Below are 140,005 nucleotides of genomic sequence, written 5' to 3' on the forward strand. Positions count from 1 at the left end.
CAATGAAGGTGTTTTATTTTGAAGTCACCTTCCCATAAATGATTGTTTTCTGTGTGCATAGAGCTTGGTTCGGGGTCACTGACCGGTTGACACCATTGGGCAGCGTGCAGGCCCCATTTTCTACTGTTATTTTATCTTTTTGTGGGCATTGTGTAAAAAACTTGTCTTAGGGGCCAAAGAACATGTTTCGGGGGCTACTAACTCACTCAGCTCACTGGGTGGGATGTGGTTTCATGTCACCATTGTTTTGTTGTTTGGGGGTATGTCTCATGTTTCTGTTGCAAGATTTTGTTGTTAAGCAAACCTGCTTTCTCGAGTAATCATTAACTTACAGGGGTCAACCATGTTCTTTTTACTTACAATCTACTAGTGGGATTAACTATTTAATCACCTATTTTGTCCCTTCATTCTGTCCCTATCAACTTTATTTGCGGGTACCCTACTGAAGTTGTCCTGAGTTTCTGAATCTGTAAGTCAACATTTATCATCAAGTTTGTGGACTTCTGCCCTCTTCTCACTCTCTTCTCAGTGGGTCTCTTGGAATCTCATCCAGAAAGTGCTGAGGCCAGCTGGCATGGGGCACATACAAGGTACCCCCCACAGACTTCTCATTCCCCATCCTGAGATCGGTGCTCTGCCTCACAGGCTCCAGCTGTCCAGGATTCTGCCCTCTGCCTGCTCACCCACCCACAGAGCACACACTACGCACACACGTTTAGCAACTGTGTTCACACTCATACTGTTTCACATACATTTGTTGCTTTTGTAAAAGGTATCCCAAACCTACTTCCCTTTCATTAGAAATGTACATGCAGTTAAAGTAAGGTTTTATTTTGTGCATTCCCCAAAGGTGCACAAGCCACGGAAGGCCCTGGTGGGTATGGAGAGGGGAGCGGATTGGGGACAAAAGTGAAAGGCAACCCCTACTGTAAGAACTTCTCAGTGCCATGGAGACAGGAAACCAGAGTTGTGGAAATTCAGAGATGGTTGCTTCCAACCAGAGGGAGAGGATTTGTGGGGATCGACCTCCCAGGAGATGGTGCTGAAGAGTTCAGGTTGTATCGAGAAGGTATATAATCTTGCTCTACTTCATGGCAGCAATGTTACTTCATAAAACCAGAATAACAAGAAACACAAGACCAAGAGTTTTGCAAGGGGTAACTGCCATTTGCTCAGTGGTGGGAATTAACCCGGTGTCTTAACTGATCCCCCCCAGGCATCAGGTCTTTGGTAAAGATAACAATGCTAGGTTATGGGCCACAGTCCCACACCGGTGAGAAACTGGCATGCCCATGTTCACTTGCTGTTCTTGGTGACTCCCGGGTCCATGAGTCAGTGTTACTGACCCCCAGGTGGCTTCCGTGTCCGCACGCGGCTGTCAGCGACCCCTGAGTCGGTCCTCGCCGTCGGGCACGCGGCGTGGGGGCAGGGCGGGGGCGATGATCCTGGGCGCTCCACGGCGGCGAGTTTGGGCGGCCCTTTCCAAGCCAGCCCAGTCTGCCCGAGGGTGCCGGCTTGGGGTGGCGGCTCTCGGCCGTCCAGCCTCTACGGCAGGGGCCCGTGGACAGCTGCCCACGGCCGGCTCACGGGTGCTTCGGCCCCCAGGCACAGAGGAGCGCTCCACCAATCCTCGCGCAGCCCCAGCTACCATTCCATTGGAGGGCTGCGCCCGCACGGCGGAAAGGCCTCCCCTTTAAAGAGCGCGCCCCGGAAGCGGTACCCGCCGCGCGCCGGCACCGGAAGTGGATGCGGCCGGCGGGCGGCGGCGGCGGCGGCGGCGGACGGCCGGCTCTGGAGCTGCTTAGCGCTGCCGGGCGGACGTCGCTGTGGCGGCTGCGGCGCCGCTCAGGCTTGGGCTGGCCCGGCGCGGCCTCGGGCTGCCCATGGGGCACGAGGGGCCAGGCCGGTGACGCCGGACGCCCATGGACGCCCCTGAGGAGCCGCTGCCGCCGGTGATCTACACCATGGAGAACAAGCCCATCGTCACCTGTGAGTGCCCGGCGGCGCGGGAGGGGGCGGCGGTCGCGGCTGGTAGCGCGGCCCAGGTCGTCGGCTCCTGGGCCCCGCGCTCCGGCCCGGCCACTTCCTGGAATAGAGGTGTGGCCGGGGCGGCGGCTGCGGCGAAGCTCTAACCCCGCGGGCGACCTCCGACCTCCCCGGGGCCGATCTCCTAGCTCTCCTGGAGGCGACCTCTGACCTCACCGGGGACGCCCTCCAGGTTGTTCGGCTGCAGTTGATAGCGCCGGGGAGGCGGGGCGGGCCGGACTGAGGTGCGCCCCGAGGGGCCCCCCCCTTGAGCCCCGTCCGGCCACAGGGTCGTCAGCTTGCCCCTCGCGGCCCGTCCTTCGCGGCGGAGACTGTCTCCTCCGGGCATACTGTTCCTTCCGACCCCGCAGCGGGTCTCCCGGCGCTCGGTCACAAGCGTGGACGAAGTTTGCGTGCGGCTGTGCTGTTAGGAGACGGGGTGTGCACTTCAGGAACGTGTTAAGTGGTGGGTCTGAGACGCAGGACGCCCGGCAGAGCCGTGCACAGCCGGCCCTGCCTGGCTGGGACCGCGGGCCAGGACTTCCCCGCCCGCGACGCCGGCACAGAGCAAAGACCCATTTCACAGATGGCGTGTAAAGGTTCGGCGAGCTCTCAGCGCTCTGGACCGGTGTCTCGACGTTTTGGCTGTCAAGTGTTTTATTTTGTTTTTTTTTTTTGTTTTTTTTTGTGCCACATTTATGCACCCACAAAGAACTGTTTTTCTTTTACAAAATTCCCTCTAATATTTACAGTCGTGACCTCAGAATTCAGTACTTTCAAAAGCAGTGAGTTTATGGAAAGTGTTGAAATGTTGGCTGACGTTTTGTTGACTTGCAGAGAGATATTTCAGGCTATTAGGAGTTTTGACTTTTGACAGTGCTTTTGTCGTCAGTTTATTTTTTTCAGGTGGTCTTCTATACTTTGAAAGGAAGCACTTTTTATAGCAACATCCGGGGGCAGGCCCTTAGGCCATAGCAGACAGTTCTGTAGGTAGAAGATCCTTTTAAAAGTTAAAGTTTCTCTCTCTCATTCTTTTTCACTTTTTTTTTTCGGATTAATGGATACTCTCCTTGTGTGTTTCCTCTTGTCATATTGCTGAGAAACTGTATATTTAAAGTCAGATTTTGTTGCTTTATGTTTAGCTGATAAACTTTCTTAGGAAAATGGATTGTTGTCACATCTGAATTTAGACACTTGCATAATTCAGCCAGGTTTTCCCTTTTCACCAGGACACTTACCAACTGAAAGTCTTACTCAGGACTGCACCTTCAGTCTGAGGGAGCAGGTGGATGCAGTGGTCATCTGGAGGCCCTGCAGTTAATCCCCAGGTGCTTTCTGTATCCTGAGGGAAGAGGAGCCAAACTTGGGTGGTGCTCGTGTTCGGGTTCAGTGTCTCCCAGATCCTGGGGACTTCTCCCTAAGTGTCCTCCGTGCTCTGAGTGCTGGATCAGTATTACTTGTGGAGACATCCAGATGTCTCATTATACCTCATAGCCTTTAGCTTCCATTTTTCTAGCCGTGTTTCTGTAGGCATTGTGTAAATACATACTTGAAGAGAAGGTTCCTAAAGCTCTGTTGGTTCAGCCTTGACTCAGTGGGGAGATTGTTGTCCTCATGGTGTTAGAGATACATGTGACATGTTTAGTTTCATTTCACATACATGACAGACAACTCTGGGAAAGTTTCCTTTCTACAGATTTACTGTAAAAGCTACACTGGTGGAGGTTTTTCCGGTGTTTAAAGCTGTTGTCTGTACTGGTATCTCTGTTTTCAAAGGCACAACCATTCATTCATTAGCGGCTTCAGTAAACTTTCAGAGAAAGTTAGCTTGAAAAATAAAAAAGATCTTTTTAAATTTAAATTTTTTTAACTTTTAGAAGAGCTGACTTCATAGTTCACACTTGAAATTACATTTTGGTGTGTCTGGACTGGAGCTCCAGTAAGCACTTGCTGTCCTGGTTTTGCGTCATATTTTCTTCGTTTTGTTCCAGTCCTTCTGCAGCACACGCTTGATGGGAGCCCCTAGTCTAAGCAGGGTAGATAAAGGTAGCAGAAAAACTGCTTTAAAAGTCCATCCGGAGGCTTGGCTGTTGTGTACATAGCTCCCTTAGCAGCATTTTAATTTTCAAAAGTCTGTTTAATACTTTTTCCAGCCATTGCACCCTCAGGAAGTCTGTGTTTGTTCATTGTAAAAATGACAGCAGAGTTGATAACTCATTTTCAGATTTTTTTTCATAGAATTTAGAACATTTTACTTTGAATGAATTGTGCATCAGCCTTTCTGAGAAGAATGTAGAATGTTACTGGTTCAGATAAATTTAAGAACTATTTATTTGCAACTGTGAGAAGAGGGAAAAGTCCCCAGAGATTAGGGGTAAACAGGATACATCATTACTTGAAAACCTTGTTAAATTATTTTAATAATATTCTGAAGCTATCTAGAAGTTTTAATGACTTTCAGTTCATGATTAAAATTTTCCAGAGCCACTGCCCAAACTGCCTCTGGTGCAGAGTGACCACCTTAGTCAAGGATTTGCTTAGACTTCCAGGGTTGGGAAGTTCCAGAAACGTCTCAGTGTTGGGAGATGTGTCTGAAATGCCCGGGGTTGTCCTCCGAGCTCTCAGGGGTGCTGCTGGTGTGATGACATTGGGTGATGAATCACCTGGCCGTAGCAATTTGAACATCTATAGCATAATTTACTAATCATGAAAGATGTACCGTGAAATTGAAACCAATTCAGCAGATCCATTCAGTCTAAATTTAAGTTGGAGCTTCGATTTTTTTCTTCACTGGATCAGTTCTCTGCTTTGGAATAAAGACTGGGGTTTCTGATCTAAGGATACGTTAGGAAAGAGGTGTTTCCTTTCCAGCTGTCTGGTTTAGTAGGCAAAGCTATGGTAATTTCACTGATTTGTTGGTATCCTACCCAGAATTGTTGTTCAGTTGCTAACTGAACAGTTGTGTCCGACTCTGTGACTCCATGGACTGTGATACACCAGGCTCCCCTGTGCTCCACTTTCTCCTGGAGTTTGCTCAGATTCATGTCCATTGAGTCAGTGGTGCTATCTAACCATCTTATCCTGTGCTGCCCCCCTTCTTTTCCAGTGAGTCCACTCTTTGAAAAAGGTGGCCAAAATACTGGGGCTTCAGCTTCAGCATTAGTCCTTCCAATGAATATTCAGGGTTGATTTCTGTTAGGATTGATTGGTTGGTTCTCCTTGCGGTCCAAGGGACTCTCAAGAGTCTTCTCCAGCCTTACAGTTCGAAAGCATCAACATGAGATTGTGTAGTATCTGAAAAATAGCAGTGTTCCATCCAAATGATGATCTGTTCTCACCCAGTTGCACTGGATGTTGCCGCTTTAATTTTTCTGTCTCTATATTTAGAATTCTGGATATGACATTATGAATTTTCATAGTGGGGGAAAAGATAGAAGAAATGAGTAGATCTGTAACACTTTGTACCTGGCTGGAGTTTGTTTTTCTCTCCCTGTGGGTTAAAGGTTTTAAATTCGCACGGTTGTGATTTTCTACCAAGCATAAAAGTGTGGCCTTTGTGATTTAACCACTCTCAGTTTCACTGTTGGAAAAGTAACTTAAAATGTCCTCTTTTTAAACTGATACACTTAAATGCAGGTCTTGGTCCACAGTGCCTTCTTAAGTCAGCAGAGAAGTAACAGTTGAGAAGGGGGGCGGAATGTGTCTCCTCAGGAGACCGCAGTTCCTTGGGCCATGGTTGGAGGAGTTACTGCCTGTGCTCCCTGGCTTTAGAAGGCGCTGCCATCTGTGCGCAGGTAAAAGCAGGCGTGGTTTACTGTGTGATGACTTCCTCACCTGTGACCCAGGGTCAGGGACGGTGCCAGTCACAGAGAGTTGATAGGGGCTTGAATGAGTCTGTGTAAAGTACTCAGAAGAATGATGAATGTGCAAAAAATGTTAGCTTCTCAGCAGAGATTCCTCAGTTTCTCTCTCCATGGTGGCTTTGGTGTCTTCAGTGGTGTTTTCATGGCACTTCTAGACTCAGAAGAGCACTTAGTAATTCCATTTATTAAGTAGATTCAAGTAATTTTATTAAGTATTATGTCTTAACAGAAGTTATTTGAAAAAAATACACATAAATTGGAAGAAAATTTTTTACTTCTGTCTTAGATAACCACAGTAGCATACTATTGGGATGGTTGCACCTGTTGGGCACTGTGCAACCTCTCTAACCGGGGGATCAGATTGGACGCAGTGGCTCGCTTTACTTGGGGTGGGGTGGGGTGGTACTTGCCTTTCATCACAACAGCTCCCCTGTTTTGTGATGATAATGATGTCACTGAAAGAAATACAACCGATGTAGTACTGAAACTGACTCTCCTGGGGCCTGGGATGGCTTGGTACTGCTGTTCCCCTTGTAGATTTGGGACACCCTTTGGGCCTCTGTGGGTTTGCTGCGGTACCCTGGGGCATCTGGGGAACCGATGTTACTAGTATGTTAGCCCAACTCTAGGGTGGATCTGAATCAGTCATTTAGATGCGAAAAACTTCCTTTTCCATTTGAACTTCAGCTCATGGGCTTGATTTGTAAGATGTGTTCCTGAAGAGTTTCCAGTGAAGTTTGGTTTGTGCAATAAGACTCAGGGTCTGAGTTTTTTTAAGCTCTTTGAAAGAAACATGGCACACACCATGCAGGAGGCAGTCTTGGGCTGGAGGGGAGCAGACAGCCAGTTGGCTGGTCCACTCGAGAGGTAGGAAGGGCCTTGGTCACCTTTTCTTGAAAAGGCAAGTGACTCACCTGAGAATTTCTTGTCTAAAAACAGATTTTTGCCAGTTGACGGCGTGCTGGTGCCTTGCCCCCCAGGGCTCCCTGATGCTCCTCCCTCCCTCTGCTCTGGCCTGGGGGGTCTGGATGACGGGCACGGGCCCCCACAGATCCTCCCTGTCGCCCCTTCCTTCCCCTCACCTTCCCTTCTGCCTTTACTCCCTTCGTTCCCCACTTTCAGTCAGGTCATCCCCGTGGGACTGTGCTTAATGTGACTTTTAAGTGTATTCGCAGTATTTTGCTCTTTGAGAATACTTGGTTTTTAAATTTAAAATTGATGACCTTGGAGTCATTCTGACTTCTCTCTTTCTCTCATAACCAATATTGTCTACTAGCAAACACCATTTTATCTTTGAAATTGATCTAGAATTCAGCCCCTTTTCTCTGCCTTCACTGCTGCTCCCCCAAACCCTGGCCCCCTTCACCTCTCCCTGGACCCCTGCAGCCTTCCAGCTGCCCGGCTCATTTCTGGCCTTACCCTTGAAGCTGATTCTCTCTGGGGTTGGGGGCAGTCCCTCCAAGAGAGAAGTTGTCACATAATTCCTTGGCTTCTTCCTCTCCAGGGGCCACCCACCTTCTCAGGATAGTATTCTCAGGGCTTCCTGTGGGCTCTGAGACCCTCTGTCCATGTCCCCCATCTCCACCCCCAGCTGGCCTCCTGGCCGGGCCGCACACACCACACGGCCCAGCAGCCCCTGTCCTGTCGCTCTCCTGACCCCCTCGGTGTTTCCCTTTCGCACTGGGGCTGCTCATGTGCCACCTCCCAGGCCTGTGAGCCTTTGGCATCTCTTGGACTTTGCTCAGTCTTCTGGCTCAGCACCCTGACAAATTTTTTTTTTTTTTTTTCCCTGTGGTTGTTGCTCTCCACCACAACCCAGGCTGCCCTGGAATAGAATGTGAGGTTCGGAACTTCATCTGCTGTGTTCACTGCTGTATTTGTGGCACCTGGATGGTGCTGGGCACGTAGTTGGTGCTCAGTAAATATTTGTAGAGGAAATTAATAAGTGAGTAAACATTACTCTAAAGGGGGAACTGTGTTATATGTAAGGTAGGAGCTTTTAATGGTGTAGTTACTTTCTTTAAATACATGTCTTTGTCAAGATTAGATAGCTTTGTAGGAAAATGTTTGGAGAGTTTGAGTCCTGGCCGCTGAGACTTGGTTCCAGGTAAACTGCTATGCACTTAGGTGGTTCTTTGTGTTTTGGTGCTGGAGCATTTTCTCTTTGGGGTTTTTGAATCGAGGAAATACATATTAATCCAGTAGAAGAAAAGTTCCATGGCCCATAATGTTGGAAATAGTCCTTCTGAGTTGTGTTCAGATATGGTTTCTTTGCTTCAAGTCAGGAGAAATTATGAACAAACCGAAGCATTCTCAGGTCTGTGATTCAGCTTCTGCTCTGGAGCATTTAGGATTGAGGGACTGTCAGCCTGGCATTTGGGTGAAGCCTTTGAAAAACATACAGCTGTAACTTTTAGAAATGAAACTTTAACCTTAAAAGTATATAAATAAAGCAGGAATACATTTTCATTATGAAGAATGGAATCTAGAAGTATAATTGTTGGGTCAGAAGGGGAGAGCCCGAATCGCCTTGTGAAAAAGCTGCCCTCCAAGTTATACTCTGCCCTGTTGGGTTGGAGATATCTTTTTAATTTTTGCCAGTCTAGTGGACAGGTTATAGTTTTTTGTTTTTTCTTTTTCTGAGCAGCTTTATTGAGCTTTAGTCTACATATTATAAAATAAATATCCGTTGTACGTGTACACTTTTCAGACTGTTAGTAAATGTTCACAGTTGTGCAGCCATCACCATAGTTCAGTTCTAGAACATTTCCATCACCCCAAGAGCTTTTTAGCAGTTAATCTCTGCCCCTAGGCGTAGGCACCACTGATCTGCTTTCTGTCTCTATAGACTGGCGTTTTCTAGACGTCGCGCAGAAGTGAGTCGTGTAGCGTGCAGTCTTCTTTCTGGCTTCTCTCGCTCTGCAGTGTTTCTGAGGTTCGTTCGTGTTGCACCAACTACAGCTGGCCCCTCCTTTTCTTGCTGTCTAGTATTCCAGTGTGTGGACTCCTTTATCAGATATGTGATTTGCAGATATTTTCTCCTATTCTTTGGTTGTCTTTTAGTTACTCTGTCTTCAGAAGTGCAAACATTTTAAATGTTAAATCCAGTTACCCATTTTTTTCTCTTATGCTTTCAATATCGTATCTAAGAACTCTTTGCCCAGCCCAAGGCCATCTTCTATCATAGTTTTGGTGTTATACACCTGATGATTAGTGAGGTTCTTTTTACGTGGTTCTTCGTGCTTGTACCTCTTGAGAATTTCCTGTTCATCTGTGTTTATTTCAACATATAAGTGGTGTGGCCAAAAACATATCTAAAAGATGGATTGGAAGAGCACTAGGGAAGATGTGCGTTTGATTTTTGTATTTTACGCCACATGTATTAGTTTTCTAGGATAGCTGTAACAAATTATCAGAAACTGAGTGGCTTAAAACAACTGAAATTTATTTTCTCACAGTTCTGGAGACTGGAAGTTGAAACTCAAAGTGTCAGCAAGGCTGTGCTTCTTCCTGAGGCCTTGGGGATGGAGGTGGTCCTTTCTTGCCTCTTTCCAGCACCCGGAAATCCTTGCTGTTCCTTGACTTGTAGGTACATCACTCCAGTCTCTGCCGTCTTCACATGGCTTTCTCTCCCTGTGTTTTCCCTTCTGCCTCTTATCTGACCTGACAAGTGACCTCTTGTCATTGGATGTAGGGCCCATCTGTATATGATACGGAATGATCTTATTTGAGAGCTTGAACTTACTCATATCTATAAAGACCCCTTTTTCCAAATAAGGTTCATTCCCAGGCCCTGGGGCGGGGGGGTCGGGATGTGGACAAACCGTCTAGGGGTGCTGGTCAGCTCCTTGATTATGGCGTCTGCACTGGCATCCAGGTGCACGTCGGCAGCGTCCCTCATGTGTCTTTGGTTTTACAGCACTTTCTCCGTCTAGAGGCATGTCCTTACTGTGCTCCTGACCCCTGAGCATGTCCATGGTATCTGGAATTTTGGGCTTGAGATGTTGACTCAAGGTGGGATGATCTCTTAAGAAAAGATGAACCTGTTATAGAACCTCTCTTTCCTTTTTTTCCCCCCAAGAAAATAAATGTTTTTATTTGGCTTCCTGCACACGTTACATGATGTTTCATTCTTCAATGTTGTTTTAGGCCCTCATTTGCCAAATTTTTTAAAGAAGTGAGCAGGGAGGGCTTTCCTGTTGGCTCAGAGGTTAAGAATCTGCCTGCCAATGCAGGAGACATGGGTTCAGTCCCTAATCCAGGAAGATCCCATAGGCCATGAAGCAGCTGAGCCCGTGTGCCGCAACTTCTGAGCCTGTGCCCTAGAGCCCGCGAGCTGCACCTGCTGAGCCACGTGCCTCCACTGTGGAAGCCCGCGCCCCCTGGAGCCTGTGCTCCACCACGAGAGGAGCCCCCACGATGAGAAGCCCCCTCTCCGCCATGGGAGAAAATCCTGTGCAACAGCGAAGACCCAGCACAGCCAGAAATAAAATACATGAATGACAGCATCAGTAAATAAAATTATTTTTTAAAAACAATGAACAGAAAAATTATGAAGAAACTACAACAGGCTTATACCTTGCTTTCACCAGGGAGTGTCATGTCACGTGTTTGGAAATTTTTCCTTTTTTCAACAGATATGTTTAGTGTTTAGACGTAGTTGCATACATTTCAGAGCTGCAATTTTAGGTAGAGTCTTAGAACTAACAGTAACGCCTGTGGTAACAATTTTTACTACATTCACAGCTCACCATGTGTAGGCACTCTTAGTCTGGCTAGGTCAGCTTGAAAGTTCCTTAAGCACTTAAGCAGGAAGGGCCAGCAGGTAGGTCATTTTGAGGCTGAAGACCTGAGGGCCAGTTTCTGTGCCTGACCAAGGCCCCTCAGTATTTAGTGACGCAACGAGGACCGGGCCCAAGGTGGCCGACTCCTTGTCCACCGCAACCTTGCCAAGTGGTGGGGGAATCAGACTCCGTCTGCCCACACAGAAAGGGGATTGTCTCTCAAGTTATCCCTGAGAGAAAGCCTTAGTCATACAGCTAAGTAGAATCGAAACATCACTTTCTTTAGTTCAGCAGTTGAAGAACTGAGTAGGGTAGCCGTACTGGCAGTTTTTAGTGTAGTCTTACTGATTCTAAAATTAAATTCATCTTCTGAGAACTTGACAGCCAGTGCCATCACTCCATCTGCTGTAGGATATCCTGACCTTTGGGGGCCCTGTGTTGTTTAGTGTAGAACTAGGCCCTGGATTCACCATCAGAGCACGTCCTCAGCATCTGTTCCTGGCCGTCTTAGAGCTTACGTTCCAGCGAGAGCGTGGATTGTGTGCATACAAGGTAAATGATATCATGTAATAGGTAATGTATGCTAGGAAGAAAGGAGAAAGAGAAAAGGGTAAGAGAAATGGGAGAATTGTTAACATCTCAAACGTTTTATTATAGAAGCTTGAAAACTTGTATTAAAAAAAAATAGTATGAAGAACCCCTCCAAGCCTGTCACTCAGTTTCAACAACAAAGTGGACAGTCTTGGTTCTTTATACCCCCGCCCATTTCTTCCAGTCCTGTAGTTATTTTGAAGCAAATCTCAGGCATGGAACATTTATCAGTACCTGTATGTGTTGTGGACTGCAGATTTGTATGCCCCACGCAAATTCCTACACTGAAGCCCAGACCACTAATGTGGTCGTATTTGCAGACGGGACCTTCTGGGAGATAATTAGGATTGGCTTGGATCACATGGGTGGGGACCTCGTCATCGGCCTCATAAGAGGAGGAGAGGCTGAGAGAGCAAGTCAGCAAGGGGGGAGCCCTCCCTGGGAAGCCACAAGGAGGCACCTTGGTCTTCAGCCTCCAGAACGAGGAGGGAAACAGTTGTATGCATTGTTTAAGCCACTCCACCTGGGGTGTTCTATCATGGCAGCCTGAGCTAAGACAGCCTGTAGCCCTGAAAGATAAGGACTTTAAAAAACATGACTGCAAAATCTTTATCACGTCTAAAAATACAATTCCTTAGTATCGAATATTGAGTGTTTACATTTCCAGTGTGTCTGAAATGTCTTTTTTAAAAAAATTCTTTAAATTATTCAGTGTCGATAGGTTTTTAGATTGATGTTTTCATTCTGTCTTGAAATCTTAGTCTCCCTTTCACCCTCTGTGGTTCCTTATCGCTTGTTGAAGAGTCTAGGGTGTGCCTTGTGTCTGTTTGCCAGCTGGCTTCTGAGGTGTAGGAATCCTTGTTGTAGGAATCTTTAGTTTCTTTGCTCTCTGGTGTGACATGATGTTCCAGACTCACTTTGTGCATTTCCTGCTCTGGCCCTGGAATCAGCCCTTCTTCAGGGAGCCCTGATTCCTTCTGGTGGGAGATGGTATTTGGAGATCCCAGTCTGTGTGCTTGGGCTTCTAGGTGCTGCTGGGCCTTTATAGGGGGAAGAGCTGGGCTCTAAATTCACTCTGATCTTTTCAGTTCAAATTCAGGACTTCAGGGCTTTATTTAACTGCTCTGTCCTCTGTATGTGCTTTCTCCCTGCTCTCTCTCTCTCGTGTATTTTTTCTTCCAGTTTCAGGCATGCTTGGGGATGATAGAGCAAGGTCCTCAGACAGGATCAGAGTCCCGTGGAGTGCTCGTGGAGGGCCAGAGTTTCTGATGGAGCAGGATGGGGTGGGGGCTGGGAGTGAGGCCCTCTCACAGATGCCCAGGTGATCCGGGTGCTGTGGGTCCTGGGCCCCCCTCAGTCCACCTCACACAGCCTCTGATAGCCCTGTGACTGCCACCAGCAGTGCAACAATCTCGTGTGTAGCCTTGTCCTCTCTGCCCTGCCCCTCCCTGACCTGAAGCGTCTCCTGTAGGAAACAGTCATACATGTTGTATTAGTATTCCCCTTTCTTAGATAAGAGATCGCAAACTGCACACACATTCCTGACTTTGCTTTCCCCAAAGATTTCTGGGAGAAGAGAGTGTAGAGGTGGTTACTCTCCTGTTTACAGTCCCTAGAGCCCTGTTATGTCGGCATGCCATGGTTTACTCTGGCCCTCCATCAGTGGAATTTGAATGGTTTCATCTTTTGCTGTTTGACACAGTCTTGCAATCAAATGTATTTTCTCCATGTATCTTTTGGGGTCTATCACTGTGAGGATTGCTGAGGCTGTGGTATGCACAGTTTCGCTAGTTTAAATCCCCCTTCAAAACGGTGCTGCTTTTGAAAATGATAGTGAGACCCCATTGAGAAAGTGAGTGATCTTCAAACGGACTTTTAAGGAGGTGAGGAAATCCAGGGAAAGAGCAGTTTGGGAGAAGCCTCCGGTCCAGGTGTGCCTGGAGCGAGCAAGATGTCCTTCTGAATCGCAAATGCCGTAATTCAAACGGCTGCAGCTTGACTGCATTCCCTGTATTTTAAAAATACGTAAACTTTCAAAGGCTGATTCTTGGGTCTTCTTATATATAGATGCACTTATCCAGTCTTTCTTTTTCTGGTAAATTCCTGGGTTTGGGGTCTAATGTGGTCTCTGAGTGCTAGAGAAGGTCATTACTATCTTGTCTTTCTTCTTTAAAAAGGGAGACTTTGGGACTTTTTCTGTCTCGGGCGGCCTCTGCATCGGCTGTAGTTTCTTTTCTGCAAACTCCCAGCCTGGAACTCGGTTAACCCTCAGTGCACTTCGTCCCTTTGGCCACGCCCGCGGGCAGGGTGGTGCTGGCTGCGTAACTGGGTGTAGGAGCAAGGGAAGCTGCTCGGGGAGAGCGAGCAGGTGTCTGTCACCGGCAGGCTGCGGAAGCTGGTGACCAGACCTGTCGGGAAAGCCAGTGCTGAGATGGCAGGATGGGCCGGGTTGTGATTTAAGAACACTGGAGTGGGTTGCCATTTACTTCTCCAGGGGATCCTCCCAACCCAGGGATCAAGCCCACATCTCCTGCATTGCAGGCTGATTCTTTACCAGTGAACCACCCAGGAAGCCCAGGAAACAATAAAATGAGAGAAGCGTCTTGCAGCAGCAGTGCATAATGTTGAGTCCAGAGTGGGCAGCTTTACGCTGACGAGCTGCTGGACTCACCTGGGCGGGGAGCCGTGGGTGCCCGGGCTTCCCTGTGTGGGGTGGCCCTCGGGCTGCTGGGAGGACTCCGGGGGACTGAGCAGCGTGCTTACAGTGCAAGAGCAACTGCGCAGTAAACGAGTGGTCCCTCCTCTGACTTCTGTCAGCTTGTTCTCACCTGGGGCCAAACCCTCTAGTGCTAATAGCAAGTCCTCCCGGATCACCAGATTGGGAGTAGTACATAGATTGGGGGGGGGGGAGGGACGGGGAATGGCAACTCAAATGCTTTTCCTTCTTTGTTTTAAATCAGTCCCATGACTTTACTTTTCATGGTTGTGTCAGTTTCTTGTGACTGCTGTAAAAAATTACGTAGACTTTGTGCCTAAAAGTAACGCAGAGGTATTTTCTCAGAGTCATGGAATTCAGAATTCTGACATGGTTCTCTCTGGACTGAGATATGGGTAGGGCTGCTGCTTCTGAGGGCTCCAGGGGAGAATCCCCTTTCCAGCAGCTGGAGGCGCCTGCTCCCTTGACTCTCTCTCTGGGCCCCAGTTCGGTCTTTCTTGTGATGCCATCTCTGTGCTTGTGGCTCTTCCCCATCTAAGGACCCTTGGGAGCACAGTGGGCCTGTCCGGATAAGCCAGGATCATCTCTTTATTTTAAGGTCAGCTGACTAGCAGCTTTAATCCATCTGCAACCTTGATTCTTCCTTACTGTGTAATGTAACATGTTCACAGGCCCCAGGGGAGCAGGACGATTCTGTCAATTTCTGAATGCCCTTGGCACATGTCTGAGTCTATAAGTATGAAAGCCCTGTGTCCTTCCCAACAAATAGGTGGCTCTTCTGTTTAACCTTTTGTTCCCCACGAGGCATGACTGGTAGCTTTGGTGCACTCGCACCACGTTCGTCCATTTGCGCTGCCCTTTCTGTAGATGGCTTAGTGCTAAATGCAGTCTTATGTCATCATCAAATCTTAAAATTAAAACAAAATGATTGCATAAATATTACATATACATAAATACTGCATATGCTGCTGCTGCTAAGTCACTTCAGTCGTGTCCAACTCTGTGTGACCCCGTAGATGGCAGCCCACCAGGCTCCCCCGTCCCTGGGATTTTCCAGGCAAGAACCCTGGAGTGGATAACCATAAATATTGCAGCTATATTAGCAACAACAAACGTATAGCTTTTTGAACAGAGATACAAATATTTTCTTCTCAATTAAGAGTATAGGTGCCTTTATGTTAGCCTAGTCTAGACACGCAGTGTTGCTGAGATGCAGATGGGAATCTCTCTCTAACCTCCACCCCATACGGAGCCAGTTCACATGGTTTGGTTGGATGTTGATTCCCGCAGGGTTGAGCTTCATGTGCCTTTCTTCTGCTGGAGGCTCTTTCACGCAGAACAGGACCCTGGACTCAGCCTCTGCTCTTTAAGTATCAGCATAAGACTGATTCTGTTCTGGTTGCAGTTGACTGTTAACTGAAAATCAGGATTTTAAAATGCTTTGACACTAAATAACCTTGTGACGTTGCAGTTCTAGTGGATCCTAAAAGTTTTGTGCAGAAAAATGATTGAAAGTGAAAGTTTCCATTGCTGTTTGTGTTGGTGGAGGGTGAAGCCGATGCTGTGTGACTGACCTCAGCTGTGAGTGGCCCTGAGTGTGGCTGGGCGGGTCTGCTGTGCCCTCCTGGGCTTGGTCTGGACATGTTACTCTGCTCTGCTTAGACTCTGATCTTAGTGATGGTGTATTGGGTCTAAAAGACTGTCTGGCCTACAGGTTTCTATTTTTAGTTATAATTGACTTCTTTGGAAATTAGAGTTGTTTCAAAAATAGCCAATTTCTTACTGTCTCTTTTTGTTGTTCATTCACTAGGTTGTTTACAACTCTTTGCGACCCCAGGGACACCAGGCTTGCCTGTCCTTCACCATCTCCCAGAGCTTGCTCAAACTCATGTCCATTGAGTCAGTGATGCCATCCAACCATCTCATCCTCTGCCTCCCTTCTTCTCCTGCCCTCAATATTTCCCAGTGTCAGGGTCTTTTCCAGTGAGTCGGCTCTTTGCATCAGGTGGCCAAAGTATTGGAGCTTCAGCTTCAGCATCAGTCCTTCCAACGAATATTAGGATTGATTTCCTTTAGAATTGACCGGTTTGATCTTCTTGCTGTCCAGGAGAGTCCAGGGGACTCTCAGGAGTCTTCTCCGGCATCACAGTTCGAAAGCATTAATTCTTCAGCACTCAGCCTTCTTTATGGTTCAACTCCCACATCTCTCCATGATTATTGGAAAGACCATAGCTTTGACTACACAGACCTTTATCGGCAAAGTGATATCTCTGCTTTTTAATACACTGTCTAGGTTTGTCATAGCTTTTCTTCCAGTATTCACTCAGATATTCTTGGGCTTCCCTGGTGGCTCAGCTGGTAAAGAATCGGCCTGCAATGTGGGAGACCTGGGTTCAATCCCTGGGTTGGGGAGATCCCCTGGAGAAGGGAAAGGCTACCCACTCCAGTAGTCTGGCCTGAAGAGTTCCATGGATACAGTCCATGGGGTCACAAAGAGTTGGATACCACTGAGCGACTTTCACTTTCACTTTTCTTCCAGGGAGGAAGTGTCTTTTGATTTCATGGCTGCAGTCACTGTCCACATTGATTCTGGAGCCCAAAAGAGAAAAGCTGCCAGTTTTCACTTTTCCCCATCTGTTTGCCATGAAGTGATGGGACTGGATGCCGTGATCTTAGTTTTTTTAATGTTGAGCTTTAAGCCAGTATTTTCCTTGTCCTCTTTCACCCTCATCAAGAGGCTCTTCAGGTCTTCACTTTCTGCCGTTATAGTGGTATCATCCACATACCTGAGGTTGTTGATATTTCTTCCTGATGTACTCCTTTCCCAGTTTTGACTCCAGCTAATGCTTCATCCATGAATGATGCATTCATGCATGATGTACTCTGCATATAAATTAAATAAACAGGATGACAGTATACAGCCTTGACATACTCCTTTCCCAGTTTTGAACCAGTTCATTGTTCCATGTCTGGTTCTACTTGTTGCTTCTTGTCCTGTATACATGTTTCTCAGGAGACAGATAAGTCTCCTATTTGGTATTCCTATCTCTTTAAGAATTTTCCAGTTTGTTGTGATCCACACAGTCAAAAAGGCTTTAGCTTAGTCAGTGAAGCAGAAGTAGATATGTTTTTGGAATTACCTTGCTTTTTCTTTTTTCTTTTTCCCTTGCTTTTCTGTGATCCAGTGGATGTTGGCAATTGGATCTCTGGTTCCTCTGCCTTTTCTAAATCCAGCTTGTACATCTGGTGCTGTTGAAGCCTAGCTTGAAGGATTTTGAGCGTTACCTTGCTAGCACGTGAAAATCAAAACGACACATCTTTGTCTGTATTTACTTGCATTCTGTTGGACATGTGTCAATGTCTTCTCAATGCTGGTGAAAGTCAACTATTTTATAGTTGAGTTCCCAAGTCCTTCTGTTTTTAAAATTTTAAGAAAATGTTCAGCTGAGTTTATTGAAATGTGACCCATATATACTTAAGTCACTGAAATCATCTTTTTTAAAAACCACCTCCCCCTCACTACCACACACACACTGGCCATATTTAATTAGTTCTTACCTGCTTTTAAAATAAAAAGTTTAAAATTATGTGACTAATACATAAATATATGCTTCTAAAAATCTCAGAGAATGCAGTCCTAATTCAGAAAATAGTGAAGGTCTGCCTCAGATATCTGAGTGTGTGGACCAGAGTCTGATCACAAATGGCAGACATAAGAGAGGCATAGGTAGTCAGGAACCCAGGGCTCTGCCTGCCTTTCTCTCAGACATCTCCTGTTGTGGAACATGGGGCTTAGTTGCCTCGCAGCATGTGTGTGGGATCATAGTTCCATAACCAGGGATCACACCTGTGTCTCCTGCATTGGAAGCGGATTCTTAACTACTGGCCCACCAGGGAAGTCCGAGTGAATCTTAGTAGCCCTCTTGAGAAAGAAAAATAAACACAGTAGTTTTCTGAACAAAGTTCTCTCAACACGTTGTCTTAAGCCTCATTTTTGCTTCTAGTGGCTGTATTCTGACAGCTGAGCTCCTGTTGTTCTCATGCCCCTGTGCAGCCCAGGGGATCAAAACGAAGTTGCTCTTACAGTTCAGGCCTCAGCACTCCAGTGGCTTTTCTGCTAACTGGTTGGGCTGTTTTGGGGCACTACAAAGTATTAATACACATTGTTAATTTAATTACCTGTCAGGTGAATGGAGATTTTATTCTTCTGAGGTTTTACATATAAGCTCTTTCCTGTCTGTCTTTTATGGCTCTTTCTAGCTCATTGTCAAAGATACTTCCCTCTGTTTTCCATAATACTCAGTATAAAAACTTGCGAGTATTATCATTAATAATAGCCGTGTATTCTGAGAAAATCATGGTGGCTTTTCTTCATGTGCAGTCAGCATAGGGTTTCAGTGGGTAGGAATGAAAAGCAGGTGCTGTGTCAGTTTGCTCGGGTGCTCGGGGTAACCCTCCAGGCTGGGGGTGGGGGAGCTGAAACAGCAGAGCTTTATTCCTCGCTGTCTGGAGGCTGGAGGCGAGGTCAGGGTGTCGGCAGGGCTGGACGTGAGGCCTCCTCTGGGGGCTTGTCGGGGGCCATGTCTTCTTGCTGCATCCCTACGTGGTCCTTCCCGCCCACATGACCGTGTGTCCACATCTTCTCTTGTAAGGATGCCTGAGGGATTTAATCGACTTCCCTGGTGGCTCAGATGGTAAAGTGTCTGGCTGCAATGTGGGAGACCCGGGTCCGATCCCTGGGTCGGGAAGATCCCCTGGAGAAGGAAATGGTAACTCACTCCAGTACTCTTGCCTGGAAAATTCCGTGGATGGAGGAGCGTGGTAGGCTACAGTCCATGGGGTTGCAAAGAGTCAGACATGACTGAGTGACTTCACTTTCTTTCTGAAGGGATTTAATCAGGGCCCATTCAAAAGCCCTTGTTCTCACCTAATCACCTCTTTCAGATACAGTCACATAACAGAGGTGCTGAGGGGTTAGGGTTTCAGTGTATGAGTTTTGCTGGGACACAGTTCAGCTCCTTAACAGGGGCTGAGATCAAATGGTCACATGTTCAGTGCCCAGTTATTATCAGAAGATGTCTCTGCCCTTGACAGATGGGTTAATTGACCTGTAATCTTTTAAAATTAAATTTAGGACACAGATTAAAGGTTTATTTCATGATTGAATGTAAGAAAAATTGGTACTTTACAGCCTCCAGTTGGACAAGTTTTATCTTGTATAACAGGATTTCCTGTGGGAGACACTTGAGAAGGGGGTGTGTAGGAGGCACTTCATTTGTTTACCCTGTTGCAGAGGTTACTTGTACCTTTATGTGAGACTTTATTGCAAGGAGCATATATATAAAAAACCAAATGAAAGAGAAGAAAGCTTCCCTGTGGTTGCCCTAATTTCTTTTTAGCAGAGAGTAGTGATTTTTTAAAAATATGTTAATTCTAGAACCTTTTCAAGAGGCAGCAGGAGTTGGCACTCAAAGATAAGAAATTAGAAGCTAACTAAAGGTTTTCTTACTGTAATGATTTCTAAGACAATTACCAAAGACATGAATGCAATAAAAATGAGTTAAAACCTAAAAGCTGTTTTTATGGTAACAATAAATTATTAATAGTAACCCTTATTAACGATTTACTCTGTGTTGGGCCTTGTTCAAGGTTATTGTGTTGACTCAGTCTCACAATAGCCCTGTTGGAAGCTATTCTTATTTTCCCATTTCACAGATGGTCCCTGAGGCACAGAAAGGATACATGGTCTTCCCAAGCGTATTCGGCTAGTAGGTGGTGGAGCTCAGAAGGGACCCAGGTGGTCAACCTTCCAGCATCTGTGTCCAGTCCCCATGCCTCACTGCTTCTCTGAGGATCAGCTCAGTTGCCCAGAAACATCATTCCTCTCTGTAGTGACTTGACATTGTTATGTGGTTTGGGAAAGGTTCCATTTTGTTTGTCTTGTTTTTGTTTTCTTTTTTTTTAGGCTTGTGGTAGCAAAATAGGTAAGTATGTCAGTGGCCCACATCACTTCCCAATGATTTCTTTACCATCAATATAAATGCAGCTTGGAAAAAGGTTTCGCGTAACGGTAGAGGTTCCTGAGTGTGAGACGGAGCCACTGGTATTGAAAGGCTCTTTCTAGGCTGAAGCAGGATGTGGCTGTACTGTCATTTTAGGAGAGCCAAGTGGATTTTCCAGTTCTGTTAAGGCTGGGATGAAAGAGCTGAGTTAACAGCTGAGCTGTGAAGTCAGAGACTCCCGAGTTCCTCGCTGGTCTCTGCCACCAGCAAGCTGTGTACTCGGAGCGCCGGGCCCTTGCAGCTCCTCTCTCCTCGGTGTGTGGTCGGATCTGCCTCCAGGGCTCCCATGAGAACGAGTGAGAGCAGGTGTGTTTGGTGTCCTGGGTACCAGAGAGCAGCCTGTGTGTCTTGGCGCCTGCTGTAATTTGGTGAAGAAACTCACATCCACTTGTCCTGGCTTCCTTTTCTGCCTGGAGTTTCATGGCTGTTTTATCCAAGTTGAAGAAGTGGCTGTAGGAGCCGACACAGTTACACGGCTGGGCAGGGTTGGTCCAGCTCCGCCCTCCTTAGCTGTCAGACCTCTTCCTCCTCCTCTTGCTCTTGGGGAGAATTTATCTCCTCAGGGAGGCCAGGTGGGCATGAAGTTAGATCAAGTGCTGGCTTTTCTAGAGACCACTTCTTTAAAGATACAAAACAACCTGTTTTGTGATGTCATTTTGCTAAATTATTAAATTGTCTAAAAATACCAATTAATACGTTTTAGAGCCCATTTTCCCTATATTTACCTAACAGTTGTTCATTCCTGTTGTAGGTGCTGGAGATCAGAATTTATTTACCTCCATTTACCCGACACTTTCCCAGCAGCTTCCAAGAGAACCGATGGAATGGAGGAGGTATGGCACCTCCCTCCTTGTTTTGTAGGTGTTTGTGTGAGTGAGTGAAGCAGTGAAAGTGAGAGCCTGAGTTCTAAGGAGACTGAGAAGAAGGCCCCGTAATCTGTGAGCCTTTTTTAAGGCTTGTTTTCTGAACAAGACCTAGGATGATAGAAATGGGACACGTCTTCGGAGCCGCAGGCCCCTTGTATAGAGGTGACTTCTGACTCCTGGTGGCATTCTGTTAAGGAGATGTGCACCCATATTCCTCAGTAGAGCTGGTGCCTCTGCGTCTTAACCAGGGCTTTGTCACCCTGAGTGCCTGGGCTCTTCTCTTAAGGATGAGAAACTGGACAGAGGATGATCTTTAAAATTAGGCTTGCCATCAGATCAGTCCTCCCGTTCGCCCTGTTGTTTGTAATTGTTCCTCTAATGACTTGTTCTGAGGAGATAACTGACTTTTGACTTCCCTGGTGGCTCAGATGGTAAAGCATCTGCCTACAACGCGGGAGACCTGGGTTCGATCTCTGTGTTGGGAAGATCTTCTGGAGAAGGAAATGGCAACCCACTCCAGTATTCTTGCCTGGAGAATCCCACGGACGGAGGAACCTGGTAGGCTACAGTCCATGGGGTCGCAAAGAGTCGGACACGACTGAGCAACTTACCTTACCTTCCCTTAACTGACTTTTAATTATTTCACTGAAAAACTAACTTCTGGTAAGATTAGATGTTATTTGTAGAAAATGTTTAGATTGTTAACACTGTTTATTAATAATATTAATATTGTTAATACCTGTTAATACTGGCAGTCTGATTTTAACCAAGGTGAATGAAAAATTTCCTGTTGTTATTCATGCTCATGTAATTCTGTTTCTTGCTACATTATTCCTTTCTGACCACCAGTTTTTACCCTCCTGACGTGAAGAATTAACATTCTGGATGACTTTACCAGGGTCTCTGTTGAGTCTAGTCTAATCTTTGTGCCTGCTTAGTGTTACAAGGAATGTATTTATTTACCAAAATGTAATATAAAGAATGTACAGAACTGGGAGAATTCTCTTACAGGAAAATTATTCAACTATTGAGGAGGCCCAGTGCTGTGAATGAGAGAAAACAATTCAGCAAATGGAAGAATTTAATAATATCTGAAGAAATGGAGTGATCTGGAAAGGATTTCAAACAAGTATACATTATTCAAACATTCAGAAAGATAAAAGAAATGAGAAATGGGCTTATGAGGAAAAAATGGAATAGAGACCCTGCATAGATTTAATACGCATATTCTTTTCTTCACCTTCTTGAAAACTAATTGAGAGAAGAGTACTGGAAAGGCCTAAATGTTTAAGGACAGAGAAGGCAGAGGAGGCAGCAGCGGAGACCTGGTTATCTTTCTGGGAGCAGAAGGATAGACAGAAGAATGGGAGGGAAAGCCCTCTGTGTGTTTGCAGAGGGGACACCCTGAGAAGCAGACGGGTCCCTGACAGGTGACAGGGCCCAGGACTTTGGGAGAAAAGGGCAAGACCAAGTGCAGAGGGGAGGTGTGTGTGTGTGTGTGTGTGTGTGGCTCTTTAGTACTGTTTGACATGTTAAAGTATATATATTTCACTTTGGCAAAAATGTAATTGATTAGATATTGGGAAACAAAATTGAAGCAGAAACTTGACTTCATGCACTGAACTTCTGTGTAGCTGAAGAACAGAGTGATGAATTGGGAGATTGCACTTGGGAACTCCGGAGTTGAGAGCTGAGAGCCAGAAATGGAGGTCCGAGAGGAAAGCTGAGCCATGAAGGCTAAGTCCATAGGTTTCCATGTCTCTGTAGTAGGTATTTCAGAAGTGATTGTGGAGCGGGTGGAGAGACCGGCCCTGCTTGAGGAACTGGTGTCCAGGTTTTCCCAGAAGTGAGTTCAGAGATTTCGGGGGCTGCTGGATGTGAAGCAGAATGAAAACAAAACCAAGCGAACAAAAAGCCACATCAGGAAATAGGGAGAAAAGAAAAACCGAGTTTGCAGTCTCTAACAGCAATTAAAATGCAGCCTAAGATAGAGCATTGTAGAGGAGCACCCTGACTCGAAGGCTGTACCTTGACTCTTGGTTGTGTCCAACTCTTTGCGACCCCATGCAGTCCATGGAGTTCTCCAGGTCAGAATACTGGAGTGAGTAGCCTTTCCCTTCTCCAGGGGATCTTTCCAACCCAGGGATTAAACCCGGGTCTCCCGCATTGCAGGCAGATTCTTTACCAGCTGAGCCACAAGGGAAGCCCTGCCTTGACTTGAGTTCTAAGGAGACTGAGAGTTGAGCTCTGAGAAGCCCCACCTTGACTCTAGAGTTGTGTATTATTCCCAGTCACACAGCAGGAAGACGGTCTCAGCCTCCCCTGGCCTTGAGACAGGGTACCGACTGGGCCCGGGGTGTCTGCACACCACACCGTGCTCTCCAGAGCCCTGCTCCCGTCTTAACGTTCGCTGCCGCCACAGCATGGAAATAGCTGGAAACATGCTGTCAACAGGAACACCTTCAGCTGTGTATGATCAGAAGCTGTACTACTGTCTCTCAAGTAATTAAGGGATGTGTCCCAAGGAAAAGACATGTGTCAGGAACATGAACCCTGAATTCACAGAGTGAAGGGAGCAGCTGCCTGAAAGCAAGTCATAACAAATATTTCACTATTTTATGGTGTCAATGCTTTTAAAAATTAAAAATATAAAATTTCAGAATGTGGAAGAAAGTAGAAAGAAAACTGTAATATCTTTGTCCCGTTCAAGGAGAGATAGACACTTAACTGTAGTTTTTGAAAGGGAAATTAAAGTTTATGCATTTAAATATTAAAATGTAAATAATAACAGAAAAGAAATAGAAGATTAAACTTTCAAGGTAACAGAGAAAAAGGAAGGAAAAAGAAAACTTGATTAATCTCACCAAAGACAGAAAAAAACTAGCGTGAAATAGAAAATCCACAAGTTAAAGCATAATAACATTCAGTCTGGTGGTTTTCAGTTTATTCATTATGGAGACTCCTTAGGTTAGACAAAAAGAATAAAATCCATCTGTAGATATTTAAAAGAGACACAACTCACTAGAGGTGGAAAATAGAGGTGTGCAAAAGAGATGTATGTAGTCTAATTTATTTTTAGAAGTATAATTAAACAGCGTCCATACTCTATGATAGCCATCAATAAGATGCGTGCAGCTTGTGGGATCTGTGTTCTTGGATTGAGGAAAATTGGAGGACGGGACATCCCTGGTGATGCAGTGGGTAAGAATCTGCCTTCCAATGTAGGTTTGGTCCCTGTTTCAGGAAGATCCTACGTGCCACAGGACAATAAGCCCGTGACCCATAGCCACTGAGCCTGCGCTCTAGAGCCCAGCAGCTGCGAGCCCACGCACCGCAACTGCTGAAGCCTGTGTGCCCGGGGCCCAGGCCCTGCAGCGGGGGCCCGCGCACCGCAGCTGCTGAAGCCTGCGTGCCCGGGGCCCAGGCCCTGCAGCGGGGGCCCGCGCACCGCAGATGCTGAAGCCTGCGTGCCCGGGGCCCAGGCCCTGCAGCGGGGGCCCGCGCACCGCAGATGCTGAAGCCTGCGTGCCCGGAGCCCAGGCTCTGCAACGGGGGGTAGCCCCCACTCGCTGCAGCTAGAGAGAGCCCACGAAAGCAGCAAAGACCCCGCGCAGCCAACAATAAATTCAAAAGTTGTTTTAAAAAGTTTTCTTGAGATGTCTTTTAAAAAAATTGAAGGATGGGTGGTTACCGCTGTTTATGCTGTGCAAACAGAAACCTGTTCTTTTTCACCAGACAGTTCTCTTTTTTGGATAATGCAGTTTGTTGCAAAAATACGAGAGCAGTTTAAAGCTTTGGTAGTTTCAAATTGCACTTTTGACATTTGGGAAACACTCTGCTTCTTTTATGGTGGCTGTATACTGACATTTATTTTTCTCAGAAGTCTGTATTGTTGCAAATGGAGTTATGAAGAGCTTTGACACATGAACTGTGTTTAAAGTGATTTATAGCATCTTTTCAAATGGAACATATACTAGTTAAAACTCAGGGTTAGTATCACCTATGCACTTCTGAACGCACAGATATGATTGGATTGTTGCCTTTTTTTCCCTTTTCCTTCTGCTGAACGCTCTCACGTTTCTCTGACTCGTTCACAATTGTTGATAGGTCCTATGGCCGGGCTCCAAAGATGATCCACCTGGAGTCTAACTTCGTTCAGTTCAAAGAGGAGCTGCTGCCCAAAGAAGGGAACAAAGCCCTGCTGACCTTCCCCTTCCTGCACATTTACTGGACAGAGTGCTGTGTGAGTATTCATTCCGGGGAATTTTACAATGGGTTGAGAACTCACGGGTCTGGGTTTTGCTGAGACAGCTATACTTTTTAAAGTTTACTGTTTTAATTTTTTGGTATTCTCTTTTCTCTGTTCTTCAGTGTGTGACTTTGCCATGGTTTATTTCTGCTCTGGCGCAGTGCAGTGTTCTCATCGTAATCACCAAGTACAGTCGCCACGTTACTGCCTGTGTTTCCAGTTCTTGTGAGCCGTCTCCCTGTGTCCTGGTGGGCACTAGCTATTTCTAACATTTCCTTTCAGCTTTGTTTTCCTCGCACCCTGTAGTCACCACATGGCTGTTATTCTCCTTGAGAATCCTTGCCTGTCTCTGGTGCTGGTTGGCAGGTTCTCTGTGGGCAGGGATCTGTCTCCTAACTCACCCCCCGAGTCTGGTGCAGGAGGTGCTCTGTGATGCCCGTTGAGAGAGCAGACACTGCTGCTGTGGGCACCCTGGCCTCTACTTGTACTTGGCAGTTCTGTACTCATGAACCTGAATTATTCTTTCATGAATGAATAGAAAATTCTGTGGATCATTTGTTCTATCTGTTTCAACTCTAACAAAATAAGCATTTAGCAGTGTACAGAGTACATGAATCATTACACATTGTGATGTTTTAACCTGGATCTGAGGATGCCAGAGTAGTTTTTGTAGTTCTTATGAGAAAGGGCTGGAAGCTCACGCCTGGGCTCCCTTCACCCCACGTGCTTTTGACGTTGCTGACTTTGTAGCCTTTCCCTGTGAAGTCACATGGGACAGGCTTCTTCCCTGGGAACTCTTAGGCTAGCTTATGTGAGGTGTTGTCCACCAGGGGGCCTCGTTAGAGATGCGACGCCTGGGGTTTTATTGGACCAGGCACATAGGCAGCCTCTGCCTGGCACGTAGCAGTGCTCTGAACTCCTGGGGAGCACAGAGGTCAGCACAAGCCATGTGATGGGAGCAGTGTGTGTGCAGGGAGGCACTCCTGTGGCGCAGTGACGGGAATCCTCCAACATCCAGATTGGATTTAGCCCAAGGCTGACTCTTCCTGACCCAGACATCACCACAGCCTGTACACCTTCCCAAGTTATCAGAAACCCGTGTGGGTTTCTCTTTCAGTGCTTTACAGTTCATTATCCTTATTTTGATGTTCAAGTTATCTCAGGTTTGGCCAGTGAGAGTCACTTCAGACTGGCTCCTGTGGCCTTCTGAGCACTTTCTAACTTTCGGCATGACAGTATTCTGGGTTCTTGTCCCTTTGCTACCCCTGTGTTGGAATCAGCCGTTTTTTCTCAAGGCCTTGATCCCCTGGCATGGCGGGAGTGGCCCTGCTACTGCGCCAGTGGACTCCACAGGGCTCTGAAAGCACGTGTCTTAGAAATCATGACTCAATACTGATGCCTCTGGTTTTAGCCTTACCCCAGGGCGCCTTCTTGCCTTAACCTGTTCTGTGTTTGTATCCACCCTGGCCCTGACAACATGAGCGCGTTCACTTATCTGCTCAGGCCTGCAGTGTGCATAGTATAGTTTCAGAGTTGCCATACCCACACGCCAGCCTGAAACAGGCTGGCCGAGAAGAGTTTGGAGCTTGTGTGCAGTGCGTGCCTTCCCTGGCCTGACAGCCCATGTTCAGACCTGGTTGGGCTGGTCACTCTCAGGGGTCATTCTTTTCAGTGTTTGCCTGGTTGCCCTGGCATGTTTATTTTTTCATATGAACCTTAGTATTAAATTCCTTTTCTAAGTATTTTACCTTTTTTGTTGCTATGGTCAGTGGGATTTTTTTCTCACATTATAATATCTTCCAGTTGGTGATTTTTTGTGTATATGGAAACTGTTGGGTTGTTTTTTTGTTGGTTTTTTTTTTCATGTTAACCTTGCTGAATTTTTTTTTATTGTTTGAGTTTGTTTTGTCATTGGTTCTCAAAACCAGTGTTTGCAGGCCCCAAAGTCTGGGGTTTTCCAGTCATCCTATGATGCCACCTGCAGAGAGTCTTACTGTTTCCTTTTCAATTCTTATGTCTCAGAGTACTTTCCTGGTCTAGGACATGGTCTATTAGTGGTGGAGACAGTGAGTATCTTTTCCTTGTTCCTGATTCAGTGGGAATGCCTGTGATTGGTACCCCCTAGTAAGTAGGGCGATGGCTGTGGGAATCAGGTGGATTTGAGTCAGTGTGTAAAGGAACTTCCATCCATTCCTATTTTCTTGAGAGTTTTTAAAATTAGGAATACGCTGTTGAATTCTGTTAAAGGCTTTGTCATACCTGGTGGAGATAATCATATGATTTTTCTCACTTCAGTTCAGTCACTCAGTCGTGTCCAACTCTTTGCGACCCCATGAATCGCAGCACGCCAGGCCTCCCTGTCCATCACCATCTCCCAGAGTTCACTCAGACTCACGTCCATCGAGTCCATGATGCCATCCAGCCATCTCATCCTCTGTCGTTCCCTTCTCCTCCTGCCCCCAATCTCTCCCAACATCAGAGTCTTTTCCAATGAGTCAACTCTTCACATGAAGTGGCCAAAGTACTGGAGTTTCAGCTTCAGCATCATTCCCTCCAAAGAAATCCCAGGGCTCATCTCCTTCAGAATGGACTGGTTGGATCTCCTTGCAGTCCAAGGGACCCTCAAGAGTCTTCTCCAACACCACAGTCCAAAAGCATCAATTCTTCGGCGCTCAGCTTTCTTCACAGTCCAACTCTCACACCCATACATGACTACTGGAAAAACCATAGCCTTGACTAGACGGACCTTAGTCGGCAAAGTAATGTCTCTGCTTTTGAATATACTATCGAGGTTGGTCATAAGTTTTCTTCCAAGGAGTAAGTGTCTTTTAATTTCATGGCTGCAGTCACCATCTGCAGTGATTTTGGAGCCCCCAAAAATAAAGTCAGACACTGTTTCCACTGTTTCCCCATCTATTTGCCATGAAGTGATGGGACCAGATGCCATGATCTTCGTTTTCTGAATGTTGAGATTTAAGCCAACTTTTTTTCTCTCCTCTTTCACTTTCATCAAGAGGCTTTTTAGTTCCTCTTCACTTTCTGCCATAAGGGTGGTGTCATCTGCATATCTGAGGTTATTGAGATTTCTCCCGGCAATCTTGATTCCAGCTTGTGTTTCTTCCAGTCCAGCGTTTCTCATGATGTACTCTGCATAGAAGTTAAACAAGCAGGGTGACAATATACAGCCTTGACATACTCCTTTTCCTATTTGGAACGAGTCTGTTGTTCCATGTCCCGTTCTAACTGTTGCTTCCTGACCTGCATACAGATTTCTCAAGAGGCAGGTTAGGTGGTCTGGTATTCCCATCTCTTTCAGAATTTTCCACAGTTTATTGTGATCCACACAGTGAAAGGCTTTGGCATAGTCAGTAAAGCACGTTGAATTACATTACTGGTAATGGGTATTTTTGAACTATACTCGTATTCCTGGTATATTCACTTGGTCAGAGTATTATTTTCTTAATGTGACATTGGTGTCTGTTCATTTTATTTAGGAGTTCTTGCATCTGCATTCACAAGTGCTTGGTCTTTAACTTTTTTGTGTATTGTGTTTATAAGGTTTAGCTATCAATGTCATGCTTGATTCATAACTTGACAGAGTTCTCCTGAGGAACCATCTGGGCCCGGCACTCTCATGGGATTATGTTCTGTGTCCCTTCCATGGAAGTTGGTCTGTTTTAACCATTTGTCTACTTTGATAAACTGTGTTATTCTTACAAATTTTACATTTCAGTTAAAATTTAAAATCTCTTTCCATTGAGATGTATGATAGTATCTTTTCGACTTTTAAAATGTGCTCTGTCAATAGTTACTTCTCCATTGTCATTTCTTACTTGTATATTGGTGTTTTTTCCTTTCTTGATGAGATTAGCTGGCTTGATTCTCCCCTTTCCTCCAGAACCAGGATTTTCATTTGTTAGTCTGATACACAGTTGGTACGGTTTCTATCTGATTAATTTCTGCTTTCATTTTTTTTTTTTACTGTCTCCTTCCTTTTGTTTTCTTATAGTTTACTTTGTTCTTTTCCTAGTGGTTTTGAGTTGGAAATACATTTATCTTCATTCTTAAATTTTCAGTGATATAGATCTTTAAAGATGTGACTTTAAATATATCCCAGGGCCACAGCTGACACCAGGTGGAGCAGGCGAGCTGTAGACTTGGGAGCAGTCAGTCTTCTGGGCCACTCTGTTCTTAGTGGTTTGTTACAAAGTCATAGATAACTGATTGAAAAGAGAAAAGCAGAGGACTGGAAGTGTTTTGATGGGGATTGCCTTGGAATCATTAATACATTCGTCTGAGAAGAATTTTAATGATGATGAATCTCCTCTGGGAACCATTCTTTATGGCTTCTTTATGTTCTTTTGTACTGTGTTTTTGTTATGTTTTTCATAAAAGTCTTACATTTTTACTGCATGATGTATTTAGTGTTTATGGACATTATGTTGTTGTTCAGTCACTCAGTCAGGTCCGACTCGTTGCGACCCCATGGACTACAGCACGCCAGGCTTTCCTGTTCTTCACTACCCAGAGCTTGCTCAGACTCGTGTCCGTTAAGTCAGTGATGCCATCCAGCCATCTCATCCTCTCTTGTCCACTTTTCTTCCTGCCTTCAGTCTTCCCCAGCATCAGGGTATTTTCCAATGATTTGGCTCTTTGCATCAGGTGGACATTATAGATGATTTTTTTCTTCCTTAAACTTACATTTCCTAGTAGGAATCCTGTGGAGTTTTTTATTTTTTATTTTTCTGTTTTAGTTTTGGTTATCATCTATTAAGAAAATTTCCATGGGTGGAGTATCCCACCATGGGATTCCCTGGTGGCTCAGACGGTAAAGAGTCTGCCTGCAGTGTCAGAGACCTGAGTTTGATCCCTGGGTTGGGAAGATCCCCTGGAGAAGGAAATGGCAACCCACTCCAGTATTCTTGCCTAGAAAATCCCATGGACAGAGGAGCCTGGTGGGCTACAGTCTGTAGGGTCCCAAAGACTCAGTCATGACTGAGTGACTTCACTTTCACTTTTCCTTTTATTGAGAAAAATTCCTGGAACAAGTTGACAACGTTTAGGATTTTAGATTTAGAAGTAAAATTCCGTTGTGTTATTTTAGTGGTTGCTTTTGGGTTTATAGTCCACACTGTCAGCGACACCTCCTTCCTCCACATCTGTTGTGCTGCTTGAGACAGTATGCGGCAGTCACAGCACTGCCTTTCATGCCCCTGCCTTGGGCTAGTGTGGCTTACACTCGGTCTTACGTGTGTGGTAGGCCCCACAGTACATTGTTGCTGTTTTTGCTGTAAACCATCAAGCATGATTTTAAGAAAATAAACCTGGGGAAGTGTGTCTTTCGTATTTGCCTGCATGTTTGCCATTTCCAGTGCATCCCCTTCCGTGTGTGGATCCAGATTTTCAGTTGGTATTAATTTCTTTCTGCCTGAAGGACTTCTTTCAATTTCTGTATAGTACAGGTCCATTGATGATGAGTTCTTCTCAGCCGTTAAATATTTGAGGAGCTATTTATATTGTCTTTATTTCTGGAAAATATTTCCCTGATAGAGAGGTCTTGTTTGAAGGTTCTCCCCGCCCTGCCTCCGCTTTCAGCACCTAGAAGATGTTGCTTCACTGTCTTTGGTTTCCATTGTTACCCATGAAACATCTGTGATTTTTGACTGTTATTTTGTACGTAAAATGTCTTTCCTTTGTTTTTTTTCCCCCAGATTGATCGATTGATTTATGCCTGCACTGGGTCTTGGTTGCTGCCTATGGGCTTTCTCTAGTTGTGGCAAGTGAGAGCTACGCTCTAGTTGTGGCGCGTGGGTTTCTTATTGTGGTGGCTTCTCTCGTGGAGCACAGGCTCTGAGGTGCGCAGCCCTAGTAGTTGTGGCTCGTGGACTCTAGAGCGCAGGCTCAGCAGTTGTGGTACGTAGGCCCAGTTGTCCCCTGGCATGTGGTATCTTCTCTTATCAGGGATGGAGCTAGTGTTCCCTGCATTGGCAGGTGGATTCTTAACCACTGGACGACCAGAGAAGCCCTCCTTTGTTGTTTTAAGATTCTCTTTCTTTATCAGTGATTTTAAGCAGTTTGATTATGATATGCCATGGTGGAGCTTCATTTCTTGTGCTTGGATTTTGGGTTTTTGTTTTTGCTTTTTTACTTTTGGGATTTATAATTTCGATCAAATTTGGAACATTTTTGGTCATTATTTCTTCAAATATTTTTTCTGATCCTCTTCCCTCCTTTGGGGATGCCAGTTACCTCTGTATGAGGTCACTTGACATCTCCCAAGTCACTGCACTGTGGCTGTTTCATCAGCCTTTTTCTCTGTGTGTTTCATTTGGATAATTTCTGTTCCTATGCCTTCACGTTAACTGATTGTTTCTTCTTCAGTGTCTAATCTGCTCTTAGTCCTACCCAGTGTATTTTTCAGTTTAGACATTGCTTTTCATCTCTTTGAGTTCCTCAGAGGTCTTCTCCCTCCTTAAAAATATCTTTCCTGTCTCTGCTTAGCATCAGTCTTTCTCTGCCTTCATGAACATATGAAATATGGCAGCAGTAGCTATTTTAATGGCCTTGTCTACTGACTCTGTTATCTGTATTTACTGAGTCTGTTTCTTTTGAGCGATTTTTCTGCTTTTTATAGATTTTATATTCTTATTTTTTTACCTGCCTGGCAGTTTTTTATTGGATGCTAGTCACTGTGAATTTTATCTTGTTTGGTGATGTTATTTTATGTAATCCCAGAAATTTTCTTGTGCTTTATTTAAGTTACTTTTAAATTCGATCCTTTTTATTGTTGTTGTCGTTATTGTTCAAACGCCAGGCTGTGTCCAACTCTGCGACCCCATGAGCTGCAGCCACACCAGGCTTCCCTGTCCTTCACTATCTCCTGGAATTTGCTCAAACTCATGTCCATTGAGTCAGTGATGCCATCCAACCATCTTATCCTCTGTCACCGCTTTCTCCTCCTGCCCTCAGTCTTTCCCAGCATCAGGGTCTTTCCCAATGAGTTGGTTCTTTGCATCAGGTTCCCAAAGTATTGGGGCTTTAGCTTCAGCATCAGTCCTTCCAATGAATGTTCAGGGTTGATTTCCACTAGGATTGACTGATTTGATCTCCTTGTAGTCCAAAGGACTCTCAAGAATCTTCTCCAGCACCATAATTTGAAAGCATCTTCTTTGGTGCTCAGCTTTCTTTATGGTCCAACTCCCACATCCATACATGACTATTGGAAAAACCATAGCTTTGACTATATGGATCTTTGTCGACAAAGTGATGTCTCTGATTTTTAATACACTGTCTAGATTGGAGCCTAGTGGGCTGCAGTCCGTGAGGTCGCAAAGGCTCAGACAAGGCTGAGCGACTAAGAACAGCACTAGGTTGGAGGATATATGTGTGTATATGTGTATGTGTCCCCCACATGTGTGTTTACACAGGTGTTTACCTCCATACGTAACTCTCTGTGCCCATGCATGTGAACGTGTGCACACACACAGCCCAGTTCCAGTGCAGCACACAGGGTCAGTCCTCATTCCTTCCCTTTCTGTGTGTGTGACTTTCTTCAGCTGGAGAAGCCAGGCACTCTCCTCCATGATGGGGTTTTCCTCTCTTCACTGTGGTTTCCTGAGAGACCCTTAGGCCCACGGGTTCAGCTTGGGTTCCTCTTCTGCAGAGTCACCGAGCCTCTCTTGGAACGTTTGTTGTTTGCTCACCATTGTGAGCCATGGGCTGGCCTCTGTCCTGATTCCTCTAGGACTCTGGGGGACTCTGTCCTGCCTGCTGCCCAGTGAGGCCTCTTCTGAGAGTCCCTGCAGGCTGCCACCCACAGCGTCCCCAGGAGAGGGGCTGGTGTCCCCTTGGGGTGTGACTGCCCCCCTTGCGGTGGGTTCTGGCGAAGGCCTCCTTGGAGCTTGTCATGTTGCCTCACCTCTCCCTGTCTGGTGGGCCTTGGGATCTGCATCTGTGCTTTGATTTTGAAACTGCCGGATCCAGGGCTGCCGCCCCCTGGCCTTCTGGTTTCACTTTCCTGGGGTCAGGTTGGGTTCTGACAGAACACCAACCTTGTACAACTTCTGGTCCTAAGCACTGCCATTGTGTGGAAAATAAGCAGTATGTGAGTGTGTTACTGTTGGATGTTAATTCACAGAAGTCAGAATTTTGCGGGATGGTTTTCTTTTTAGCCAGAAGTTCTTTTTCAGATTGTAGTTGTTTCAGAGTTACACTGAGGACATAGTAGTTTTTAACATTTTTAAGTACTGCCTTTTGAAACTTTTCACTTACTGATTAAATGAAAGGGAGGTACTTGGTACAGAATTTGAGATTTAACTCATTCATGGATCAGTCACATGAGTATTATTCAAAAGAGACTAAAGAAATCCAGAGAAAATATGGGTGGGCAGAATAATAAGGAATCCTTCTCTTCAAAGAGGGAAAGAATATATTTAGACAGTAGCTATTAATTATAGTTTCCAAAGGCTTTTAAATACCTGATGCTGAAATGAGTTAAGCATCTTGGTTTCGATTTTCGCTCTTAATCTGCTGAGTGGATTCATGGAGCATAAGATCAGTTGTAAACAGTTACAGAGCAAGGAGAATTTGTGTCTCCCTGCTTCTCTCTGGAGGAGAGCCGAGGCTGGGCTTGTTGATTATCGGGGCAGAAGGACTACTGTCTCCAGCAGGCTGGCATTTAGGCCCCAAGTCAGGAGTAGCCTTGATTTCCAGTCCCATGTTGGCTCCCCTGTTGAGGCCATGGGAATGAGAAACATTTCCAAAAGTCCTGGATTGTCCTCTTTGACTGGGTCACCTCTACAGCTGCCTTGTCTCTGACATGGCCTGCGAGTGGCGTTGAGATTGGAGTGGTTCTGGGGGCTCCTGGAGTGCCATGGGGCTCTGGAGGAGACCATGGGGAGGCCCCCGCCCCCAGATGGCAGTGGGCCTGCGGCGGGACTGGCTGCTCCCCTTTCCTGTCATGGCGGGGTTGTGACGGGAGGGGACCCTGCTGTGTTTGGGCCCAGGGCCCTAGCCCTGCAGACCTGGGTTTTAAAATCCCAGCCTTCTTAGCAGAGTGTGTCTTGGTGGGCGGTGTGCTCGGCCCTCTGCCTTTCCAGTTCTTCCTCGTAACGTTGGAGGACCTCCCCTCGGTGCCCTTGGGCGCAGGGACAACGTGCACCTGGGACGTGGGGGGAACCTGCCCTGAGCGCCCGTAGCTGGGACCGGCCATGGACTTTCCATGGAGTGTCTGTGTCCCAGAGCAGAAAAGCGTGCTGCCTTCTCTGTTATCAGGCTCTTTTGCCAAATAAACTACAGGGTGTTGATAAATCTGCGTTCACGGTGACTCATTTATTTTCAGGATACTGAAGTATATAAAGCTACGGTAAAGGATGACCTCACCAAGTGGCAGAATGTTCTGAAAGCTTATAGCTCCGTGGACTGGTTAATTGTGGTGGTTGAAAATGATGCCAAGAAAAAAAACAAAACCAACATACTTCCTCGAACTTCCATTGTGGACAAAATAAGAAATGATTTCTGTAATAAACAGAGTGACAGGTACGTGTGTGTTTGCGGTTAACCTCATTGGGCTGACGTCTAGGTGCGATAGTTTACTGGCTCCCAGGTGATTGTAAGTATTTGCTCTGTGAGCGCCTGCCCTGCGCCTGGTGCTTGAGCACGTGGCGGATGCAGCAGAGGAGACCAGGCCCCTCCCTAATTGTCTCCTTAATCGAGTCCCTAAAAGGAAAATTGGGTAGAAGTTTTTGTGCATTTCCAGGCTATTGGTGAGTATTGCTGACACGTGTTGTCTTTGCAGCGGCGTCCCAGTGACAGGGAGGGCCCTGCCCGGAGCTCCTTGCCACGCCGGTGCCTGCTCTGTGGACGCTGCTCTGCTCAGATCGGCCCCCACCAGCCCTGACTTCATCTGCTGCTTTGGGTTCTCCTTTTCTGAGTTAACAACACTTGATGGGAATTTCTGAAGCTTAGTTTGTTTGTTGCTTTAATTAATAAGGAGAAGATCTGGAATCAGTAAACGTTGAAGGTCTTGATGAGGGATGGAGAGTGTAACGGATGTATTGTCTGTTGATCAGCACTGAAGGAAAATACTGTTTCGGTGGTTGCTGTTCATGTAGGTTTCTTTTTTCATCCACCCCTGTAGTAGAGAACTCTGCATCTGGTCGGAAATAAACGTGGATGATTGCAATCCTTAAGGCCTTAAGGAGGAACTACTGGGCCAGTAGACCCTAGCAGCTCATACAGTGGACAAATGCATATTACTCTCACTGGGGAGGGGGCTTAGGAGTGAGTTGCCTGGGCCTCTTTATCTTTCAGGGGAAGAAACAGTATCTAATGGGGTGGAGTGAGGTGGGTGGGGTGACTGAAATTAAGGCCAGCTACCAGTTTTAAAATTTCCTTCTTGGTGCTGATTACTCATCTGGTGGGCCATCTAGATTATGGCTGTTTGACCCTTTGTCCTCTGGTTGATAATCCATAGAATCAGTCCTTCCTGTAGCGGGGATGATGGGGCCAAAAGGAAATGAAACTAAAAATCTGTTCATTTTGCCACTTGCTGGTAATTCAGGTGAAATATTTATAGAGGAGAAATGTTGAAATTCATAGCATCAATATTTAGAAGTTATTTCTGAGTTCAAATTTACTCATCTCTCTATATTGTTTTCAAGGATAGAGAAAGTTACCTTTTCCAACCTGTTGGATGAACACATTATCTTTTCCAGATCCACTGGAAACATGTAACTGTATGCTTTGAGATTTGTACACTATGGATACAGAGTTTCTTGTAGCGAAATTGTATCCTACCTTTGTTGTTGTTGTTCAGTCACTCAGTCCTCTCTGAGTCTGCAACCCTATGTCTGTAGCCCACCAGGCTCCTCTGTCCCTGGGATTCTCCAGGCAAGAATACTGGAGTGGGCTGCCATTTCCTTCTCCAGGGGATCTTCCTGTCCCAGGGATCGAACCTGAGTCTCTAGCATTGCAGGTGGATTCTTTACTGTATGAGCCACCAGGGAAGTGCCAGAAGTTAAGCCCCATCCTTCTAAGCCTTTATTTATTGTTTATTGACGCTCCTCTTGAGCTCAGGCTGCTGGGAGAGACAGACTAACAGTGAGAAGTGTTTCCAGGGGCCACTGACTGCACTGGTCATGGAGTCGGTGGGGCTGAGCTCGGAGCAGCTGGGGCGAGGGCTGGGGAGAGGGTCAGTGAGGATGTGTCAGCTGAGCAGGGTTGTGTGGGGTGAGTAGGAAGGTGTTGGTAGAAAGACAGGAGAGCCTGAGAAGCTGAGTGTGCTTGAACTGGAGAGAATAGGAATCAGAACTGGACAACCGGGCTGGTCCATGTTGTCATGGTCCTCAGGTACCATGTTAAACACCTGCATTTTAGTCTGTCAGTCACAGGGAACCCAAAGAAGTTTTTGAAGTGGGCAGGGCACCTGGGATTTGGGAACTGAGGTGCAATCACCTTATTTTCCAGTGCACCCTGTAGATAGGGTCTGAGTTTTGTGACTCATCATAACCCCCCCATCCATCCCACAGCACCTCTCTCGTAACAGTACTCACTGACTGCTTACATGGCCTTAGACCAGCTCACGATGAAACCATTTCCTCATCTGAGGTCTCATCACCTGCCTGATGTTTTTCACCAGTTCTAGAGGGAAGAAAGGAAGAGGAGGGAGGAAGCCAGTTTGCATCCCAAGAACGTGGTCGCTGTTGGGCAGTGGTTCTGTGCTGGAGTGTTTTCTGCATAGTCTGTTCATGTCTTCACAGGTGTGTCGTGCTCTCTGATCCCTTGAAGGACTCCTCCCGAACTCAGGAATCCTGGAATGCCTTCCTGACCAAACTCAGGACATTACTACTTATGTCTTTTACAAAAAACCTAGGCAAGTTTGAGGATGACATGAGAACCTTGAGGGAGAAGAGAACCGAGCCAGGCTGGAGTTTCTGTGAATACTTCATGGTGCAGGTACCTGAGTGATTACATAGAGTGAGACTGCTTCCTTCTCTTTCCCTCCCTCTTCATTCTTGTGAATAAGGCAGCTCTCTTACCGTCATTGATATGGACATATTCCTGGTGGCTCAGTGGGTAAAGCGTCTGCCTACAATGCGGGAGACCCGGGTTCGATCCCTGGGTCAGGAAGATCCCCTGGAGAGGGAAATGGCAACCCACTCCAGTACTCTTGCCTGGAAAATCCCATGGACTGAGAAGCCTGGTTGGCTACAGTCCATGGGGTCGCAAAGAGTCGGACACGACTGAGCGACTTTCCTATAAGACCAAATGACAGTGTAGTGGCCAGCTTCATTCTCTTGGCTTATTAAGGAAGATCGGAGATGGTCTCCTGAGTAATTCCTGTGTCAGCTGCCTCGCTGCTTCAGAGCTTGGCATCTAGCCTTTTATGAAATGACCTTGTCCTCAGAGCAGTTCTGGTTTTGTTAGTGTCTCGGGCCTCCTGGTTGTCTACTGGTGATGACCCTGATGATGAGATGTCTACTGCCTGCCTGATGCTGAGTCCCAAGTATGTTTCCTCATAGTTTTATAACTTTGGGTTCCAGTGAAAGATTGTCTTAAGCTGGTTTCTTTATTCTAGCTTACAAAAGTGTTCAGGTTTCCAAAAATTGTGGTCTATAATCAGTTCTCTTGTTTTTTAAGAGGAAGAGTGTGTTAAGTGAACAAAGTGATGTGAAACAGAGGAGCTTGGGGGAGGAGACCCTCCTTGCACTGCAGAGGGATAAGAGTGTTGCTGTTAGGGTCCTTGTTCTTTGTTTACCATGTTTTGCCTGGAAAAGCATGATTTTCATATTTCATAATTTTCATATTTAAATATCACTTGTATATTAATTACTGAAGAAATACTGCACTTTGAATCAATAAAAGACCCTAATTAGAAATTTTGAAGTTTGTCTCTTAATTCTGATGCTCCTATCGTGGTGATATTTGGGTGATTTGCGTAACATAAGGGAGTTTGAACGTGTTCATAATTCCCTGTATGACTGACTGTGACAGAACTTTCAGATTACCCTATCTCTTTACCCTTCAATCTTATTAAACTTATTTCCTAAGAGTAAGTGACAAGGAAAGAGAAGAGTCCAAATGAACACAGTGGTATTGGTTTAGAATCAGTGTGAACTCATGGTTGGATAACTGGATGGCTGGATAGATAGATTCAGAAATATTGACGTATGTGTGAGGGAGGGTTAATACGTGTGCATGTAAATTGCTTTGCTCTCTCCTCTGATGGGGTCTGGAGAAAATGACGCCTCAGTAGCAGTGAGCAGACTTAGTGTTAAGATCTTGGTTTCTAAACTGCATTCTCCAATAAAAGTTGCCAGGGCTCCTTGTGGACATGATTGGTTCCAGGGCTAATTAGGGAAAATACCATATTTTCTAGAAGCAGAAAGTAAGCAGGTGCTCAAGAAAAAGGTGAACGTCTGTCAAAGGAGCACACACACCACCTCCAGGGGCCTCCTGACACCCAAAGCAGGAGCAGTGTGTGCAGAAAATGAGTAATGACAGACCAGAGGGTCACCCTGTGGGACAGAATTAGTATCCTTGTGTCTCCACAGATATACATAAGTAGTGGGTTTAATAAGTAAATGAAGGAGAAGATTCCGCTGTTTCATAGAGCAGAATTCTAATTAGGGAGTGTGTGTCTGGGGAGGCAAGGGAAGTACCAAGGACGAGAGGCCGAGCACTCAGGCCTGGCACGTCACAGAGGGACTCCAGGAGTCATGCTGGCCTCTTCCTGCTTCTGTCTGTGCATGGTCGTTAACTTGAGTTTCTTTTTCTTAGCATAAACATTATTCAGAATGCTGCTTGCTCTTCTCTGTTGCGATCTTTCGTGGCTTCTTGTTTCAAAACATTGATTTATAATTTTGTGTTTTCCTTTTTAAACTTTTTTTGGGTGACTAGGAGGAGCTTGCCTTTGTCTTTGAGATGCTGCAGCAGTTTGAAGACGCTCTGGTGCAGTACGATGAACTGGACGCCTTGTTTTCTCAGTATGTTGTCAACTTTGGTGCTGGGGGTGAGTAGTGAAGTTTTAGAAACAAGTTTTTTTCTCACCATAGCTTTCCCCACTTTTAACTAGTATGGAAGCTGCTGTTATTTACCTAATGATTAAATCATCTTCTGTGTTTTTTGAAAAACAGATTATGCAGGATATATTCTCATGGTTGCTATAGGGAATGAAATGAGAGTTAGGTGTTAGTCACACTTGTGGAAGAATCTTGAGGAATGAAAGTGTTGAAGGAGTTGTTTTCAGATATAAAGTGTCATTTTTATAGCTTGAGCTGTCTAGGGATGCTCCCGATTCTGTGCCTCCTTGCTAACATAGTGTGGGGGATCTTTTTCTTTGGTTAAGAGGTTGTCTGTGTAATATTTGAGTGTTCACTACAGTGAGTCTTACATGACACCATTGTAAAGGGTGTTCATCTTTTTAACGATGTCTTAGAGTTTTCTAAAAATACGAAATTAGCACAGTGACCCATGTACAAAGAAAAAAGTTTGTGATTGTGCCCACTGTTCTTTGCTTGGTATTTATTGTGGTAGAAATGGCATCACAGCATCATGACATTTGTCTGTAGCTTGTTCTTACTAGCAGTCCATCGCAGGCATCTCTTCAGGCTGACGGGTCAGGCGCTAAGCTGTTTCTGCAGTAGCTGCAGAGTGCTTCGCAGTGTGGGTTCCTTAGACTTGATTCCGCCACCCCTGGTGCTGGGCATTTGGGTTGTCTCCGCGCTTGCTACCACAAGCAGTGCCATAATGGACATCTTTTGAGAACCTTTGTCACGGTGTCTGAAGAGAGGCGTGATTCCCAGGAGCCATTGTCGTGTCTGCTAGGAGACCTGTAGGGAGTGAGGTGCAGGGGCCGGCCCCCTGGCCTGTGGGCCCCGCCCTGGTTCTCAGAGTGATGCGATGTCACCCACTGAGGCCCACTTCCAGGCAGTTTTCATGCAGTTCAGCTTTGGATCTCTAACTTTGCTGAGACACAGACAAAAGCATATAACTAAAGCAATTTACTAGTTAGATTTTGAAAACTTAAAGGGAGTTAAATTACATTTCTTATATCTTCCATACCCATATTATACATATATATATGTGTGTATATATATATATGTGTGTGTGTATGTCTCAAATAGCTTACATGTTTCTTACATTATATTTCACATAGTTTCTTTGTTCTCTCAGTTTTAAAATAAACCTGGGGCAATTTTAAATCCACAAGTAAGCCCGGACCAGCTTTTACAGTGAAATGATTAGGTGGTTCATTTTTGTTCATTCATACACATACTTCTTGAGAGCCCTCCCTGTTCTAAATACAGTAGGGAACACAGCAAAATTCCTTCTTTGATGGAGTTTACATGAAAGGGAGACATATGGAAAAACAAGCATGTCACCTAGAGTCAGGTAGTGAGGGTAGCAAGTGCAGGCTGGGCAGAAGATGCAGGTATGGGGGGCGGTGGCGGTGAGGCTGGTTAGTGTCAGATGGGGGCCTAAGAGGCCCTCTGAGAGAGGCCTGACCAAACGGGGGAGCCAGGAAAGTGCTGGAGATGGGGCCCCAGCAGAGGGATCTGCTGAGGAAGGGCCTGACGGCAGAGGGGACACCTCACTTTATGGGCAGTGAGCCGCTGAGTCTCAGCTCAGGTCAGTGAGGGAGGCTGTTGCCGTTGCTGGCCCTGCAGCCATGAAGCAGTGCCACCGTGCCAGGGTAGATGTGGACTTCCAGGGAGGTGGCTGTGAGAAAGAAAGGTAGATTAAAACGTTTTTTTCCATTAGATTGAATGACCCTGTTATTGTAGACGCTTGTGTTTAATTTAAAACCATATTTGAGTCTTTGGGCTGTTAGAATCGGGGAGCCTTGTTGGAAATCTCTGACCGTTAGAGGAGGTTCCTTCTGCTTCCCACTGCTACATCTTCCTCGTGCCTGCGGGCCCTTCCTCTGGAAACTGGACTCGGGTGTTGACAGGGTTGAGTGGCAGACAGGCAGGAGGCTTAAACACGTCAGGAAGAGTGTGGAGATGAAAGAAGATAAAGACTGTCCTGTGGCCAGGTTGCTCCCCCGCACACGGTAGGGAGGAACCTGATAGCACGCTCCCTCCTGGGCCTCATGCCTCCTCCCGGGAGACTGACGGTGGAGCCTGAGGTGTCCCCGACCCTCGGCCCGGCGGCCTGGTCGCATCCTGGCTTGTTCACGACCTTCGGGGCCTGGAATGGCGTTTTGCCTTGTGGCCTCCGTCCTGTTGCCCCATGCCAGCTGCCAAGTGGGTGTCCTTGTAGTGAGCACCCTGTCCTGTGTCCCTTGCTGGGTTCCCCACAGCCTCAAGGGGGGGCTGGCGCTTTGGGCCGAACGGCAGTTGGGCCGCCCGTCGGTCCCCTAGGGCTCACAGTCCCACGCAGTGAGGTGAAGGAATCTGCAGTCAGCGCCTTTCACGATGTGTGTTTGTTTAGATGGTGCCAACTGGCTGACTTTTTTCTGCCAGCCGGTGAAGAGCTGGAATGGATTGATCCTCCGAAAGCCCATAGATATGGAGAAGCGCGAATTGATACAGAGGCAAGAAGCCACCCTGTTAGATCTGCGCAGTTACCTGTTCTCTCGCCAGTGCACCCTGCTCCTCTTCCTGCAGAGGCCGTGGGAGGTGGCTCAGCGCGCCCTAGAACTGCTGCACAGCTGTGTGCAGGAGCTGAAGCTCTTGGAAGTGAGTCGTCTCTTTTCCCCATTTACCCGCTTCCTGACTGTTGGCGTAGAAACTGATTAAGTAATTGCTAGAAAATACAACTTCTGCTCTCAACACAGTGCAGTTCACACTGGCCCACAGTGAGCCTCCTAGATCAGTTTCTCAATATAATTTTTACGGTAAGCCTGGCTTGCTCTGTGGGAGCTGGGCCTCGCTGATTGAAATCACTCACCTGGGGGACACGCAGAACCAGGTTTCACAGGTAGTGATTGTTTTCTTTCAGAGCTGTCCTTTCAGATACATGAATTTGCACATGAGCACACCAGTAACAATGTGAGTGACGCACAGCACGCTGTGCACGTTAATCAGTAGCTCACAGTTTAATGGAGGTATGTTACAAACACGTGTGCATGCGTGTATGAAGGAACACAGTTAGCTTGAAGGTGTTCATTTGTAGTGAAACACTGGTTTTTCTAGATTAATATCCCCCGGGGCTCTGGACACTTCCTGCCTGTAGCGTTGTAAACATTTTAGTGAGGTAGGGGAGCTCTAATGACTGACTGTTCATTCCGGGGGTTCTCACCTTTTTTGTTTTAGTGACCTCTTTACATGGGAAACTGCACATATACACACTCCAAATGTTACATACACTTTCAGAGGATTCTTAGGCACCCACTCCCACTCCCTGGTTAAGAACTGAGAGGGTGGTCTAATTCCATTTTATAAAGGAGGAAAGTGGTTGTGGGAGTGGTTAGGTGACTTACGGGTAACAATTAACTCGTCACAGACTCAGATCCTCCTGGCAGGCTGCAGTCCTTTCTGTTGGGCTCCACACCAGGGCTCTGGGGGCACAGTTAATGAAGACCCAGGGCACTGGTGGTAGGGGTAGTTTTCATATCATAGACATTTCTGTTTTATGTTCCCTAAAAAGCTAAATAACAGACTCAATAAGATAAACTGTTTTGCTAATTTCTAAAGAAAAGATTCCTAGCCTAGCTGAGTGACAAACTTGAGAATTTAGGACTTTTTATCAAATTATTTTTCTTCTTTGGACATCTAATTGAGCACACGAGGAAAAAAGAACACTTTGCACCTTGAGGTGATGTTCTTGTGGCCACCTGTCACCGAGTAGGTTGAGATAATCTCCTTTGGCCTTCCACTCTAGTTGTACGGACTCCAGGGCTGAGGGGGCTGCCTCATTAATGGGACAGGGCTGCCTGTGTTCATGGGGCCTCGAGATTTGCTAACTGAGAGCTTTTCTCTTGTTAGTGGATCAGGGGAAAACAGGGGAGTGTATTAACAGCCCAAGCAGTCCAGCCTTGGCACCTTCAAATTGGGGTCGCCCAGGAGGGCTCTTCAGGACTTAGTGATGGTGTTCTCACTGGAGAGGGCATGTGGGGCGTCAAGCACAGAACTCCTCTCTCTACTCTCTCATCTGAGATTCTCTCTCTAGGTTGTTTTGGGAGCTGGGGGTGGTCCTTATATCTTCAGGAAGTTTTGTGGTTGGCAATAAAGCGAATGAGTTTTATTCTTAGAATTTCTTTAAGTTTTTATGGAGACAATGAAAATTCAAGACTCAAAATTATTTATTTTTTCTGCAGATTTGATTCCGCTCTCAAAACTAGAACTCATTTCCTGTGTCTGCTAGCTTTCTTCCTGGTGATTGCTGTTGACAGTCATGTCCATGGCCAGAGGCTAGCGTAGGGCCTTGGGTTCCCCCACACAGAGCTGGGCAGAACTGCCACTGCAGAGCCGTCCTCAGGCCGCTTGCAGGCTGGGCCAGTATGTGGTGCTTCCAGGGTTAGGTTTGGTCATTTATTCTTTTTAAGCCAAAAGCGTATGTATTGCAACCATTTTGTGCATTTCTTATTATGATGTTTCTTTTGCAGAAAATGCCTGTGTTTGCTCTTTGTGGTTTGTAAAGCAAGTCATGGTGACTTCCTTGTTGGTGCATCAGTTGATTTATAGTATTTTCTCTGAGAGTAGGGGACGCTGAGGTGGCCAGATGCCACCTCTGTGGTGTGGCCTGGGGTTGTCACCCCTGGCGGTGCCTGCTGAGGCGGGGGGCCAGCTCCCGGGCTTGGCAGTGTGTGAACGTGGAAAGGGTGCCTGCCCACCACGCTGCTGGCGTCAGGAGCAATAGCCCTAAAGTTGCGTCAGGTCTGTGGGGGCTCAGATGACTCCGTCACAGAGTATCTCTTTGTTGTCTAGACATTTAACCCCCCTTCCACCTGTTTACCAAAAGTGTAGTGTATTCCCTGCGTAAATTTGGAAAATACAGACAGATCTGCAGAAGAAAATGTCATTGCGTATTCTAAAGTAAGAGGTTCTCTTTTTGGTCTGTGGCCTTTCTGTGTGTAGAAGGACTGTATGGACTTTGGGATTGTTCAGCAGTGTCTGCCGTTGCAGGAGTGTGTATCCTTGTCCGTCCCCCTTATTCAGTGCATTTGCACATAGAATGGCTAGTTCAAGACTGCACTTGTCTTTAACGCTTTTAGTGTCCATCATCGAATTGCCTTCTAGAAAGATCGTCCTGTTTTTAGTTGCACTAGTAATACTCTTTTCCTGCATCTTTGGTAAGAAAAAAAGTAATACGTGCATATATTTTCATCTTTACCAGATTGGTAAGTGAGAACAATATAAGGAGGATTTTTTCTAGAATATCGTTTTATGTTTGTTACAATGACTACCCAAAGGATTTCTGTGTTAATGTGTTTTTCTCAGTACCGGCTTGTCTTTTATCAGCATAGGTTCTGATTATGTTCACAGACAGGGCTGGCCAAGAGGGATCAGGACTCTTCAGGATCTAGAGCCTGGCCAGCGCTGTGCATGAGAAGCCCATGCCCAGACTGTGTGTGGGAGAAGCTGCAGGCTGACCAGGATGGACAAGGCCTGCCATCCAGGCCTGCCAGCTGGTGTTGGCATTCCTGGGTTCAGACCCCACAGAGGACAGAGCAGAGGCTTTGCAGAGGAGTGAACCTTAGGGTCCTCGAGTACTTGCTCATCATGTGACCTTGAGCCCTGAGGGAGGACCCGAACTGTGAGAGGAGTGGGAGTGGACGGATCAGGAGGAAACTGGGGAAGGCGCTGATGTCGACAAGAGCCGATGAGCCTCAGGAAGAGGGAGAAAGGGTTAGAGAAGGAACTGCCCAGCACCATTCAGAAAGCAACTGACGACACACAGTGATAAGGGGAGAGAGGGCCCACACATGAGGAACAAACGAGTCCTGCTTGACCTCAGGAAACCCACAGTTTGTGCACAGAGCCAGCTGTGTGAGTGGGCTGTCAGAGCCCAGAGCTGCCGGGCCATCAGAGCAAGCTGTTCCAGGGTGGGGTGGGTGGGTGGGTGTGGAATCGAGGAGAGAGGGGCAGCTTGTGTAGGCGCATGGACACTGCCTGACGTGTCTAGGGGTGGGGGTCAAGAGGTGGTCTTGTGTGAGCTGGGTTTTAAAGTTTGATTCATTCAGAAGTTACTCGTTGAGCACCTGTTCTGTGCTGGCCAAGCACTCACTCTAGGAGCTGTGTTTTTAGCAGCGAGCACGACAGACCAACATCACCCCTCCTCACCCCGTGAGCTGAGTCCGGACCCACCAGGTGAACATGGCCTGGGTGGCGGGCAGGGTGAGTTCCAGGCAGAGAACTCACTGTTGAGAAGGAACTCTTGAGGAGCTTAGTCTTGGTAGAACTTAGGGCTGAGGCTGGACATGGAGGTGAGGCTCCAGAGGTCTTGGAAGCCAGGTTTGAAAGCATACATCACCTTGAGAGTTGGCTTTTATTCTACAACTAGTGGGGAGCCACCCTTGGGTTGAAAGCTGGGGTGCTGTGAGAGGTGAGGGCAGAGAGAGGCTCCCGGTTAGGAGGAGATGCGGAAAAGAGTTGGAGACTCGGCTGAGACCTGGGGAGAAACGTGAGGCGGAGCAAAGGCACTGGGGTAGACTTTGAATAAATGGAATATAAATGGATTCAATGAATAAATGGGTCTGAGTCAACTGAATCTCATACCACCCACAAATAATTATTATTTATGAAAGATAAAGCAAGGCTTCTGAAAGATAATGTGGGGAAGTATCTTTATGACCTTGAGATTAGCAAATGTTGCTTAAGTAGGACAGAAAGGCTTGGGCCAGGAGGGAAGAGTGGAAAATGGGCAGCCTGGAAATCAGAGCCTCTCATCATCAATCAGCACCACGGAGAGGGGGTGACAGGGCAGCCAGGAGGGGACAGAGGTCCATAGGCTATATAGTTAAGAAGGACTCTTACCCAGAGTAGGGGAAGAACCCCTACAAATCAGCTTAAAAGACTGAAAAATCAGTAGAAAGTAGGCAAATGAAGATATCCAGTTGGCTAGTAAGCAGAGGAAAAGGTGCTCAGTCTCATTCATTATAGAGAAATGCAAACTAAAATAACAGTGAAATCTACCACCGCCCCTCAAGTGGCTAAAGTGGAAGGGCTTGATCAGTGTTGGTGAGAGCAGGGAGCACCTGGAGTTCTTTCCTTGACAAGAAGAGTAGGAATGGGCACCCACCTTAGGAAAGCTGTTTGGCAGCATCTGCTAGAGCCAAACCTGGGCTGCCCGTGAGCCGGTGATTTGCTCCTGCTCTGTCCAGGAGGCAGTGCAGGGACGCTCGTGGTGGCCTTACCGTAACTGCCAGACCCTGGAAATAACCCAAATGTCTATCCTATACGAGGGAAGCAGTCATTGCTGTCTGCGCGGACAGCAGATGGGTGTGGCCGCAGAAATCAGTGAACTTGGAGTGGCCGAGGCTGTGGACACAGAGTCGAGCTGGAGGAGTCAGACCCAAGACGTGCCTGCATGTTGATCTCGTGTGTACAAGTTCACAAGGAGGCACCAGTGGCGTGTTGGGAGGTGTGTGGTGGGCATGGCCCCATTGTGGTCCATATAGGACACTGGGGTTTTCAGCATTTGCATTATGTTTTAAAACATAGGTTTAGAAAAGACAAAAGAATGTCTTTAATTTTATGCTTGGAAAATGGTAAGACAGCTCTTGCTATGACCAATAATACTGATATCAGAAAAGGAGAGAGGTTTGAAGAAAGGTAAAGAATGTTTATGAAGAAATTAGTTTTAAAAAGTCTGTTGTTCACAAAGGAGTTTATCCAGAGGGCCCCGAAGTCTATGGGAAGGCACTCAGTGTCTTTCTTGTTAGGGTGCATGAAGTGTCTAGATGCCGAGAATGCTGCTGGGCTCCAGGTGGACTGGCGGAGCCTTGAGCTTGCTTAGCGCTTGTCCCTTGTGGGAGACAGGGCTTGCTCTTTTGTCAGGCCGTGGGGCACTTGAGGGGGCGGGGGTGGCTGTCAGAGGAAGTCAGCCTGCCACCGTCTAAAGGTATGTGGCTTTTGGGTGAGACCCCTGCGGGCCATTTATACTCCTCAGCCTCGCCCCCTGTGGAGCACCGCAGTTCGACTCGGGGGGCGTATGTGCTCTGGACAGGGTCCCTGAACTGCATCCCACCGGCCAGCTCTCTGCATCCCTTTGAGGTTGGTCCCTTGTCTGGACAAGAGTCATACCACTTTATCACCTTATGAAAGTTGCTTCTGATCATGTCGTTATTTTCCATACTGATGTCTCATTTAAAGGATCTAAGTAGTTTGTCTCATTTTTCAAAGACTGGGCAATTGAGCATGTGTGGGAGCATTTAATAGCGTTCTCTGGGTCTTCCCGGCTGGTGCCAGGTCCTTCCATGTATGCTCAGGGTGTGTTGAAGAAGTCTTTCTTACAGGAGTTGGTTTCGTCAGCTTGTGCAGCTCCTCCCCTGTCAGCTGATGTGGTATCACTTCTTAGTCCCCATTTTGACTAGGACCAACTGGTGGGTCTCACCAGAGCTGGGGCCCCAGCTGTGAGACACCTCATGACGTCAGTGCCCCCGAAAAGGCAGTCTGAACTGCCAGGTGTGGGCATGAAGGTGCTGTCAATTGTGAGACACTCCTGTTTCAAAGACCCTGAAGTGTAGAGGAAAGCCCACCTTAGAACCGATCACATACAGTAGATACTTCTGAATATCTGACAGTATAATGTTTATTATATCCCCCAAGCAACAGGCATCCATTTTTACAAACATAATTACACCTAAAAAATTAATAGCAGTTCTCAAATGCCATCAAATATCTACTTAATACTCAGATTTCTGTGTTGATATATGATCTGAACTGTTTTCCAGTGGTCCTCTGAGGTCTTAGCTTCCCACCTTCACACTGTGTGCTCTTTAAATGGAGAAATGACCAGTTTCCAAGCCTAGAGTACGTGCTGACAGTCGGCCTTCTAGCAGGCATCTTTAATAAGCTTTTGAGTACATTGCTGAGATCAAACCCCTGCTGAGCCCATCCACATCATCGGGAGTGTGAGCCACTGATTGCTTTTGGGCACAGATGGCCCTTCCTCCTGTAGCTGAGCCACTGCCCTTGTCGTTATGCCCCTCTCTCTTCCCTGTGGTTGTGCAGAGTCTTGGTGGCTGATGGGAGGGGCTTCCCCGAGCGCCCTCCTCACTGCCCACACCTGTGCCCCCAGGTCTCCGTGCCGCCCGGTGCCCTGGACTGCTGGGTGTTCCTGAGCTGCCTGGAGGTGCTGCAGAGGATAGAAGGGTGCTGTGACCGGGCACAGATAGACTCGAACATTGCCCACACCGTGGGCTTGTGGAGCTACGCCACGGAGAAGGTAGCTGCAGAGTGCAGAGGGAGCCTGTCTGGGCTGTGCCCCCGCGGTGGGGAGGGAGTTCGCTGTTGGGGAAGTGCTGCACACGCGGTCCCTCCTTGTGGCTCTGGCTGCTTCAGGGGCATCCAGTAGCAACATGGATGTGGTGGGTCCCTGCCAGTTTCTGACTCCAGTAGACGTCAGACATTTACTGTGCTCGTGCTAAAGGTGGACTTTTGCTCCAGGAATGAGGGTGGTGGAGACAAAGAGGGTGAGCGTGAAGCCCGTGCAGAAATCAGATGAGCACAGTGGTCCCGTGTGGCAGCAGAAAAGCTTGGTGGCAGTGCAGAGTGGGGGCCTTGCAGCTTGGGAATGACCATAGTCAGAGGCACTCCCGGGATGATCGTGTAGAAGGTTTCAGTTTGGAAGGATCATAGCAAGATGTGTTTTTATATCCAGATAAGAATCTTTTGGGTAGGAAAGCTAAATTTCTTGCATTTAGATGGATGTTAACTTTAAATTTGTAAATTCTTTACTCGTTCTTACAGCAGATTAATTGATATTTGGGGTCTGTCTCAACAGCTGAAGTCCCTGGGCTATCTGTGTGGACTTGTGTCAGAAAAGGGACCTAACTCAGAGGACCTCAATAGGACCGTGGATCTTTTGGCGGGTTTGGGAGCTGAGCGGCCTGAGACAGGTACTTTTTGAAATGTACCCAAAAGCACCGAGAACGTGGGCTGTGCGTGGCATGTATAACTCAGATTCTGGCAATAGAACTACTCACCATTTGGGACATTACACTCATTATTAGCTGACCAGATTAAGACACGGGATATTTTACCCTTTAATCACATAAAGAGATGTCAGAAATAGTTTAAAAAAGTATAAGAGTTCTTAAAACTGTGTCTGAGTTTCTGGTAGGCTTATATTGAGCTGGTCAGGACTTTGTACAACCCTCATGAAGTTTAAATGTACCAATCTCCCCCAGTTACAGGTGATTTATTTTTCTGATAATATGGCCAGATAAGTCCTTTTATTGAGTCAATCGCTCCTAGGTGATAGAGCACTTTGAAAGGAGCATTGCTGATCCTTTTAGCGTAATGGTGAGTGCAAGTTAGCAGGGCTGGTGCTGACTGAAGCGCACCTAGTGACCTGAGGGGACCCCGCTGGCTTGGATCAGTTCCTCAGGGAGAGTGCGTGACGTGTGTGTTGCTCTGTTTCAACCTGAGACCACTTCACAGCATTCGGAAAGTAATTCAGTTCATCGTAGGATTTGTAATACACGCTTAACGACGTCTAGCCTTAGTTAAAGATAAAAGCATTGTATGAAGTGTTTAGACTATTTCATGAGTATATAAACTGGACAAGAATGCAAGTAGTAGTGTGGTTTCAGCTGACATGGGTATGTTGGTAGTTTCCGCAAGCGTCAGACAAAGTCCTGTACCTGTGACATTTGAGGCTGAACATAAAGTCATGACTGGATGTAATGAAGATGAATAAGGATTCTTATTTCTTTCTGTTTAAGCCAACACAGCTCAGAGTCCTTATAAGAAACTCAAAGAAGCGTTATCATCAGTAGAAGCTTTTGAAAAGCACTACTTAGTAAGTATTTCAAGTGCTCCCTGTCCACTGGTGGCAGAGGGCCTGTCTCTGAGACTTTGCTACCTTTGTAGCATTTCGGATTGGGAGTGAGCTGGTGTCATGGACCTCCTCCTTGCTGGCCTGTTAAGTTTCCTCAGTTTCCTAGGGAGTTGTGGATGCACCTGGAGTAGTTGGTGGGTCAGTATCCACAGTGCCATAATTAGGCATAGAAGCATCCTTGGATATTTATTGTTCTGTTCTCCATGGGATTGCTCATTCAGTAGAGCAAAAATTGTAAGAAAAGTTGCTGCTGCTGCTGCTGCTAAGTCACTTCAGTTGTGTCCAACTCTGTGTGACCCCATAGATGGCAGCCCACCAGGCTCCCCCCATCCTTGGGATTCTCCAGGCAAGAACACTGGAGTGGGTTGCCATTTCCTTCTCCAATGCATGAAAGTGAAAAGTGAAAGTGAAGGCACTCAGTCGTGTCCGACCTTCAGCGACCCCATGGACTGCAGCCTTCCAGGCTCCTCTATCCATGGGATTTTCCAGACAAGAGTACTGGAGTGGGGTGCCATAAGGCTAGTGATTGATTTTCTGTATACAGAGGAACAGTTTGAACCTGAACAGGGCTTATTGTACTTGATTTTAAAGGACTTAAATTTGGGCAGTCTTAGAAAGCAGTGCAGTAGAAGTTCAGTGGACCACCTGCGTTCCCAAGTCACGGTTAATTGAAGAGCATCTGACAGTTGCCTCTGTTACTCAAAGAGGGAAAAAACGCTAAAAATGTTACCTGCATGTGGAAAATACACTGGAAAAAATTATTCTATGCCTGCTGAGTTTATGTTTCTTATTATGCTTCATAGTTTATATACAAGTTGATGACTTTGCATAAATCACTGTTTTGTAAAAACGCAAATAACAGAAAAAGATCCAGAGTAAAAAATTGTTATATTAATAAGGAAGTCCTTTGCTTCAGCTTTGGGTAAATGAATGTCAGGTCTGTATAGCATTAAATTTGAAGTACAGAGTTACTCGGTCTTTGCTTTTCCACAGGACTTGTCGCACGCCACCATCGAAATGTTCACGAGTATCGGGAGGATTCGATCTGCTAAGCTTGTTGGAAAGGATCTGGCAGAGTTTTACATGTAATTGATTTTGAACTTTTCTCTGAATTTCAGACATCTCCCATGTGTAGTAAGAGGTTTGTTATGTAGGAGTTAATATGACGTGTACCTAACTTTGTAGAATGAAAATGTAAACTGTTAACCAAACATCATTTTTCCAGATGATTCCTTCTGAATATCAGAGTTTAGTTTATTAACCATAGTAATTGTTACTGATCTTTGTGTTTCTTTAATTAATCTGTGAACTGTTACATAAATGTTACACGTATGTAGATAATGTGTGCCCTGTTGTATGCAGTATATGGTGTGTGCGCTACATCGTTTTCCCTGCTTGCTCGTGCGTGTCCCCCGAGGTCAGTGACGTGGGGTACATGCATGTGTCACCTCCACGAGAGAGGCTGAGCTGTGAGTGCCCAGGAGCCGGAGTGCACAGAGACGAACGTTTCTCGTCTGGCTCCAGCTTCTGAGTTGGATTCCAGAGAAAAGACTCAAAACCTGGTATATTTCATATGTATTTGGTAAATAACCTATCAAAGAGAAGAACCCTGGCTGGGAATGCAGCTGCTAATTCAAAGCACTGGAAAAGATACAAGTTATGAGGGAAAAGATGGTTGTTTTCTCAAAAGAAATATGTGTTTGAAGTGGTATCTGGATATATACACTTTGTCATTTTATTAGATGAAACAGGAAAGAATAGTGTATTGTAACTGGTTGAGTAGGCAGGGAACGGGTTAGTAGATCATCTAAGGGAACGTCCTGATGTTTTAGGTGTGGTTGGAGCAGCCAGCAGTCACAGAGCTGAGGTGGGGTCTCTTGAGTCTCCATCTGGTGTCCTGAGGAGTGAGTTATTATTGGTTAGTGGAACAGAGAAGCCATGTCCTCAGATGCTGTGAGCTCAGCCCCCTGAGGCTGGCACGGTGGTGGGGTGACGCTGGCCTGCTAACGGGAGACTTGGGTCCTGGTTCTGGTGTCACCGTGGACTAGCCAACTGGGTGACCCTCAGCCTGCGTCTCTGAGGGCTGAGTGGCAGTGGTCTCCCATCCTTCACTACAGTGTACAAATCATTGGCTGGAGATACTAACTGAAGAAGTATGGAAGGTTCTGGAGCCTTTAAATGACAGGATGAGAGAGGACCAGAAAAGTCTCGAAAAACTGGCATATGTAATTCGATAGGCTTGAAATTTGAGAATTTGGGAACTCTTACTGTTTCAGAGTAAGGTCCTGAGGACCAAGATGTTTTCCCAAGATGCCAGGAGAGCAGATGCTTGTTCATTGTTGGCCTTTATCCTGCAAGATCAGCAGTCCCAAGCCCTCTGGGAAAGGCCAGGGCATCCGTTTTGTCACTGAAGCTCAGGCAAGCTTCGCTAATCGTATTTTAAACTTTGGTTTGTTCTGAATATCTTGGGCCTGGGAAGATGTGCTTTTATGTGATATGTGTTGCTATTTGAATCCTTCATAGTTCTCCGTAAATCTTTGAAACCTGCTCAGAGCACTGGCCTGCGTTTTGGAGTTGGCCCAAGCTCCCATTGGTTGGTTCATGGAAACCATTCTGTTTTGGTCTGTCTTCAGGAGCTAGGGTGGCTCCAAGCCCAGGTTTCTAGCTTCCTTCATACCTGCTTCTGTGCCGGTAGGCAGATCCTTCCCCTTCCTTCATGCTTGGCGGCCTCACAGCAGCTTGAAGTCATAAGTGATGCCCTCACACTCTTATCCAGAGACTGAACTCTGAAGGCCCTTCAGCTAGTGTAGGATGCTGGACAAAAAGCGTGTGTGGGGTTACCAGCCTGGCACATTTCCCGGGTCTGGTTATGTGTTCCTGATTTTGTGTTCTTTCTCACCTCGAGGGCTGGGTGGGGGGCAGTGGTCAGAAGAGGACTCTGGATGGCACCAGTGTCGTGGTGTCGCTGAGATCACCAAGGGTAGGGAGCAAGCTATGAAAGGTCTGAGTTTGTTGATTATTGTGACCCATTATGAAAGCTTCTGTTTGTTGATTTGCAAGGAGGAAGAAGTCTCCTCAGAAGGCAGAGATGTACCTTCAAGGAGCCTTGAAAAATTACCTGGCTGAGGGCTGGGCGCTGCCAATCACACACACAAGGAAGCAGCTCGCCGAATGTCAGAAGCGCCTTGGACAGATTGAGAAGTATCCTTTAAGTTGAGTACAGTCACGGAATAGGAGCATTGCTGTCTGTCTGTACAGCAGCAGTGCCCACAGTTGCAAGTCCCTAGGTGCCTGGTAATTAGGAGAGGGAAGCCTGCCTTGACGTGCACCCCTGTTGGGTAGAGGCTGGTCAGGGGTCTGCCTGCCTGACTTCTGTGCCAGTCCTGAGGGCTCTCAAGGAAGGGGCGTGCCTGCCGGCTACACCCCCGGGACTGGGGGCTGTGCGTGCGGTGCCCCACCACGTGGCCCTCTCCGGCCCCTTGACTCTGTACCCAGCTACCTTCAGACCAGCAGCCTCCTGGCCAGCGACCAGCACCTGACCACAGACGAACGGGAGTACTTCTGCAGAGAGATCCTCAGCTTCGCCAGCCAGCAGACGAACAGCCCGGGTGAGACTCATTCCTGAAACTTTGTTACAGGAACATCCCTGGTGGTCCAGTGGTTAAGACTTCACCTTCCAGTGCAGGGGCTTTGGGTTCAGTCTTGATATGGAAAGTAAGATCTCACATGGCACTCGGCCAGAAAACCCAAACCTTTAAACAGAAGCAGTGTTGTAACAAATTCAATAAAGGCTTAAAAAAACTTTTTTGTGAAAACTGTCAAATACCCTAGAAAAGCAAAAAGAATAACACTATATAATAGGTGATGTATACTGACGCCTAGATTCCGCAGTTGCTAACATTTTGCTGTGTAGCACCCATGTGTGTCTATCTTCCTACTTTTTTCTTTTTGCTGAACTTCAGAGCCACTCCAGACCACAAGGGCCACTCCACCTTGGGACAGTGTTGCGTCTTCTGAAAACAAGAGTGGTCCCCTAAACTCCGTGCCCACAGAAGGACGGTGTTCTGGCTCTGGCTTCCACTTAGCCCTCTTCAGGTCTCCCTCGTTGTTTCAAACAGTGTTTTTACGATTATTTTATATTAAAAATCACTGGCCTGTACTAGTCCAATCAGGGGTCACATACTGCATTTGATTGTTACATCTCAATTCTCCTTTACCATCTTCCCATCTTTTTTTTTTCCAAACGCTGACCCTTTAAACTATAAGTTTCACTGAGATAGAATTCACATATCATGTCACGCCCCACTGGCAGTGTGTAGCCTAGTGGTTTTTACTCTAGTCACAGGTATGTGCAGCCATCACCACCGTCAAGTTTAGAACACTTTTTCCCTCAAAAGCAGCCCGCCCCGTACTCATTTCCTCCCAACCTTCTCCCACCCCCACCTTCTCTCACACCCCCTACCCCGCCAAGTTCCTGGGAGTCACTAGCCTGCCTTCCGTCTCTGAGGATACGTGTTATGGGTATTTCATGTAAATGGAACCACACAGTGTGTGGGTTTTGTGATCAGCTTATTTCACACAGCACACGATGAGGATCCGCCTGTGTTGCCACGTGTGTCAGCACTTCATTCCCTTTCGTGGCTGAATAACATTCCATTGGGTGGGTGGACCACACTCAGCCCCTCAGCAGTTGTGGGTTGAAAGACACTGGCTTTTCAAAGTCGAGCCAGGTGTCTCACAGACCATCTCACCTTCTGAAGTTTGTTGTTTCCTTGTGGGCGTGTCCAACAGGACAGTAGATCAGAAAGACTTTGCTTCTGAGTGTCTTAGCAAATATACTTTATACACATCGCTGTGTGGTAAGTTTAGGTTTATGGTACTATCCAGCTTCTCACATTCAGTTCGTCAAGATGAGGGTTTATTTTAAACAGTCACTGTCTCCGTCAGTGTGTCTCGGCGGCCGTGACAAGATGCCGCAGACCGAGTGAGTGGCTTCTGGAGGCTGACCACCGAGGGCCCACGCCCCTCTCGGCTGGCTCCTGACGAGGCCTCCTCTCTCCCTGACTTTTCCTCTCCTGACCAGGGGTGCAGGAGGAGAGACGAGACAGGAGAGAGACGGATAGATTCAGAGACAGATGGAGCTCTCTGGTGCATCCTCCTGTAAGGGCATGACCATCCCTGACCTCACCCAACCCTAATTAACTTCCCCCGGGGAGCCACTTCCAGTCACCATCACCCTGCGGGGATCACATGCTGTCCACAGCCAGTGCTGACTGCTGGGAAGTCGGTGTGTCCAGAGGTTTGGGCCTCCGGTTGATGTGGTCCTTGACTGCTGGGCGCCCCTCACACACAGCCATCTGGAGGGGTTCTCAGGGCCAGCGTGGCCTTGGTCTACATGTTAGTTTCTTCAGGGTGCCCATACTGACATCACAGGGCTGTGTGCCACGTCTCCAGTATGTGAGACCGTGGACTTCCGCTTTTCCACCATTCCGTGGCCTCTCCGTGAAGAAGCTCTGCTGTGCTTGTCCCTGTTTTCTTGTGGTTTTATACCGTCGATCTCAGCACAGCCTTCAGTTACTGGGTGTTTATGAACCCCTCCTGGTCAGTCCAGCGGCCTGGTGGGTTCTCTCGACGCACAGTGCTGGTGGAGGGTGCAGTGGATTTGCCCCTTTGGTGCCCGAGGGCTAGGACTCACTGCCCTCCCGACTCCCCGCATCCTTGGCTGAGCTCCCAGGGTGGCACACACCTGGACTTACTGATTTCCGGATGTAGGGGGAAACTCCGGCATCTTCACTAGAGAACTTCTTGTGTGGGTTGGGAGGGTGGTAGACTTCCTGAAACATCTCTAGGACTTGGACTTACAAATCTCATTTTGAAATTGAGGAGTTAGTTGACCTGTATTTACCTTGGGTTTGCCAAAACGGGAGTGAGAAACCTTAAATTTCTTCAGGTTTTATGATTTCCAGGAGGTATCTGGGCATGTGCTCCTGTTCTGCTTTTTACAAAGTAACTACTTTTGACAGAGTAACTCCTTTTGGTGTGTGAAGGTGGCGTGGGGTCGGAAGGGTCTAAACTGTCTCTGTCCCCCTTCACTGCTTCCGGCCGACGTGATTCTGAGCCTCAGACAGTGTGACTGGGGAGTGAAACGTGTACTGTGCGTCCACAGGTCACAGGGTCGCCCTCCCCATGCACTCCTTCGCACAGCTGCGCGATCTCCGCTTCACCCCTGCCAACGCCGTGGTCCACGTGGGTGGCGTCCTGTCTGTGGAGATAACTGTGTGCAGTCAGATGCCCGTGCCCATCCACGTGGAGCAGATTGCCATCCACGTCCACTTCAGCATCGATAAGAACAATTACCGGAAGACTGCCGAGTGGCTCACCAAGCACAAGACAGCCAACGGGGTTATTAACTTCCCGGCGGAGGCCTCACCCTTTCCCACATCCCAGAGCAGCCTCCCTGCGCTGGAGCTGTACGAGATGTTTGAGAGGAGTCCTTCCGACAACTCCTTGAACACCACAGGGATCATTTGCAAGAATGTCCACATGCTCCTGCGGAGGCAGGAGAGCGGCACGTCTCTGGAGGCATCCTCGGGCCTGGCTCTGGAGGACGGGGCCCATGTGCTGAGGTGTGCCGGTGTGACCCTGCAGCCGGGGCCCAACACCATCGTGTTCAAGACACAGGTATGTGCCGAGCAGGAGCTGGCTTTAGGGCGGTCAGAACGGTGGCGCTTGCAAGCACCATCTGGAGAAGCTGAGAGTCCAGTGGTGGCCTCTGCACCATTAGCCTGCCTCTGGTTTATCCTTAACAGAAAAATAGATTGGTGTTTTGAAAAAAATCTTCTATACTTGCATAGTTGTAAGGCAGTCGATGAGTTGTGCATAAAGTTCTTAACGTAGATAATTATTTGTGTTCTCACTGGATTTAGACTTTTTCCCTTTATATTAAAATGCATCCTCATTTGTTGAAATGGATGTCAGAACAGTCTCTTCCGTCCGCTCGATACAACTCTCCCCCCACCCCCCCAGCCAGCGCAGCGCATTCTGTTGGTGCCTCTGAGCCTGCACAGAGGCAAGGTTGGTGGAAAGTACCGCTGTTTGCCACATGTGTTTTCAGTCTAGTCCTGGAGCAAGTCTTAAATTTCATGCTCCGTGTCTCCATTGACTACCTTTTCCAGAAGAGAATGGCACAGATAAAGCTTGTTAAATTGAGAAAGCACTGTTAGAAGCATCAAGTCAAACTTAACCATCAGTTACTCACCCAGACCTCAACTAGGAGATTCTGAGGGATCTTTTGAAGAGCCCAAATGTAGACGTGTTAGCACAGGGCGGCAGGATGAAGAGGGTGAGAATAGCGGTCCCTTCGGAGGTTATGGCTCAGCTTGCCCTTGAGAAGCTTGTCGTCACAAGTGGGGACGACTGTGCCAACGCTTGTCTCACCCGTAGGCCAGGGAGCCGGGAACGTACACGCTGCGGCAGTTGTGCGCCTCACTGGGCCCAGTGTGGTTTGTACTTCCTCACATCTACCCGCTGGTGCAGTACGACGTGTATTCACAGGAGCCGCAGCTGCTTGTGGAACCGCTGGCCGGTGAGGGGGCCTGGGGTGGGCGGGGCGCTGTGCGATGTCTGAGGGCCCGGGTGGGCGGGGCCTGCGGCGGGCAAGGCGCTGTGCAGGTGTCTGGGCTGTGCTTTGCTCCTTTACTGGAGGGAGGCAGACAGGAGGAGGCTTTCTCCTGCATCACATTCCAGCCCTCTGTGACCGTGTCCTCTCTAGGTGACACTGTTGGGAGCATCGTGGAGATTTTGCCTGGGTACTGTGGCTCTTTTGTTCATCTGAATATTTGCTTCTCTGTAATTGCTACTTTCATGTTTACTAAACATTCTGTATCTGAAAATATGAAAAATAAGAGAAAAGTTGGCTAAATCAGCTGATGTCTGCTGCAGAGAATTTAATCAGTAAATATTAGTTTCCTGCTTAGAATTCCAAAGGCTAAATGCTAGATTTACTTATGATCTATACTGTGATCAAAAGTCTTTTCCACTGAAAGTGTTGATTAACCTTGACCCCTGGCATGGCATTTGAGAATTCAGTGCTGCTGTCCTTTTTGTTAAGTTCTCAAATTAGGAGGACTTGGTATAAACGAATTATTGAAGACGACATAGCACTTTAGTAAAACACTAACGATTAAGTGTCTCAGTTAATGGCTGGGAGCAGTGTATTTATTTGCTCATTTCTTCCATTTGTGGAAAAAAATCAAGGAAACCTTTTTTGCTGTTTAATCTCTCCAAACTCCCCATTTTTATGCTTTGAAACTACTCCCTTGACTTCTGGAAAGGCCCTCAGGTATGGAGCACAGAGTCTCACAAATGATTCTTCATCAGGGAACCTTTTGTGAGAGGCTGGGCCGTGTGGCTGGGAGGTGCTGGCTTGCGCCTCCACCCTCCTCTGGGCCCCGACTCCCTCACCGCCTCTCCCCACCCCCACGCCGCCCCCCACCCCCACCCTCGGTTCTTGTCAGCTGTTCCTCCTCCTTTTGTCTCCTCTCGCTTCTTCCTTCGGCCTTCCCTGGAGCTGATTCTCAGAAACCTCAGCCCATTCCCTCCCCTCCATTTCCATCCAGGAGAAAAGGTAGCTGTGTCTTCTGCCCAGCTGCTTCTGAACCAAAGGTCTGGAAGAGGCCTGACCTGAAAAAGCCAGAGGAAAATCTGAGTAGCCGCAGCACATGCGATTTCATTAGTTTTTTTCTTTAGTGTCGTTATTATCTGATTCTCTCTTAGTAACTGACAAGCAGGTACATTTTGAGACCCTCATAGACATGGTTGCCACCATGACCCCTAGCTTTCTGAACCGAGGTGGTGATGAGGTTCCCCCAGGCGCACAGATTCTCTTATTCCAAGCGAGGGTCCCTCAGCTCTGCAGTCTGTGTAATTGAGATGAGAAGTGAGGGTGGGACGGGTGGACACTGAGTGAATGGATGGAGTATTTAGAGTGAACAGATCTTTTCTAGAAGAGAAAACACACTCTTCTAACTTACAGTAGGCCTTCCATTGGTCCTCTTGGTTGATAGCAATGCTAATTGCCGTCTTTTTCCCTTTAGATAGCCTTTTGGCTGGTATTCCTCAGAAGGTCAAGTTCACTGTCACTACTGGCCATTATACAGTAAAAAATGGGGACAGCCTCCAGCTCAGCAACATAGACGCAATGCTTATCCTGTGTCCTGAGAAGAACAGAGCCGTGATCTACTCTAACGCAAGAGGTAAAGGGCACTCACGGGCGAAGGCAGGCCTTTGGCCTTGGTGCGCACCATCAGGCTCTAAGGCTCTGTCATCCGCGCATCCTCGGGTGGCATCCAAGGACCTGTCTCCTTGCAGCTCTCTCCTGGCAGTGTTCCGCCTGTGGGTGGACAGTAACCCTGCCCCTAGACATGGCGTGACATTTGAGGGGATAGACATAGAACTGTGCCGTGCCCTGCAGCCAGGCGGTGTGGGCCTTGCTACAAGTCTGTGATGCAGCATTACCGCCTGGCTCATGCTCCCTGGCGATGCTTTGGTGGCCTCTAGCCTCCTTCCACCCCCTTCAACTTTCCTCTGCAAAAGCAAAAGCAAATCAACCTTTGAAGGCACTGGTTGGAAGCCCTAAAAAAATCCCATCTCCTGCAGTCCCCAGCCTTGAGGTTGGAGCCGGAAGGATTCAGCACTCTTCCTGAGTGGGGGCTGGTCTGGTGGTGGGATGGGGTGGGGCCACATCATGCTGGGACACAGGCCCTCTCAGGTGGGCTGTGAGGGAGGGTCTCTTTTCTGTCTTCAGACTGAGCACAGTGACCATTCTCTGAGCCCAGCTCTACCAGACAGCTTTCACGCAATGCTGCTTTGTCTCGGGATTCTGTCCCTGATTTTCCTGTCTCTCTTCCTCTGAAATCCTTCCTGGTTACACCCTTGCACATGTGCACACGCAGCAGGAGCTGGGCTGGAACTTCACTACGGGACTGTCATCTACAAGAGGAGAAAGGAGCAAGGAAACGGAGGCACTGTGTTAAAGGTGACTTTTTCTCTTTCCTAGAAAAGGTTTCTGACGCGCTGCTCCGGGTTCAGTCGTCTGACAAGGTCACGAGCATCAGTCTGCCAGCTGCACCCACATACCACCTAATCGAATTTGAGCTGGAAGTTCTCTCTTTACCTTCAGCTCCAGCAGCAGGAGGGGAGAGCACCCTGCTGGGGGTGACAGAGCCCCACGGGAAGCATAAGGACAAGCAGAAGACTGGCCACGGCATGGCTACCACGGACCACAAAGTAAGGAGGGACTGGAGCTGTGCAGCCAGTGGGGGCAGCTTCTGCCTGTCCTCCTAGATTTGAAGACGGCACATTCAAAATGATTTCTGTTGAGGGGGCAGATTTCCAAGTTCCTAACACCGCAGGTTCTGGTTGGGTTTAGCATTTATATCTGTGAATCAGCCTTCCTTAGATAAGGGGTACATCTTTCAAAGACAGACAGACAGGCTGTTAACTTTTCTGTCCCACCTTGAGGAAGGACAGTTCACTGTAAGAGGTACAGGTTTTGTTTAGAGGTAGTAGTGTGCCTCTGTGGTCCCTCTGTCCTGGTGATTAGGCTGGATGGAGTTCTGTGTCTTGGTGTGCTTCACTTTTTGTTCCCCGAAACATCACATCGTACTTAGCAAGGAAGACGTGCTATCATTTTATCCTTTGAGATGGGTATTTATTGATTGTTATTTGAGAGATTCATAACTTTAGTCCTAAGTCCACAGTCCATCAGCTCACAGAACCTGCACTAGCATCATGCTTACTCTGATTTTGTCCATGTCTCGTAACACAGATATCCATTCTGAGGGCTTTTGAATAACCCAGGGGTTGAAGTGTGTACTTGTGTTCCCACGGGACTCTTTCTGGCATACTTTTAAAAGCTGCTGCCTGAGGGTCTAGCTTCCAAACAGCCTGAATGTAGCTGCTGAGATCCTCCCATTTGGGACAGTGACAGGTCTTGGCGCATCCTCAGCTTCTGGAGCCATTGAAAATATAATAGCTTGGGCAAGCACAGAGACAACCAAGAGCTGGGGCGAAGCAGACCGTTTGTCTCCTGCATGAGGCCTCCGTCAGGACTGGGAGAGGTGGTTGCTTCATCCGCTGTGTAGACACGGACACAGAGCCAGGCAAAACAGAGGAGCGGAGGAGCATGTTCCAGAATGACAGAGCAAGGTACCGCCTCCGCAGAGACCTTAGTGAGACAGAGATCAGTGATTCATCTGATAAACAGTTCAAAGTGGGGTCTGAGAGATGCTCATCGGACTGGGAGAAAAATGGACGAAAACAGCAAGAACTTTAATAGAAAGAGAGAAACATAAGAAAGTACCAAATAAAAGCCTCAGAGCTGAAGGGTACAATAGATGAACTGAAAAATACACTAGAGGGGTTCGCAGCCGACTAGATGCCAGAAGGGAGGGCACAATATATTAAAATGCTGGGTGGGGGGAAACTTCCAACCAAGAATATGTGGCAAAGTTGTTATTCAGAATTGAAGGAAAGATAGAAAGTAAAAATTAAAGGAGTTTATCACCACTAAACTGGCCATCTAAGAAATGTTAAAGAGATTTCTTTAAGATGAAAAGATACTGCTAATTATAGTAACAGAAACACAATGAAAAGGTAATGGATTTGATAAAGATAATGGATTCAGTTCAGTTCAGTTCAGTCGTTCAGTCGTGTCCGACTTTGCGACCCCATGAATCGCAGCACGCCAGGCCTCCCTGTCCATCACCATCTCCCGGAGTTCACTCAGTCTCACATCCATGGAGTCCATGATGCCATCCAGCCATCTCATCCTGGGTCGTCCCCTTCTCCTCCTGTCCCCAATCCCTCCCAGCATCAGAGTCTTTTCCAGTGAGTCAACTCTTCACATGAGGTGGCCAAAGTACTGGAGATGGATTACTCACAAAGCTAGTATGAAGGGTTTTTTTTAAAAGTGAAAATAGCTATGATTACAATTATTAGTTAAGAGGAATGGATACACAAGATAAAAAGATGTAAAATATGATTATCTCAAAGGCAAACATTGGAGGAGGTAGTTAAAATGTTGAGTTTTAGAATGAGATCAAACTTAAGTTGTTAATCAACTTAAAATAGACTACTGTAAATATAATTTGTTATATATAAGCATCATGACAATCACAGAGCAAAAACCTATAGTAAGTGTACAAGAGATAAAGGAATAGAAACATACCACTAAAGAAAGGCAACAAACCACAAAGGAAGCAAGCAAGAGAAGAAGATGGGAACAAAGACGAACTTTAAAAACAGCCAGAAAAGAATTAACAGAATGACAGTAAGCATACACCTATCACTAATTGCTTTAAATAAAAATGGACTAAGTTCTCCACTTAGAAGACAAAGTAGCTGTATGAATTAAAAAGCCAAGATCTGGGACTTCCCTGGTGGTTCAGTGGCAAGGACTCTGCGCTCCCCCTGCTGATAATGATAATGGCCCGGGGTTTGATCCCTGGTCAGGGAACTGGATCCCACGCGCCACAACTAAGAGTTCCTGCGCTGCAAATAAAAATCCCACGTAACCGCAACGAAGACCTCACACAGCCAAATGAACAATAAATAAATAAAAATAAATAGACCCATCTTTAACTTGCCTGCAAGAGACTCACTTTAGATGTAAGCACACACAAACTGAGAGTAAAGGCATGGAAAAAGCTATTTCATGCAAATAAAAAGGAGTAGCTACACTTACATCAGACAAAGTAGACTTTAAGACTTAATAAAAGACAAGGCAGGGTGTTAGGTAATGATAAAGGGGTCAGTCCATTAAGAAGATATCATATGTAAGTATTTATGCACCAAACATAGGAGCACCTAAAATATAAAGCAAATATTATCATATTTAAACACAGAAATAGCAATATAGTAATAGTACGGGGCTTTGATACTCCACTTAAATAAATGGACAGATCCCTCAGACAAAAAATGAATAAGGACACATTGGCCTTAAGCGTGTTAGACTAGATGGATTTAACACGACATTTACAGAACATACCATCAAGAAACAACAAAATACACATTCTTCTGAATTACACATGAAATATTTTCCAAGATAGAGTATATTGGGCTGCAACACAAGTCTTAGTAAACTTGATTGGATGGAAATCATAGCAAGCATCTTTTCTAGCCACAGTGGTATAAAACGAAATTAATTACATGAAGACAACTGCAAAATGCACACATATCTAGAGATTAAACAACGTGCTGTTGAACAGTGGGTCAAAGAAGAAACCAAAAGAGAAAGAAAGACTTACTTTGAGACAAATGCACATGGAAATGTAACATAGCGGAATTTCTGGGATGCATTGTAAGCAGTCCTGAGAGGGAAAGTCGTAGCAATACATGCTTTCCTCAAGAAATAAAGTCTCAAACAACCTTAGACCTTAGGGAACTAGGAAAAGAAGAGCAAAGCCCAGATTTAACAGAAGGAAGGAAATTAGATGCTCATAGGAGAAACAGATGAAATAGAAACTGAAAAGACAGTAGAAAAGATCAGTGAAACTAAGAGCTGGTTCTTTGATAAGATAAAAGTGACCAACCCTTAGCCAGACTCACCAGGAACAAAAGACAGAACTCAAAATCAGAAAGGAGAGAGATGTTACAGCTGACCTCACAGAAATACAGTGTCTTAAGAGGCGACTATGAATGCAGAGTTCCAAAGAATAGCAGGCGAGATAAGAAAGCCTTCTTCGTGATCAGTGCAAAGAAATAGAAAGACTAGAGAGATCTCTTCAAGAAAATTAGAGATACTAAGGGAACATTTCATGCCAAGATGGGCACAATAAAGGACAGAAGCGTAAGATATTAAGAGGTGGCAAGAATACACAGAAGGACTGTACAAAAAAGGTCTTCATGACCCAGATAACCACTCAGATGATGTGATCACTCACCTAGAGCCAGACATCCAGGAACACAAAGTCAAGTGTATCTTAGGAAGCATCACTATGAACAAAGCTAGTGGAGGTGATGGAATTCCAGTTGAGTTATTTCAAATCCTGAAAGATGATGGTGTAAAAGTGCTGCACTCAATATGCTCGCAAATTTGGAAAACTCAGCAGTGGCCACAGGGCTGGAAAAGGTCAGTTTTCTTTCCAATTCCAAAGGAAGACAGTGCCAAAGAATGTTCAAACAGTATACTGCAGAGTTGCACTCATCTCACACACTAGCAAAGTAATGCTCAAAATTCTCCAAGCCAGGCTTCAACAGTACGTGAACTAAGAACTTCTGGATGTTCAAACTGGATTTAGAAAAGGCAGAGGAACCAGAGATCAAATTGCCAACATCTGTTGGATCATACAACCTACCAAGACTGAATCATGATGAAATAGAAAGTCTGAATGGACTGATTACTAATAAGGAAATTGGATCAGAAATCAGAAAACCCCCAACAAAAGTCCAAGACCAGATGGCGTCACTGGTGGTTCTACTAAACATTCAAGTACCAGTCCTCTCAACCTCTTCCCAGAAATAGAAGAGGAGGGAACTCTTCCAAACTCATTTTATCAGGCCAGCATTACCCAGATACCAAAACCAGATAAGGACACCGCAAGAAAAGAAAATTGCAGACCAATATCTCTGATGAACATAGGTACAAAAATCCTGCACCAAATACTAGCAAACCAAATTCAACATGTATGATGCACCATGATCAAATGGGATCATATGATCTTGTTGATAGATACAGAAAAGGTGTATCAAAATTCAATATCTGTTTATGATAAAATTATCAACCAAGTCAGAATAGAGGGAATGCACCTCAGCATAATAAAGGCCGTATATGATGGGCCCACAGCCAATATCGTACTCAATGGTGAAAAGCTGAAAGCTCTTCTTCTGAGATCAGGAAAAAGACAGGGACACTCACCGCTTTTACTTAATATCGTATTGGAAATCTTAGAACAACTAGGCAAGAAAAATAAAAGTCATCCCTGTTGGAAAGGAAGAAATTAAACTATTTGAAGATGACATGATATTATATATATTGAAAAATCTAAAGATTCCAACAAAAAACTATTGTTTGCTTAGTCTCAGTCGTGTCCAACTCTTTGTGACCCCATAGACTGTAGCCCGCCAGGCTTCTCTGTCCATGGGGATTCTCCAAGCAAGAATACTGAAGTGGGTTGCCATGCCCTCCTCCAGGGGATCTTCCCAACCCAGGGATCAAACCCAGGTCTCCGGCATTGCGGGTGGATTCTTTACCAGCTGAGCTACCAGGAAGCACCTTTTTATATATAGAAAAACCTAAAGATTCCAACAAAAAACTATTTGAACTAGTAAACAAATTTCATGAAGTTGCAGGATACAAAATCAATATGTAGAAATCTGTTGCATTTCTTTACACTAATAATGAGCTGTCAGAGACATTAAGAAAATCCTGTTTTCAATTGCATCAAAAAATAAAACACCTAGGAATAAATTTAATGAAGAAGGTAAGAGACTTTATGTTGAAACTGAAAAGACATTAATGAAAGAAATGGGAGAAGACAAATAAATGGAAAGATATTGCATGCTTATGTGTTGGAAAAATTATTACTGTTCAAGTGTCCATACTCCCCAAGGCAATGTACAGATTCAGTGCAGCCTTTTTCAAAATTCCAATGGCATTTTTCACGGAAATAGAAGAAATAATCGTAAAGTTTGTGCAGAACCACTAAAGTCCCCAAATAGCAAAAGCAGTCTTGAGAAAGAGGTACAAAGCTGGGAATAACATGCTCTCTGATTTCAAATTACATTACCAAGCTATAGTAATTCAAACAGTGTTTATGATACTGGCATGAAAATAGACACATAGATCAGTGGAACAGAATAGACAGCCTTTAAATAAATCTTTGCATATATGGTCAATTAATTAATAATAAAGGATACAAGAATATATATTGGAAAAAGGACATTCAGTAAAAGATGTTGGTAAAACTGGAGAGCCACATGCAGAGGAATGAAACTGGAGTTTACACTGTGCACAAAAATGAATTCAAAATGAATTAAAGACTTGAAAGTAAGGCCTGAAACAGTAAAACTGGAGGAAAGCACAGGTAGTAAGTTCTTGACATAGGCCTTGGTGATGCTTGTTTCAATCTGACACCAAAAACGGTAAAAGCAAAATTAAACAAATGGGGCTCTATCAAACCAAGACGCCTCTACCCAGCAAAGAAACTGTCAACGAGATGAAAAGGCAGCCTGCTGAGTGGCGGACAGTATTCCCAGATCATATATGTGATAAGTGTCTGTATATAAAGAACTCATACAACTTAATAGCAAAAAAAGACAATCCAATATAAAAATGGGCAGAAGATCTGAACAGACATTTTCCCAAAGAAGACATGCAAAAGGCCAACAAATTCATGAAAGAAATGCTCAACGTCACTGATCATCAGGGAAGTTTAGTCAAAGCCACAGTGAGATCACGTCTTAACACCTGTCAGAATGGCTGTTCTCAGAAAGACAACAGATAGCAAGTGTTGGCAGAAAGGTACCCCGCCGTATTATTGGTGGGGTATGTAAAGTGGTGCAGCCACTGTAGAAAACACTATGGAATTTCCTCAAAAAATTAAAAATCGATCTGCCATACAACCTCACAGTTCTACTCCTTGGTATTTTTCTGAGGACTACAGAAACACTAACTCAAAGAGCTATCTGCAGCCCATGTTCACTGCAGCATTGCTGATAGTGGCCAAGACACGGAAGCAAGCTAAAGCGCCCACTAGTGAATGAATTAAAGATGAACACACACACAGGAATATTATTCAGCCATAAAGAAGAAGGAAATCTCACCATTTGTGACAGCATGGGTGGAGGATGGATCTAGGGCATTATGCCGAGTGAAATAAGTCAGAGAAAGACATATACCACGTGATCTAACTTATATGTAGAATCTGGAAAATAAAAGTAAAGAAAAGCTCATAGAGAATAGGTTGGTGGCTGCATGAGATATGGAGAAGGGATTGAGAAAAAGGGGTGAATTTTTTTTGTTACTTGTGCAAAAAGAAGTATATGCACAAAAGCAGTAAGATAAAAGGCTAATAAATGCAGTCATTTCAAAAGGATTGTGGCATCAAATGTCAGACAGGGCAGCACCTGAAGGGCAATGTTTTAATTTTCAGTCCTTGGAATTTCTTCCCTCCTTACCTGATACAGAGTTCAGGAAGCAGAGACGAGACTCCATCAATATGTGCACGCTCTTTACTCAGTATATGCATTTGTTCCGTGAGGGAAATAAACAGAAGTTTGAGGCCTGGTTTCTGCCCTTAAGGACGTTAGTAGCTTGGTCTCCACGATGCCCTCAGATTGGTTGGTTTATGTGGTCGGTGTCATGTGGATTAAGAGTTTGGACAATTTATTTAATTTTATAATAGTTAATGATTGATGAGCATCATCTGCACATATGTGACTAAAAGCACTTTGTCACATCCTCCTGCATATTAAAGAACGCATTTAGTGTTGTGGCCACTTGTATGTGAGAATAGTGTGTGTATGTTTGAGGGGGTGGTGTCTGCACTTTCAGCTGCGGTGTCTGCTTGGGAGCCATTGAAACTGTGCCGGTGACTCACTTTTGTCCCCTTCCTTTGTGCTATGTTCAGTGGGGTTTTTCTTTCTGAATAAGGAATGGTAAACACACTAACTGTCTAGGAAATTGGCAGCCACCACAGATCTGGCTGGCTAGGGTTGGCAGTGGCTGTCCCTGTGACAAGTGGTCTGAAGACCTGTTCCCTGTTTCTCCTCAGGTGTCCATCGATTGCCCATGGTCCATCTACTCCACTGTCATCGCGCTCACATTCAGCGTGCCCTTCAGGACCACGCACTCCCTGCTGTCGTCCGGGACACGGTAAAGGACCACAGGCCCTGCTTCTTTCCCACTCTCCCCCATACGCAGGCCCTATTGCTCAGAGCTTGACCTTGGTGACACTGAGCATGTTTTATCACAGCCATAATGCTGCGGTCCACCTGTCTAATTCAGAGTCATTCCCTGGATCCTGAGTGCACAGGCTCTACTCAGATTTCCCCAGCTCTCTCAGGAGTGAGTTTGCACAGCTGGTTTGTAGGATGTGGGATTCAGACACATCTCCTCTGTTCTGAGATCCCTTTTTATCCCTCCTTCCCTATTTTCAAGCCACTGGCCCATTGACAGACCAGGGTCACCTGCCATCCTGGATTCCACTGATCACATTATCATGGGTTTGTGTAACTAGTTCCCTGTCAGCTGCTGTGTCTTACCTCAAAGGTGGGGTTTTCAAGTTCAGCTCTTCTGACACTCCCTTAGGTAACCCCACGTGGTGGGTGAATGGCAGCACCCCTAGTTCCTCCACTTTTTGCCAGGGGCACTCCTCTACCTCCCTACCCCCAGTGTGAGAACCACAGATGTCTCTAGACATTGCCTCCAGTTGAGAGCCGCTGCTTTGGGGGCTAGACCGAGTTCAGATTCAGTGTCTGAACAAGGAAGTCTGCGGGTGTCGTCCCACACTTCATCTGTCTGGGCATTGGGAGACGCAGTATCTGGTGCTTGAAAACACCAGCAGTAGACTTCCCAGGTGGTGCCAGTGTAGGGGACACAGGTTGCATCGCTGGTCTGGGAAGATCTCACATGCCTCGAAGCAACTAATCATGCACCACCACCGCTGAGTCCATGCTCTGGAGCCTGGGAACCACAACTGCTGAGCGCACTTGCCCTAAAGCCCATGCTCTGCAACAAGAGACGCCGCCGCAATGAGAAGCCCACGCACCGCAGCTAGAGAGAGTAGCCCCTGCTCTCCACAACTCGAGAAAGCCTCAGCAAAGCAGTGAAGACCCACTGCGACCCAAAAGTAATTAGAAAAAAACAAAAAAACACCAACAGTTCTACAGATGTTAATGATTCAGCAATTCTGTAGATACTAATGGTTAAAAATACCAGTGACTCTACAGAGAATCTGAGTTGCTGCATTTGAGACTGATTTTTCAAAATTTATCTTACGTATAACAGAAATTCAAGTGAATTCTACTTACCTAGTTGAGTTTGTTACAGTTTTGCTTCTCTTTTATGTTTTGGTTTTTTGGCATAAGGCATGTGGGATCGTAGCCATCCCCCCACCCCACCCCCGCATTAGAAGGTAGAATCTTAACCACTGGACCACCAGGAAAGTGCCCCAGTGTCTTCTTAGCACAGCCAAAGTGCATTAATAAAGTTCTCAAACATCAGGATCTTTTTTTCTCTTTTAGGAAATATGTTCAAGTGTGTGTCCAGAATTTGTCAGAACTTGACTTTCAACTGTCAGATAGTTGTCTTGTAGACACCCATGATAGTACTGACCTGCGACTAATACCGCTGAACACGGAATCTGAACAGGTAACCTCTCAGCAGAATGCAGAGTGAGAAGAGTGTGCTGGCGTAACGGAGCTGACTGTGTACAGAGAGCAACCACGCAGGCAGTAGTGGGGCGCGCGTGCCCAGGGAGGAGCACCCTGACATGCCCGCTCAGGTTCTCTGTGGGCCAAGGGGCGCAGCGCAGAGCAGGAAACAGATTGTGTTTTTAGAAAAATTAAATCTTCGCTTGTCAGACTCCACGCACAGGTTTACTCTAAGCTCTTCCTTGAGTCTCATGGTGGTGCGTAGACGCCATCACCCCAGCAACAGTGGCTGCTGCGTCCTGCCCACAGTCACACGCTGCCTTGCCCAGTGGCGGGCTCTTGGTTGTCAGGGTAGCTTCGTAAAGGAGTCATGTTCGTGTCTGTGCTGCCTGGCTGAATCCTGGCCCCGCCTTTCTGTTTATTTGTTGCGTATGTTTTTAGACAGTCAGTGCTGAGTGTTTAGAAGATCAAAGGTTTTCTTAAGGGTATCTGATGTCTAGCATTTTCAAAGGACTTTCCCCCCATTTGGCCCACTTCAGCGCTTCCTGAGTCTGCCCACACTTGCAGATGCAGACTTGATCCCTGAGGTGGCACCAGTTCTTTCCCCCACTTCACTTAGTGGTAGGGCATAGTGACTGTCATGGTGTAAAGGTGTCCCTGTAATTGTTTGATGACATTTCCCACTTTGGAAACCTATGGGATAGTGTGTACTAAGAAATATTCTTTGCCCCTGTGCTGTCGCGCTTACGGAATCACGAGAAATCAAGCCCTTTGACCAGTTCCAGACAGTCTTTGCGGGCAGGGCCTCGGGAGGTGCTGGGAGGCAGGGCCGCGGCAGCACATGCAGAGGTGTCAGGAAGCGGGCCTGGGGACAGCCTCCCAGCTCCCTCCCGCTCGCCTGGTGGGGGCACACACCCCTTACCCTGAGCATCTGGTGTGTGTGCGTACCTGCGTGTGCATGGCGTGTGCAGTGACAGCCGACTCTCTTGCAGTGCATCCACAGCAGGCAGGCCGTGTTCTTTGTCTGGGAGCTGAAGTGGACACAGGAGCCTCCCCCATCTCTGCACTGCCGCTTCTCCATCGGATTCTCCCCAGCTTCTGAAGAACAGCTGTCTATCTCCTTAAAGCCCTACACCTATGAATTTCAAGTGGAAAATTTTTTTGTATGTATCGCCTTATTTTTTTGGTGGGGTTCTGGGGTGGAAGCATGGAAGGTGATGTCATATTCTTTACTTTCTAAAAATCAAACAGACAAAATCTTTCAATATAATGAAGCAACCTGTCATGGAAAAGAGCCAGCGCTAGAGACATGGGGGCAGCGACCAGCTGTGGTTAGAGCCCTGGTCCTGTCAGTGGCGTGTCTGCCCCTTGGGCCCTCCTGCGTGACCCCCGCTGAGCATGACCATCTCCAGGGAAAGGACTCCAGCTCTCCTCCCTGTTGTCTTCCTTACACTGACTTAGTCACATCCTGCACCTGTTCCTTTCACCTTGAGCGTTAGCTGCTACATCTCCAGTTTTTTAAAAGAAAGCAGATTTTCTTTAACGTGCATGTTAGGTGTGGAGCTAACAGCAGCCTGGAGCTGGGTGAGTCAGGGCCGCTGTGTGGTGCTTGGGTTTGGCGTTAGGCAAACCAGAACGTGGACACACAGCTTTGTGGTGTTTTCTTCTCTTAACAACGGAGACTGTCAAGCAACACTTTATTTGAGAAGGTGTTTGTGTGCATAGCTCTTGATATTAGCAATTTTTTTAATACCTCCTTCTGACCAAAAGACTATTTAAACCCACCTGTTTTCTTGAGCATTCCGTATTGGCCTTAGAGTTACACACAGCCACTAGTGTAGTTCATCATTTTGTTGGAGAAGCAGATGCTCTTTTGATGTGGTGATAGCTGTTGAACATTAGATTATTCACATGGTGAAGAGTCTGCAGAAACTTAATGTGGTTTGCTTACTGCCAGTGACAACGAACTCATTAGCAGATTCCACTGGTACTTTTTTGTCTTTTTTGCTTCCTTTTCAAATTGAGCATAGGAAAAATTTTCGTTTAGACCTGTACACGCTTAGTAAAAAAGCCAGAGAAAAATACTTGGTGGATTGCTCTCTTTAAAACTGGTATTCTGAGGACCAGAAATACAGAATTTTTTTTTTTTTAAGTCTCATTTCTGTACCATGAAGTTCCCTGGTGGTGCAGATGGTAAACAGTCTGCCTGCAATGCAGGAGACCTGGGTTTGATCCCTGGGTCGGGAAGATCCCCTGGAGAGGGAAATGGCAACCCACTCTAGAGTTTCTTGCCTGGGCCATACCACGGGTGGATCACAAAGAGTCAGACACGACTGAGCGACTAGCAGTTTCACTTTCACCGTGAAGTTCACCGTTTGGGGCGTTCGATTCACTGAAGTTAGTGTATTGAAAGAGCTGGGCTGTCAGTACCACGATGGTATTCATTCTTCCAAGAAGAAAGCCTGTGCCCATTCACACTCCCGACTCCTGTTCTCAGCCCCGAGCTACTCCGCTCTAGAGCAGGGTGCCTGAGCCTTGCCTGTGCAAGGACAGTCGCATTCAGTGTGATCGTCTCGAGACTGACGGCTTTGACGTGACATGATGTTTCCAGCGTTCGTTCATCTTGGAGAGCGTGTCAGGACTCTGTCCTTTGTTGCGGCTGGCCTCCAGCCGTGGGCTTCCCAGGCCGGGCCTCTTCCCTCCGCCCCACTGGTGTGCCCTTCACCTCTCCTGTGGCAGTGGGGCTGACAGCATGTGGAGGGGCAGGCTCTTATCCCCTGTGCGGGTTTGGGGCCTTTGTCCTGGGTGGTGGGCAAGTGTGAGCAGGTGTGACTGTCAGGTAGGGAGGTCACAGAGAAGGGAACATCGTGGAGAAGATTCAGGATGGACTTAATATGCGGTAGTTCCAAGGAACTCTGTTCATTTTGCTGGTTAGGTAATGGCGTTGTGTCTTTTAGTGACTCGTCTGAGGTGTCCAGGGTGCCGTGACAGGTCCGGAGCCTGCTTTATAGCAGCCCTGGCAGATAAGTCAGTGTGTGCTGGTGGGGAGAGGAGGCTCGTGAAGTGTGACGCTGGCCTGGGACCTGGTGACAGGCCTGTGCGGAGTCACCGGGCCAGCCTCCCTCCTCCTGAGAGGCTTGACCATGTTCATGTTAAGAAGAGTTTAAGGCTCTTGGGGTGGGGCTTCCCGAGGGCGTCTCCACAGGGACTCAGTTGGTCAGAAGGCGCGAACACACAGCTGCTCCTCTGGTCCATTCTCGAAATTTCAAGTCTGCAGGCAGCACCACAGTGGCCTCAGAGAGCCGTCTGTTCAGATTGTTGACTGTCTCCTTTGCCCTCTCTCCTTTCTGGCCCAGACCTTGTACAACGTGAGAGCAGAGATATCGCCCCCTCCAGGCACGGAGCACTGTAGGACGGGCTCACTCTGCTCCCTGGACGTGACCATCACGCGGCTCTCGGACCTCCTGGAGGTGGATAAGGATGAAGCCCTGACGGAATCTGACGAGTATTTTTCAACAAAGCTGATGTATGAAGGTGGGTCTGGAGGCTTCTTGCCCCTGACTGCTGTGCTCAGCCCTGTCGCTCACAACGTGCAGTACTCCTCATCTGAAGAGAGAACATTCTAGAATTGAAAGAGCACGTTTGAATGTCCCACTGTGTGACGTGGCCCTGGGCTCAGAGGGTGTTGAGCCTGGTTACTGCAGAGCGGTTTCTCTGAGAGGTGTTGGAGTGGCTGTGGGGCTCGGGGCTGGGGCACAGTGGTGCCCGGAGCTGCTCTGTCCTCTGCCCGTGAGTCAGGGGCCCCCCTCGCTCAGCAGGCCAGGCGTCCTGTGCTCACGCTCCCGCCCTCTCCCTCCAGCCCTCTCCCTCCAGCCTCCTTTCCCCCCTTCCACCCCTCTACCCAGACCCTGGCCCCTCCTCCTCCCGGCCTCCCAGATGCCCCTCGACAGCCCTCCTCCTCTGGGGCCTGGGCCGCTTCTGTAGGATTCTCAGGTTTTGGTGTCAGGCCCTTTATGCTCTAAAAATGGCTAGGGAGGCAGGTCTCCATTGACTTTCTTTAAGGTGTTAGGAAAGCCAGTACATGACAGTGCTCTTGAGAAAGGGCTGGTTTCCGGAGCAGTGAACATAGAAGCACGGTGTTTTGCTGTCCTCACGCCTCTTCAGCGCCCGCCTCCCAGAAGGTGCCTGCGCGGTTCCCATCTGCTGCGTTCAGTGCGCTGAAGGGCCTGGGAGCCGCCCATCCCGAGTAGATTCGCAGTTGGTAAAGGAGCGCTCTTGTTACGGCCTTCAGAGGACTGGGCCACTCCTCTGGCATTCTCTCACAGGCTAGCTCCGGCTGGAGTCTGAGGTCACGTAAGCAGCTCAGCTGGTGCTCTCCCCCGTCCTGCATGTGGAAAGGCTCTCAGCCAGGCGCTGCTCCTCCCCTCACACCTCGGGCGTCTGTGAAACGTGGTTGCTGAGTCGTGCGGATCCGCTGCTCGTCGGCCCTTCTTGCAGTTGACAGTCACGCGTTCGCACTGGGTCTGGGCTCATCACACCGCTCTGAGTTGGGACTCTACCAAGCTCACAGTGGCAAATGCACGTTTCCCAGAACGCTGAGTTTTGGTCACTTTCAAACTGTGCCACGGGCAGCCTCTTCCACACCAGGCTTGTGCCATTGGTTTTTAAGAAGGCATCTGCTGAATACCTGAGACTAAGGAGCTCGCCGCCGTGGGCTGCCAGCCCAGTGCCCAGTGACCTGTGCTGGGCCTGGGCCTGTGTCCCCTGGCACAGGAGGCCGGGTGGTGGGTGCGTGGACCTCTCACTGCTATTTTGCAACTTCTTGTGTGTGTGTCATCATCTCAGAATTAAAGTTAAAAAAAGGACGTGACCGAAAGGGTTGAATTGACTGGATTTTGACTGTTGCGTGCAGAGCATCTGTGACTGACAGCAGCAGTTTCTCCTCTGCAGTCCGTAGCGGTGGGGGGCACGGCACCTCTGCAGTCTGTAGCGGTGGGGGACACCGCGCCTCTGCAGTCTGTAGCGGTGGGGGGCACGGCACCTCTGCAGTCTGTGGCGGTGCGGGGCACGGCGCCTCTGCAGTCCGTAGCGGTGGGGGCCATGGCGCCTCTGCAGTCCGTAGCGGTGAGGGGCCACGGCGCCTCTGCAGTCTGTAGCAGTGGGGGCCACGGCACCTCTGCAGTCTGTAGCGGTGGGGGACACCGCGCCTCTGCAGTCTGTAGCGGTGGGGGCACGGCGCCTCTGCAGTCCGTGGCGGTGGGGGGCCACGGCGCCTCTGCAGTCCGTAACGGTGGGGGCCACGGCACCTCTGCAGTCTGTAGCGGTGGGGGCCACGGCGCCTCTGCAGTCTGTAGCGGTGGGGCCACGGCGCCTCTGCAGTCTGTAGCGGTGGGGGCCACGGCGCCTCTGCAGTCCGTAGCGGTGGGGGCCACGGCGCCTCTGCAGTCCGTAGCGGTGGGGGCCACGGCGCCTCTGCAGTCTGTAGCGGTGGGGGCCATGGCGCCTCTGCAGTCTGTAGCGGTGGGGGACACCGTGCCTCTGCAGTCCGTAGCGGTGGGGGCCACGGCGCCTCTGCAGTCCGTAGCGGTGGGGGCCACGGCGCCTCTGCAGTCCGTAGCGGTGGGGGACACCGCGCCTCTGCAGTCTGTAGCGGTGGGGGCCACGGCGCCTCTGCAGTCTGTAGCGGTGGGGGCACGGCGCCTCTGCAGTCTGTAGCGGTGGGGGCCACGGCGCCTCTGCAGTCTGTAGCGGTGGGGGCCACGGCGCCTCTGCAGTCCTGTAGCGGTGGGGGCCACGGCACCTCTGCAGTCCGTAGCGGTGGGGGACACCGCGCCTCTGCAGTCCGTAGCGGTGGGGGCACGGCGCCTCTGCAGTCCGTAGCGGTGGGGGGCCACGGCGCCTCTGCAGTCCGTAGCGGTGGGGGCCACGGCGCCTCTGCAGTCTGTAGCGGTGGGGGCCACGGCGCCTCTGCAGTCTGTAGCGGTGGGGGCCACGGCGCCTCTGCAGTCTGTAGCGGTGGGGGCCACGGCGCCTCTGCAGTCTGTAGCGGTGAGGGGCCACGGCGCCTCTGCAGTCTGTAGCGGTGGGGGATACGGCGCCTCTGCAGTCTGTAGCGGTGGGGGACACCGCGCCTCTGCAGTCCGTAGCGGTGGGGGCACGGCGCCTCTGCAGTCCGTAACGGTGGGGGCCACGGCGCCTCTGCAGTCTGTAGCGGTGGGGGCCACGGCGCCTCTGCAGTCTGTAGCGGTGGGGGCCACGGCGCCTCTGCAGTCCGTAGCGGTGGGGGCCACGGCGCCGCCTCTGCAGTCCGTAGCGGTGGGGGGCCACGGCGCCTCTGCAGTCCGTAGCGGTGGGGGCCACGGCGCCTCTGCAGTCTGTAGCGGTGGGGGCCACGGCGCCTCTGCAGTCTGTAGCGGTGGGGGACACCGCGCCTCTGCAGTCCGTAGCTGTGGGGGGCCACGGCGCCTCTGCAGTCCGTAGCGGTGGGGGCCACGGCGCCTCTGCAGTCTGTAGCGGTGGGGGCACGGCGCCTCTGCAGTCTGTAGCGGTGGGGGCCACGGCGCCTCTGCAGTCTGTAGCGGTGGGGGCCACGGCGCCTGTGCAGTCTGTAGCGGTGGGGGGCTACGGCGCCTCTGCAGTCTGTAGCGGTGGGGGACACCGCGCCTCTGCAGTCCGTAGCGGTGGGGGCACGGCGCCTCTGCAGTCCGTAGCGGTGGGGGGCCACGGCGCCTCTGCAGTCCGTAACGGTGGGGGCCACGGCGCCTCTGCAGTCTGTAGCGGTGGGGGCCACGGCGCCTCTGCAGTCCGTAGCGGTGGGGGGCCACGGCGCCTCTGCAGTCCGTAGCGGTGGGGGCCACGGCGCCGCCTCTGCAGTCCGTAGCGGTGGGGGGCCACGGCGCCTCTGCAGTCCGTAGCGGTGGGGGCCACGGCGCCTCTGCAGTCTGTAGCGGTGGGGGCCACGGCGCCTCTGCAGTCTGTAGCGGTGGGGGACACCAAGCCTCTGCAGTCCGTAGCGGTGGGGGGCCACGGCGCCTCTGCAGTCCGTAGCGGTGGGGGCCACGGCGCCTCTGCAGTCTGTAGCGGTGGGGGCACGGCGCCTCTGCAGTCTGTAGCGGTGGGGGCCACGGCGCCTCTGCAGTCTGTAGCGTTGGGGGCCACGGCGCCTGTGCAGTCTGTAGCGGTGGGGGGCCACGGCGCCTCTGCAGTCTGTAGCGGTGGGGGCCACGGCGCCTCTGCAGTCTGTAGCGGTGGGGGCCACGGCGCCTCTGCAGTCTGTAGCGGTGGGGGGCCATGGTGCCTCTGCAGTCCGTAGCGGTGGGGGGGGGCACGGCGCCTCTGCTCCGAGCGCCAGTGGCCCGGCCAGCGCTCAGGCCTGCGGGCTTCCCGCCAGAGGGCGCGCCAGCACAGTGAGGAACGGACAGGCGCCCTCAGGGGCGCCCCGAGGGCCAGCTCTGCGAACCGTCACTCCAGTGTGTCCCTCCCCGGTGCCGCTTTGGCCTCTGCACGGCCTCAGCTGCGGGCAGCTTGCCCTCTGCTGCCCCTCCTTCCTCATCGGCCTTTGTTGAGCCGACGAGGATCCTGCCCTCCTTGCCCGTGGGACTGAGTTTCATCACAGTCATGGTCTCACAGCGTCCCTAGCAGCCCCTGCCGTGTGTGCGGCCTCCCCGTGGTTCCCGAAGAGGAGCTCTGTGTTCACGTGCACCTTTTCTTCCCAAACCCTCGGGGGCTGATGGGAGCAGCAGAGGTGGGACAGATGCGCTGGTCAGCACCACGCGTAACGGGGGAACCGGCGCCCGACCCTGCCCTCACTCCTGGTGCCGCCTTCGCGGTGCTGGGTGGCAGGTTACACCGCATTTTCAAGGGGCTTTCAAGGCAGCTTTGACTCTGTTCACTGACGAATGTGAGGAGAAAGAAGCCATCTTCCCCTGTGTAGCCAGCCTGCAGCTTCCTTTCTCGGTCAGAGGTGTTCTACTTTGAGATGCAGCTCCAGGGCACCAAGATATGGGACAGGCCCCCACTTCTGGACGTCAGTCTGGAGCGTGGACTGGCCGCCGCCTCTTTTGTGTGAACCTTTCTGGGTGAACATGGCGCTTTCCCTCTTTGTTTCAGTTGTGGACAACAGCAGCAACTGGGCAGTGTGCGGGAAGAGCTCCGGAGTCATCTCCATGCCCGTGACGGCCCAGGCCATGCACCGAGTCCACATGGAGGTGATGCCGCTCTTTGCGGGCTACCTGCCGCTCCCCGACGTCAGGCTATTCAAGTACCTCCCCCACCACTCTGCACAGTCCTCACAGCTGGACGCGGGTAGGGACCCTGGTAATGACGCAGCACGCCCTCGGCGCAGGGTGTGTGGCAGCTCTGTGCTGTTCAGCAGCCCCACACTCGGAACCAGGGTGCTCTAATACCAAACACTTGGTCAGGGTCACTCGTCCTGGGCCCCTGCTCCCGAGGGTGATCCACCCGGGACCTGTGTACTGGGATCTCTCCAAAGGCGTGGTGGCTGTTGACATCCTTGTGCCTTGAAGGGCGGCTCGGGAGGCGGGCAGCTCCCCGGGGTGGGAAGAGGCCACCGCAGGGCAGCCTCTGTCTCACTTCCTGTTCGTTTTGCAGATAGCTGGATAGAAAATGACAGCCTGTCGGTGGACAAGCACGTGGATGACCAGCTGGACAGCGGCAGCGTCAAGAGCAGGGGCAGTGTGCACTCAGCTGCCAGCAGCGAGCACAAAGGCCTGCCGATGCCCCGGCTCCGAGCACTGCCCCCCGGCCAGGCCTTCAACTCGAGTGCGGGCACGCAGGTCCTGGTCATCCCCAGCAAAGACGACCACGTCCTCGAAGTCAGCGTCACATGACGCACAGGGCTCACACAGTCCCCGGGCCGGGCATGTGTGCGCCGGAAGGATCCTGACTCGATGGTAGCCTTCTCCCTCTAACCTGCCTTGTGTGGACTCTGCCTGGCCGTGGGAGCGTCAGAGAAGTCCCCGTGCTCAGCTGGTTGTTCATATCACCCGGGGTGTCAGAGGCTGTTAACTTCCTCCCCCTTCCCCGTGATGTCCTCCAGGTTTGCCCAGAGCCCCGCCACTTACCTCCTCCTCCCTGCTCCCTGGAGAGCTTTCTGGAGCCCACTCGCCTGAGCAGCCTGTCATCTGCCAGTCTTCACCTGAAGCCCAGGTGTCTTTCAGGTGGACACACAGGCCCTGTGGGCTTGTTAGTGACGCGTATGCCTTTCTGCCACATGGCTGCCCAGTTTCTGGGCCAGGCGGGCTTGTGTGTCTCCTCAGGAGGAAAGCACAGCCCTTTATCCCAGGTCATCTAGTTGCGCTTTTCTAGAATAACTCCCTCTCTGGGCAGGGGGGTTGGGGGTGAGGAGGGAATAAAAACCCCTTCTGTGCCTTGGGACGTCAGACTGGGAGGGCCTGGAGCATCCGACAGCTGTAGCCGTTTTAAAGGTACTTAAAGACTAGGCCAGGGCATGAGAAACCACTCGGCACTGAGATGATTTAGGCATAAATGTTTCTGGAGCCCTTCCTCCCCTCTCCCCCCATGTGGATTAGGTATCATAGGCACTTGGAATTAAATATATATTTATTTTAATTATCATTTTATATGTGGGGTTAATATGTTGTGTTTTTCTCTCACCTTTCGAGTCTTTACATGTAATTGTTACTGTATAATCAGTATTTTTCTTTTGCACCTTAAGTCTCAGAAATTAAGAGGTTCCACTTAAATGACGATTAGAGGGGTCTTCTCAGCGTATTTCTGGTCTGGTTGTATGAGGGCGAGAGTCTTGGACTATTACTCTCCTGCCTACGACATGGCAGTTGTACCATACAAATGGGTTAATTTGCTTTAGGTTGTACATTTAATTGTACATATGGTTGATTTATTATTTTTAAAAGTACATACTAACTGATGTTTATGTATAAGTTGCACCAAAAATCAAGGACAAAATAAATGTGTGTTTGTTTTTATTGGTGTGAAAGTCACAGCTTGTAAATAAGTGTTGTATGTATTAAACCTTTTCCAGCTCTCCAAAGCGATGTATTTTTGTACATATGAAATAGAGAACTCTTAATTCATTGGGAAAGTGTGCTTGGAATTGAACCTGACCAGATTAATGCAAGTGAGTGTAGTTGGTCCAGCAGAGGGTGGGACCTCACGAATAACCTCAAATGTGTGAGCCTTAGAGAAAAAGGAGGCTTCTGCAGCCACCGCTGTCCCTGGCTGTCACCTCCTGGTGGCCTGGGGGCAAGAAGGCACAGGGCAAAATGAACAGAAAGCAGAGCATCACAGTCTCTTCAGTATATGGTCTTCCAGCTTGTTTAACAAATAAAGGTGGTGATCCTTGCTCCCCTGGTTTTCATTTATAGAAATTGGAGAAATGTACAAAGAAGATAAATACCGGTACATTTAATTAAATTTTTTAGAAATTTACCTTCTTTATGTGCAGTTTAAAGCTAATAAACTAAGCAGATTAGAAGCTCAGAATCTAATGGTAGTTAACAGTTTCTAACATGAGTTTGCTTTATTGTAAAAATTGGTGATTGCCCTACAGATCCGCCAAGCCCAGTGAATGAAGAGATCTTTGAGACTTGATTGTGTTAGAAAAGCCTCTCACCCATCTGCATGGTGAGCCTCAGGAGTCCAGGGCGGCACCCTCCATGTGTGACCTTCCGGAGGGGGATATGGGTCCGTGCTTCCCGATACCCAGTCGACTTTTGCACTGGGTTCTGATTCCACTATGAAATTCTCTAATTACATACATATTCAGAAGGGAAAAAATGAAGTGGAAGTACAAAGTGTCCATGGTGGTTTCTTATGTCTGAAAACTGACTGACATGAAATTTAATCACAGGTTTATTTTTTTCCTTGATTACCCAAGATCTTTTCAATCTAAGTTACGTGGGTACCTCTATTGTTATTTTTTTTTTAACATAAATGAAGAGTGTCACCTCAAACTTTTTTTTTTTTAGTCTAAAAGGCTGTAACTGAATTTTTGTTGTATTTAAAATAAGGCTTATGTGTTTGAGACAAGCTGGTTTTGTAGGTAAAAATGTAGCAGCTGTTGAACAATTGTAAAGCCAGGTATCGAATGTACATCCTGAGAAACAGTATGCAGCCATTTTACAGATATCTGTGGAAGATGTAAATACTAGCAAGTGGAAAAGGAAATAAGTTATAATTTTGGTGAATTTCATAGGGTCTCCTATGACTGGAAAAATTATAACTCTTCTTGTTTTAATGTGGAAATTCTTGTATTTAATCTGAAAATGACTTCTACCTGCAACTCCATCATCAGCTCAGCCTCTTGTGGGCCAGGTTCCCATAGGTGATGGGGTCTGGGTATCCCAGAGTTGGTGGAGAAAAGACACACAGGCTTCTAGTCAATTCCAGTAGTGTTTAAAATAAAACTGAGTTACAAAATGAAGTTAAACACTCCAGGTGTGTATATGAAATGAAAACTTGTACTACTTTTTATAAAACAGCAAACTAACCTGATCTAAATGTTTTATTGTCAACTGTAATCTTTAAAAGAAATCCTATGTGATTTTAAAATCTGACTTTTCATGAAAATGCCCCTTTCTCTAAATGTATTCACCCTGTGCACCAGGCTGTAAGACCTGAGAGTGTGGTCAAGATGGTTTGCTGGCGTTCTGCGGCTGGAAAAGGTGACAAGTTGGTGACTTTGATACTGCAGGTATTAACTCCATTTTCATAGTTTACTATGAAAGTCATTTTTCACATTATTCTGTAATATATTGTTAGACTAAAGCCATTGTATTAAGACTGTTTAAAATGTAAGCATTATAATTCTGAAAATACACATTTTAAGAAGAAACCTGCTGTCTTGGACTTCATTCTATCCTGTGGCGTGTGAAAATTGAGTGTGTAAAAAAAGGAATATTCTTGTTTTCTTTCCCTAATCCTTGTTCCTGACTACTAAACATTAATTCTTTTGGGGGTAGCATTAGGGATTGTTTTTCACAACTTACTGCCCATTTGTTGTTTAGCTGCTAGGTCATTTCTGACCCTTGCAACCCTGTGGACTATATAACCTGTCGGGCCCCTCTGTCCATGGGATTTTTTAGGGAGGAATACTAGAGTAGGTTGACATTTCCTCCTCTAGGAGATCTTCCCGACTCGGGGGTGCAGCCTCTCTCTCCTGCAGTGGCAGGTAGATTCTTGACTGCTGAGCCACCAGGGAAGCCCCTTAATGCCCAATAGCACACTAGAAGTAAGACATCTGAGTCTAGAGAGTTTTTGAGGTTTTTTGTAGACATATTTGCCATCCTACAGTTTGACATCTTAGAGTGCAAGGAGATCGATGCAGTCAATCCTAAAGGGAATCAACCCTGAATATTCATTGGAAGGACTGATGCTGAAGCTGAAGCTCCAGTGTTTTGGCCTCCTTTTGTGAAGAGCTGACCCATGGAAAAGACCCTGATGCTGGGAAAGGTTGAGGGCAGGAGAAGGGGTGGCGGAGGAAGAGACGGTTAGATAGCATCACCGATTCAATGGACATGAATTTGAGCAATTTCTGGGAGGTAGTGGAGGACAGAGGAGCCTAGCAGGCTACAGTCCAGTGGGTTGCAGACAGTTGGACACCGCTTAGCCCCTGAACAACAGTCTGACAAGGTAGCTGCCTCAGTCACATTTGGTATCTTCACTAATACAATTTCTTTTCTTCGGAAAAGGTTTTCCATTTACTTAGTCTTGCTGTTTTGCCCGCCCCCCCCCCCCCTTAACCTAGAGCTTTTAAACAAATAAGCGTCGTATCGGACGATCTGATCAGATCTCACCCTCCATGGTGCTGGAATGGTTTGTCAAAGCAGCCGGGCAAGCCACCCCAAGCCCAAGAGGACCTGAGCCTGACCTGCGGGGTGCAGAGCAGGGGGCTGGGGCTGCGCCTTGGGACCGTACTGGCTGCAAAGAACCCGCGCTTTGGGGAGGGGCCGCTGGGTGGGGTTTCGCCTCCGGGGCTGGACCGGCAGCCGGGAAACCACCCTTGGGGGCGGGGTCGGCCGGCAGGGACCCCACCTCGGGCGGCGCCGCTCCTCCAGGCCTCCAGGGGGCGCTGTGGCGCGTGGCCGCGCTCCCACCCCGGAAGTGCTTGCTTCGAGCTGAGGGGCGGGGCGCAGAGACTGCAAGCAACACACGTGTGGCTGCCGGGATGAAGTTCGCATACAGGGTGAGCGCGGGCCAGGGGTGGTGAGGGGTTCTTAACTCGGGGTCCGGATGGAGTCTCTCCTCTAGACTGCTCCCTCAGGGTCGGGGAGCCGAGCCTGGGTTGATTGGGTCAGGCACCACCGACCGGCTCCTCACCCGGCAGCCTGAGACAGGCCCGGCCCGGGCCCGCAGAGCCCCGGACTGGGACGGAGCGGCGCGCGCGGACGAAAAGGGCAGGAGCGCTAAGAGCGGGTCACGCCGAGATCCGAGCGGGGCAGCGGAGGCCAGCCCGGACGGAAGTCCTGGTTCCCAGGCTCCGCAGCTCGCGACGTGGGGAGGACGCGGGGGCAGCGGGCGGGAGCCGGGTGCCGAGCTCACTGGACGCGCTTCTGCATCGTCCCCGCGTCTCGGTCCCCTTGGCACAGCGGGCCACCTGTGTGTCTGGAGCCGTGAGCGTTTGCGCGGCCCTGCCTGCTGCTGCCACTGCCCTGAAGGCTGTTCCTCCGCAGGTTCGTCGTTTCCAGCCTTTCTCTCTCTGTCAAGTCCCAGCTCCTCATGTGCCAGGCTTAGCCTGGCCCTAGCCTCAGCGGGAGCTTCCTCAGGTCCACCCCACACCCAGGCTGCCCCTACCCATTCTGGTCTTCCAGCTCAGAATGCTCCCCCACTGTGACCCCACCCTCCCCTATCCAGGTCCTCTCGGTGTGCCGTCCATCCCCGGCTCTCCAGTCTCCCGTAACCTCCTGGGGTTCCCAGGGCCCTGCCGCCTGCAGCTCCAGATGCTCCTTGGCGATCCTTCCTGTCTCAGTGGCCCACACGCAGGTCGTGGGACCTGCAGGTGGTTGATGGTTGAATGAATGATTGAACGGATCGGCTGCCGGCAGATTACCCCGTTCAGGAAGCCTTAAACCCCACCTGCAGTCGGAAAGCTGTTCCATCAGCAGTTCTCTTCCTGCAGCACGGGTCCTGTCCCCCCTCCCTCCAGCAGACGCCTCTTGTCTGGAGGCTTCCCTGCGCTGACCCTGCCCTTTGTCTACCCCAGCGGAAGCTCACAGCCCCTGGGGACTGGGCTTATGTATTCTGTCTTGCTCAGGGCTGGACTGAGAGGTGCCCAGAAACTGTCCTGGGAGGAGGAGGGTGGCTCGAGGGACCCTGGGAATAATCAGGGAGCCTGCGAGAGTCTGCACCATCTCCTTGACCAGAAGCCTTGCTTCGTCGTTTCCAAGAGTTGTATTTTCTTTATATTATAGAGACAGTTTTGTTTTCTTTTCAGTTTTCAAATTTGCTGGGGACAGTCTATCGGTGTGGCAACTTAAATTTTACCTGTGATGGGAATTCAGTTATCAGCCCTGTGGGAAACAGAGTTACTGTGTTCGACTTGAAAAAGTAAGTATGCTAAAATGATCTTAGCAATAGTGATCCTTATAAAAACAGCTTTTTCCTCACCTGTCTAAAGCACAGCTTTTACTTAAGACGGCCCAAGAGGGGCCTGCAGATTCACGCAGTGCCAATGGATCAGCAGCAGGACTGGCTGTAGGGGTCCTGGTTTCTCCCTTCTAACCTCTCCACTGGACCCTGTGTCTTGAGGTTGTATCACTTGGCTGAAATATCTGGTAGAGGATGCCTGGGTATGGGACCAGCCCTAGACTGCTGCCTGGCCAGCATGCTCAGGTTCATTGTCTCCACTGAGCACTCACTTGGCTCAGACGTGTGACCTGGGTGAGACCCTCCTGTTGCAGAGGCTGCTTGGATCTCTGCAGGCCTCAGTTTTTTCATCAATAAGATGGGGCCACAGTACCTGCTGTGCTTGTGAGTTGTTTCCTGAAGTGCAGGGTGCACCCAGTTCCTGGCAGGTCATTGCTGGTGTCAACTGTTTAAGTGATGTGTGGCAGGGGCACTCCCAGGTCGAGGCCCCGTGGCTGCTGAAGAAGCAATGGAAAGTGATACAATAAAGGGCAGAATTAGAGTGTGACCCAGTGGCTACTTATCTTTACTTAGTTTCCCACGACTCCACATTTTTCTCATTCCTGCAGAAGGCCTTACTGGGCGTGTTGTCCCTGGGCTTACCCTCTTATTGGGCAGCTTGGTCATTTCCGGTTTCCTGACTGTATATTTGCAGGTCCTCTTGGTATGAGGCCCTAGAAGCAGAACTGACATGTTCAAAACGCATTTGTAAGGTTTTTATGTGTTTTGTGCAGGGGTGAGGGTTGCTGGTGCAGGCTGGTCTGCCCCAGCCGCCACCCCCACCCCGATGACGTGAGTGTAGTGGCTCAGCTTTGGTTTTTGTCTCCCAGCAACAAGTCCAACACCCTGCCCCTGGCCACTCGCTACAACATCAAGTGTGTGGGGCTGTCCCCGGACGGCCGCCTGGCCATCGTTGTTGATGAAGGTAACCACCTCAACAGGGGGCCAGGTGTGGTGGTGTCCAGATGACTAGAGGCCAACACTGAGACCCTTGCGGGTCGAGGTCCCACCACTGCCTCGGTTGCTTCTGTATCTGGGCCTGGGTGGGACTCGGGTGGGCATGTGAGGCATCCTTCCTGGCAGTGTGCTGCCCACAGTGCAGGGCCCAGGGCCCGCCTTCAGGGCCTAGTGTGTGCACACTGTGTGCAGGGCCTCAGTCTGCTCTCCCTTCCCACAGGGGGCGGTGGGCTGCTGGCCAGCCTGGCCCTCAGTCTGCTCCCTCCGCACAGGGGGCGGTGCGCTGCTGGTCAGCCTGGCCCTCAGTCTGCTCCCTCCCCACAGGGCGATGCGCTGCTGGCAGCCTGGCCCTCAGTCTGCTCTCCCTTCCCACAGGGGGTGATGTGCTGCTGGCCAGCCTGGCCCTCAGTCTGCTCCCTCCGCACAGGGGGCGGTGCGCTGCTGGCCAGCCTGGCCCTCAGTCTGCTCCCCCTTCCCACAGGGGGTGATGTGCTGCTGGTCAGCCTGGCCCTCAGTCTGCTCCCTCCCCACGGGGTGGTGCGCTGCTGGCCAGCCTGGCCCTCAGTCTGCTCCCTCCCCACAGGGGGCGATGCGCTGCTGGTCAGCCTGGTCTGCAGGTCTGTGCTGCACCACTTCCACTTCAAGGGTGCTGTGCACAGCGTCTCCTTCTCCCCCGATGGCAGGTACGCATCTGCGGACGGGGTGGGAGCCGTGGAGCTGCATTACTCATGTGCTGGGCTCGGATGGCCAATGATCCGAGCCACAGACAGCCCCTGAGCCATAAGGGAGCCTTGGTGTTGGGTGGTACAGGCCCCTGGCCCCGACGTCCACCATGAGGACAACGGGGCCAGACCTGGCCTGTTCTTGGACTGCAGGAAAGGGGGCTCGATCTCGGGTTGCTCACACCTGGGCCAGCCTGGCTGTGTTGGGGAGGAGGCGCTCCAGTGGTCAGCTGTGAGCCCCAGCTGAAACACAGTAGAGGGCGTCCTGGGCTGGGGCTGTCCGAGTTTGCCCTAACCTTGGCGACCATCTCCCAGACTGGTGGGAGGGCCTGAAGGGGTGTCTGCTCCAAGGCAAAAGTGTGGCGTGACCTAGAGTCCGTCCACTTCTTCCCCAACTGTCCACCCAGAGGAGAGGGAACTTGGGGCCCGTGAGAGGCAGGGTGAGGCTTAGGGCCCCACCCAGGTTTGCCTCCTGTGGGAAGCTGGCCTCGGGCTCAGGACCTGCCCTGGTGTCCGATGTTGACGACACCGTTTCTATGGCAGGAAATTCGTCGTCACCAAAGGCAACATTGCTCAGATGTACCATGCCCCTGGGAGGAAGCGGGAATTCAACGCATTCGTCCTGGACAAAACCTATTTTGGGCCATATGACGAGACCACATGCATTGACTGGACGGACGACTCCCGGTGAGGCAGGGGTGCTGGACATGGGAGGGGCCTGAAGGGGCACCTGTGAAGTGTCTGATCACGTGGGGTGACTTGTCACGTCCCCAGCTCTTTTTCAAATGGCCTGTCACAAGCCTCTCGTGAGGGTTGGATGCAGGCCTGGCTCTTGAGTCTGAGTCAGGTCTGCTGACCCTGGTCACTGGAGAGCAGAGCGAAGCATGGCCCAGGGTGAGGACGGCCCGAGCCAGCGCGCTGCAGCCCAGCCTCCATGGCAGCCGTGGGCGGCGGGAGCGCTGGCAGCGTCTCCCAGGCTGGCTGCCCAGGCAGTGCTCTGGGCAACTGTCCCAAAGGCGTCCTGGGGCTGTGTCTGCTGCCCTGCATTCAGGGGCGAGGGGAGGGAGCCGGGGGGGGGCGCGGCTGGGGGTGGCTGCCACTTTCTAGACCAGGCCGACTCTTCCCACGTTCTCTGGGCCACAGTGCAGGAACAGCCCCAGGCTCACACTGTGTCTGTGGGCGATGCTGGTGGTCTGTGGGCTGCCACAGCCAAGAAGTCATGCCCTCTGCATGGCCTGGGCCCACATCTGGCTTTCCTCCTGCCAAGAGCGCAGTTGGCTCCAACTGGGGTCAGGGAGATGGGAGGCACAGGGTCCCCCAGGAGGCCTTCCGTTGGGCTCAGGGGTCGGTCCTTGGGCCCCCGTGGGCCAAGGGGAGAGACTGTTTTGCAACGAGGGGCAGCGACACACGTGCAGTGAGACCCCTGGCCCTGGGAGAACCGCAGGTGGACCCAGCCCCCGCCCAGGGCGGACGCAGACCCGAGCCGACCTCGGGCTTCACCCCCGTGCCCCGGGATGCTGGAAGGTGGACGCCCGCGAACCCAGGCCGAGCTGTGGCCCCCTGTCCCCAGGTGCTTTGCAGTCGGGAGCAGAGACATGTCCACGTGGGTGTTTGGGGCCGAGCGCTGGGACAACCTCATCTACTACGCGCTGGGGGGACACAAGGATGCCATCGTGGCCTGCTTCTTCGAGGCCAGCAGCCTGGACGTACGTCCCCATCACAGCCCCTCCCCTGGGGACACGGGGGCCGTGGGGGCCAGGCAGGCTTTGGCTGCACCGGCCCACGTTCTCGTCCCCACAGCCTGGGTGGGTGTGGGCTGGGGGTTGGGGAACCCCCCTGGGCTCACCCGTCTTCCTCTGCAGCTGTACACGCTCAGCCAGGACGGCGCCCTGTGCGTGTGGCAGTGTGACACCCTTCCTGAGGGCCTGCGGCTGAAGGCCCCCACAGGCTGGAAGGCAGACCTGCTGCGGAGGGAGGAGGAGGAGGAGGAGGAGGAGGAGGAAGGGGCAGAGAGGGAGACTACCATCCGCGGGAAGGCCACGCCGGCCGCCGAGGAGCAGCAAGGGAAAGTGAAGTACTCGCGGCTGGCCAAGTAGGTGCCCATCCTGCACCAGGGTGGGGGGTGAGGACCGGGGGCACTGCAGGGCAGCACCAACCTGCTGTCCCCCGCCTGCCCTTGGGGGCTGGGGTCTCCACCTGCCCCGAGGGGCCAGGGCGGAGGCTGGGGTGAGGGTGTGGGATCAGCCAGGCTCTCTGGTCCCTCTCCCACAGTTCTTGTGTCCCTGTCTGTTTAGGTACTTTTTCAACAAAGAAGGAGATTTTAACAATCTGACGGCTGCTGCATATCACAAGAAGGTCCACCTCTTGGTCACTGGTTTTGCTTCTGGAATCTTCCACCTTCACGAGCTCCCAGAGTTCAACCTTATCCACTCGCTGAGGTCAGCACCTCTGCTGTGTGTGGGCAGTTGTGTACACCTGTGTGTGCGGTCATGTACCTGTGTGTGTGGTCATGTACCTGTGTGTGTGGTCATGTACCTGTGTGTGCCGTCGTGTACCTGTGTGTGTGTGGTCGTGTACCTGTGTGTGTGGTCATGTACCTGTGTGTGCCGTCGTGTACCTGTGTGTGTTGTTGTGTACATGCATGTGTGTACAGCCATGTACCTGTGTGTGCGGTCATGTACCTGTGTGTGCCGTCGTGTACCTGTGTGTGTGTGGTCGTGTACCTGTGTGTGTGTGGTCGTGTACCTGTGTGTGTAGTCGTGTACCTGTGTGTGCCGTCGTGTACCTGTGTGTGTTGTTGTGTACATGCATGTGTGTACAGCCATGTACCTGTGTGTGCGGTCATGTACCTGTGTGTGCCGTCGTGTACCTGTGTGTGTGCGGTCGTGTACCTGTGTGTGTGTGGTCGTGTACCTGTGTGTGTGCCGTCGTGTACCTGTGTGTGCCGTCGTGTACCTGTATGGGTGGTCATGTACCTGTGTGTGTTGTTGTGTACATGCATGTGTGTACAGCCATGTACCTGTGTGTGTGGTCATGTACCTGTGTGTGTGGTCATGTACCTGTGTGTGTGTGGTCATGTACCTGTGTGTGTGGTCATGTACCTGTGTGTGTGTGGTCATGTACCTGTGTGTGTGTGGTCATGTACCTGTGTGTGTGGTCATGTACCTGTGTGTGTGCGGTCATGTACCTGTGTGTGCCGTCGTGTACCTGTGTGTGTGTGGTCGTGTACCTGTGTGTGTGTGGTCGTGTACCTGTGTGTGTGCCGTCGTGTACCTGTATGGGTGGTCATGTACCTGTGTGTGTTGTTGTGTACATGCATGTGTGTACAGCCATGTACCTGTGTGTGTGGTCATGTACCTGTGTGTGCCGTCGTGTACCTGTGTGTGTTGTTGTGTACATGCATGTGTGTACAGCCATGTACCTGTGTGTGTGGTCATGTACCTGTGTGTGTGGTCATGTACCTGTGTGTGTGTGGTCATGTACCTGTGTGTGTGGTCATGTACCTGTGTGTGTGTGGTCATGTACCTGTGTGTGCCATCGTGTACCTGTGTGTGTGTGGTCGTGTACCTGTGTGTGTTGTTGTGTACATGCATGTGTGTAGTCATGTACCTGTGTGTGCTGTTGTGTACACGTGTGTGTACAGTCATGTACCTGTGTGGGTGGTCGTGTGTACATGTGAGCTCTCCGTCCACCAGCCAGGCAGCGTGGGTGGAAGCCATACCATGGCTGCCAGGACTGAGGGCCATGGAGGGATCAGGAGGCCCGACCGGCTCCATGGTTGGCTTCCCGAACACCCATCCTCACCTCTGTCCTGGGTTGAGGGGCTTAGGGTGCTGTGCCACCCTCCATCTCAGACGTGCCGCTCCCACCCCCAGTCACGGGGAGGTGTGTGCAGGTCATGCTGTTCTTATCTTCCGTTTTCATTTTCCCTCCTGTATCTTCGGAGTATAGAGGAAACCGAAGTGTTGGTTTCATGAAGCCACAAGCTCTGAGTTTTTGAACATGGGGTGCAGAAGCTCTGGGTTTTCTGTTGTTCTGAGTGAAGTAAACACAGTAACCGGATGGGGAGGAGGTGGGTGCTGCCAGCCAGGAGACCTGGCCCCATCCTGGCTTGTGCAGCCACCCTGGGGTGGGGACGGAGGCCTTGCTGTGCTGACCGGGTCCCGTGTGTCTCCCCAGCATCTCGGATCAGAGGGTTGCCTCCGTCGCCATCAACAGCTCTGGGGACTGGATCGCCTTTGGGTGCTCAGGTTGGTGCCTGGGTTTGTGAGGTGACCCGAGTGGAGCTCCTCCTCCCTGGGAAGCCTGCCCTGCCCCAGCTCGCTCCCGAGGCTCCGGGGCCAGGCTGGCAGGCCGCTGGCTCACTGTGAAAAAGCAGCTAATGAAACCTTGAGAACAGAGGCTCCTCCGAGTCTGAGTCCCGTTGCCACCTGAAACGCTTAGCCTGTGGCCCCGGCCTCTGGGGGCGATGTGGTGGGCGGCATCTCCGCTCTGGGTCCCCGTGTTCAGGCCCGGGCGGGAAGCGGGGGTCACGCGCGGTCCTGTGCGCCCCGCAGGCCTGGGCCAGCTGCTGGTGTGGGAGTGGCAGAGTGAGTCCTACGTGCTCAAGCAGCAGGGCCACTTCAACAGCATGGTGTCCCTGGCCTACTCCCCCGACGGGCAGCACATCGTGACCGGCGGGGACGACGGCAAGGTGGGCTGGCTGTGTCGCGTCGGGGGGCCCCCCTCCTGTCTCTGTTCTGCTGACCGGCTGGGGGGTGCCACACTGGTGGTCTGCCCCAATAGCAAGGAACCCCCCGGGCTCCTAAGAAGCTGTTCACAGGCTCGCCGGTGTCGGAACGAAGAGCCTTGTACCGTGTTTCCCTTCCTGACTTGATTTTCCGTACGTGGCTCGGGTCCGTGCTGCCGGCAGCTGCTCTGACGCGGGAGGCCCCCCGCAGCCCCTAGTCCTCACTCACCAGGGCACCCACGTGGGCTGTCCTGAGCCGTGGCCTCCCTGCTCAGGTCAAGGTGTGGAATACCCTCAGCGGCTTCTGCTTTGTCACTTTCACGGAGCACTCAAGTGGGGTCACCGGCGTGACCTTCACCACCACTGGCTACGTCATCGTGACCTCCTCCATGGACGGGACTGTGCGTGCCTTTGATCTTCACAGGTGACTTCCTGTGGGGACCTTGGCTCTTCAGGGTACCCCTGAGCTCTGGGCTGTGAGAGCAAGGTCAAGGGGTCGGGCTTGTCAGGAAGACACGACTGAGGGCATGTGGCCCCAGAACTGTCCCAACTGGGCTGTCCGCCCACAGGTACCGGAACTTCCGCACCTTCACATCCCCACGCCCCACCCAGTTCTCCTGCGTGGCTGTGGACTCGAGCGGGGAGATCGTCTCTGCTGGAGCACAGGACTCTTTCGAGGTCTTCATCTGGTCCATGCAGACGGGCCGGCTGCTTGATGTAAGGGCCACAAGTCTGGGAGGGGCCAGGGTGCGGGGAGGGGGCCTAGCGAGAAGAGTGGGGATAGGGGTCACGTCCAGCAGAGGTGGCACCGTTTACATACATTTCCTGGCAGGCTCCACTCCCTGGCCCAACCAAGGTGGGGTTCCTTCACCCCCAGCCCAGGGCCCGTGGCCTCTGCACACCAGCATCCAGCAGGCGAGCTCAGCCCCGGGGTGGAGGACCCCCGAGGGTCTCAGGTCCTCAGAGCTCTCTTCTGAATGGCCACAGGTTTTGTCTGGCCACGAGGGGCCCATCAGCGGACTGTGTTTTAACCCCATGAAGTCGGTCCTGGCCAGCGCCTCCTGGGACAGGACGGTGCGTCTGTGGGACATGGCGGACAGCTGGAGGACCACAGAGACGCTGGCCCTCACTTCTGACGGTGAGTGGCACCCAGGGGAAAGGCCCTGTCTTAGTCACATGCTTGGGTAAACCCAGGGTCCCGAGCGCATGGACTGTCAGGACTGGTGGCCCCAGAGTTTCGTGGGCTGTGGGGGTTGGCAGCACAGCCGTGTGGCTTGGCATCGGGCTCCCCAGCAGAGTGAGCGAGCGGGGGCCCTGCTGCAGCTGGCTTCCCTCCCGTTCCTGGGAGCGAGGCCCTACCCCGCCGCCTGCCCATGCCCAGCCTTCACAGAACCCAGTCGTCGGCCCCGGGCTCTCAGTCTCTGCGGTGGTCTAGGCTCTCTGCTACCTCACACGGGTCTGATTCAGGCTTTTAGCTGTTGGGCCCTGCATCTTCTCAGGGCCCCTGTACTGACCCTGCCTCCAGCTAGTCTGTTTCTAGCCTGCTCACGGCCTCCACGTGGCATCTCCTGCCCAGACTCTGTCACCAGGCTGCCCAGCTTGGTCATGCTTGGGTGGGTCCTGCGGCCCCCAGACCCTCAGGGTGCCAGGATGAGGGCAGGGCAGAGTTGCCCAATGGCTGGAGCCCAGGGTTTTCCCCGGCCCTGATTAGACGTCTCTTCTTAGCTCTGGCCGTGACCTTTCGCCCTGATGGTGCTGAGTTGGCCGTGGCCACACTGAACGCACAGATCACCTTCTGGGACCCTGAGAATGCAGTACAGACGGGCTCCATCGAGGGCAGACATGACCTCAAGACGGGCCGGAAGGAGCTGGACAAGATCACCGCCAAGCACTCAGCCAAGGGGAAGTGAGTGCCCAGTGGGGTGTGTCCCGAAGCCTGGGGGCTCCGTGGCTGGGACCTCAGAGGGAGCAGGTTGTCCTGGGGCCCATGTGGGTTAACAGGTGTCCATGTTGTCACACCCCGAGGATAAGTGTTTGTGGGTCCTGTTTTCAGGTCCAGGGTGCGTCCCTGGCAGTCTGCTGCCCTGCAGGCCATCTCTCAGAGCCTGCACTGTTTACGCCCATCCAGGGCAGCGGCTTCTAGTCTCCCCACGTCACGAGCAGTGCTCTTTACTCTGGTTTACAGTCACAGCTGTGCTGCGGGGGGGCGAGGCGGTGTAGGCATGCCTGGGGCTTGGCGTCCCCCGTGCGCTGGTGTTCCTGGGCATCTGCTCATCAGCTGACAGGCCATCATGTGTGGGCTGTGTTAATGGGTGTGTCTGTGGTGCCGAGTTGCAAGGGCTCTCTGCAGACTCAAGATATGAGGCCTCATCAAATACACAATCTTCAGATACCTCCTCCTCCAGTCGCTCGTCTCCACTTTCTCTCAAGGATGTTAATGTGAAGCACAAACGATTTTAACTGTGACAAAGCCCCACTTGTTTTTTTTGGTCACTCAAGCTCTTTGTGTCATATCTAAGAATCCTTTGCCAAACCCCAGGTTGCAGTCCAAGTCCTGGGAGCCAGCCAGGGCAGCGCAGGCCTGAGCTCTGGTCCTGTCCACGGCCACTGTGGGGGTGGTGGGCGGGCTGACCCGTCTCCGTGCTGACTTCAGTTGGAAGCGCCCTGACGCAGCGCTGCGGTCCTTGACCTCCACCAGGGGTCGTGCTGCCCGCGGGGAGCCGGGTGACGGGGCTGCAGGGTTTGGGCTGGAGCCCTGGAGGGGGCAGGGGCGCATGCCATTTGCCCTCTGGATGGTGACTAAGCCCGCATGCCCTCTGCCCAGGGCCTTCACCACTCTGTGCTACTCCGCGGATGGCCAGAGCATCCTGGCGGGAGGGATGTCCAAGTTCGTGTGCATCTATCACGTCAGGGAGCAGATTCTCAGGAAGAAGTTCGAGATCTCCTGCAACCTGTCATTGGACGCCATGGAGGTGTGTGAGCTCCGGGGGCGCTGCAGGGCTCCGTGGTCCCCAGAGCTGTCCGGCCTCACCTGGAGGCCTCCTCACACCCTAGCCCCGCAGGCAACCTGGGGACCCTCCAGACAGGTGTGCTCGCCTGGGTTCACCTGTCCTGGCCCTCGTGCCAGGTGAGGGGCTTCTCTGTGCGTCCGCAGCCCACCCCTCCGAGGTGTTGGGGCTGGAATATTCTCATCATGTCCCCAGGACAGGCTGAGGCAAGTGGTAGCAGAGGCTCCCCACGTGCGTCTCCCTTGCAGGCTCTCGCACACCCTCTGTTCAGACATTGAGTTACGAGAACCCGCCCTCTTCAGGCCTGACTGTGGGCCCCGGGCTGTCTTGTCTCGGGCTCCCTGTGTCCCGTGTGGGTTCCAGGCAGAACTGGGCCCCATGTTGGTGATGCAGGGGGAGGTGGGGCAGATGAGTGCACCTTCCCACCTCCCACAGTGAGATGTCTGGGTTTCGCCCTTCAGGAATTTTTGAACCGAAGGAAAATGACGGAGTTTGGCAACCTGGCACTCATTGACCAAGATGCTGCGGAGGAGGGCGGGGTTGTCATACCATTGCCGGGTGTGAAGAAAGGTGAGCAGGGGGTTCTCTCGTGTCCCACAGCCAGGCCATGGCAGGCTGTCCTACTCCCTGGCCATTTTCCTGGGTAATAGCAGCTTTGCTCCCTTGTTGAGGCTATAGCAGTTGATGTCCAGGAACCTGGCCTGGGTGGGCCCCCCTGTGAGCAGCTGGATGTCTGGCTGGTGCCCAGCCCTGTGCCTTGCTCCTAGTACGTGCCCCCATGTGGCCAGAGAAAAAGCCTTGTGTCAGGAGTGCAGGGCCTCCCCTGCCTGGCAGCCCTGGGCTGGGCGGGGCTTTCCCTAGGCGCAGGGGTCTGCTCTAGGCTGGGCCCTAGCCCACGGGAATGTCTACACTGAGGGCTTGCCTGTGGAGGCCGCCAGCACCCGCGAAGCAGCACCTGAGGCCCTGCACCGTGGACCTCCCTCTGTGGGGGGGGGTGCTGAGGTGTGTGCAGCCCTCTGAGTAGGGGGAATCTCTGTTCCCAGGTGACATGAGCTCCCGGCACTTCAAACCTGAGATCAGGGTGACTTCACTCCGCTTCTCCCCCACCGGTGAGCCCTGGGCTTCGGGTCATCAGGGTGGGAGAGGTGGGCTTGGTCCCGATGGGCTTCTGGGCCTGTCACCCTGCTCCCGGGGCCAGCTCTGGGCACCACAGTCCCCCTGGGGTCCGATGTCATCTGTGTCCTTGCTGGAGGGCAGATGTGGCTGCAGACGTGGCTGGCGTGGGGGCATGGAGACAGGCAGCTCCCCCACCCCCCAACAGTGGTGTCGTCCTTGGGCCTCATCCCCCACCCGCCCCAACCCCTGGAGTGTCTGGCGGTGACAGGACAGGGTCTTAGTGGCTGGGGTTCACAGGGGCCATAACAGAGGCCCAGGCACCCCTTCCTGAGGGGCCAGCATCCCCAGGCTCCCTCCACACTTTCACTCAGGGTCCCAGATGTGTTCAGGACCTGTGCTTCAAAAAAAGGGGGAAAGTGGAAATAAATGTTCAGGAAGCCTTTCTCAAGTCTGCTTTTTGTTGCAGGGCGCTGCTGGGCGGCCACCACCACCGAGGGGCTCCTCATTTACTCCTTGGATGCCCAGATGCTCTTTGACCCGTTCGAGCTGGACACCAGCGTCACCCCCGTGCGGATCCGGGCGGCGCTGCGCCAGCGGGACTTCACCAGGGCCATCCTCCTAGCCTTCCGGCTCAACGAGAGGAAGCTGCTGCAGGAGACCCTGGAGGCGGTGCCCTGGGACGAGAGTGAGCCTGGGCCAGAGGAGCGGGGGTGCCCCGGGGGCCTGCGTTCACACATGCTGGCCGGTTCTGCACGTGCAGAGGCCACAAGCTGTGAGCACATCTCTCCTGACGGGGTCTTTGTGGACTGAGTGTGGCTGTCCTTCCCTCACAGTCGAGGTCATAAGCTCCTCCCTGCCCGACTTGTACGTGGAGAAGGTGTTGGAGTTTTTAGCTTCATCCTTTGAAGTATCTCGCCATTTAGAATTCTACCTCATATGGACTCAGAAACTGCTCATGGTGCATGGACAGAAGCTGAAATCCAGGTACACCCTGCCCACTCACCGTGGACTCCCATCACTGGGGCCGCTGGCTGGGATGGGGGCGGCAGCCTTTACCCAGGGACAGCGTGGAGTGGGTCCCGGGGGCCTCGGGTGGCAGCCCACGCTGAGGAACGTCTTTTTCCAGAGTGGGGACGCTGCTGCCAGTGGTTCAGTTCCTTCAGAAGAACATCCAGCGCCACTTGGATGATGTCTCCAAACTGTATGTGATGTCTCCCGGTGGGAGGGAGCAAGGGGGCTTTCACTGTCGCCAGCTGGTCCAGCCAGGGTCACTCCCCGTGTTGTCAGACCTGGGCTCAAAGGGCCCCCGCGTCGGTCTCACTGACACGAGTCCCATGTGTCCTCACAGCTGTGACTGGAACCGCTACAACCTGCAGTACGCGCTGGCCGTCTCGAAGCAGCGGGGCCTGAAGCGGCCCTCAGAGCCACCGGGCAGTGAGGAGGAGGCAGACGCGTCCGAGGACGACGACGACAGTCTGCACCTGCTCGGGGGAGGGCCTGGGCACGCGGACGGGCCGCTGGCCTAGGGCCGCACCCCACGGCTCTGGTTGGGACACTGGGCGAGGAGGGGCCGCCACCGCGGGGGGCAGCCGTCCCGAGAGCCAGAGCCCCAGCCCCGGGACTCGCTCCACAGCAGGCACCAAACACCGCCGCGGGGTTGGGTTCCCGGCGGGCACGACTCAGCACTCAGGGCCCGGGAGCGGCTGCCGTTGAAAACACCTTGCAGAGAGGCTAGTGGGCCAACGTGTGTAGATGCAAACTTTGTATGAGGATTTTTATATTTTTTATATAAAGTTTTGATAATTTTAGGGATGAAAAAGACATGTATTTCTAAAACATATGTATTAAGGCTGATCTCTGAATTTAAACTGCTTGTAACGCATCCTGGGTGTGACTGTCGTGCTGGCACCTCCATGCCAGCGAACAGGTGAGCTGGCCAGGTAGCCTGGCCACCAGCCTCATCTCCCTGCCCAGGGTTGGAGCAAGGAGCATCGCTGGACTCTTGAGTTTGGAGATGGCCTGGGAGCCCCAGGGCTGGGCCTGGATGGGCTTCCCAGGGAGACTTGTCGGACCTGCTTGCCAGCTCCAAGGAGGACTCCATCCCGCGAGGCCCGTCAGGAAGGGTCACGAGGGTGGTCCAGACCACAGCCAGGCGCCTGGTCTCTCAGCAGTGACAGCCTCCAGGGTCGGGACATAGGCCCCAGCCTGCAGGTCTCCAGAGGTATGGCCAGGAGTCACTGGACGTTATTGGGAAAAGCAGCAGGCAGGCTCCTGCTTGTCAGGTGTGTCACCTTGCGGTGCTCTCCTATCTGCTTGTGAAACGTGTGTGTTCTGTAAATATAATATCTATCAGATCCTCTTCCATCACTGGGTCTTAAGCTATAAAATAAACACATGGATGGTTGTGTATGTTCAGACACAGATAACTCATCTGTAAGCTATCCCCGTGGTCCTAAAAAGAATTCGGACAGACCTTTTTCTCCCCTCTCCCTGCTGGTGGTTGTCACCCACCAAGACTGGGACACAAATACTCTGAATCTATTGTCAAAAGCCACTACAGCAGCAGGCGGTGAAGAGCGGTGTAGGGTCTGTCTTCCCACGCCCATCTTGGGGTCAGGCTCCCCCACTAATAATCAGAAGAGGACTGAGTAATGTAACCTTGACCTTCCTCTAGAGGCTACCCCAACATCACTCCTGAAACAAAATTCCTGTGTTAATTTGACTTCTCCAGTACATGCAGCTATACAGTTCTCGTCTTTACAGATTTTTGTGTGTTTATTTTAGGCAGCACTGGGTCTTCATTGCAGGTGGGCTTTCTCTAGTGGCAAGTGGGGCCACTCTTCCTTGTGCGCAGGCTTCTCACTGCAGTGGCTTGTCTTACTGCAGAGCATGAGCTCTAGGCAGGCAGGCTCAGTAGTTCGGGCATGTGGGCTTACTTTCTCCCTGACAAGTGGGATCCTCCCGGACCAGTGATTGAACCCATGTTTCCCTTATTGTCAGGCAGATTCTGCACCAGAGCCACTAGGAAAGCCCGCACACCACTAGACAGGTCCCTTAACGATGTACTTAAATGCCTCCCTACAGAGCTCGGACCTGCCATTATCCACAACCCAGGACACCCTACCAATTGGGTGCCAGCCGCAAACTAACCTTACAGCTTGTTATCTATTCCACAGAGGGGGATCCAAAATGAGTCAGCAAAGGAACTGACCCAAACCAAAGATGGACAAGCCTTCCAGGGTGCTCCTAACTTGTCTGGGCAGCCTTAGAACATGCTGGCTACCAAGAGCCCATCGAGTATGAAGCATGGGTTCAAGTAAAATAAGTGTAACAGGTCCCCAGACAGGAATTACTTGAAGAGTTCCCAGTGTAAAGTCACTGTGCCTGACACCTCGACCAGCCTGACCCACAACTCCAACCCTCCCTCTGGGAGCAGACTGTAGAGCAGCGTCACCTACAGCCTTTCAGGGCCAAGCCTGTGCGCTCTGATACGTGCTCACACTGCTCACTCTTCATCATTACAGAATAAAGTTTCCCTTTGCTTCTGAACTGAACTTGGTCTCCATCTACTGGCATGAGTGTCAGCGAGCAGAAGGTGGCGCCCAACTCACAAGGGTTGTAACATGTCGTCCCGAGACAAGTATTTTTCACCCAGGAGAGCAGATAAAAAGGGAGCAGTGCCGAGAGCCAGCACGAGGAGTCCCGCCCGTGGCAAAGGTCATGAGGTTAAGGGGCCAGGCAAAGGCGAGTCGGGCCTTAAGGGAGCCTCACTGGGTCTGCTTGTGCATCTGCCCCCAAAACCAGAGTCTGCCTGCCTTGCTGCATTATGCCTTGCACCTATATTTCTGACATTAACAGGGGCTATCCCTTACCACCTTTCTCTGGAAAACTTAGAGCTCCAGTTAACAGTCTTCTGCATATAAAAGGAGTGTCTCAGATCAGACCCCTTTGATGGCTCTCTAACTTGCCTGACAGGCTTACCCAGATTTTTACAACTACGCATGTGATTGTTTATAGCCCCCCAACCACGAGAGGCACAAAGCTTAAAGCATCTTATAGAGCCCCTTTTTAAAGAGCTAAAAATTATATCGGTGTAGGTTTTCATTGTTGCATTAATGACTGTCGCCAGGCCTCCATATCCTTTATCTTTTAGGCACCTGGAGGATATTAATCAATGTAATTGGGATGTAGAAAAAGAATATAGTAGTTTTGATGTTAGCAATACTAGACTTTTGAGTTAATGAATTTTCTGTTATAAATCACTGTACTCCTCTTTCCTTGTTATAAATTGTTGTGTCCTTGCTATGTAAGAATGTAACCTTAATTAGTGCTTTCTGAAAGTGGCACCAGACTTTAGTAAGAACAACACTTTTAGGGCAAATAAGTTTTCTGGTTGACGGACCCTTATCAGAAAAGGGCCATTAAAATGCTAATGGCCTCCTGGCCAGAAGATGATGTAAATCACCTAAGACCTATGTATACAACTAGGTATGCAGAGAGAAAGCCTGGTCTCGATAAGGGTCAGGGCTGCCGACCCTGCATGACTTTGTATTATCCATTGATTTCTATGTACAACTAAAAGTGTAAAAAGCTTTCCTGGAAAATAAAGGACGGACCAGTTTCTCAGAAATCTGGCTCCCCCCATGTCCACTCTCTCTCTCTTTCTCCCTCTTCCTCCCTCTCTTTTTAGGTTGATCCCTTGGAACGCAGAGGCTCTCCGTGTCTACTTATTTGCCCGGGCTTCTAAGACCCACGCGAGAGGGAGCCCAAGGCGGGGCACCCTCCGTTTTTCAAGCGGGCACCTGTGGCCTAATGTAAACGGTGCAAGTTTCTTGTCTTGAGACTTTATTAGCTTTCCGTGTAAACCAAGGAATATCAGCCACTTTTCTCCACTAACTTTCCTACTGTCTTCTCCTGATCTTTCTTTATATCAAAGTTCCTTCCTAGACACCGACTCCATCCACTCTTCGAATTACCCTGGATCCACTGGGGCTGGACCCCGCAGAGCAGGCCTCAGGGTTGATGATCACGGGTGCCAGCTTAGCCCAGGACGAGCTCACCATGGGAAGGGGGGCCTATCAGAGATCTACCCGCCTCAGTGGAGGAACTGGCTGGAACACCAGCCTCCGGTTAGACTACAAACCGTGGAGAGCTGTGTAGACAGCGTGGTGATGGATAATAGAGCAGCCCTCAGTTCTCTCCTGGCAGAACAAGGTGTCTGTGTGGCTGCCACACCTGCTGCTGTGCATGGCCACCATCCAATGAGTGGCCACGACAGAAAGGAACTATACCAACAGGGCAGCTGGGGACACAGCCCTGCTGATTCTGTCCTGGAGGCATGGGGTTCTATAAAGGACCTTCCTGTAAGTTTGAGTAAAATTAGCTTTATCTGCTGGTACTTCTTTAGTTACAGCATTATTGATTCCTCTGTTTGGGCCTGTAATTCTTAACTTTCATGTCAAGTTTGTCTCCCTAAGGCCACAGGCAACCAGATTATTCCTCTTCGTCAACCCCTGTGTCAACCCTGAGCCGGTAGATAGCAGTCCCTCCAACCATCCAGTTTGCATACCCGAGAGTGTGTATAGCTCCATCGTCAAACTGTTTTATTCCCCAAGCCCTTGCTAGGCCTACGCCCTTTAGCAACAGGAGGCAGCTAAAGCAGTGGTTGCCTCCATCGCTCAAGACTGAGGAATGACCAAAAGACAGGCATGGACTAAAACCACCCCCTGTAAGTTACAAGGCCCATGAGGTAGGAAATGATACCGAGAAAACCAAGCCTGTTTGCAGGGGTGACTGTGGATCACAACAAACTGTGGAAAATTCTTAAAGAGATGGGAATACCAGACTACCTTACCTGCCTCCTGAGAAACCTGTGTACAGGTCAAGAAACAACAATTAAAATCGGACATGAAACAACAGACTGGTTCCATATTGAGAAAGGAGTACATCAAGGCTGTATAGTGTCACCCTGTTTATTTAACTTATATGCAGAGTATAGCATGAGAAATGCCAGCCTGGATGAAGCACAAGCTGGAATCAAGATTGCTGGGAGAAATATCAATAACCTCAGATATGCAGATGACTCCACCTTTATGGCAGAAAGCAAAGAGGAGCTAAAGAGCCTCTTGATGAAAGTGGGAGAGTGAAAAAGCTGGCTTAAAATTCAACATTCAAAAAATGAAGATGATGGCATCCGGTCCCATTACTTCATGGCAAATAGATGGGGAAACAATGGAAACGATGACCACCTTTATTTTCTTGGACTCTAAAACTACTGCAGATGGTGACTGCAGCCATGAAATTAAAAGATGTTTGCTCCTTGGAAAGAAACGCTATGACCTACCTAGACAGTATATTAAAAAGCAGAGCCATTACTTTGCCAACAAAGGGGCATCTAGTAAAAGCTATGGTTTTTCCAGTAGTCAAGTATGGAGGTGAGACTTGGACCACAAAGAAGGCTGAGGTCGAAGAATTGATGATTTTGAACTGTGGTGTTGGAGAAGGCTTTGGAGCATCCCTTGGACTGCAAGATCAAACCAGTCAATCCTAAAGGCAGTCAGTCCTGAATATTCACTGGAAGGACTGAAGCTGAAGCTGAAGCTCCAATACTTTGGCCACCTGATACGAAGAGCTGACTTATTGGTAAAGACCCTGATGTTGGGAAAGATTGAGGGCAGGAGGAGAAGGGGATGACAGAGGATGAGATGATTGGATGGCATCACTGACTCGATAGAATGAGTTTGAGCAAGCTCCGGGGATGGTGAAGCACAGGGAAGCCGGGTGTGCTGCAGTCCATGGGGTCGCAGAGTCAAACACAACCAACCAACTGAACAGGGAAACAGCTTGCTGACAGTCCCTCTGACCAAGAATCACGCGGGCACATGAAAGACAAGAATGAAGGATTGTGAACTTTAGTCATCGAGGGCCGAAGACCCACCGTGTCCTACTCCCAGTCTGCACATGGACCTGGGAAGAGGCATGAAGTGCCGCCACTGCCCCAGCGCAGAGCTCTCCATAAGGCTGTTTTCCATCAATCCCACCCTTCCCTTCCGGCTTCTTACTTCCGCATAAACAGCCCCTCCGAAGCCCTCACGTACACACATCTGAGCTTCACCCCCTGGTCCTTGCCTGGCCCCGTGGGATAAAGCCTTTTCTCCGCAAAGACCTGGCCTCTACCTGACCTTCCCCTTGCACAACCGGGTCAATGGAAACTCGGGTGGGGGTTGGGGAACGGCGGCGAGAGTGGGGGGAACGGGGGGTGGGGTAAGGTCGCCAGGCCGCTATAGTCGGGACCCTCACTCCGTCCCAACTCAGCGAACCGGAAAGGGGCCGTGGATGAGAGCTGGACAAGCGGGCGCCGGCCACTCGGTGTCGCCAGTAACGTTGAGGCCTTATGGCGACACTGAAAGTTAACTTTCCGGAACCAGTATCTCAGCACAGCGCTCCTAGGGGGCTGCGACCCTGCGTCGTCCCGCCCCGGGGAAACCTGCGCGGAGCGGCGACTGCGCGCAAGGCCGCGCAGATCACTGCTGGACCACCTGCGCTCGCGAGGCGAAGCCCGTCCCGGGCTACTGCGCAGGCGCGGCCCCGCCCACCGTGACCTGTGACCCTGTTCTCCTTGCGCAGCATGGCGGCGTTCAGGGCTCTGGCGGCGTCAAGGCTGGCGGTGACCGCCGGATTCGCGCCGCGTCCCGGCCTGTGGCCGCTGCCTTTCGGCGGACCGGCGCCCTCCTCGCGCGCGGCCCTCCACGCCTCCGCCCCGCGCCCCGGGCCCAGGGTTGCAGTGGTGAGCGGACGCGGGCACCTGGGGAGATGGGAACCTGGGGCCGTGTGGGCCGGGCGCCGAGGCCCGCCTTTTGCACCCACGCCCTCCCTCGGCTCCCCAGCCCTTCCCCGCCCCCGAAGTCGGCCTCTCCCGCCGTTGGAGGCGATCGGCCGCCCGGCGGACCCCTTGACTCTGGTGACCGGCCCTCCATCCCCGCAGGTGCTGTCTGGATGCGGGGTCTACGATGGAACCGAGCTCCACGAGGCCTCATCGTAAGCCCCCGGGCGGCTCACCCTCGGGAGGGCCGGTTCCCCTTTTCCTGAACCGTTTGGAGAAACCTTCCTGCTGGTTAGAAAGGCAGAGACCATGGTGGACGCGAAGGAAAACGTTTGAAGTCATGCATATAAAATACAGGGAGGCACAAAATAAGCATTTTAGCGCCGCCTCTGATGTCACTCAGCAGTAAACACTCTCTCCCCTCCTGTTTCTCCACACACCTGTGTTACACACGTTGGAATCACCAGATCCTGTGTTTTGGAGATCGAGCTCTATCCCATGTTTACAGTGTGATTGTGAAGGGTGGTGCAATGACCTCACTGTAGATAGGTGTTACTGGTGTAGCCTGTCACTTATTACCAAGTAGTTTATATTTTGGCTTTTCATTTATTTGAGAAGTTACTGTGAGCAGGACTGAAGAGGCTGTGAGATTCAAAGCTCGTTGGACAGCAGAGTTAGGTAGTGGTTAGGGAACACCCCCCCTCCCAAGCTTGGGACCTCACTGGCCCCAGAGGACCCTAACACTGGTGTGTCTGCTGAACCCTCCCATTGGGGGTGGCCAGCGTGTGCTGGTGTTGGCTGGACAGGGAGTGGATTTCATGGGTCGAATGTACATGAGGTTTAAGGAGCAGAGACCAGAACCAGGGGTTCCCAGCCCTGCCAGGAGATGGCTGTGATCTCTCTTGGGGTCATGCTCTCATACCACCTCCTTCCCTGGAAGGGAGTGGTGACAGCCCTGCCAGGGATGGATCACATGCCAGTGTTTGGACTCGGGCTGGCACCAAGCAGCCCTGGGCAACGCTCCTATCATTGGCAGCTCCTGGGATGCCTGTGTGTCTTCCTGCCTCCCACCCCCGTGAGGGGAAGGTTGAGGGGACCAGGACCACCAGAAGCCCTCCTCAAACCCTCAAGGCCATTGTCAGCTGGCCTGTGGGAGGACGAGTGCCCAGAGGCCGCCTGGGAACCTAGACATCCAGACTGTGACCACAGTTGGTCGCCCATCCCCATACCCTGGTTTGTAGAAGGAGCTTGGGCGCTGGCTGGTCTCCAGATCAGTGACGGCGACTCACATGGAGGGCATTTGGGTTGTTAGCGAGCCAGCTATAACTGTTTTCAGAGCAAGGAGGCTTAACCTGTGTGAGGAGCGTGCGCCTGTCCGTCAGCTGAAACCCTGTGTTTATTAGCGTCTGTGGGCAGGAAAGGGTGGGCTGGGCACAGGTCAGTCTGGTCTGGTCCCCCCATGCAGGATCCTGGTCCACCTGAGCCGCGGGGGCGCCGAGGTCCAGATCTTCGCCCCTGATGTCCCTCAGATGCACGTGATTGACCACATCAAGGGACAGCCTTCCGAGGGCGAGACCAGGTACGAGCCCTCTGCCTCATCCCTCAGTGTGGACGGGGCGGGCTGAAACTCCCCGAGAGCCCGCCCACAGTTGCTTCGTCTTAGCTGTGAGCCGAGCCCGTGTTCAGGTGGACTTCACAGCTGTGGTCCTGGGCTTGTCCCGGGCCTCGGGGTGCTCTCGCTTCCCACGCTATAGGAACAGTGAAGGCGGGTCTCCCCAGTGAGCTCTCATACCTGCCTTCTGACCGAAGGCGTGTGCGTTCCTTTGGCCTTGAACCTCATCCACCCGCCTGGGCCCCAGATATCTGTGAGCAACTCCCACCAGCATTTCTGTTCTGAGGGTGTGCAGCCCTGCTCTCAGATTCCGTCCTGCCTGGGCTATGGGGTGACAGCCCCTGGAGGCTGTTTCCTAGGGGCCCTTAGGCCAGGGTGCGGACAGTGAGGGACGAGGTGGTGGGAAGGAAGCATGGTGCCCTGTCCGGGGACTGAGGCCCCCCCAGTGAGGACCCTGGCCTGGGCTGCCCACAGGGCAGGGAGAAGTTCCCGCTGCGGCTGGTCCTTCAAAGTCGCCTCTTGATGCTCCACCCACAGTTCCGTCCCATCTGCTCTCTTCACTGAAAACCACCTGGTGGCCCTACCTTACGCTGGCATCTGAGTGACCAGGTGTGGTGGTTCTGAGCACCATTTGATAGGGTCCGGAGACTAAGTGTAGACCCGCTGGGGTCCCTGTCTCTGTGTGGCCTGTGAGCTGGGAGGATGGGTCCTCTTGTGTCAGGGCAGCTCCACCCCGCCCCCGTCCGTGCTGAGGGATGGACTGTCTGCACTGACCCTTTGGGGCCTCTGCTCATCCCCAGGAACGTTCTGACTGAGTCGGCGAGGATTGCGCGAGGCAAGATCACCGACCTAGCCAAGCTCACTGCCGTCAACCACGACGCGGCCATCTTCCCTGGGGGCTTCGGGGCCGCCAAAAACCTGTATGTGTTGCTGCTTGGGCTCTCCTCCTTTTCCCCTGGGGCGTCGGGTGGGGACACGATGGTGACAGGAGCAGCTGTGGGGGGACAGTGATGATGTAGCTGCCTCAGGATGGGACACCGAAGGGAGGAGGCTCCCGGACCAGGCCATGCATCAGGCGTGGAGTTGGGGGGTCGCTCCCTGGAGCTGTTCCCCGCAGACACCTGCCCTCTTGTGGACCTTGCAGGGGGGCAACAGTCCTTCCTTCCCAGTGGGGCCATTTGGCCACGGTCCTGATGAGGCCGGGCGCCCTGTTCTTTCTGCCCTGTGGGAACCGGAGGGTAACTGGACCTCTAGCCGGGAGGCCGTCATGACCGCAGCCGTGACGTGTTTTGGCTTTCAGATCCTCTTTCTGTTCTCCGTTCCGTTAACTCTCTTTTCCACGTTTCATGGACGTCCCCTTACGCTGGCCTCGTGGGCCCAGCACATCCCTTCCGCCTTGCGCAGGGCTGGTGCTCCCTTGGTGGAGGGGCTCGCTGCAGCTGGGGCTATGCCAGGAGGCACCAGACAGCCATGCCCGCGGCTCTGGGGCTCCAGCACGGTGTGTTGTGCCCAACACCACCATTCTCCTCCGTTGAGCCATTCACTGGTGGTGGTTCTGCTGCAGCATGATGGCCTCCCAGCTGGCGCTCTGTCTGCCCGGGTGCCATGCCCCCAGGAGCAAGGGCAGAGGTGCTTCCATTCTGAGTCCATCCCTACCCCCGGCCCTTCACTTCCAGGCTCCCCTCTGCTCGCGGGTGTCCCCAGAGAGCCTCCTCTCTTACATTCCCAGCAGTTTCCACAGTCCTTCCCCGCACTGCTGCCACACCTTGTGCCCACTGCCTCTCTCACGGCCAGCCTTGGGGTGCTCTCCACTGTCTCCATGCTCCTGAGCCTCTTGGCAGGAGGCAGCAGGTCTCGTCTGTGTCAGCTGGGCTCGTCCCCCTGGCGGGACCAGGCTTCTGTCTCTGAAGGATGAGCTGGGTTCACAGAGCCTGCCCCAGTCCCTAGACCTTGCCCAGTCTGAGGGCAGCGGCACCACTGTGTCATTGTGTGTGTGGTGGGGAGGGGGTTGGGGTTGTGTCTCTGGTGTGGCTCACGACCTGCCTCATGTGACTTAGTGGTCGTGAGGAAGCAGTGCCTTGGGTCAGCATCCTTGTCCGTGGGCTCACAGACCCCCAGGGAGCGAGCTCTCTGACCTTTCCAGGAGAAAGGCCAGCTTCTTGCCAGTGGTCTGTGCGATGCACCAGGGGCAGCAGGCGAGCTCAGCCTGACCTGTTCCCTGTGGAACCCCAGTTCTTCCTGCATGGGACCCCAAGACCCCTCTCCAGCACCGTTGCCAACACTGATTTCCGCGAGATTCACACACATGTCTTAAAAATCCAGTAAGATGGGAGCCTCTTGTTCTGCACTTTGTATTTTTCAGTTAAAGCTGCGACTTGTCCATTAACGGGCAGCCGCGCATGCAGATCCCATCACGCAGTGACATGGGGCTAACGAGACTCCAGGAATCTTCATCACTTGTGGGGATTTAGCTGATGTGCGTGTAGTGAAAGTGTAAAGTCTGACCCGTTTGAGAGCTCTCACAGCCTGAGAGCCTCCCGGGGCAGAGGCCTTGACCGAGGGAGCCAAGAGGGGGTTTGTGGCAGAGAGTGCTGTGGCGTCGCTGGGTCTGAGCCCACCCAATGGAGGGGGACCATCCAGACCCTCGGTGCTCTTGTCTTGTGAAGAAGACAGGTCTTGTTTGACTTGACTCTCATCCCTGTTAGTGATACACAGGCTCCGTCATGGGTTTCAGGCCAACGGCACTTCTGCTGCTCCAGGGCTGACCGAGTAGACAGCTGAGCGCCCACACGTGTTTGCACACGTGTCACTTCCTTCAGCTGCTGAGAAGCTGACGGAGCATTCGGGATCCAGGAGAGGGTGCTCCCTAGGCCGGCGGAGGTGAAGCCCTGAGGTCTGAGGAGCCCTCTTCTCGTGGCAGGAGCACATTTGCTGTGGATGGGGGCACCTGCAAGGTCAACAGAGATGTAGAGCGTGTGCTGAAGGAGTTCCACCAGGCCGGAAAGCCCATTGGGTAGGTGCAGCTGGGAGGGGCGGCTGTAGCCAGGTGGTGGGAGGGCCATGGTGGAGCCCGCAGCGTGGCCATGCCGGGTCCCCCAGCCAGGAGCTGGGCTTGGAGCTGTGTGGTTTTGGAAACTCTAGGCCCTTTCCTCACTGTAACTCAGGGGGTTTTGTGTGAGTTCACAAAGCCTTCCAGCTCTGAGAATTCTGAAGTTGTATGGTTACATTAATGTTTCTGGGTGACATAACAGGGAGGGGAGAGGGTGAGTCTGTCCATGTCTAGAAGGTTCCCTGGTCCTGCTCTGGCCCTACCCTTTGCCAGGCCTCTCCTCGCTCCCGGCTCAGGCAGCCCCTAGGCTAGCTGGCCTGTCCTTCCTGGAGCCACAGCCGCCCTGAGCACAGTGCTGGCCCCTGTGACACAGCTGAGCTTCCCTGGGGACTAGATCCTGTGGCGGTCACACACTGGGCCCACACTCAGGGCACAGCCACTCCTCACTGCCCAGTCCTTGGTCCTTGGTCCTGGTCCCAACAGACTGGCTGTAACTCACACCAGGAGGCTCTCGGGACAAGAAATGGCCACGTCATCATCAGACCTGCTCGTCAGGCTGTCCTGTCCACGAGCACCCCCGGGGGCTCCTCAGTCCTGCTTTACTGAGATGGTGGTGCTGGAGCACATGGTTCTTGTAGTCGGGTCATCCCTGACTGGGGAAGTCCTCCCAGGAGCACAGTGGCACACAGACGCATTGAAAGCAAAACTTGCCAGGCCTCCATCGCACAGCTGCTTGCTTTCTCTCGGCCAACTGGAGAAGGAGGTGTAGAGTGCTAAGGCTGGAGAGGACAGCCTACCAAGGGTTCAACGTCCAGGACACACATCCCGCAGCGGCCATAGCCCCAGAGGGCATGTGCCCTTACAACACCTTCACCCCATGCTCCGACTGCCCGTGGGAGGCAGTTCCGAGCAATTGCAGAGCCCAGCTGATCAGCCGTGGTGCCTCGCTGAGGCAGGGCTTGTATGTGTGGATAAGTGCCTCGCGCTCTTCCTCTAAGAGTTCGACGGCATGATGAACAGGATGGGTGCCCAGCAGATTGACCACCTCCCGGTGGGCGCTCCTCCACCTCCCAGCGGACACTCCTCCAGTGAGCGGACGCCTCAGCCGAGCTGCATGGGAGCCGGGGGAAGGGCGCAGAGCGGGGACATGGCCCTGTGGTGGCTGTCAGGTCACTCTGGGCAGCTCTGTTCAGTGCCTCCTACAGCAGCTCACCTGTTTCTTTATACAAGTGGCAGTGTCATTCGACCACGAGCAAAACGCCCTTTCTAGGTCAGGGCTCCTCACATCCTCCTTCCAAGCCGCCCGCCCATCACTCCTCGGCCTGCTCGTCAGGATTACGGACAGCGTAGGGGAGCAGCCAGCTTTGTGCCAGGCCTCTGCGTTCGTCCCCACACTGCAGGAGCCCCTGGCAGCCTGCACCTCTGGGCATCGCCTGCTGAGTTGGGTGCCTGTGGCCTGGCGACAGGCTGGTCCAGGATTTATCTTGTCCCCAGGTGCTGTGGTACCAATTAGTGTGAAGATTACATTCTTAGGACGTTTTATGACAGGGAGTGCACGCTTGGTCTTAAGGTCAGCTCAGGACCAGATGAACAGGTGGGGGAGGTGGGGCGCAGCCCCTTGGCGTTTGGGCCCCAGGGGAGTGGGGCCGGCCAGGCCCGGAGCCGCTGTGGCAGGTGTCACACATGCTGTCTTGCGGAGCAGGGCACTGGTGCAGCCCTGGCTCCCGTGGAACTCAAGTTTGCTGATCCAGGGGCTCAGGAGCTGCTGGTCAGAAGCCCCTCGATGAAGAGCAGGACCTCGGATCAGGCACCCACGTGGCAGGTGTCCCCATGAACCTGCTGGCCGCCTCTGGGGACAGTCTGCTGTGGGGGGCAGGGGTGGGCTTGGCCTGCTGCTAGGACAGGGCCCTCGCCTCCACTCGACAGGCCAGGCGAGGCTGCTGGTTGGACCACGTCCCCCAGCCCGCTGCTCTCCCTCCAGAGAAGGACGTCAGGTTGGAGCCGGTCAGTGCCGTCCAGCTTCTCTGTGTCGTGTGACAAACCGGCCGGAAGCCTCGGCCAGAGGCAGTGCTGCCATGCACGGTCCACTCCCTGGGACCCGGGACGCTGCCGGGCGCCTGGTGCGCATGTGGCAGCCGGGGCCTCAGCTGACTGCCCCCTGAGGCTCCCCAGCCTGGTGCCGGGCCCTGCACTGCCCCACGCTCCGCAGGTCACAGTCAGGCGGGCAGCCCAGGGTCGGGGTCAGACTGTAGCCCTCGGAACCGGCAGAGCCCACAGCACAGAGGTCACACTCCTTTCTGAGGCTCACTGTGTTCCCCAGGTGGCCTCACTGTGCCCCCAGCTGGGTGACCATGTGTGGTCCTGAGCTGACCCCTTCTCGTCCCCTTTCAGCTTGTGCTGCATTGCTCCAGTGCTTGCGGCCAAAGTGCTCAGAGGCGTCGAGGTCACTGTGGGCCACGAGCAGGAGGAAGGCGGCAAGTGGCCGCACGCTGGGACCGCGGAGGTCATCAAAGCTCTGGGCGCCAAGCACTGTGTCATGGGCGTGACCATATCCTTCCAACAGCTGGGGCAGCGTGGGGACCCCCTCTGGCCACTCGGGGCTGCCCTGGGGCACTGCAGGGCGGGGGTGCCCAGGGCACCTGAGTGATGGGTGTGGCAGTGAGGGTGATGCTTTCTCTGCCCAGTGGCTCTGTTCCCACGTCCCCACAGCGGTGCCCGCTGATCTTAGCGCACCCCAGACTCGGGCTTCGTGGGTGGGCCAAGGAGACGGTTTTGGGCTGGTGGCGGGGGTGGGGGTGGTGGTGGCTGTGTGGTGTGGAGATGCCCTGCAGCTGGCCCCTCAGTGGCTTGCCACTGGGGTGCGGGTCAGGAAGCAGCGCTCTGTTCGTGGGGTCTCAGCAGCTTGCTGGCTGGTCTTGGGTCTTTGCTAAAGCAGCACAGTCAGTGCCAGAAGCCTCTTCCAAGTGCTGTTGCGGGGCAGGAGGGGGATGCACTCCTGGGGGTGCAGGGTGGCGCTGGACACCAGATCGTCCTAGTCCTGGCTGCGGGTGTTTTTCCATAACCTGTGTGCACGAGGCTCACGTGGACCAGAAGAACAAGGTGGTCACGACCCCAGCCTTCATGTGCGACACCGCCCTCCACCACATCCACGACGGCATCGGCGCCATGGTGCGGAAGGTGCTGGAGCTTGCTGGCCGCTGAGGCCTCGGCATAGGCCCGCCCAGCTCCCCGCACAGCCACCCTCCCGTTGGCTTGGGACCCTGCAGGGGCTGACTCTTTGCTTAAACGTGTAGGCGTCGTCTTTGTAAGGAGGGCACTTCGCACACACTCGGGGCCGGGAGGCTGACGTGAGATATTCCCCCAGCAAGGAGGGAGTGGACGGTGGGGCCCACCCTCTGAGGAGCGCTGGGTACTTGCTCTGCGGGCTCAGGCTTCAGCTCGAGTCAGCTCTTCAGCACAAGCAGCAGGTTGAGGTGACGCCAGGCTGAGGTCGGGCTCGCCTCAGAGCACCTTATGTAGTATTTGGAAGGCAAAGTTCTTGAAGCTCACAAATCTCATAGTTAGGAGACCAAAATATCATCTCATCGGTAATTAAAGATTCTCTCACCTGGAGTAGACGTGTCCTAATTAGAATGACCTGAGGCTTTTCTAGAGCGGCAGGCCATCGGCTGGGCGGGTAAACTCGTGTCCGAGACAGACAAGGGCGCCCCATCCAGGCCTCCTGAGCCCGCAAACAAGGGGTGGCCCGTGTGAGCTCCTCACTTTGGGCTCAGGTCTGCTCATGTCAGGAAGGGAGCGTGGGCCCTGGGGGTTGGGCCCTGAGCAGGGGGGCAAGGGGACCGGGACGTGAGGGCGGAGCCGTGAAGTCTGAGCGGTGTTGGCCGGTGCCCTCCTCTGAGCCGCGCGTCACAGCACAGCCCTGTCCACCCTTCCTCAGGGACCCGCTGCTCAGCGCTGCTGCGTCCATGCCTGGTCCCGAGAAGGCTGCTGGACCCAGTCCACACTGAGCTGTGTCTGGGTGTTCTGGGCAGGGGCCTGGACAGGTCCCTCACACTGCCCCCCCGCCCCACATCAGGTACAACGACGCCCTTCTAGTGGCTGTCTGGGTTCTCGGGTACCGTGGGTGGGGCAGGGGCCTGCGGAAGGCTCAGTAGAACCTGAGTCCACAACCACCCAGTCCCCTCAGCGTCCCGGTGTCTCGTGTCTGCTGTTCTTTCCTCCCCAAGAACTCGTTCTCTGGTGGCCTGTCGTCCTCCCACGAGGCTGGGTCCCCTGGAACACAAGCTCCTGGGCCCCCTTGGGGGCACCAACCTGGCTGGCCAGGACCATCCTGCCCCGGGCGGCTGCAGAGGGCTCACAGAGCCTGCGGAGGTCAGGGAGCTGAGGGTGACAGCTCCTCCTAAGTAGCTTGTTCACAGACAAGTTCACTACAAATGTGTGTGTGCCCGTGAGTGCCTGCACGTGCAGGTGGCAGAGTGCAGAGTCACAGATGTGCACCGCCCCTTGCTGCCTGCGTTTCTGTCCTTTTGTGGAGGAGCTTCCTCCCCTGGAAGGAAGTCGCGCTCTCCCGTGCTTCCACAGAAACCTGGGTCCGCCGTTACTCTGCCTCCGTGTTAGGTCAGGGGTTGGTCTGGAACCCTCTGCTCTGCATTCAGTCCTTCTCTTCCAGAAATCCCGGGGCCGTGCCTGCGGATCAGAGCACGGTGTGGCGGCCCAAGAACCATCACCACGAGGCCACCACGGGCCCCGCTTGCTCGGGTTCATCCCACGACTGGGGGCGAGGCCTGTGGGCTGTGGGGCTTCAGTGTCTGAGGGGTGGGGCCCCTGGATTTCACCTCCTCTGCTGCCACCTGCCGTGAACTGGCCAGAGTGCAGGTGACCAGGGAGGGCAGGGAGAGCTCATGAGAAAGCCCCCCAGGGACAATGGTGTGGTCACTGGGTGGCGTCACGTGGTTCCCTGTTGTCTGCCCTGGACTCTTCCACACAAAGCACCTGGGTGTCAGGTCTAGGTGCCAGCCATCGCGCTGTCCTGCGGACTGTGCATCTGCCCGCTTAGCCCTGGTACCAGCCCTAGGAGGAGTCTTCAACTAGGGGCCCAGGTTAGGCAGCAAGACCAGCAAAGAACATGGCTCTGGAAACACATGAGATGTTCGGAAGCCCCGGAGGGACCAGCAAACCAGAGCCAGAGGGAGTCCAGGCACGAGTCCAGTTGACAAGGACTGAGTGCCTGCCTCATGCCAGGCAGTGTCCCCAGGCTGGGGTGCAAGGGGCAGGGACATGGAGGGCAAGAGGGCCATCAGGGAGGGGATGGTCACCATCTGAGCAGGGTCAACAGCAGAGCGAGCAGGTGGCTGTGTGTGAAGCGTGGTCCTGGCAGGAGTGGCATGCAGGTGCCCAGCAGGGGGCCTGGGGTCAAGGACAGCGTGGCACCGATGGTGGGAGGCACTGGTGCCTCAGGGCTCTGAGTCCCTGGAGGCTTCTTGACAGGAGGCGGCCACCAGGGGCGCTGCAGAGCCATCCTCAGGCCTGGTGCAGGCTCCAGGGTTGACCCTGCCCGGGTGGGCAGCCTCTCCAAGCCCCCTCCTCCTGCACCCAGGGGGCAGGGCTTTTCATTTCTCCCCAAGGCCCTCCTGGCCCCCGCTGTCCCTCCCTGTCCCCATGTCTGGGGCCCTACATGGACGACACCTCACCTCCTCTCCAGTCCCTTCCACCTGGAAAGCCTGCTTCTGGACTACCAGCCCCTCGGCCCTCAGCTCCCTGCCCCACTGTCACCCTGCTGAGGGCTTGCCATGCTGTCTGGCTGAGGCGGTACCCCCTGGTTTGCTGCCTTGAACCCTTGGTTTGTGACCTCTGTGGGTGTGTGTGCAGACACACCCATGTGTGCAAGCCTGTGCACACGCGTGTGCATGTTCTCGTCACTGACTTGTCACCGGTCCTATCCGCGAGGATTCAGAGCTCCGAAAGAGAGGACACGACTGCTCCTCAGTCTCCCCAGGACCAGGCTGTGAGCTTACTAGTGGGCACCGGAAGCTGCGTAGCTTGCTGGCCCGGCTAGGGCCTCAGCCTGCCCCAGGCCTGCCCTGTGGCCCTGCTGCTTGACAGACCTGCTTTTCCACAGCTTCCTCTTCCTGCAGTACTTCCTGTGATAACATGGTTCTCTGTTTGTCTTACACAGACTTTATTTTTTAGCGCAGTCTTACGTTTGCAGGAAGGTTGGTGGGAAGGTACAGGGTTCCCACCTCCATGCACACAACCTCCCCCGCTGTCAGCAACCCCACCATATGTGCAGCTGCTACAGCTGAGAGGCCCGCACCGATGCCTCACCCGCCCGCGTCCACAGTGTACCCGGGGGTCACTCCTGGTGTTGGACAGCCTGTGTGTCGAGATGCACGTGTAACGACGTGTGATACCATGACGTGTATAATGACAGTGATAGCATGGTGGTATCATACAGACGGGTGTGCTCTAAAACAGCTCCACCTGGGCAGCCCTCCCAGCCCTTCTGGCAGCCTCTGATCTTACTGTCTCCATAGTTTGGCCTTTTCCAGAGTGCTGTGCAGTTGGAAGCAGTCTGTAGCCTTTTCAGACCGGCTTCTTTCACTTACTGTATTCGCTAAGGTTCCTCCAGGCCTTGACTTGATGGCTCATTTCTTCTTGGAGCTGAAACGATACTCCATTGTCAGAATGGACCTGTTGTTTATCCCTTTACCTACTGAGGGGCATCTTGTTTGCTCCCAACTTTTGGCGGTTGTGGAAAAAAGCTGCCGTAGATGTGTGTGCGCGGGTTTTTGTGTGGACATAGTTTTTAGCTCCTTTGGGTAAACCCCAGGAGCACAGCTGCTGGATTGTATGGTGGGAGTACATTCAGTTTGAAAGAGACAGAGGTGTGTCCCTCACGATGGCTGTACCTCTCTGCACTCCCTCGAGCAGTGAGGCAGGGCACTGCATCCTCCCTGGCCTTGGGTGTGTCCGGCGTGGGGTTTTGGCCCCACAAGGGGTGCTTAGAAGTAGCTCACTGCTGTTTCCATTTTCCTCCTGATAACGTGTGACGTGGCAAATCTTTTCATAGGCTCATTTGCCATCTGTGTATCTTCAGTAAAGTATGTTTTCACATCTTTTGTCCACTTTAAAATCTGTTGTTCATTTACTTTTTGTTATGATTTAAGAACTCTTGGTATGTTTTGGATAACAGCCCTTTCTCAGATACGTCTTCTGTAATTATCTCAATCTGTGGCTTTTCTCATTCTCCTGATCGTGTCTTTGTAGAGCAGAAATGTTTGTGCTGTACATTGTGTGTACAGTTGAGCTATTTAAAATCCTAAGATGCTGTTCAAGTGCTGCACTCATAATGCCAGCAAATTTGGAAAACTCAGCAGTGACTACGGGACTAGAAAAGGTCAGTTTTCAATCCAATCCCAAAGAAAGGCAATGCCAAAGAATGTTCAAACTATTATACAGTTGCACTCATCTCACACGCTAGCAAAGTAATGCTCAAAATTCTCCAAGCTAGGCTTCAACAGTACGTGAACTGATAACTTCCAGATGTTCGAGCTGGATTGAGAAAAAGCAGAGGAACCAGAGATCAAATTGCCAGTATTTGTTGGATAATACAAAAAGCAAGAGAGTTCCAGAAAAACATCTACTTCTGCTTTATTGACTATGCTAAAGCCTTTGACTGTGGATCACAACAAACTGGAAAATTTTTCAAGAGATGGGAATACCAGACCACCTTACCTGCCTTCTGAGAAACCTGTGTGCAGATTACGAAGCAACAGTTAGAAATGGACATGAAACAACGGACTGGTTCCATATTGGGAAAAGAGTACATCAAGGCTGTATATTGTCACCCTGCTTGTTTAATTTATGTGCAGAGTACATCATGAGAAATGCTGGGCTGGATGAAGCACAGGCTGGAATCAAGATTGCCGAGAGAAACATCGATAACCACAGATATGCAGATGACCATCCTTAAGGCAGAAAGTGAAGAGGAACTAAAGAGCTTCTGGATGAAAGTGAAAGAGGGGAGTGAAAAACCTGGCTTAAAACTCAACATTCAAAAAACGAAGATCATGGCATCTGGTCCCATCACTTCATGGCAAATAGATGGGGAAACAATGGAAACAGTGACAGACTTTATTTTCTTGGGCTCCAAGATCACTGCAGATGGTGACTGCAGCCATGAAATTAAAAGACGCTTACTCCTTGGAAGAAAATCTATGACCAGCCTAGACAGCATGTTAAAAACCAGAGCCATTACTTTGCTAACAAAGGTCCATCTAGTCAAAGCTATGGTTTTTCCAGTAGTCATGTATGGATGTGAGAGTTGGACCATAAAGAAAGCTGAGTGCTGAAGAATTGATGCTTTTGTACTGTGGTGTTGGAGAAGACTCTTGAGAGTCCCTTGGTTTGCAAGGAGATCAAGCCAGTCAATCCTAAAGGAAGTCAATCCTGAATATTCATTGGAAGGACTGATGCTGAAGCTGAAGCTCCAATACTTTGGCCACCTGATGTGAAGAACTGACTTATTGGAAAAGACCCTGATGCTGGGAAAGATTAAAAGCAGGAGGAGAAGGGGATGACAGAGGATGAGATGGTTGGATGGCATTACCGACGTGAAGGATGAGTCTGAGCAAACTCTGGGAGTTGGTGATGGACAGGAAAGCATGGCGTGCTGCAGTCCATGGGGTCGCAAAGAGTCAGACATGACAGAGCAACTGAACTGAACTGAACAAACCACTGGACCACCAGGAAAGCCCCCCTTGGCCTTTTAATAGCTAAGTAAATTCTGCCTTGCTGTGAATTGAAGATGAATTTCAAAAGTAGGGGCATTTGGATTCAGAATGCGTCAATTCCAAAACCAAGACCCACACATGGGCTTACACAGGGGAGGGGTTCCTGAGCTTGCCCTGGAGAATTCTGGGAATGAGCTGGCCTCAGGTGAAGTCGCCAATGGTCAAGTCCCTTTTCCTCATCAGCCCTGTGTGGCTGGTGTCTCCTGATACCAGGGACTTCCGTGCCCTCGACTGCCCTACTAGGAAGGGTCTCGAGTTAGCAGCTCAAGTCCTGAGGGTCACACTGACCCAGCGCTGGCCCAGCTCACCAGAGTCCCCCCAACCAGCTATGCTGTATGCGTGCCTGCAGGCCTGGGCTTTGAGGATCCGGAGAAGGGGGCTCACCGGGCAGAGGGTCCTGCAGCCGGGTTGCTTGGTGAGTCCACAGTGAAAGGAGTGGTGAGGGGCTTCAGGAGTCACATGTAAAAATCCAAAGCCGTTGTTCATCCAAGAGAGAAACAGAACAGTCTCACAGGGAAGAAATGCCCAAGATATTGTGTGTGCTGGGAGCTCATCCATGTGTGGACTGGAGCTCCCCAGTGGGCAACAGATGTTTCTAGAACAGGCCTACCCAGCGAGGCAGGCCCGGCTCCCTGAATGCTCTGCAGTCAGGTCCAGTGGCCCCACGCCAGTCCCCGGGGAACCGAGGTTGGGTGTTTTGGATTTCCAGGAGGGTAGATGTTTGGCATGAGCTTGAGTGCTGGAGGAGTCCAGGTGCTCCAAGTCCACTGGAGCTGCCAGAGGGAGGTCCTTGCCGGCCCCTCTGTGCTGTGGGCACATGAGTCCTATGACCACCAGCAGCACCACCCCTCCCCCTGACCCAGGGCACTGCTGGGCAAAGAACAGTGTTTGGTCTGCACCTTGATCCCTTCTCCTGCGTGACCACAGGCAAATCTCGTGAGTGCTGAGGCCACAGAGAAATGGAGGTGACAGCGCCTGCTCATGGGGGCTTTTGAGGACTTGGGCTGTGTGTGGTTGAGTGTATGTGCACAAGTGTGTGCATGCATGTATAGGGTATATGTGTACAAGTGTGTGCATGTGTGTAGAGGGTATATGCGCACAAGTGTGTGCAGATAGGCGTGTACATGCATGTTGGTGTGTCATGTGAGTGTGCACAGACGAATAGGCATGTGTGGTTCTGTGTGGTGCTGGTACATACACGCGTGTTGGTGTGTGTGCACGTGTGTGTGTTGTGCGCATTAATGTGTGCATGTATGCCAGCGTCTAGAGTAGTCAGGGAGATGCCAGTTTGCATGAACAGTAATGATTATTTTTGTTACTATTACATAGCATGAGTTACCTTCTTAGAAAACCGCAGCAGCCATAAGAAACAACCACCACTCAGTCACTTGAGCCCTGGACCTCACTGCCAGGGGCAGCGATGGGACGTCACTTCTGACCTCAGGGCCCAGCTGCCCCTGTTGCTACGACAACAGCAGCCCAGGGCCCCGCCCCCAAGAAAGGCTTTCGCAGCTCCTGAGGGCCTGGCTGTGTGGGTCCCCACCTCTGCCTGGAGGGGAGGGTGACTCAGGGGCTGGTGTGCTGAAACAGGAAGCCAGGAGTGTCCTGACCCCACAGGGTTGGGTGGGGAGGGGCGCTGCTTTTAAAGCAGAGGTCAGTGACTTTCTTCTGCTGTGGCCTGCGGGGCCCAGCCTCCTGCCTTGGCCTGGGGACTGTGGGCCTTGGGGCCTCGCAGTGCTTGGTTTGGAGCTCCACTGCTGATCCCTGCGCACGATTCCCACGTGGAGACAGCGGCCGCCCTGGCCTTTCTGGCCAACGCTGCAGCCCATCAGGCCCCACCCCCAGCCCCCCCACATGTGCAGCCTGACCTCTTGGTTCCAGAAGGGCATTCCCGAAGGGACTGAGGGCCGGGAACACACTGGGGGACTCAGGAAGAATTTATGGAATTCAGACATCATAACCCGTGGCTCCTTTTGAAAATGTTATCTTTACTTTCTATCTCTGTGGCATACATCCCTGCACTTCCTGGTTTGGGCTGAGGTCAAATAGCAGAAGTACTAAAATATTTCTCATCAAATGTCTCATGGTGCTCTGATCTGGCCCCAAACAGCAAGTTCCCTGAGACTTGCCGCCGGAAGTCTCCACGTCCACCGCGGGTTCGGTGGCCCTGGCTGGGGTCCTGCGGGGATGCGGGGCCCTCAGCCCAAAAGGCCCGGCCCTGACTTGGGGATGACACCAGAGCCTTGCAGGCACTGAGGTCCTTCGGGGAAGCTCGGAACCCAGTCCGCTCAGGCTGTCGTATCCGACACCATGGACGAGGCGGCTTTCACAGCAGAAGTTTGTTCTTTCTCAGTTGAAGCTGGAGGCCTGAGACCAGGGAGTCAGCAGGATCCCTCTGATGCCTCCTCCTACCTGTGTGACAGCCGTCCCCACCCCGTGTCTCCCATGTTTGTCCCTTGTCTATATCTGATCTCCCCTGGTCGGAAGGACGCTGGCCAGGTTGAATTGCACCAGCTCCGGTGACCTCCCTATAACACAGTCACAGGTCTGGAGGCCTCACCTCCACACGTCGTCACATTTCCAGTGCTGGGGGCCGGGGCTCCAACGTACAGATTTTGAAGGACACCAGTCAACCCATAAAGCCATCTTTTTTTAAAGTCAGTACAGAGGCTGAAGGTGAGGCTGTTGACCACCTGGGGTCAGGCAGTGCCCGTCTAACAGCAGAGCTCATTCTGGGTGGACCCTCTTGGACAGGGTGAACAGGCTTGCAGGGCCCGTGCCCACAGCTGGCCCCGGCACAGCCCAGATGAGGGCACTGGCCCCCACTCCCCCACCCCACTCCTGGCCCATGGGCTTTCCGGGGTGAGCACAGGTTGCTTTTAGCTGTCACCATTTTAGCTGCATTAAAGCAGGTGGTTCTGTGGTTGACAAGGGCCATCCTGATGCCATAAGGCCCCCAGCAGAGTCAGTTCCAGGCACTCTGCCTCGTCACCCCGGATGCAGGACTTGTCAGCTGAAGGTGGACATGGATTTTGGATCTGGACATGCTCAGAAGAAAAATTAAGAGGCCCCTTGGGTGTCAGACCCCAGCTCTTCCTGGCAGTGCTGAAGCCTCAGCCACGCCCTGAGCCTGTTTGCCTCTCTCCGCCAGTCTGTGAGCACAGCAGTGGGGCCCCAGCACCAAGGGAGTCCGAGGAAGTCCTGACAGCCGCTTTCTCCCCAGAGCCCACCCTCTTCTGGCCACCCCAGGGCTGGGACGCGACCCCACGGTGCCCACAGGGCCTCCCTCTGCTGAGCCAGGGCTCCCACGGGCTGCCTCAGACCAGCACTCTAGAAGCCGCCTGGGGCAGGGGGTCAAGGGGTTTATGGAGGATGGAGGAGGGGCGTGAACATGGGGAGACGGGCAAGCATGGCAGGCTCAAGGTGGATCCTGGGCCCTAGAGGGTGAGTTAGCTTCGAGATTCCAGCCAGCAAGGTGGGTGGGGCTGAGGGGCTGGGTGTCCTCGGGCTGGGCAGGGGGCTCCCCAGGCCTCCCCTGGGGCTGCTGCAGAGACGCCCTCCTCCCAGGAATCCCGTGTTAGGTCCCTCCACTATGTGTGTGGTCCTGGCTTGTGCTGGGCATTCCCACAGGCTTCCCTCATGGCTCAGCTGGTAAAGAATCCACCTGCAATGCTGGAGACCTTGATTCGATTCCTGTTGGGAAGATCCCCTGGAGGAGGGAATGGCAACCCCACAGCCTGGTCCGGGGCTCACGGGGTCGCTGGCTGACAGATGGAGGCCCCGCTGTTTGTGTAGCTGGTCTGAGAGGAGCCGTGTTCTGAGCACACTCGACGTCTGCACGTGCAGGTGGGCGGGCAGTGGGTCAGGAGGTGAAGGCGAAGCTTCCAGGCAGGATCCAAGGGCAGGTGGGGCTGCTCAGGACCATGGGCAAGGGCCCTGCTCCCGGCCCCCTGGCCCACTGTCACCGCAGGCTCCAGGCAGGTCAGAGCACGTGTGGGGCTTGGGGCTCTAGGGGTCCGCTGGCTGCCCCCAGCCTGGCCCTCAAGGTCACCTTCCCCTGAGACTTTCTACTGGAACCTTTGGCAAATCGTGGGAAGGACATGGAAAGGAAGGTTCAGCCCCCTGCCCCCTCACCCTCTCTCCTCACCCTCTCTCCTCTCCTGGTCTCCTCACCCCCGTGCCCCCGCCACCGTCCAGCCACAGCCTTTGTCCCGGGCCAGATGTGCCCCTTCCTCTTCATGCTGACCTAGAGCCTGGGGCAGAGGCACCAGTCAGGCTCCTCTGTGCACCTCCCTCCCCGCTGGGACCCCCCAGCCCCACCCTCTATATGAGACTCATCACCCTCTTATCCCCTGAGCCGTCTGATCACCTACTCACCCCCAGCAGGAGTCCTGTCAGCCCCGGGATCTCCGAGCAGCCAGCCCCCTTCGTCACCCTGGTACTCAGGCTGAGCCGAGGCCCTGAGTGTCTCCTTCTCATGTTAAGGGTTGTCACATGGCTTTTTTCCTCTGAAGCTCCCTCCAGACTGGGCCGGGGCTCTGGGTTTAAGTAACCGCTGCCCAGCCTGGGTTCCCAGGTGACCCTGACCCCGAGTCTTTTCCTAGGCTTCTGTCCTGAGCCCAGCAGCTGGCCCTGGTTTCCAGCTCACTCCCAAGGGCCTTCTGGAGCCCAGGGGTGGCGGAGGACGATGGAGAGCCTGTGGAGGGGGTGCAGCAAGGGCAGGCCCCCTGTCTGGGCACCATCCCAGGTCCTGGGAGGGCCAGGCCCATGGCCCAGCCTCTTTTGCAGGGGGAGGGGGCCTGGTGTCCAGCATACATCTGGGTGGGTGGCCTTTCCTGTATAGGAAAACAGCAGGTTAAATGGAACTGAACCAAACCAGCGTCTTTAAGGGAGAACATCTTGGGTCCTGCACATACCTCCCAGAGGCGCACCTCACAGAGTCACGGACCCTGCTGACCCCACTGACCCCACCAACCTTCTTTGCTTGTCCAGTCATGCTGTGGGGCCCTGCCCTGAGGAACTCCTTCCTGGCACCTGGACTAAAGGCGTTGGCATCATAAACAACCCCCCTACCCCTCGTCTGTAATCCCACTGGGGGTGCTGTCCAGGACCCTGCGTCCCCAAGGTGCTGGTCTGCAGAGCACATGTGGACGTGGTCTGGACACGGCTGCTTTTCTGGGAAGGAGTATACTGGTCCAGATCCTATAGAGGGTTGAATCATGCCCGCCCCAAAGATGCTTCCACCTGGACCCCTTTCCTGGAAGCGAGGTCTTTGCAAAGGTGATTACATTGAGGATCCTGAGATGAGATGGTCCTGGTTACTAGGGTCAGCCCTAAGTCCAGGGACAGGTGTCCCTACAGGAAACACGGTGAGAGGAGGAGGCTGTGTAGTGATGGCATGATGTGGCCATGAGCGGAGGACGCGTGGAGCCCCTGGAGCTGGAGGCAAGGCTGGAGCAGGGCCTCCCTGAGTCTCCAGGAGGGAACAACCCTGCAGACACCTGGGTTTCCATCCCTGGCCTTGGGAACATGAGGGGTTGGATCTCTGTTGCCTGAAGGCCCATGTCTGTGCTTACAGCAGCTCCAGGGAGTGATACGATGGCGAATGAGGGTGGGGGCCGCCCCTCTTAGAGTGGACGTGGCCACTCCCTCAAGGTGATCCCCAGGTTCTCACCAAGCAGCCCACCACACCCGCAGCTGGGCACGGAATCCTCGGCCTCCGGCTGAAAAGCAGGAAGGCCGGGGCCTGACCTGGAAACTGTGACTCAGGTCGGAGAAGGAGGTGGGTGCCCGCTGTAGCCAGCAAGGTGGGCGGCTCCCAAGTCAGCTTCCTCTCCTGGGGTCCGTGGGGTCCTAGGTCAGGAGAGGCCCGAGGAAGAGCGGGGGCACCATGTGGGGGCCAGTCCGCCAGCCAGGGTGTCAGCTGGGGTTTGCAGTGCGATCACTGTCTGCCCCGGGCGGGCCTCAGCCTCGGACCCCACTGCCCAGGGAGCCATCCCCTCCCCTCCCAGTCAGTTCCTCTCACTGACCTCAGTCCAGACCTCCTGCCTGCCCAGGCTGTTGACCTTGGACCTCAGGCTGTCCTCTGTTGCGAAACAGACGCCTGACCGAGTGCCGTCAGCCCTCCAGGGCCAGACGCTGGGGGAGCCCAGCTGGTGAGAGCAGTGCCTGACCCTGACCCTGACCCTCGGTGCGGCCATCGCATGGAGCTCCAGGTATGGGCCCTGAGCATCCGCATTCCAGCCTGGAGTCAATCGCGGAGGAGACCCCAGTGGTGCAGGGAGATGGCACCACACCCTGGCATGCCCCCCCCGCCCCGGGATCAGAGCCGGTGGCCTCAGGCACCCACTCGGCACAGGGGTGGCCGTTCCATCTGTCCACCTGCCCGCAGTGACCTGAGGAAGACCCAGAGGCAGGGAAACGCCCCGGGTCTGAAGGGTTTTGGAAGGACCCCAGGGGTCACACCAGTGCCGTCTCTGTGGTGTGACAGCCGGACCAGGACAGTGTCCTCCGAGCCACGTGGTGACTCACTAGGAAGCTGGTGGACAGACTGCCCTGCAGCACCAGCCTCAGGGCTGCCCCCTCCCAGGACCCCTGGCCTCCCTGTAGTGGGGCCCCGGGCTGAGGCCATGGGGCTTGGAGCATGGCCCCCACCAGCCAGGGGAGGGGGCCAGGATCCCAGTTCCCAGGTCCAGCGCTGTGTTGGCCTCTTCTGATAATCTCCTCCCCCACACCCAACTGCCCCAGGTCCCTGTGTATCTGGGCACCCTCCTTGGCACTGGGTGCCCTCTGACCCATGACCCCTAGCCTCCAGCCAACACCAGTCCAGCCACAGCCTTATTCCTCCCTGTCTACCTCCAGCCCCAGGAGTGCCATTTGGTCACCTGCAGGGGTCACCTCCAGAGGGGAGGGAACGTCCCTCTGGAACAGGGATGAGGTCTGGGGGGCAAGTGGGTGGCGCGGGGGGTCCCCATGGCTGAGCTGCTTTAGGGAAACTTCTCCTCAACCTCAGAAGGGTACCCCCACTTCCAGGAGGAGGCCAGCCTGTGCCAAGAGAACAGCCATGTGGGGGACTCGACTGGAGGCGGGGGGCCTGTGATGCTGATTAGAGTGTCCGCCCCGGTGACCCCCCACATTCTCCCCAGGTGCCCAGGAGTGGCTGCAGATGGGAGCCAGTTCCTGGTCCCACGACTGCCACCTGCCCAGCCCCACAGGCCCCTCCAGGTTGGGACAAGTGAAGGGTGAACAGTGTGGGCTACAGGACAGGGGTAGACGAGGAAGCTGCCCCTGGAGGAAGTGGGGAGAAATCCAAGAACCCCCAGGTGGGGGCGGCCAGCTGCGCGTGTTCCAGCCACAGTGCTGGCTTCCCTCAGAGCAGGGTGTCAGGCTGCGGTCTCGGGAAATATTGGGGAAGTGCTGGACGTTGGTGGGCGGTGGGGAGGCCTGAATTTTAGGACCACTGAGTGGGCAGTTGTCAGACTCAGGAAGATAGAGCGGAAGTCCACTCCCTCCCCCGCGGTGGCCCAGCGACTGGAGCTGCCAGGGCCCTGTTCCCCTCTCCCAGCCCCCGCCCCCTACTCACCAGCTGCAGCCACTGAGCTGGGCTGACGTGAGCGGGCCTTCTCTCCAGAAAGGACCCTGGGGTCCGAGGGAAGTTTTCTCCAGTGTTTTGTTGTGAAAACGTTTTTGAAACCAGTATTTCCTTCTTTAAAATTGTAGGAAAATATATATAATGTAAAACTTGCCACCATAACCATTTTTAAGTGCACAGCTCAGTGGCGTTAAGTACACTCGTGTTATGTAAGCATTCCCACCATCATCTCCAGGACTTCCCATCTTCCAAACTGAACCTCCATCCCCAGGAAACAGTCCCCCTTCCCCACCCCAGCCCCTGGCCCCCTCCATCTCCTTCCTGTCTCTATGGATCTGACCCCGCCAGGAACCTCAGGTCAGTGGATCACACAGTATTCGTCTCGTGTCTGGCTGGGGTCCCTGAGCATCGTGTCCTCAAGGTTCATCCATGTGTAGCAGGTGTCAGGGCCTCCTTCCTTTTCAAGGCTGGAAGATGGACCTTGTGCGGATGGACCACGTTTTGTCCATCCATCCATCCATCCATCCACGCACGTGCCCTTGAGTGGTGTCTACCCCTTAGCGGTTGTCAGTAATGCTGCTATGAACACAGATGTGCTAATACATCTCAAAAGACCTGTCTGAGGCCCTGCTTTCAATTCCTTGGTGTCTATGCCTAGAAGTGAGTCATATGGAAATTCTGTTTCTCACTGGTTGAGGAACCACCATCCTGTGGTTGCACCCTGGCAGTTGCACCACCTTATAGGCTCATCGTCACCAACACTTGGGTTCCTGTTTCTTTGTTTCTACATCACAGTCATCTCAATGGGGGTGTATTGTGAAAACTGCTAAGTGTCTAGGAAGTTTGAGGACCCCACCCACATCCTGTATCCCAGGAAAGCAGTTAGCAAGTTCACTCCACCTCTTCTGATATCAGCATATATGTTGTTTTTGGATGTTCCACTTAAAGTGAGTCGTAGACATTGGACACTGGATCCCTGAGCCAACTTCTGGGATAAGGAGAGGTCACCACAATGACCTCTCTGCCCTCAGGATATCTGTAGCTCCTCACTGCCCACCCCCATCTCCCTCCCTGCCCCTGTCTCCCAGATGCCTACCAGCCTGCACTCCAGGTCACAGCCCGCCTCGGGCCACACTCTCTCGTTGATGACACTACTTGGCTGCAGTCAGTCCACACTCTGGATCCGTCTCACTGTCCCCTGCTGTCTCTGGCTTGCCCACAAGTCCCTTGCCTGGTTTCCTGTTACCTGGAGGAAACCAGGGTCCAGAGTGGTCATCCTTAACTTTGCCCCCAGGAGATAGTCACCAACACCCAGAGACCTTCAGGACAGTCACTCCCAGGGATGGCAGCACGGTTCAACACCCTGCACCGTGCAGGGTAGCCCCCACAACACCGAGCTGTCCCCCCAGAGCTCAGCAGCCTCAGGGTGAGGACCCCCGGTCTAGAAGCTGCTGAGCTCCAGCTCAGACACCTCTTGCCAGGTCCTTGCAGCAAGCGCTGCCAAGAGCTTGCTCCTCTGCCAGGGCAGCCAACAAGGGGCGCCTGTGACCTCCGCGGGCAGGCCCACACCCTGGGCAACTCCTAAGTCACTGGGGACCCCTCTTCACCCCAAGAGATACCTGGTCCCCGGGGACCCTTCAGCTGGTGGCCCCACCCCTGCCTCTGTCCCAGGAGGTGGGGGTGGTACTGAGCAATTGCAGAGCCCAGCTGATCAGCCCTGCGCCTCTCAGGGGGTGGCAGGTGGGGGTGCTTTCACTTCCCCACTATCGAGTCCCCTTTCCCTCTGTCTCCAGTCTCTTGCTCTCTTCGTTTAGATTTAGCCTTAGAGTTTTTAAAAGTATCTCTCTGGATTTATGGGTTTTTACTCATTCAGAGTGTTTCAGTGGATCACAGCCGTTACTCTGTTTGACCCTCAAAGTGTCCATAGTGTGGCCGCCGGCCTCCCCCCAACCCACAGTCCCAGGTGGCGAGTGCCTCCTGGCCGCACCTGCACCCCTCCACCCCACTTCGCGGGTTCGCACCCACCTCCTTCCTGGTTCCTTTCCGAAGGGAGGGGGATTTGAGACCGAGGCCCAGGCGCAGTCAGTCGCCTCAGGTGTCCCTGTCTCCAGATCATTGCATCGAGCTAGCTAGGATGTGGAGCACAGGGTAAACACACACACAGGTGGACACGCACGGTAGCGTGGCCGCTCACGCGACATCGGGAGGCTCAGCCGTGTGGTTGTCTGTGCCACCTCCTCCTTGCCCTGAAACTCTCGGTTTCTAAGAACTTCGTGATATGACTCACGAGACCCGGGTTTCACATCTCGGCCTCCAGCTCCGAGGAAGGTGCGGGTTTCCTCGTGGTCCTTGGGGCTCAGCGCAGGCCCTGACAGGCTGCTTTCTGAGGCCAGGGCTCCGAGCCGCCTGCACTGACTTCCCTGACGGAAGTGCTGTCAGTGTGGAGAAAGTGTGACATTCAACCCCGTTTCCTCAAATACCCAAAGCAGTGCTCTGCACACAGACTTCTTCCACTCTTGAAACTGTTTTGAAGTCTAAAGTGTTTTAGGATGTCAGCAGGGACAGACCGGTGCTAGAGCCCTGTCCTTGCAGCTGCATGCTCCCTCCAGGGGCTTCCCCGCCGCAGGCCTGAGGTGTGGCTGCCGTGGGCGTGGGCAGGGCCCCTTCTCTCTGAACAAGCTCCGTCCTCTGCACTTTGTGGCCTGGGGTGAGCCGCCTAACTCTCTGGGCCTCAACTTCCTCACCTGTGAAATGGGGAGAATAAGGAGCTGCTTCCTGAGGTGCTTGAGGGTTGTGGGGAGCCAGGTGGGCACTACAGGTGAGGGGCATGGATGCATCCGGGCATGGATGCATCCAGCCATGGACCCTGGCACGTGAGGACGTGGCCAGGCCAGCGGGGAGTGGACTCCGTGGGGTGGGTCAGGGTTTGCTCACATCCAAACGTGGCCGGTATCTCCTACCACTGCTCACAAGAGGACGCCAGCCCTGTGGCAGGGGTGCACCCAGCGGTGTGCAGATGGAGCCGAGGACACAGGCTGGAGGGACAGCGGGCGTGCAAGCTGTCCTGGGTGGGGGTGCGTGTTCAGGCGGCAGCACAGGACTGTCGGCGGACTTGAACGGGCTATTGGTGCCTTTGGTGCGCCCCCGGGAATCAGAGGAGAGGGCTGCCGGAAACGGCTTCTAGAGGGTCACCTGGCTGCCTTAGGAGGGCCTGGACGGTCAAGATAAGGAGCGGCAAGTGGGCCAGTGATGGTCAGTGGGGCCAAGAAGTCCAATTAGTGGAAGTCGGGACTCGGGCACTGGTTCCACGGTGACAGGGGCTGGGTTCTTGACAAGGCACAGCCAAGACGACGTCAGGGCCCAGGGAGAATCACAGCCCGTCCGTCCACAGAGCAGAACCCGGGCTTGGACCTTTTCCTGGAGAAGGATTAGGAGAGAGCTGGCTGCCACGGGGGAGAGGCTGGTCTGAGCAGGTGGGGGTGCAAACCCTGGAGGCACGGGGTGGAGGGGTCAGACAGGACGCCAGCTGTCTCAGGACCGGAAGGAGAGGGTGCTGAGACTGGCAGGGTGGAGCGAGGTCCGTCATTGAATGGACTCTGGTTAGTGGGGTCCCTTTGGGAGAACCCATGTGTGCTCCCTGTGGGCTGTACACTCTCAGGGAACCCTGGTCCCCAGCGCAGGGACAGAGAAGGACGGGTGAGGAGGAGAGGGACTCCGTGTACGTGCTGGCCATGGCGTTTAGGGGTGATGGTGAGGCCTGGGCTATCTCCCTCAGCAGGTGGGGGCCTCTCCTCCCTGCCGTCAGGACTGTGACCTCCACCGGCCGCCTGCTTCCCAGGAACCCCAGTGGGAACAGGTACCTCTGGGGCCCCCCTTACGTGTGCTCTTGCACCCTGGGAGGAGGTGGGCAGCTCAGGCCCAGGACACCCCCACTGTCCCTCTCTATTGGGGCATGACCCCTACTGTGCCCTGTTATTGCAGCCCTGGAGCCCCCCCTCACAGCCCAGCTGCTGTCCACGTGCTTGACCTCTGACCTCTGGGGCTGCACTGGAAGGGGCAGGACCTCCTGGCATGAAAGCACTTCCGCACATCCCCGGCAGCCCCTCCACCCTGTCATGTCCTCTCGGGGCTCCTTTCACTCTGGATTCTCAGATCTCCTCCACCATGTCCCCCACTGAGCCCAGAGCCCCCCTGCTGTGGCCGCTCAGCCCCGCACATTTGAACCTGCCCCCTCTACCTGAGATTGGGGTCCTCATCCCCCAGACCCCACACCCACCGCACCCCTGCTCTTGGCCACCCCCACTCCCCAGCATCGGGGTTACTTCCCAGAGGGCAATCAGCTCTCAGGCCCTGAGGTCCGTGGGCCACGCCCACATCTGGCTGTGGCCTCAGGGCTGAGAGCAGAGCAGAGACCGAGAGGCCGGCGCGGACACAGGCCAAGGCCTGTCAGGGGTCTCCTTGCAGGCCCTTTGGGGTCCCCACGGCCCCTCGGAGGAACTGGAGCCTGAACTCTGGCCCTCGGGAATCCTCCAGGCACCACTGGCCTGGCCTTGCCCAGTCTGGCCGGGAGCCTACTTTCCCTTGTCGCCTGTGGTCTGGGACTTTCCTGGCCAGGCTCCCTGCCACGGAGACACTCGCGGGGAAACCCCAGGTGAAAGTGGAGTCACCAGGTCAGCTGGCGGCATGAGAGAGGGCTGGCTGTCCAGTATCCTGGGCAGCCTCGCCCGGGTCAGAGGGGTGGGAGTCGGCACCCACTCCCCCAGCCCACACCCTGAGTGCCGGCTTGCCAGGCTGCACCCAGGCCCGCCCTGATCCCCGACCTCTCCAAGCTCAGCTCTCTCCAGGCACCTCCGCCCCGGGGCCTTTGCACAGGCTATTCCTCTCGCTTGGAGGGCTCCTTTCCAAGTTGCACTCACCCCAGGCCCAGGGAGAGCTGGCAGAGAGTGGACACGTGTCCGGGCTTGGGTAAAAGTCAGTGATCAACGTACAGACCCCTCGGGTTTGCGGGGAGAGAACAAAGACCAGAGGGGCAGTGTGTCAGGACCGCGGCAAGTGTGCGTGGTCCCAGTTCTTAGAAGGCTGGAATAAGGGCTGGGACCAGGCAGCTCAAGGAGGCACACTGAGGCTCAGGAGGCCCTGTGAGGTCAAGGTTGCTGGTGGGTGAGAGGGAGGAGGGCCTGAGCACGTCTCCTGTAGCCGTGTCCACCTCCTCTGGGCCACTGTCCCTCACCACGTTCCCCAGGGCCCCACACTTCTGTACCACGGGACACCCTGCTGAGAGGAGGTTCCCCTCCTCTCACCCCACTCGTAACTGCAGCCAGAGCCCCGTCGGTGGGAAGGGGCCATGACCCTGCTTGGTGGGGGGGGGGTATCCCTAATCAGGTGGTTGCAGAATCTGTGGCCCAAGAAAGGCCTGGAAAGGCATGATGTGAGCTGCTGAGGGGAAGCGCCTTGTGATGGTGCTTTTAGTGCCCCCAGTCCTGGACGCAGTGAATGATGGTCTGGGGATGGTCTGTCCCCAGTCCTGGGGGGTGTGATGGGTACTGGCCTAGGGGGGTGGTCTGACCCCAGTCCTGGGGGGTGTGTTGGATTCTGGCCTAAGGGGGTGGTCTGACCCCAATCCTGGGGGGTGTGTTGGGTACTGGCCTAGGGGGGTGGTCTGACCACAGTCCTGGGGGATGTGTTGGATACTGGACAGGGGAGTAATCTGTCCCCAGTCCTGGGGTTGCTCTGGGTGCTGGACAGGGGAGTAATCTGTCCCCAGTCCTGGGGATTGTGGTAGGCACTGGCCTGGGGATATGCCTCTCCTTAGTCCTGGGGGTGTGGTGGGCACTGACCTGGGGGACGATCTGTTCCCCAATCCTTTGGGTGCAATGGGCACTGGCCTGGGGGCTCCTCACCACCTGTGTGGGTGCAGCCTCATCAGCCTTCTGGAAACTTCAGGCCCCATGGCTGCAGCAGGAGCTGGTGACTGTCAGGGCTGGGTTGGGACATATGAGGGGCCCAGAATGCCTGTCAGACACAGGAGAGAGAAATCCCCTTTCCTCCTGGGCTAAAATAAGCCTTGAAAGTGTCAAGGGAGCGGGACTCGGTTGGGACTTTCCTGGGAAGTAGCCGGGGGACTTGCCCTGATGTTTCGTTCTTTCACGTGGGAGCTGGACCCTGAGACAGGCAGTGGGAGGAAGTGAGCCCTCTCCCAGAGCCTCAGGCGGGCATGGCACTGGGCGGGCGGGGCAGGCACTCCTGCCAGCTATGTGCCCTGGCACCCTGCCCACCTCCTCAGCTCCCAGCTGGCTGGGAGCCCATGTGCTGAGTGCGATGTTGCCGCAGGACTGGGGAGTCCCTGAACTGGAGCTTGGAGTCAGTGAAGCTGGAAGGCAGTTGTTAAAAGGGGGACATGTTCAGAGGCCAAGCTAGCAGCCTGGGCTCCCCTCTCCTGACATTCGGGAACAGGATGGCCCCTCCATCTGGCCAGGCCTTTGTTTCCTCCAGTAGAAACTGCAGCCTTCAGTCCCCTGGGGCTCCATCCACACGGGCCCTGATGGCTCCTGTGCCCAGGGCCCCTGGCACTTTCCTGCTGTGGGGAGTGCCTGCTGCTCCCCACTCACCCAGCAGCAGGGTGCCCAGCATCCACACCACATCTTGCAGCTGGAAAGGTGGGGGTAGACTGGCAGGCAGGCCGGATGTCCTGGCCCCGGGGTAGTGGACATCATGTCCCTGGATGAAGGCAGCCAGGCAGCTGTGCTGTACCGTCCTGGAGCCTGAGGTGAGGAAGGGGCAGGTCCAGGGGGCAGTGGGCATGACAATAGGACAGCCAGCCTCCTTGGGGGCCGCATTCCTGCGGGGCCAGGACAGGGGCCTCTTGTTCCTAGGGCAGCATCTGCTTGATTTCTGTAAAAAGACCAACCTGCCAAGGAATTGGGACAGAAGACAGGCCATCTGGGGACCCCCATATGCCCCAAAGGTGGCTGGAGGTCGAGTTCTCGCCTGCGTCCACCTGCTCAACCCTGACCCCACAGGGCCTCGGGCCCATCTCTCCAGGTGGTTCAGTCCTGGGATCTGTGTCCAGCTCAGCTTTATAGGATGTGTGTATCACACACATCCAGCCTCACTGAGAAGCATTGGGTATTTCTACCTCCTTCTTCACAGAGGCCGTGGGCTCAGGATGGGGCTCACTTTCACCTGTAGTTGATGGGACTCGGGAACTGGGTGGTTCGGCAGGTTGAGGTACCTGCTGTGCACCTGACTGCCCGTGAACCAGAGCCAGTGCCGTGGGTCCATGCCTGGTGTGGTCCACAGGCTGCTTTCTGGGCCAGAAGTCCTGCCCTCCTTTCTGACAAGAAGCTGGAGATGGCTTGGATGCGATGAAAGCTGGCAGCTGACTTCCCTGTGACAGTCCCCTCCGAGGATGGTGTGCCTGGGCCTGCGGCCAGGACAGGAAGCTAGATGCCATCTATGTTCTGGTGCAGGTTTACTGCCAAATCAAGCACTTTGTGGTGCATTAAACATGTTATCACTCAGAAAAACGTGTGTTCTTCTTACAAAGGTGGATGAGTGGAGGTTGACATTGGTCTTTCTTATATTTAGTTTAAATTTTACTGGGGCTTCCCTGGTGGCTCAGATAGTCAAGAATCTGTCTGCAATGCAGGAGACCCATGTTCAGTCCCTGGGTCAGGAAGATCCCCTGGAGAAACGAATGACAAACCACTCCAGTATCCTTGCCGGGAGAATCCCATGGACAGAGGAGCCTGGTGGGCTATAGTCCATGCCTCACAAAGAGTTGGATATGACAAGTGACTATCACTTTCACTTTCAATCTATTAAATAAATCTGTAATAAGCTACAGATAGAAAATTAACCTTTTCTTTTAACCCTAAACTCATGTCTTTATTAAAAGTGGCAAAATAGTGAAGGGAATTGTGAGCCAGAAAGGCTGGGACACAGGACCTGGATGAGGGACTCCTGGGTGCTGCTGGTGGGCCGGGAGCATGGAGGCTGCCTTGCAGGCAAGTGCAGTCCTGGGGTCACAGTCTGATGGAGAGAGCTGCTAGGTGACCAGGCAGGGGAGGCAGAGGTTCCAGCTGGCAGGGAGCCCTTTCCACAGGATCTCCATGCTGGCTGGCGCCCAGGTCTGAGCGAGAGGATGGTTTCGGGGAATGCTTTCTCATTCCTGCTCTGGGGCAGTCAAGGAGGGGCCAAGCCTCTAGGAGATAGGCCAGCTATCCTGGCGGAACCCCACCCAAGGGTCCTGAAGGTGCATCCTGGGGTCTGGGAAGCTGCTCCTGGGGCAACAGGACCCTGGGGTGAGGACGGGGGTCCAGGACTTCAGGAGGGGCCTTCGCTTAGAGCAGGCAACTGAACTGCCAGCTGCCACCCCCAGCCCATCCCCACCGTCAGCCACAGAGAGGGCCACCAGCCACGATCCTACATCTGTCCCCACCCTCCAGGGACTTGGCCTGCCCCACTCCTCAGTCAGGGACCCCCACCCGTGCTGGCTGTATGCTCGCTCTGCTGCTGGGGCAGATCAGGGGCTGGATGTGAGCACGGATGTCCTGTTGTATTTAACAGACTTCCGTCCTCACTGCCACTGTGGGCGACTTGGTCATATCATTTAATATGACCGCCCCCACCCACCCCCCGTGACTTAAACATCCTGGGCAGTGGCTGGCCACAAACCGGGTGATTTTCGGGTTCTTCTCCGAGTTCTTCTGTACTTTCCAAATTCCCCACGAAGTGCCTCAGAAAGCATGCCATGCATCCCTACAGCTGTGGGAAGGTGTGTCCTGAAGCTGCACACATCCATGTTTGTGACATGACCTCCCGGGAGCAGACGCGTCTCTGTACACGGGACCTGGTTCATGCATCGTGTGCTCATGTCTAGCGTGTCTTCCATGCTGGGCACACAGCCTCTCTGCGGGTGTGTGAGTGGCAAGTAGTTTCCTAAGCCCTGGCGGAGTGGCCGGGCATCTGTCCGCTCACAGTACCCTCTGCGGAAACCACCAGAAGAGGCGCCCACACTCAGCCAGGCCCCTCCTGCCTGCATGCGGGCTTCCTGCAAAAAGGAAAACTTCTAAATAAACAAGCTGAAGCTGGGGGACTGGAGGGGGAGTTATTCCAAAGTAATTTCCAATTTGCTGGGCAGAAAGAAGACGCGAGGACAGGAATGTCAGCTCCTCTTTTGACGCGCCATGCTCAGGTTAAAAGAGGAACTGAGACGCCCTGTCCACCCCATGCCTGTCTGCTCCTGGGGAGGAAGGTGGCCTCCAAAAGGTACCTGGGCCCTCCTGACCCCTCTTTGAGGCCCGTGTGCATTTGTACATAGGAGCTTGTACACCTGCGCGTGTGCGTGTTCACGTCCACTCAGAGGGGTGCTACATTTGGAACCTGTCGTGGGACCAGGAGACCAGACATAACTGAGGCAATGGGGCTGGGAGAGGATGGGGAGGCAGCCTCTCGCAGATTTCTTGCCTTGAACGAACCTGCAGTGGTTGCGCAGAGGGGCTGCCTAGGGGGCCATGTGCAAACCAACCCCTCCCCCCACTCTCCTGCAGAAATCCCAGGCTGCAGGTGCCGGTGGGATGCCAGGAAGTCCGGAGAAAGGGGGCCCACTGTCCCGGCGCCCAAGGTCAAGAGTGGGCAGATGCCTTCCTCTTTCCCACCAGGTAGCACCCAGAAGAGTGTTCACCCACTTCCTCGCCGCGCCCCAGCTTGCAGGGGGTGGAATATTCTCCTGGGAGCTGGTCTCCATGTGCTGGGCATGGAGTTTCCCCAGTGGGAAGGCAGCTCAGAGAAAGTAAACAGAGTGGGGCTTGCCTGGGAGGAAATGAGCCGCCCCAGGGGCCAGGCTGGGGCTTCCCATGGCTCTTCTGGCTTCTGACCAAGGCCCGCACTTTCTCCAAGTACGTCTTCAAAGATATGAACTTGGGGTCTGTCCACCTGGTATGCCTGGGAAGATGAGGTTCTGAGACAGAAGCAATGGCCGTGCAGTTCTGTGAAGTACTTAGTGCAGCTCGATGTAGAGATAAAACTGTAAATTTCTTGTGGTGTGTACTTTACCACAATAAAAATAAAGAAGTACACAGGAGATCCCGTCAGCACTTGTCAGCTCAGTCTGTAGGTTAGAAGTGCAGCCGGTGGGCCTGGGTCCTACGCAAGGTTGCCGTCAAGGCCCGTGCTGGCAGGGCTGAGTCGAAGCACAGGGCCTCTTCCATGCTCACTGCACTGTGGGCAGAACGCAGGGCCCTGTAGTAGCAAAGCTGAGAGACCTGTTTTCTTGCTGGCTGTTGGGTGGGGACAGCTCCCTGGCCTGGACGATGTACTAGGTCCTCTCCTGGTGGCCCTCAGTCTTCCAGGCAGCTTCGGCTTGTCGACTCCAGTGGGGACAACTCTCTGCTTTCAGAGGGCTGTGCCCCCAGGACCCCTTGATCCTCCCCTGGGGTGGTCAGGGGTTCATGATGAAATCACAGGCTCCAATCTCTTTGCCAAGTGTCCACGGCCGCAGGGGCGGTGTGGGGTTAAGACCCCCAATGCAGACAGAGCACTGGGATCGTCTTGCTGTCCTTTCAGCCTGAGTCCCATCTTTCCAGAACTCGGGAGTGACTGCGTCCGAGTCACGGAGGCCTGTGAAACACAGGGGAGCTTGGAGATCTGGGGTCACGCTCCCATGGTGCTGGGCCACTGTCCATGCCCATGAGCAGCAAGTCTAGAACCAAGCCCGTGTCACCTCCTCCCCACGGGCGCTATCCGACCCCACCATGGAGGCTGACAGGTCCCCCTGTCCTCCCCAGCTGAGCTCCGTGCTGCCCTGGTCAGATTGTGGCTCTGCCCACAATTGCTGTGCTCGAGACTGTGTGTGTGTGTGCGCTTCCATCTGCGAGTGTCTGTACTGTGTGTGCAAGTGTGTGTGTGCTTGTGTGTGTGTGCACTGCAGCCCGTGCAGTCTCTCACAGACCCCTGGGTGGCAGAATAGTGCTGGCGGTGTGTCCAGCTGTGACAAAGCTGCTGGGCAGGGCAGAGCAGCAGTTAGCTGGTAATTAGCCCACGTGGACCCTGCAACCCCCAACATCTACCCACCTGCCCTTCGAAGAGGGCGAGACCCAAGTGGCGTCCAGGAGCCTGGGATGCGCACGGGTGCAGACCTGCAGACCGAGGCCTGTGGGCAATGTGGTCCTGGGGGAGCTGGGGCTCCATGAGGGCTCCTGGGGAAGTGGGAGGCCCCAGCTTCTCCTGTTCTCTGCACTGCTCCTGATTTGGAGCCTCTGTGCTGTTCCATCTTGGCCGCAGAGTCTGGTTGCGTGAGCATCTTTCTGCTTCTCCCCCTTTTGAACCACATCTCCTGTGCCACTCAGGCTTCTCCCCCAAGCCCCATTTTATTGAGAAGCAATGGGCACCCGTCAGGGCTCTTCTGTGCAGGCAGTGGAGGCTCTTTCTGCACAGCACTGGGGGAGGCCTCACGGGACTCTGGGGTCGGTGAGGAGGCGGGAAGAGCCCGGGCTGGGGCCACCCGCTGCACATGCACCACCCAGACGGCCTGCTTCTGGATCAGGTTCGGCATGAGAATTCTGACGGCCAAGCTCAGGCCCCAGGAGGCCCCTGAGCCTGCCTCTGCCGAATGCCGTCAGTTAATCGAAGGCAGCAGCCTGGCCATCAACAGCCACACATCCTGGTTACACGTGCGGCTGGCATGGCCTATGCAATTTGGACAGAAAGACTAAGGGCCTTGAGTCCCCAGTGGCCCCATGGGCTCTGTGCCAGCCAAGGGCACCCACCCACTTCCTAGGGCAGGACCCCACCCCCGGTCTGAGCAGCCGTCCTCCAGCCCTGGAGCAGAGTGTGTACCATCTTATGTGGCATTTCCTGGATGCATCTGGCAGCTGGCAGCCCATTCCCCCAGGTCTGAGCTCAGCCTGCAGGGGATTCCAGCCCCAGCCTCCTGGTGTCAACCATTGGTACCCATGGAGAAGAGGCAGACTGGCCACAGGGAGCTCTGCCACATTCTACCCATGAGTTAAGTAGACTGAGTTTGGGGTATTGTTACAGAGAAGTGGGTGAGCAAAACCTAGCCAGCAGTCACACTGTGAAGACTGGAGGTCAGCTTTCAGGGGCAGTGTGCCCATATCTCCCTGGATGTGGCCTCTGCTTTCAGCCTGTGAGGTCTCCTGGGGCCCTGGTCCCTGGACGGCAGTCAGACCTGGCTGTCACCCAGCCTGCCGGGTGGAGTGTTCATGCTGTGGACAGAGGCAGGTACTGAAAGTCAGGCCTTTTCTCCCAGGAGAGGCATTTGGTTCCTGGGGTGGCCCAGCCTGTAGAGCCTGTTGGTTCTCTCCAACCCCCACCGGGGGAAGGGCCACTGTCCACCTCCCCCCGTAGGCTGGATGGATGTGGACAGGCTGTGCTGGCCTCAGGGGGTGACTTTGGAGCTGCTGCTCCATGACCCCAGGGCGGGATGGACGTGGTCACACGAAGAGGGCCGTGTGGGGAAAGCGAGAGGCAGGAGCAGCCTCCTGGAGAAACAGGCCACGGATGCAAGTCCCTGCCGGGTTATAGCCGTCCCCACAGGAAGAGGCTCCTTTCCGAAATGTAATTCAGCGAAAGAAGCTCTTACTGGGCCCACACGGTCACAGGGTATGGGGGTGGGGGCCCCGTGAGGCACTGGGGGCCTCAGTGGATTCCATCAGCTAATCAATGGACACGAGTTTAAACAAACTCTGGCAGATAGGGAAGCCTGGCATGCTTCAGTCCATGAGGTCGCAAAGAGGCAAACACAACTGAGTGACCGAACAACAGAAGTGCCCCTGGCCGTGGTGCCCTCCTGCCCTGCTCACCTGGGTGGGGCCAAGGCCCAGCAGCGCACTCGCTCAGGAGCTGGACTGCCCACTCCACAGCGGGGGGGGCCACCACAACAAAGTTGGCAACAGCAAGGGTGGCAGCCGGCCCCCAGCTTCCACGTGAACCTGCCTTGCCGCTTTGAGATGGCCCCGTGGGCTCCTGAACAATGGCTGCGAGTGGTCTATAGATGGGTGGGCAGGTGGGCCAGGTGCTGTGGCTGCTCTGCTGGGTGAGCCAGCATCGCTGGCTGAAGCCTGAACCTGAGTCAATCTTGGCTCCACGACAGGGTGATGCCTGGATTTCGTGTCTCTTCCTGTGATGCAAGTCCACAGACATCAGCTACTGGGCACTGTCGCCCAAACAATTAACTCAAGTCTAACGGGCCTTCAGAGCGAACTTCCAGCTGCAGGAATGACAAGACAAGCAGCCACCAGGCAAATCCAGGAGTGGATGCTCTCCAGGACGCCAGCCCAGGTCTCCACGTCCATGTTGTGGAAACGGCGTGTGGTCTGGGAACGCCACATCCGGGACTGGAACAAACCATGTGCAGCCTGGATTCAGTCCTCTTTGAGAGAGGCCAGCTGTGGAGCATATTTTGGGGCAGTTTGAGAAATCAGAGCATGAACTGGGGGTTGGACATTATGAAAAAATTTGTCCTGATTTTGTGATGGTGGTGGTGATGATATTTGTTTAGGGGAGAAATATTTGTCTTTTTAAGAGCGGCAAACAGAGATTTTGGGGAGGAATGGCACGGCATCTGTGGTTTACTGGAAAAGTCTTCACTGTTAATAAAGTAAGTAGAAAGAAAATGTGCTAATATTATTAATGGTTAGACTAATGCCTTTAGAGATCCCCCACCCTTGCCCCACCTATGTAATTAGGAATAAAAGTTTGTTTTTGAAGTATAAAAATAAATATGCACATATATGGTAGAAATAATTCATGTTGTGTGAGGGAAGATTAGGTGATTCACTCTTCAAAAAGGAGGATATTTTCCTCTCCTTATAGTTTCTCCCAAAATGTAATTTTTAAATGATTGACAAGGGATGATTAATTTTGTGTGTCAACTTGACTGGGCCACAAGGCTCAGGTATTTGGTCAAACACATCTGGATATTGCCATGAAGGTTTTTCGTTTGTTTGTTTGTTTGTTTTAAAAAGATGAGATTAACATTAAATCAGCAGACTTTGAGTGAAGCAGATTGCCCTCTAAAACATGGGTGGGCCTCATCTAATCAGTGGAAGGCCATAAGAGAAAGCACCACTGAGGTCCCATAAGGAGGAAGGAACGACCAGACGACCTTCAGACTTGAGCTGCAACAGCAGCAATTCTTCCCAGGACTCCAGCCTGCCCTGCAGACTGCACTTGCCAGCCTCCACACGCAAGCTTCCCTGGTGGCTGAGATGTTAAAGAATCTGCCTGTAATGTGGGAGACTCAATCCCTGGGTCAGGAAGATCCCCTTGAGAAGGGCATGGCTACCCACTCCAGTATTGCCTGAAGAATCCCATGGACAGAGGAGCCTGGCGGGCTACAGTCCATGGGGTTGCAAAGAGTCAGACATGACTGAACGACTAAACACACAGCCTCCACAAGCACATGAGCCAATTCCTGAATATAATTTCCTCTCTTCCTCTCTCTCCATAGCTCTATACCAATGTGGATATGACTATGGATATATCCCCTATTGGTTCTGTTTCTCTGGAGAACTCTGACTCAGACACAAGAGAAATGGGTAGACCGAATGTTACAAGAAGTTGGAAATCCAAGGAAGGTGTGGAAGGACCTGGAAGGAAGGCGGTGCCTAGGCTAAGGGTGCAAGTTATGGGGGTGGGATGGGGCTGGTGTGCCTTCTTCTATGTCCTGTGCCAAAGGGCTCTGGGTGAGCAGGGGACCCTGAGACTCTGGTGCTGGCTGTGAACATCACAGCATACACACCTCTCCCAGGTGCTACCTACCATGCTAAACTCATCTGCTATGAAGAGAGACCCCAAAGAACCACCATTCCTTGCAAGCTGAACGTTTTAGCTTTAGCAATAGTTCTTTTGTAATTTTTAGATTTTATTCATAGATTCTACTTGAACTTTACTCCAGCTTCAACCACCTTGATTCCCCCGTTCACCCTTTCCAACCTGGCTTTCTCTGTTTGTAGGATCTTTATTTTGAGTCACCTCTTGTTTGCCTGGATGGTTTTTTGAGTTGGCTTTTCAGGAATGGAATGTTCTTGGTACAATTTTTGAGCCCCTTGTACCTAAGATCTTTCTTTTCTGTTGCCTGCATACGTGTAGAACGTCACCCCACAGTGACCTGGCTAGGTACAGAAGTCAGGGCTTGCAGCTGTGGCATCAGGCTGTGTTTATTTGCCTGGCATTTGTACACAACTAGGCAAATACAGCCTTGATACCACAGCTGCAAACCCTGACTTCTGTACCTATTTGTGCACAACTTGGAGAAGGAAATGGCACCCCACTCCAGTACTCTTGCCTGGAGAATCCCATGGACGGACGGAGGAGCCTGGTAGGCTACAGTCCATGGGGTCGCAGAGTCGGACACGACTGAGCGACTTCACTTTCACTTTCACTTTGTACACAATTCTCTAGACTACTCTGAGTGTGTTTGTGTGCACTTGTCTGATGTTTTATACCTGAAAGCTTTTCACCAGACTGCCATTACTTTGGGCTGGTACCCAACGAGACTTTTTGTTAAATGAATTGTTATTGGCCTTCAGTTTAAGAAACTTTCTTCTACTGTATCTTTGATTATTGTCTTTTTTTCTGTTTGTTATATTTCTTCCTATGGAAAAGCACTTGGCGAGGCTCTAGCTTTTGTCTTTGAGTGTCCTTTCAACTTACTATTGTGATTTTTTTTTAAGAGTTTTTTTTTTTTTTTTTTTTAAGCTGCATTTGGCTCCACCACGTCTTAGCTGCAGCACGTGGAGTCTTTAGTTTCGACACATGGGATTCAGTTCCCTGGGACTGAACTGGGGCCCCTGCGTCAGGAACACAGAGTCCCAGCCACTGAACCACGAGGGAAGTTCCAAGACTGTGTTTTTATTCCACACTTTCCCCCTACATCATGTGCTCTCATCTCAGTGGACATCCGTTTACCCACCAATTTCCGCTCAATTTCAGTCCGTTTCATCTGCGTCTCAGCCTTTATTTCCTACATAGGAATTTTCTTAAATGGAGTGGAAAAAAGCAGCCTGGATTTATTATACTTCCTTTAGAATTTCTTTCCCAAGTACGTGCTGCCCTTTCCTGAGTTCATGGAGCAGAACAATGAACGGTTCTGTGCTAGTTTTATTTTTCTTTTTACTCCTCACAGAGGCTGGAGATTCCCCCGACACAGTGGGAGTGGGTCTTCTTGACTCTCCTCCCTTTGTGTCTGGTGGTGCGTTCCTGGTTCCTGCGGTCACTTCGTGGGTGGTGTCTGCAGCTGCTGGAGGCAGCATGGAGGAGAGGCCCTGGGAAATTCCATGGTTCTCTGTCGTATGGACTGAAGCCTGATGTGGGCCAGGCCCTGCAGGCTCCGTCTTCTACTTGGGGCAGAAGGTCCTCTGCATGGCCTGCACCCTGCTCCATCAGGCAGCCTGTGCCCAGCCTTCTGGCCCCATGGGCACAGACCCAGCCCATCCTCTCCAGGAGCTGTCCCCGGTGGGTCTGGGAAGGGCTTTGC

General features: G+C 52.1%; 3 protein-coding genes across 5 annotated transcripts; all 3 read left to right on the top strand.

Annotated features, from left to right (window-relative positions):
* TRAPPC10 (trafficking protein particle complex 10) lies at positions 1,737-81,317 on the top strand. 3 transcript variants are annotated; one of them, XM_018051841.1, is made up of 23 exons: positions 1,738-1,989; positions 20,793-20,874; positions 25,015-25,150; positions 34,497-34,693; positions 36,916-37,111; positions 39,056-39,167; positions 41,591-41,838; positions 48,344-48,490; positions 49,049-49,163; positions 49,992-50,068; positions 51,101-51,192; positions 53,168-53,308; positions 53,603-53,715; positions 56,274-56,788; positions 57,551-57,692; positions 59,203-59,361; positions 60,165-60,394; positions 67,882-67,982; positions 69,353-69,479; positions 70,474-70,644; positions 72,838-73,015; positions 77,591-77,797; positions 78,092-81,317. In XM_018051841.1, exons 1-23 carry the CDS (start codon positions 1,923-1,925, stop codon positions 78,328-78,330), a joined length of 3,792 nt encoding a protein of 1,263 aa, XP_017907330.1. In that variant the 5' UTR covers positions 1,738-1,922; the 3' UTR covers positions 78,331-81,317. The 3 variants fall into 3 exon arrangements, with proteins under 3 accessions (XP_017907343.1, XP_017907330.1, XP_017907337.1); XM_018051848.1 differs by having other exon boundaries at positions 1,765-1,989; positions 77,591-77,785; positions 78,092-79,009; XM_018051854.1 differs by lacking the exons at positions 77,591-77,797; positions 78,092-81,317 and adding an exon at positions 73,807-74,580 and having other exon boundaries at positions 1,737-1,989.
* PWP2 (PWP2 periodic tryptophan protein homolog (yeast)) lies at positions 82,615-97,061 on the top strand. The gene is made up of 21 exons (XM_018051861.1): positions 82,615-82,667; positions 83,916-84,028; positions 84,937-85,031; positions 85,647-85,746; positions 86,329-86,472; positions 87,356-87,491; positions 87,648-87,877; positions 88,080-88,223; positions 89,965-90,035; positions 90,342-90,478; positions 90,790-90,938; positions 91,084-91,231; positions 91,502-91,652; positions 92,240-92,420; positions 93,339-93,486; positions 93,984-94,092; positions 94,566-94,631; positions 95,105-95,323; positions 95,472-95,622; positions 95,765-95,839; positions 95,987-97,061. Exons 1-21 carry the CDS (start codon positions 82,650-82,652, stop codon positions 96,162-96,164), a joined length of 2,763 nt encoding a protein of 920 aa, XP_017907350.1. The 5' UTR covers positions 82,615-82,649; the 3' UTR covers positions 96,165-97,061.
* C1H21orf33 (chromosome 1 C21orf33 homolog) lies at positions 102,239-110,733 on the top strand. Its single transcript, XM_018051870.1, has 7 exons — positions 102,239-102,424; positions 102,623-102,675; positions 103,926-104,039; positions 104,873-104,992; positions 106,993-107,085; positions 109,513-109,669; positions 110,194-110,733. Exons 1-7 carry the CDS (start codon positions 102,266-102,268, stop codon positions 110,320-110,322), a joined length of 825 nt encoding a protein of 274 aa, XP_017907359.1. The 5' UTR covers positions 102,239-102,265; the 3' UTR covers positions 110,323-110,733.

Source organism: Capra hircus, chromosome 1 (genome assembly GCF_001704415.2).
Source record: "Capra hircus breed San Clemente chromosome 1, ASM170441v1, whole genome shotgun sequence".
NCBI classification, from domain to species: domain Eukaryota; kingdom Metazoa; phylum Chordata; class Mammalia; order Artiodactyla; family Bovidae; genus Capra; species Capra hircus.

Excerpts from the sequence above, each read along its gene's own strand:
- PWP2 (XM_018051861.1), top strand. Across the intron at positions 90,036-90,341 it reads GATCGCCTTTGGGTGCTCAG|GCCTGGGCCAGCTGCTGGTG; the intron begins GTTGGTGCCTGG and ends TGCGCCCCGCAG. Across the intron at positions 91,232-91,501 it reads AGACGGGCCGGCTGCTTGAT|GTTTTGTCTGGCCACGAGGG; the intron begins GTAAGGGCCACA and ends GAATGGCCACAG.
- TRAPPC10 (XM_018051841.1), top strand. The coding sequence starts at position 1,923 with ATGGACGCCCCTGAGGAGCCGCTGCCGCCGGTGATCTACACCATGGAG. Across the intron at positions 25,151-34,496 it reads TTTACTGGACAGAGTGCTGT|GATACTGAAGTATATAAAGC; the intron begins GTGAGTATTCAT and ends ATTTATTTTCAG. Across the intron at positions 51,193-53,167 it reads GATCTGGCAGAGTTTTACAT|GAGGAAGAAGTCTCCTCAGA; the intron begins GTAATTGATTTT and ends TTGATTTGCAAG.
- C1H21orf33 (XM_018051870.1), top strand. The coding sequence starts at position 102,266 with ATGGCGGCGTTCAGGGCTCTGGCGGCGTCAAGGCTGGCGGTGACCGCC. Across the intron at positions 102,676-103,925 it reads GAGCTCCACGAGGCCTCATC|GATCCTGGTCCACCTGAGCC; the intron begins GTAAGCCCCCGG and ends CCCCCCATGCAG. Across the intron at positions 109,670-110,193 it reads ACTGTGTCATGGGCGTGACC|GAGGCTCACGTGGACCAGAA; the intron begins ATATCCTTCCAA and ends ACCTGTGTGCAC.